This window comes from Halichoeres trimaculatus, unplaced genomic scaffold, assembly GCF_033239565.1.
Source record: "Halichoeres trimaculatus isolate MK-OKI-2021-1 unplaced genomic scaffold, fHalTri1.1 fHalTri1_scaffold_4, whole genome shotgun sequence".
Taxonomy (NCBI): domain Eukaryota; kingdom Metazoa; phylum Chordata; class Actinopteri; order Labriformes; family Labridae; genus Halichoeres; species Halichoeres trimaculatus.
The window spans coordinates 3,712,564-3,814,084 of NW_027437182.1; the positions used below are offsets into that span (position 1 = coordinate 3,712,564).

Consider the following 101,521-nt stretch of genomic DNA (forward strand, 5'->3'; position numbering starts at 1 on the left):
CACCTGCACTCTCCACAGGCTGACAATGAGCTTATTCAGCAGAGCCGCGGAGGACGGAGGCAGCACAGGCTGTCCCACCGCCGGGACGGACAGCCAGGCACGTTCACGCATTTCACCACAGAAGATGAGAGGAGAAAGACTCAAAATGTCAAAGATATTCAGCTTTCCGTGTAGAAGAGCCAACTATCACACCACTGTAAAGAAAGAATGAAAAGGTGGCAGACAAAATCAGTCAGTAAAGTGACAAAAATGTGGAGATGTGGAAGCAGTGTCAAAGAGAGGAGGGAAAATGGGCCAAAGACCAAAAAAATGATAGAAAAAGTAGGAAAAAAATCACAAAGCAAGAGAAAAACCACAACAAATCAAAGAGTAAAGACAAGAGGGAGGACAGAAAAAGATGACATGAATTTGGATTCAAGGGGATGTAAGAAATAAGAAAGGATGGAGTCATGAAACAGAGAATTGAAGGGACAACATTTGGGTGGGACCCAACAAGAGCTGTATCCAGAAACATCCGATCGTAACCAAATGTGTGAATCTGAAGCATGTCCTTGATGTTTGCAGAAAGAATACAAGGCATCATCATATTTCTGGACGTCTGTTTGTTGGGAAAAAGAGATGATGATGATGTCATAAACACTCATCTTCAGTACCCAATCTGAGGGTCTTGGGGAACAGTGATTTCGACCCAGGAACTCCACCCACAACCATCTCTAGGGTTTACAGAGAATGGTCCCAAAAAGAGAAAATATCCAGAGAGCAGCAGTTCTGTGGGCCAAAATGCCTTGTTGATGCCAGAGGTCAGAGGAGAATGGACAGACTGGTTGGAGCTGATAGAAAGGCAACAGTAACTCAAATAACCACTGGTTACAACCGAGGTCTGCAGAAGAGCATCTCTGAACACACAACACGTCCAACCTTGAGGCAGATGGGCTACAGCAGCAGAAGACCACACCGGGTGACCCTCCTGTCAGCTAAGAACAGGAAACTGAGGCTACAATTCACACAGCAACACCAAAACTGGACAATAGAAGATTGGAAAAACGTTGCCTGGTCTGATGAGTCTGGATTTCTGCTCCACATTCAGATGGTAGGGTCAGAATTTGGCCTCAACAACATGAAAGCATGGATCCATCCTGCCTTGTATCAACGGTTCAGGCTGCTGCTGCTGGTGTAATGGTGTGGGGGATATTTTCTTGGCTCACTTTGGGCCCCTTAGTACCAACTGAGCATGGTTTAAAGTCCACAGAAACAAAAAGAAAAAAAAAGAGAAAAAAAGGGGGAAAAAAGGGGGAACAAAAGAAAAAAAAGAAAGAAAGAAAAAAAGAAAGAAAGAAAAAAAAAGAAAGAAAAAAGGAGAAAAACAGAAGAAAAAAAGAGAAAAAAGAAAAGAAAGGAGAAAAAAAGAAAAAAGTAAGAAAAAGAAAAAAGGGAAAAAAGAAAAAAGAGGAAAAAAGAAAAAAAAAGACAAAAAAGGAAAAAAAGAAAAAAAGAAAGAAAAGGGAAAAAAGAAAAAAATGAAAAAAGAAGAAAAAAAGGGGAAAAAAAAGAAAAAAAAGGAAAAAAAAACACAGCCTACCTGAGTATTGTTGCTGACCATGTCCATCCCTTTATGAGCACAGTGTACCCATCTTCTGATGGCTACTTCCAGCAGGATAACGCTCCATGTCATAAAGCTGGAATCATCTCAGACTGCTTTCTTCAACATGACAATGAGTTCCCTGTACTCAAATGTCCTCCACAGTCCCCAGATCTCAATCCAATAGAGCACCTTTGGGATGAGGTGGAACGGGAGATTCTCATCATGGATGTTCAGACGACAAATCTGCAGCAACTGTGTGATGCTATCATGTCAATATGGACCAAACTCTCTGAGGAATGTTTCCAGGACCTTGTTGAATCTATGCCACCAAGGATTAAGGCAGTTCATCTTCTTTGAAGTGTGAGCAAAAAAAAAGTGGAAAAAAAACTTACAGATATTTGTCCACAGGAAATCTGATCACTCAGAGATGCAAACTTGACCTGCTATGCTGCAAAAATATGACCAGACAAATGTTCACAGTGGTCATTAAAAAACTTTTACTCTTCCATAACACATTAAATCAAAAAAGACAAATTTCAAAATATGATCTTGTGTCTAAAAATTAAATAAAAGATTTTAAAAAAGCGAGGACAGAAGACTGAAAGAACATTTGGGACGTGAGTTGGCGGAGAGACAGAAGGTGAAAGAGGAGAGGGTGGGCTCAGAGATGACCCACTTACACACAGGTGTGATCAGGGGCGTAGCTACAATTAGGCAAACACAGGCAGTTGCCTGGGGCCCCAAGATTCCCAGGGGCCCCAAAAGCATCTCTTAAAATTTGATTTATGAAGTTCTCTTCAATTGAAAGCATTTCTTTTTTTCTAAATCTTACTTCGCATGCTTCAAAATCCATCAAAAGGCTTAATCTTTAATGATGGTTTTGGGTCCTCCCCCTCCCTTCTTATTCAATGGGCTATTCTATGTTACAACACATCTGAACATTTGATTCAGGAAGAAAGTGGTAAAAACACTTTTTTTTTTTTTTTTTTTTTTTCCATTTTTCTTATTTTCAACCAAGTGGGAAATAAAAACAATGTTGCTCTGAGATCTGAGATAAACATCAGACTTTTAGGATTTTAAGGACTTTATCTAGCCCAGGAAACAGGATCATTTTCTCTAAATCAAACTTTTTGAGTTGGTGATAAACATTATTGTACAAAATCTCTTTTTTGAATACATAACTCACTGGACAGGGAGTCAAATAAAAATACATTAACTTTAAAATAATAGTACCAAAAAGTATGGTAACTGTAAACATCACCTCTTTCAGTAGATTTTTTTCCAGTTTTATGTTGTGCTTGATATTTACATATTTTTTCTTTACTAAATTACTTTTTCAATATTTACCTATTGTAATGTTTTTCACTTCATACTTTCTTGTTTGTTACTGTTACTCTGTAAATTCCCCACTGTGGGACAAATAAGCTGTCAATGGACCATAAAAGATTTCAAATCCAGGACAAAGTGGACTAAACTATGTGTTCATTTTTCTCTAAATCAAACTAAAGTACAGAACTTGAGGAAATGCATTTAGTTGTGTTAAGTTACCATGTACAAGATTAGCACTGTCTCATGCCTTGATTCTGGGAAAGAGACGGTGGACCCAGGGAAGGCCAGTCTAGCTCTGAGGAAGATGAGTTACAAGGACATGGAGGGCCCCATTGACTGGGTTTGCCTTGGGCCCCTAAACCACTAAATACGCCCCTGGGTGTGATAGAAGTTCAGGTGAACTCTTCCTGTGTTGGTGTGTGGAGTCTTCATCCTGCATGTGTTCAGCACCATGTGACGACTTGATTATAATTCAAACAATGTTCGTCATGTGCACAGTGTGTGTGTGTGTGCGTGTGTGTGCGTGTGTGTGTGTGTGTGTGTGTGTGTGTGTGTGTGTGTGTGTGTGTGTATCACGGGCTATGAGCCCACTGTATCATCAAAGCTCACTGTTAAAATGGTAAAAACCTCCAGCTTTAAAACAGACTTCATCACACTTTAAAGAGTACAGAGCCAACATTGCTGTCATAGCTTCAGCGCTCACGTTATCAAACACACCTGAGGTACATTAACTACAACCAACACAGCTGGGTGGTCTAAACCTTCAACCTTTATTTTCAGGCTTTTTATCACACCGGCAGCTCCTTCACTTCTATAAATCTGACGTTCGTAAAGAGGGTTCTTATATTGATAAACCCTCAGGGGAATCATAACGTATCTTCACTCCTCTAGAGGACAGCTTTGCCTGTTTTTGGTCATTTACAAAGTTTAGAGCAGATTTAGTGCATCTGGTTCTTTTTGTTTTTCAGAGAGTTCAGGAGCTTTTTACCAATATAGGGAAATTAGAAAACTCTGCCGTCAAGGTGTGTGTTTGTTTTGGAAATAAATGGAGATCGTATTGAAACAAATTTTCTTTGTTCAAGTCAACTTTTTACTGGATACAACACGCTGAGGTAAGGTATTTATCAGTACAGTTACGTAGCGCTGTTGTTTAAAACGTGACATTAAGCAAATGTAAGTTTGTACCGTACGTCAGTAAGCGGCTATATGTTTTGCTACTAGCAGTCTTTTGCTATGATGTGTTTGTAGGCTAACGTGGCAACAAGCTAACAATGTAAGTTTGTTTAGTAGCCATCCATACGTAGCACTCACAGCTCAGTGCTGTGAGACGTGTTTGTAATATGTAACGTTAGTAAATCCTGGTTACGTCCTGCCGGTCATCTACCAATCAGAGCTAACGTAACCTCACTCTTCATTTTATTGATAGACTCTCAAGTTTAAAGTTGTCATAGAGGCTTAGACGTGCTGTAAATCAGTCCAGTCCTGCTCAACCTGATTGGGAAGCTAAAAATTAGCATTTTGCAACAACCTGTAACCAGTAATATTAGCGCTGGTAGTATAGTTTTAAAGAGTGGATTACAGTCAGGAATATATCTAAAAGGGAGACTTTTACAAGATCACTTAGAAACTTCTATTCTAATCTATGTACATTTAGTCAAAGTCATATTCCTCCTGACATGTTTGGCGGCAAGGACTTGGCTGCTATAAAGTATCTCTTCATGCTTCTAGATTTCTATACTTCTAAACTACCAGATTTCTATAATTCCTCCACTCTCTCTGTCCACCAAGCTTGCACTGGTCACATGACTGAAAAGTAAGTATTTGTAGTTTGCTGCTGTGTGTGCTGGCTCAGGGAGCGACAAGTGAGAGGGATGGGGGCTGATATAACCTCTAAGGATGCTGTTTACAAGAAGTGGTATTTCAAAATTGTCAGCGCAGCGAGATGCAGAAAACAGGGCTATGATTTTTGAATAGAAAACTTTATTGTCATTGTAACAAGTACAACGAAATTGAAGTCACAGCAGCAATCAAGAAAACAAAAGTAGGAAAGTGTATTGAAAGCGCAAAAAGCTCCATAAGAAAATAGATGCTGACAGCTTGTCCATCATTGTCCAGTCAGCCAGCCTCCACCTCCACAGGGTCCAGGACTGAGCTTCTTCAGCAGTCTGTTCAGTCTCTGTCTCCTGGATCCTGTCTGCTCACAGAAGGTGAAGCTCTTCCAATGTGGCGTTGGTGTCTGCTGTTAGCTCTGTTAGCCATGTCTGTGAATAGCATGATGCTACTCTGCCTTCTGGTAGCTTGTTCATCCATTGGAGATAGATCTTACGTTCCCATTAACGATGGATGGAAGGACAGGTCCATGTCGTCACTTCTTAGCTCACACCTGAGAACCAGCACGTCGTCCTCACCTCCTTCTCCTCACCTTGTGGGAAACATCAGGCTTTATACCAGATAGCATTGACATGCTACAGGCTGCTAACAGCTGATTTCGCATGTAAACAATGCAGCCATGGTTACATGTAGGATCTCCAGACAAACACAGGTGAAAATATAGTAAAAATATTGCCCAAGCCGCAAAACGTTTGGTGTCCATGACCAACAAATGAGCCATACAAAGTAATGATCCACTCCCAATACAAAGATGACGAAAAAATTACACCTAGCAACGTGACTTTTTGGCTTTTAAGACGTTTTGGTCCGACACAGTCCTCCAACGCCACTGTTACTTTTCAGGACGAATGTCGAGAGGAGCAGTTGCAAAGTTTATACGTCATGGATCACATGACGTTCACATGCTTGTGCTCATGCATGAAGAGTGCCGCAGCACACCTCTCCAAAGCGAGCTAAAGCAAAGGACGTGTGCCATACCTGAGCACAGTACACTTGCAGTCACACTGGTCAAAGAACTGGCATGGTTTGGATGGCTAGTGTGTCCGTACCCTTAGACCCAGGGGCCTAACGGTAGGTTAAGGCAGGTATGACTTGGAAATAAGACGATACGGTTTGTTTTATTTTGAAAGTCAAGATGTTTGCAAATTGATGCACCATTGCTCTGGCATCTGGCAAAAATAGGAGGTTTGCATATCTGATGTGAAGAACTCGGGCTTGCTGGAGCTAAAACTTAGCCGTAACACAACAGAGCAGATCCAGAGTGAGTCGACACCTGGACTTGAAACTTTTCAGATCCTGTGTCGAACAGAGACAGATCTAGTGTGATTTGACCCTTACACTTTGAGCCTTTGGCTGTTACTGCTTAATGGTAGGCAGCTGCCTCTCTGTTGGACCTTATGATTCCTCTGCCTCATTGTGTTCAACTTCAACCTGTGCCAAATGAAGCAGCTAGCAAGCTAGCAGGAGCACCTTACTGCTGTTTCAGGTCAGAAACCAGAAGGTAGGGTTCTTATGTAAGATCTGTTTTAATCTGCTCAGACTCTGGACTCTGCTGGACTACAGGGGTAAGGCATAAAGACATCTTTCCAGATAAAACCCCACGTCCAGGGAATCCACCATCCACTCAGCCTCTGTCTGACTTTTCGAGTCCAGGTCATCAAGTGAGTGACTTACAAAGAGCTTAACCTCCATCTGATAAAGCTCACCACACCCCTGCACAGTCCCACTCAGTCCTGTTTGGACCTTATAAGGACACGCAGCTCTCAGCCTTCAGTTTCAATGCGTTGGAGACGGTGGAGAGCGAAGTGAACTAACCCCCGTTAGCGAGCGCTGTTTGTATTTCAGACTGTGCTCCTGTAACCCAGGGGAACAATAACAGCACAATATGTTTGAATGTGCACTCATTCCTTGCTGGTTCATGAAGCTGATCTCTACCTCTGCTCCTCATTTTCTCTCCTGTTTTCTTAGTCCATTTTTGGTATCTCCTCCAGTCTCCCGCCTGGTTTTTCTGCGTCTTTCTCTGAGGAAACCAAACTCTTTAGGAATAACGGATGACTCTCCCTCTGACTCGTTCCTGAAAATTTCACACGGACACACACAGCCATAAAACTGCATTCAGAGAAGGTGGCAAACACACGCACACACATGCAGACTGAGACACACTGTGGCGTTATATATTGCCATGAAGTCCCAAGGCCATGTTTTTGTTTCCGTTGTAAATGTTAGGGGGTAAATGCAGCCGCTGCTGACAGAGGACTCAAGGTGCTGCGTGGAGACAGAATGTAAAGCCTGCTGTGTTGTTTGGTTACACACACTGTTTGGAAAGAGTGTGTGTTACAGAGTGTGTTTCCTATGCTACAGTTGCATGCATACATGTGCAGAGAGTCATATCAGTCAACTAACAAGAACTGAGGAATAGATCATTAATTTTTAAGTTTCTAACAAACTTTTGCTACTTTTTCCTACACTCTGACTATCCAAAATGTTTTAAACTTTAGTGAAAAGACTAACTGATCATTTGAAGTTGGCATTATTGTAATGCCTCCTTAGAGTCAGGGCTAAATTCAGTCTAAATTAATAAGAATATGTCTTCAATGGTGTTCCTTATCATTTTATACTCCATTTACAAAGCTGTGATCCTGCGTTTTTGTTGCATTTTTCTGCAAATTGTTTTCGATCATGCAAGACTCAAATAACCTTTGACCTTTAGTGAGAGCACTGTTAGCTTTGATTGGTTAGGGTAGGTTTCGTAGGAGGAGACCAACCAAATTAGAAAAAATGTAAAATGATTAAAAGTCTCCGCCTTGTGCTTCACTCAGATACACCACATCCGTCTGCAGTCTAACTTCACTACGTTGCAAGTTAAATACAGTCATCAACTCACACTGGCTGCTGCTCACCAATGGCTGAGCGGCTGTTTCACTGAGAGTCTACTTTGTCCAGAATGCGCTGCAGAAATGCATCGATCCCTGCAGAGCAGGTCGTACCAAACAGGAAATCGGACACAAAAAACAATCAGTGTCCGGTCATTTCAAAATAAAGCTCCACTTTCTGGCTCCTGATCATAAATCTAGTCCTTGCTTAACATTACTATGTCTCTTGCACATGGCCAGAGACATGGTTGATATGTGGCAAGACATTAGCAGAGTCCAGCAATATCATAATTATGTGTTATCAAATTCAAGTATTCTTTCAAAAATTTATTTATTTATTTTTGCGAATTATAAATCTAAAATAGTTATTTATATATATTTATAAAATTTCATGATTTATCAAAAATGTGCCATTTTTTATTTCAATTTTTTTTTGCAAATTTTTGAAATGAAAAATGATTTTTTTTTTTGTGTTTAAAAGCATTGGCAATTTTTGAAAATTTAAAACTTTTTTAAATTTTTGCAAATACATTAAACATAAAAAATTTTAAATTGTTTAAAATTTTGGCACATTAATAAAATTTCAAAATTTATTAAAATGTTGGCATTCTTATTTCAAAAATTGTTTAAAATTTTTGCAAATTTTTAAGATAAAAAATGTTTTTTCAGGTTTCAAAAAAAGACAATTATTAATTATTATTTTTTTGCAAATTATTTAAAAATTAGAAATTTAAAATTGTTCAAAATTTTGGCATATTTATAAAACAAATTTCATTTCAAAAATGATTTTAAAGTTTTTTGCAAATTTATGAAATAAAAAAATGGGTTTTTAGGTTTAAAAAAATATTGCCAATTTTTCTAAAAAAAATTTAAAACTTTTTTTAAATTTTGCAAATTCATTAAAAATAAAAATTTAAAATCGTTCAAAATTTGGGCATATTTTTAACATTTCAAAATTTTTGAAAATACTGGCACATTTTTTTTTATTTTGAAAATTCTTTAAAATTCTTCCAAATTTTTGAAAAAATAAAAGTTTTTTAATTTAAAACTATTTAAAATTTTTGCAAATTACATTAAAATAAAAACCTATGTCATCACGTGAACAATTTTATACATTTAAAAATATTCCCATTATATTATTATTTCTTTGATTTAACTATGCATAGAATTTTATACACTTTTTAGTCTTCACTGTGAAGATAAAGTGGATTTTTTGGCTTATGAATGTTTTAGATCCAGGTGAGATGAGGGAAAATGGCTCCAGGTTGCAGACCCCTTATCATACCAATACTCAGATTGTGATACAGATCCTTTAGATGCAAGACCGTCTTCCTCAGCTTGGATTGAATTTTACTGAGCACAGCCGCATTCATTTACCTCAGTAAAACCTTTTACCTCCAGGAGCCCACAACCCCCTCAGAAGATGCAGTGAGACAGAAAGAGAGGACTCAGGGTGACACAGAGGAGGGAGCACACGCAGCAGAAGATGTGGAAGCAGAAAGGAGGTGGACTGAAGAGAAGGGGGATGGGGCCGGGAGCGCAGAGACAGATACAGAGGAATGGGTGAGGGGAAGGGAACGTGGTGAAGGAGCAAGTGCAGCAGATAGTGAAAAAGTGAGTGAGTGGAAAAGGGAGAAAGGGAGGGAAAGAGAAGGAGGGAGGTGTTGGTGCTTTTTAAATAGCCTACGTGGAACACCAAATCCCTTCAGCAGCACAAATCAGCTGACTGACTGCCACTTGCCAAGCGGTGGGTGGGGGTGGGGGTGGCGGGGGCGAGCGCGGCTTATAACTCTCCGCACTGACACATTCACCGCGCAGAGACCAAGCAGGGCTTTACCCACGTTGGCCCTGGAGAACTCTATCCTGTCTAAACATAGACCTCCAGGAGCACTGGGGGAAGACGAGGGAGGCTGGCATGGAAAGAAAGGAGACGGAGGGATCAGCTGTTTTTCTCTCCATCCTGCTCCACTTTGTTATCAGCCTGTGGTGGAGCCTTTCACAGCTCCGTTACAACCTTAATGGCAATATGTGGTTAACCTCAAACCTTTATCAGTCTTCTAAAAGTCCTATAAGAAATGACTCAACATCATGAGCTTCAAACTTTAAATCCCGAAGCTTTAGGGTAACATAAATCTTATATGATAGCCAGTTTCCTGCTGATCTTTGCAGAATTTATTGTTGCCATCAAATAATTTGTCACTGTTTTCTTTTGATTCATGTTCATACTTAAGTAATATTGCCAGTTAATGAATTTTTAGGATGGTGAATTTTTTTTTCTGGTTAGGAATTGCAAAAACCTGTGACCCTGAACAGGATAAGCGGTCCTGAAAATGAATGAATGAATGAAGAATTGCTAAAAGAAAGCTTGTGGTGTCTTGTGTGCTATTTCTTTACACTAAATTTTTGATTAAAACATGGTTTTAAGTTGCCATAAGATAGCTCTGAGTCGTGTGTAGCTTGTAAACCTAATGCATGTCCATTTGTGTGGCTGCTCCGTCATGTCACAGGTAATACGCAGCCTTCCTATTTTTGCCATACGTGGAGCTGTGACGCATAAATCCAGCGAAAGGAAGACCGAGTGGGACAGGAAGTTGTGACCAGAAACAGTCTAAAAACACCCAGAAACTTTCAAAATGAAACAAAATTAGTCAAAACCGGTTCGTTTTAGCTTGACTACAACAGCAAATGGACATAATGAGCGGAGTCAGACCGGGGCCCGTATGCACGTCTCGTCATAAAACAAACGGGGCTTTAGAACCCTCTCAAAGGACTCCTCACTTCGCCCAAAAATTCCTAGCAAGTTACTGAGCTACAGAGTGATTCAGGAAGTTTCTGAGAGCATCTCTGAGCAAGAAGGGGACAGAAACTTTGAATTTTGTGAAGAGGAATGATGACCCTGTTCTATGGCCTCACTAGGAGCTACTTTTACCCCAAGGATGCTTTGTGAATACAGTCTCTGACTTTGCTTTAACTTTGATCCATGAGTTATTTCTTTCTCTGAACAGCTCTGTTTGTGTGTGCCTGTGAGTCATCACGCCAGAATGAGGAAACTCCCAATCATCCAATCACTACACGCTAAATATACCTGAGGTGATGGAAGCTGAGTCACCGCGGTCACATCCGAGAGTGGCCCATTATAAAACACTGTTAGCATCAGCGCTGAGCTGGAATGAGGCGACGATGCAGAAAAACTTCCAAATGAAAGTCTGAGGGGAGGACCATGGAGGAAAGAGGAGAGGTGTGCAGCCTTACTAAGGACCCAAATACCAAAGCCCAGGTCCAAAAACTCAAAAAGGCAACAAGACAAATACTATACACTTTGAATGAGTTGAGACAATTAGACCCTAACACTGGACCTCTACTGACCTGTTTAGCTCCATGTTCCCACATTTTTATTGTTAATGTATTGAGAGTTGTCATTCTTCGCCCCCATAAACTGCTGCAAAGAGGTTGAGCCCAACAGATAGGGCTGCAACGACAAATGGATAAAATCCGTAAAAATGGATTAGTAAAAGTAATCTGTTGGATTATTTAGAGCTTGGTAACAAGCTGAAGGTGCATTACCGCCACCTACTGGACTGTAGTGTAGATTACCTGGGCTGTGGGGCTGTAAACTTCCAGAGTTTGTGAGTATTTCACGCTGAGTAAAATCACACAGCGTGTTAATTGACAAAAATGACCTCGCATGGCACGGGAGTTTAACTGCAATGATCCAGCGCTTAAAACCCAAACATGTTAGGTTTATTGATGACGAGCTAGGAGCTGAACAGCGAGGTGAGGAGCTACAAAATCCCACATACACTCCTTTGTATGTTGTGAAATGCATGGTTTGTCCTTTAGGACTCGTTTAGTCTTTTTACTAAATCGTCATCCTGTTAGAAAACCACTAGAAGCTCATTAAACCAATGTTAGCATTAGCGTTAGCTGCTACAGATAGTGGTAGGGCAGAGGGGGTGAACTGTTTGACCTGCAGGTGAAAAGATTGAGGACACATTTTTATTTATTTACCTTTTTGGCCCACTAAGTTCTTAATCTGATGACATAACAATATATTTTCTGTTATTTTGCCCAAACTGTTGATTCTTTAAGTGACAATACATTCATGTCATTTGTTATACTTTATAAATGTAGCAGCTTAATTATGTTCATATATGTTGTTTCTTTGTATATATCTTTAAGCAAACAATAATCATCAATTGAAATAACAACACGTTTGGTTTAGTGAACTTTTTTCTTTCCGATTAATCGATTAATCGATTAATCGTGAATATAAACGTCAGAGTAATCGATCACTAAAATTATCGTTATTTGTAGCCCTACCAACGGATCTGAATCCAAGCTAGGCCATTATCAGACTGTCACACCACACTATCCATTTTCAAAGCCCCGTATCCATAAAATAACACATACTGTGCCCTTACTCATAGAGATTTACAACCATTAACGTGCTCATATCTTGTCTCTTATAACAAAGAAAGTGCAAAGGGATGGTGTAGTTAAAGGAATGACTGAGTTTGTGATGGCAGAATAGTAAGATCATGACCTCCTCCTTGCAGATGTCACCAATAAGTTTGTAGCAGAGCTTATCTCAGTGATGTTATTGTTAGCTTAGCCACTTTAGCGTCATAAACATTTGGAAACTTGTAGATCAGATAGATTAAATTTGGACTCTTCTGTTTCCTTCCTCTAGTGTTGAGCACTGATGATTTTAGGACTTCTAGCAGACATAAGCTGCTTGATTTGTTTGATGATGTGTCGCGCTGTCCCTTTTTTTTATCAGAGGCCGGCCTGAAGTACCTTCCATAGATCCTGCTGGGCAGTTGTCCAGTGTCTGGGTTGCGGTAAAGCCATTTAAAGGCCAGAGCATACTCGAAAATAAAAGGTCGTCCAGCCACGTCTGAAGGCAAAAGTGTTTATAGCTGCTCTGAACGGCCACGCTGGAAGGTGGGGTGAAAAGTCTGCCATGGTACAGAGCATAATTGTTTAAAGGTGGGGATAACAGCGCGTGTTTTCAGACAGACTCTCCTGGAGGGCATTCTTCTGCCCTCATTTGCACACAGTGAGAGCCAGGAATAGATAATTTTCTCACCTCCCCACACCGAGCCAATCACCGCGTGAAGTGGGCACCGCTGTCGGCTGCTTGTTACTTAACTTAGAGAAAGTTAAGTAACAGGGCAGGAAGTTCAGGTGCTGTCTCACCAGACACATGTGCTGGGACTGTGACGCCCATGAGAAGATAATCAAGGAAACATACCCTGATGATCCTCTTTGAGCATTGTTCCTGCGTTCCTGAGGGTAGCTGGGAAGTTTGTCTTTGCCTTTGAGTATCTTTCTTTAGGATGTGCTGAGAAAACCTTCAGGAGTAAAACTTTTAAGACTGCTGCTCGAGAAATTTTGCGAGTTCGGGGGATCTGATCCAAGCTGCAGCATTTGGTGAAAAAAAGGCTGTGTCCGAAATGTCATACTAACGTGCTACTCATACTAAGTGTGATGTCAAAAATAGTTTGTAGTGCGTTCACATTAAATCGTATGAAAAGATTGTGTGCGTGAGAAATACCCGGATGTATACTATATCGGTAAAAATTTTAAGTATGGGAGGTGGGCATACTAGTCGCACTGACACGCCCCATAATGCATTGCGAGTCTCGTATTTATTAACGTAAATACAGAATGAGATGACAAGATGAGAAGCAACTAAAATGGACTTAGCTCTACAGGGAAACCTAAACCTAAGTACAAAGAAATAAAGTGCCTGAAGTGACGGACGGATCGTCTTCGGTGTCTGCGACAAAACATTTTTTAATTTTTTGAAGAGAGATGAATTCGTCTTGAGACCGGTGTTAGCTAAAAATCAGCCACTAGCGAACTTCCCGTTTTCAAAATAAAAGCACCCGTTTATCTCCTTTAAGTTCTTTAACGCTTTTGTAAATTGGGCTCTTGTTTTGGAGCTGACCGGAAGTTTCTTCGATAGCATATTGGCGCTCTTAACAGAATGTCCGAAATGTCGAAATTAAATTTGTATCCGTGCGTTTTGTGGCCCAAATGACCACATTTTGGTTTTCTACGTGATGACTTCCTCGCCTAAAATGTTCGTAAAACTTTCAAATGTGGAGAATCAACAGAGATATTTGACAGCCTGGTGTGCTTCCATAGACTTATGTGTGCTTCCAATTTTTGTCGTCGGAGGTTTTGAAATGCATCATGGGAAACCGAGTAGTATACTACAGTGTAAACGGTTGGCACTCTAATCATACTTATAGTATGTAGTATACAGTATATACACAACGACCATGTAGTATGTTAGTATGCCATTTCGGACACAGCTAAAGAGTTGTAAAGAAAAGATAAAGTCAAGGAATCCTCATTAAGATGCTTCTTAAAGAGACCATTATAAGGCATAAATACACATGCTAACAGCCTGGTACAAACATGACTTTCTCAATATGTCCTTGAGTTTGAGAAAGAAAGGAAATATATGGAGAGAGTTGAGGGGATTGCATCAAGTGGGTCCCTGTAGCTGTTTACCTGAAGCACATGAGCTGTAGGTAGTGACCAAAAAGGCAAGATCGCAAATACAAACACAGGGTGTCCGAGCTCAGCCTTAGAGGACAGGGTCCAGAGCTCTGACACCTGGAAGAGGCTCAGAGTCGAGACCAAGGGGCAATATTCAGTCAGTAAAAAGAAGCCTATGTGGACGTGCTAAATGTTGCTGATCATTGAGAATCTGCTTGAGGTTAGCTGTAGAAAGACCGGGAGTCACGTACACACCCAGCCAAAAAACAGACTTTTATGGCAGTAGAAAGCATATTTACAGCCTGGTTCAAAAACCAGCTTGGGTCTAAGGGTGTATTCACACCTGTGGCTCGTTTATTTGTTCCGATTCAGAGGCAAAAATGATACAATTAAAACGGTTGTCTCTTGGTTCGTTTGTGTTCACAAGGTAAAAGTCTGTTGCGGTCCAAAGTTGTAAACAAATGCCATGTGCAATCGATTTTTTCTCTCATTGGTCAGAAATCAAACCCGGAAGGTGGGGAGTTTCCTTATCTTCATGGAGCATGTACAATGTGTGTGGCTAATTAGCGTTAAAGCGTTTATGGTTCATGTACCAGTGTGCTATATGATCAACATATGTAGTTTTTAAGAGTCCCGACTGCGTTAGGGCAGTTTATTTTATTTCCCACAACTCATTTTCTTCAAATCTTTGGTCTTCTCTTCTTCTGCTGCTGTGGTTGGTTCTTCTGCTCCTTCTTCTTCTACTGTTTTGACTACTACTGCTCGCATTACTACAGTGTAAGCCACGGTTATAAGTCAGTTGTGCTGGTTTCTGGGGCGTTTGTGTTCTCACTGCACAGGAACCGCTACAGGGCTTGAATGGAAGCGAGCTGAGACCATCTATTTTTGGAGATCCCAACCCACTTGTTTTGTCCTGCTAGTGCAATTTCTGTGTTAACATATGCCCAAACATACACGGACTTTCGGGGGGACTGCCCACTGTTTTGGAACAACTGCCCCAAACAATCCAGATGTGAATACACCCTAAAACTCTGACTTCACCATCCACACACACTGTACGGTGAGTGTTTCTTTTTTTCCTTACTCAGCGATTTCGAATTAATTAGGACTGTTTGATTGTCCAATCAGAGACACACCTCAGGTCACATGAATGACTAGTGCCTTGTAGCTGTTCGAAGGGAAACTCGCAACTGCCGCATCCCGGGATTGTACGTTACGACTGATACGTCCATGTTTTATACAGTCTTTGGTAGAGACGCTGATCATTCACATCGAGAGGAGCTGGATGAGGTGGTAGACCCAAGACCTGATGGATAGATTATAGCCCAATTTCCACCAAGCAATATGATTTAGATCCTGTTTTCATTTCCACAGCCAACTGTGCCCCCTCTGGGTAGGCAGTGTGTAACCTAGTTGCGGATAGCTGCATGAAGCATGCCGCCCAGCTATGTGACACAGTGTACCTTGCTAATAAATCTATTGAAGAAGAAAAACGTGATGGATCTGACTCAAAGCTAGAACGCAAGAAATAGGGCGGAGCCAGAGAGACGAACTGAACATGGACATGGTAAAATTTACCAGTCAGGTACATACGTCTATACTTTTGAAGGCCACTACCAGACTGTCACACTACACTACCCATTTTCAAAGCCCATTATCCATAAAATAACGCCTACTGTGGCCTTAATCAAAGTCTTTTACAACCGTAAACATGCTATGGATGGTGCAAGTCAACGAATGACTGAGTTTCTCTTGTGCATGTTTCATGTGAGGCTGGTGGTCGCCTTTGTGATATAATTAGCGATGTTATTGTTAGCTTAGCCACTTTAGCATCATATCAATCCATGATAAACATCTGGAAACAAAGAGTTATGATGGAAGACATCCAGCAGTTTGTCTTCTTGGTGATTGGCATGTGGCTCTTTGCTACAAAGAACAATCAAGCTTTGTTTCAGAGAAGACGTGTGTGACGTGTATTTCCTCGTGTGCCACCAGGAAGAATACAGCAGCCGCTGTCGCACAGGAAGTGACGATTCTTTGGACCAATCAACGGACTGCAGTGTTGTAGTTCCACCTTCTAGGATTGGATCAGTTTGGTATGGTACTTTGATAGAAGGGTCCCAAAAAGTGGGAGTCTCTGTTATTTAGGGATCTATCTCAGGATTAGTCAGAGGAAACACCGCAAACCAAACCAAACCGCTTGGTGGAAACAAGGCATATATCACCCGGCTGACCTGGGAATGCCTCGGTACCCCCCCAGAGGAGCTGGCAGAAGTGGTTGGAGACAGGAGCCGCCGGTTTTCATTGATGACGGATGATGGATGGATATCACGGACTGTATAAAACAGGTTTACCATCTTTCAGGGATTGAAAATCCTCCACAATCCTTAGCTATTGTTGACCTTTTGCCACGTGCCATTGCTCTGCCGGGTCACCTGGACTCAGCTCTTTAAAGCAACAGCAGCATCCAGTGGGAATAGCTTAAATACTGATGGAAAAAACTGACATCTTGTTGTAAATTCTGCAATTTTCAGCTTTTGTCTTGGTCAGAGGTATTTTCAAACTGCAGCTGCCGCCACAGGCAGCAGCTAAGCCCTGGAGTCGTTTGTCTTCTGTGAAGTTTTGGATGAGTTATGGTCTGCTGCAAAGACTCTGAAGATGTGTGAGTGAAGGAGCGCTGGAAAGAGAGACCAGCGCTGTATACAAATGTATAATTTCTCCTTCTGCCCTCACTCCGTCTCCCTTTCTCCTGAAGTCCAGCCGGTTTCCTGCTTTCCCAGAATAATGCAGAGTTTATGAGGCAGGCAGAGGGCCATGCTTTATAAATGGCACTGTCCAACCCCCCCTTTGCGCTCTGTCTCACTCTGTCACCCTCCTCCACTCTCCACGGCGTTTGTGGGAGTGTGGTGTGTGTCTGAGACAGTCTGCTGTGGATACACAGAGGGCAGGATGTGTTGTGTCAAAGAGGCAGAGGCACTCAGTCATGATGGACGTTTTGGGATTCCTATCATATCCTCCTCCAGAAAGGCGACCAACAACTTGTCACCCTCTGCTCTTAAAATGTTTCTCTGAAGGGCGTTCTGTCTTCAGACGACCTGAGCTTTGTTTTCCTCAGGGTCTCTGCAGCTCTCCATCTTTCCTTCCTTTCTTTCAAACTGTTTCGTCCTTCTTGGCTGACTAACGTCTTGGAGGACGAGGGTGGAAAAAATGCTAAACCATCCTTAATGAGTATCAGAGACGGGTGTGTCAGACGTCTGTGATTCATATCCTCTGTTATCTCAAAGGCTCGATTCAACATTACTCAAATCCCAAAACATGATGGAGATAAATGGAAGAAGGATGGTCCGAGGTTTGGCCAAGACCTTTTCTTCCAGTTGGAAGATCGGCATGTGAATGTGTCATTCATTTCAGCTCTGCAAGTCAGAAACATGTCATACCCGACTGTACATTATGGTCTACCAGTGCTTTTATGTTCTGTCGCCAAATAATGTGGACTGTAAACAACAACATCGCAGCTAATCAGAGGGTTTCTTTCATTCTGGACAGGCTTCAGTTTCCGTTATTCAAGACTCCGGAAACAAGAACGACTTTTGTAAGTCATCATGGTTCAAACAAGTCCAGGAGGAAAACTTTGTGCTTGAAACTCTGAAATATTAAAGGTCCCATATTATGGCAGCGCCTGTGACGGGGGTTTTTGCGCCTCAAAACCGTAAAATGGAAAAGCCACACTGTCCACTCTATAAACATACATTTACAGTGGGGAAAATAAGTATTGAACGTGTCAACTTTTTTCTCATCACATTTATTTCCAAAGCTGGAATTCAAACAAAATTTCTCCCAGACATTGGTATTGACTCAAATAATCCACACATGAAAAGAAATCACAACGTTCAGGTCCATAAATAATGATTATGGTGAATTAAGTACGATAACACAGGAAAAAAGTATTGAACACACTAACTGAGACTCATCTAATACTTAGCGGAGAAGCCTTTGTTTGCAATGACAGCTTCCAGAAGCTTCTTGTTTGTTTGAACTAATGGCCCACACTGCTCAGGTGTGATTTTGGCCCATTCCTCTGCACAGATTGTCTTTAAATCTGGAATATTCTTTGGTGCCCTCTGGTGAACCCTTTTCTTTACTTCTTTCCACAAATGTTCAGTTGGATTGAAGTCAGGTGATTGACTAGGCCGTTCTAACAGATTGATTTTCTTTTTGTGAAACCATTTGAGAGTCAACTTTGCCGTGTGCTTTGGATGGTTGTCCTGCTGGAAGGTCCAGCCACGTCTCATCTTCATCATCCTGGTGGATGGCAGCAGATTCAGATCAAGAATTTCCCCATACATGGCTCCATTCATTGCTCCGTCAGTTATATGAAGTTTGCCAACACCATGAGATGAGAAACAACCCCATACCATGATGCTTCCACCTCCAAACTTCACTGTTGGTGTAGTGTTTTTTTGGCTGATGTGCAGTGCCATTCCTCCTCCAAACATGGTCTGTAGTATGACAGCCCAAAAGTTCAGGTTTGGTCTCATCTGACCAGACAACATTCTCCCAGTATTCTACAGGCTTGTCAAGATGCTGTTTAGCAAGCTTTAAACCAGCTTCAACATGTCTTTTCTTGAGGAATGGAGTCTTGCGGGCTGAGCGTCCATAGAGGCCATGGCGGTGGAGTGCATTGCCTATTGTTTTCTCTGTAACAATTATACCTGCTGCCTCCAAGTCTTTCCGGAGCACTTTCAGGGTGGTCCTTGGCTTGTTGAGTACTCTTCTGACTATCTTTCTGACTCCCTGGTCAGAAATCTTCAAGGAGCTCCTGTGCGTGGCCTGTTGATGGTAAGGTGGTGCTTCTTCCACTTGTGAATAATGGCCCCAACGGTGCTGACTGGAATATTCAGGTGCTTTGATATAAGTCTGTAACCAGTTCCATTCTGATGCTGAGCAACAATCAGGTTGTGAATGTCTTCAGAGAGCTCTTTGCCTTTACCCATCATGAGGTGTGTGCTATTTAACTGCTTGGTGAAAAAAACACCTTTTTTATAGGACCATCAATTTGCTCTAGCCCAGCTGATGTTGGTTTGCACTAATTGGAAGTTCAAGTAATAATTACTGACAGATTTCAGGTGGTATGGTGCATTTCCTTACCAAAGTATACAGCCTTTCCATGGTGTGTTCAATACTTTTTTCCTGTGTTATCGTACTTAATTCACCATAATCAGTATTTATGGACCTGAGAGGTGAAGCAGAGGCAGGAAATGTAAGCAGGAGATCCCAGACTGGCAGGTGCTCTTTCAGACTCTGCACTGAACATAAAATCATCTGTGTCCTTATTTCAGTCTAGTTCTTTAACCTCAGACCGACCGTCACAGGAAAGAGGGAACAGGGACACGAGACTCTTGTGGCTCTGTGTTGATAGAAATATCAAGATTTTGGAAAAAGGCCCCAAAGTTTCCGCAGACATTCGACTAAAGAATGTGTCAAAACACACTCTGGAGGTCCCGAAGGTATGACCAACGCCACAAACATCAGCCCAGTCTGACACTGTCTCACTAAAACATTCAAAAGCATGCAGGCATGCAGAACACTCATGCAACGAATGAGAGGAATGTGCACTCACTCATCTGAACACACACACACACACACACACACACACACACACACACACACACACACACACACACACACACACACAAGAGTGACTGAGAGGAATGACGTGTGCGGTAGAGGCCGTGGCGTCCTGCGAGCCCACCGTAAAGCAGAATAAAACGCTCTTTGATGACATTCCTCTGTGACCCGTCCTATCCCGCTCTCCTCCCCGCCGCCGCCAACGACAGTTTAATGCACAGCCGCTCTGTTTTCATGATGCGGGGCAGAGATTTGGAGCCGGTGGGGGTGACTCACTCATGATGCATCCTTTTGATGTCCTGGGCTGGAGACCTCCCAACATTTTATGTCCCACCTGCCACTTAGGTTAGAGGTGGGGGTGGAGGGGTATTAAAGTGAAGACATGTAGGGAACATGAAGGCTGCAGGATTAGTGAGGAGGATGTGGAGTAAACGCGAGCGCGGCTAACGTGTGCTTAATGATCTGTGCGATACAACATGTATGTTCGTTGAGGCCAGGAGGGGTTAACCCTTCGATGGCTGCAGCTCAGGTAGAGGCTGAGCATGGTGTAAGAGCAGAGAGGAGTTGCATCATCTTATCAGAGCTGGGAGAACTGGGGCCCAGACTGGGAGATGTATGTAGAGTTTGTGTGGATTTACGGTCTCAAATATCTTCATGCTGCCACTTCGCTAAGATTCAGACTTGAAACAACAAGATCTCAGACCACCCGGGTTAAATTTACAGCGACATAAACCAAGTGCTACTGTGTTTTAGAAATGTAAAACTCCCTGTGAAGACTTCCAGGCAGCCATTGGCTTCAAATCATTCAATTAACTCAAGATTTTCCCTTTATTTCCCTTTCTCCTCTATTTTACTCTCCTCTTTTAATCTGTGTTGCTCCAATTGTGCCGGACTCTCAGGAATGAGTGCTATGTTTCAGAAATTTGAGAGTTTTTCGACTCTTACGAGCAGTCAATGGCTTTAATTCATGGAGTTCAATTCAAGATTTTCCATCTTTTTTCTTCCTTTTTGCATTGATAGTAGTTCAGGAGACAGATTTGTCTCAAAAGTGGATAAATGTTTTCACATTTTAAAATTAATTTGATCAGTTTTTAGAATAATGTTATTATTTTTTCATCTTTCTCTTTTGTTTATGTTGGCATATTGTATTCTTTTAAAAATAAAATAAAAAAAATCTCCTGTTTTTATGACATAACAATCTCATAAAAACAGTGATTAAATTATTTTAGAATTTCCCATGACCCCCCACTGCATGACTCATTGCTGCATGTCTTTTTTTTTTTTTTTTTTTTTTTTGTAATTTAATATGTTTTAGTTAACAGTTACACATTTCATGTTTCTTCATCAGGATAACGATTTAAGATTTCCAGGAATTCCTTTATTTTTCCAGATTCCTGTTTTTATGCGATACTATCTCATAAAAAAGGGGGAATAAATAAAGATAAATGTTTTAAAAAAAAATATTTCGTATTAATATTTACTTTTGTTTTTTTTTTAAAAAAAAAAAACAGGGTCAAAATATTAAAAATAAATAAAATGAATAAACATTCAATATTTAGATTTTAATATGTATTTAAAAATTACTATTATCTGTTTTTATAATACAGTATCTCATAAAACAGGGGGTAAAATAGATTTAAAAATAAATATTTTATATCTATATTCAAAAATAAATATTTCCTGTTTTTATGACATAGTACCTCATAAAGCAGGGAAATTAACAAAAATAAATGTTAAAATAAACATTTTATAGATATATTTTATCTTATACTTAAATATATATATTTTCTGTTTTATGATATAGTATCTCAAAAAAAACAGGGGAAAAATAAAAGTAAATCTGAAAATAAATATTTAAAAATAAACATTTTTTAAAATTAAAATTTTCATATCTATATTCAAAAATAAATATTTTCCGTTTTTATGAGACAGTATTTCATAAAAACAGGAAATTCAATAATCAATAAATTCCTGTTTTTATTAGATAGTATCTAAAAAAAAATAAACCTTGAAAATTCAAAAAATAAATAAAATGTGAGATTATCAAATTATAAAAACAGGAGGGAATTTTTTTTATTATTATTTGGTGAATGCCAATGGCCTCTTATTTGTTTGTATAATTTCCTTATTTGCATCCTTTTTATTTTTTTAGTCATGGTGAGTTTTCACGTCCCCTCCTCAGATGTGGCCTCTAGCAGACTTTAAAAACATATTTCTGTAATGAACAGATTTTTTTCTCTCCACATCTTCGTTATTCTCTCCATATTGTTTAGTGATTGCTCTATTTTAATTTCCTGTGATCCTAGATGCTCGCAGAGATGAGATATTGCTCCATGTTGTGTCCTCTGTGCTGCACAGTTGGAGCACTGAAACAAACTGGGCTCTTCTGCTGATTTCGATGAAACCACCAGCTGATTTGACCAACATGAATTTCTTTTTTAACCCTTTGATTGCACGGCTCGGGAGGCAGGCCTCCCCCCCCCCGGCTGCAGACTGAGCCATTGGTGGTGTCGGGATGATTGACAGGCTGCACGGCCGCGCTCTGATTGGCCGCTGAAACCTCCTGATCCGTCTCCACCAGTCCCCGTCAGTCAGGTGACTGTGACAAGCTGAAAAAAATCAATGTTATCAATCTGTCCTGACTATCAGCAGGACCCCTGCTAATGGGAGTAAAATGTATCAATGCAATAATTTTCCCCTCTGCTTTGCGAAAAGAGCCTAAATTTCTGACCCTGTGGGGCTGCTGGTGGTTCACTGCAGATCAGATTTATGATGAGGCTGTTTGAGGAATCGATGAGTTACGAGCTCTCACTAACTGTTCAACTCTTGGCCTCTTGAACACTGGATCTTTGTGACTATTATTAGACGGATTGGCTCCTTTCAGCACGCTGCTGAGGCAGAAGCTGCAGATTTGTCACGTCTCTGGTTTCACAAACGGCTCAAAAACATCACTAAGTGACGTTCTCTCCCCTCTTCCTGTAATTTATCATCAGCATAATGAAGCCTCGTCATGAAAAAGTACCCTGGAAATGATGCTGTGTTGCAGGGGAATGATGGGAAATGATCATGATGCCCCCTCTCCACCTGTTTGAGTGTCTGCTTCATGTCAAACATCTTTACTCACTCTGCTTCTGCCTGGTTTGTGGTTTCTGTGTCATCATGTTTTATCAGATAAAGACATCTGTGTTCGTCAGACCTGGTTTTTGACTCATCCACTTCTGCTTTCAACACAAACACAACATTTGATCTGATTCCTCTTACAGTAAGACATCATTAACAACCTGTCGTTCTGTGATCTCATTTTAAACGCTTTATAAAACATCAGAGCACCAGCGCTGCCTTTTACCAGTGCTCTTTAAATGACTGTAACTCCCCGACTGTTTGGCCAACTGAGAAAATTCAAACAGCTCCTTAAGGAAGAAAAGACACAGTACAGTACTTCTTAGGAAGTAACATGCAACAACTTTCCAATCACAGACAATACTTGATGCAGGCTGTTGAAATAGTCTCCCATCTAGATACACAATCCACAGTTTAAATAAGATCAGAAATAAAGTTTATATCTGAATGCTACGTCTCAGCTTCCCAAATGGATCAGACAGGACTAAGCTGAAACCACAGTGGCTGATAAAGTTCAGTAAAGAGAAGAGAGATCAGTGTTTTTCTCTGTTTGAAAATGATATCTGTGATTAATTTTGTAGTGATGGTGGACACAGGAGCCTAACTGTCAGACAGAAAAAGGACAGAAGAGCAGAAAAAAAGATAAACAGGAGAGAGAAAGAGCATGAGCTAAAGGGTAAAAGATGTGCTAAATGGAGCCCAGATGGCCGAGTGGTCTAGTCCCCCTCCATGAGGTTCACCCTTGCACGGGTGACCTGGGTTCAAGTCCAGCCTGTGACTTCTTTCCCTACTGCACTCTTTCCTACTCTGTCCACTTCTACCCTCTGTCAAATTAAAGGAATAAAAAGCCCAAATATAACTTAGAAATAAAAATAAGAGCTAAAGGCTAAAACAGAGGTAAGAGGCTGAAACACAGGCTTTAAGGCTAAAACACAAGCTATGGCTAATACACAGGCTAAAGGCTACAAAAAGGCTTAAGGCTAAAACACAGGCTTAAAGCTAAAGAAGGCTTAAGACTAAAACACAGGCTTAAAGCTAAAGAAGGCTTAAGGCTAAAACACAGGCTTAAAGCTAAAGAAGGCTTAAGGCTAAAACACAGGCTTAAAGCTAAAGAAGGCTTAAGACTAAAACACAGGCTTAAAGCTAAAGAAGGCTTAAGGCTAAAACACAGGCTTAAAGCTAAAGAAGGCTTAAGGCTAAAACACAGGCTTAAAGCTAAAGAAGGCTTAAGGCTAAAACACAGGCTTAAAGCTAAAGAAGGCTTAAGACTAAAACACAGGCTTAAAGCTAAAAAAGGCTTAAGACTAAAACATAGGCTTGAAGCTAAAGAAGGCTTAAGACTAAAGCACAAGCTGAAGGCTAAAGGCTGAAACATAAGCTAGAGGTTAAAGCACAATCGTAAGACTAAAACACAGGCTTAAGGCTAAAAAAGGCTAAAGCCTAAAACACAGGCTTTAAACTAAAAATGGCAAAAAAAAAAAAACGTGCCGAAGGCTATGGGCCTGAACATTAGCTAAAGGCTTAAACACAAGCCAAAGGCTAAAACACATGCTTATGGCTTAAACATGAGCCAAAGGCCTTAACATAAGCTAAACAGTATTAAATACAGGGTTAAGGCTCAAAAAATGCTTTAGGTTACAACACAAGCTAACTTACACATGAGCTCAACACGTAACACAAGCTTAAGCTTAAACACACGTTTAAGGCTAAAAACAGGCTCAAGGCTTAAGAAGGCTTAAGGCTAAAACACAGGCTTAATGCCTAAACATATGCTAAAGGCTAAAACACAAGGTTAAAGAAAAAAAAAAAAAAAAAGGCTTAAGGCTTAAACATGAGCCAAAGGCCTAAATATAAGCTAAAGGCAAAAACACAGGGTTTAGGCTTAAAAAAAGCTTAAGGTTAAAACTCAGGCTAACTTACACATGAGCTAAAGGCTCAAACACAAGCTAAAGGCTAAAACACAGGCTAAAGGCCGGAACATAAGCTAAAGGCTTTAACACATGCTTAAGGCTAAAAAAAAAAGGCTAAAGGCTAAAACACAAACACAAGTTGCGTTAGCTCTGCTTGGTGAGGTTGGAGTTGGTAGATGAGCTCTGGTAGGATAGAACCAGGATTCACTAACGTTACATGTTACAGACATGTCTCAGAGCACCGGGCTGTGAGTAGAGCTAAATATAGACAGCTACTAGACTACAGTACAAAGTTTGCTTGTTGTCACATTTTTTGAAGTGTAGCTCTACCTAACTGTTGATAAATACCTTACCTCGTGGTGTTGTATCCAGTAAAATGTTGTTTGATCTCCATTCATTTCCAAAACAAGCACATGCCTTGTTAAGTGTCACATCATTACAACAGAGTGAGCTCGATTCTGTCCAAAGGTGTTCACTTCAAACTGATAGTCCTCACAGTCTCTTTAAGGCTAAAAGTACAAACAAAAGTCCAGGTGACCTTTGTGGTACTTGGTGGATTTTACTTCCTGGATTGTTCTGAAGTGGTGGAAGGATGCAGCATTCTTAAAGGCCTCGTTTGGACTTCCTCAGTGATCTTAAAAAAGTATTACTTTCATGTATTTGCCTGTTCATAACCCACAATTTAAAATGAGATAATCAGCACCAAAATATGTTATACTAAATGCTATTTCTCAGTATCTGTGGGGGTGGATTTTCCTGGGGGAACATGTCCCTTCAGATTCATGTTCTACAGAACTGATGGACTCAAAGGAAACCAGAACACCCATGAAAGGTTCAGGAGCCTTCAGAGCCGTGAAGTATAGACACAGAGTCAAAGTAGAAGGGAAATTGGAAACTGTAGGTGTTGACGTTCCTTTACATTTTAACGACAGCTTGTTTGGACGTCGGATTGGGGATTTAGGAGTTGTGAATGTGGACCCCTGTGCCAGCATCTGCAGCTCATGACTTCCCATAAAACACTCATCTGCTTTGACTCTTAAATGTGTTTACGTGAAACCTTGAATTGCCAGACCAATTCACTAATGTGAAGTAATCTGGAAACTCTCTGTTCATTTTCAACTTCCAAAGGCGGCGTAAACAGGCGCGGCCGCAGCCTGAAACCTCGGCTATTTACAGAAATGACAGCTCTTAGATCACGGGCAAAGGTTTGGGGTTACTGTTCAAGCATGTGTTACAGAAACATCACTCACAATTATTCCCCCTCTTTTTTTCCCCTTGAAGTTATGTTCTGGGCTTTTTGGGCCTTTTTCTGGGGAGGGTAGGACGGTGGATTGAGCAGGAAATGGAGCTCAGGTCGTCCACCTGGAGACGAAGGTGTTAGCTGGACCTGTAAGCCACCAGCAATCACTTTAAATGAAGAAAGACCCAAAACAAGAGCAGAGGATCAGTTCAACTGTTGTTAGCTGTGTGTCAAAATCAAGCACTGGATTCTTCAGAGGATGCATTTAAAGACTTAAAGAGAGGGTATTCTGCTTTACTGTATTTGAAACATTGATTTAAAGAAACAGTTTTTGATGTTCAAGTTAAACGTGAGCAGACTTTCAAACCTCAACATGTTCATACGTCGTAGAAATCCCTGAATCATCATATTGGGATCTCTTTACTGGTTCATGACATATTTGAGAGGCAGGGCCTCAAACACCAAGGTTTGCCCATAGCTCCGCCCCTGACAGGCCTCCAGGAGGCTGGCCAATCAGAGGGAAGGGGAAGCCTTAGGGCTTTGTTATGCTGTTGAACTTGTTGCGGGGAAATGAGATGCATGAGATCAATGCAGGAGAATATATGAGGCTTTTATGCTTTTTAACACCCCGTGCTGCATCTGTTGATGTCCATTCCCAAACTGCAGGGGGCGATGTATCACAAACATACGTCTACACATTTACAGACCTGGAATTTTTTCTGGGGTCTTCCAACCGATTCCTCTTCTCTGTCGAGATTGGCGGCAATTTAACACCATGAATTATTTAACACTCTGTTATCACAGTGATTTCTGTGCGAAGAGTACATCAACAACTTCCGGCATCTTGTCCACATGTCTTTGTTGGGCAGGTTGAAAATTTTCCTTGTGAAAAGGACCGCGCAAGGGGATGTAGGTGCAAAAAGCTGTGCAAACCCCATGGGTCAGCACCTGAAATGAAGTATTTCGGACAGAGGCCGAAATAAGGTTTCAGCCTCTGTCCGAAAACAGGAATTTTATTGAGCTGTATAGGCCTTCCTCACTGAGTCTGTTATTTTTCAATGTGTTTTTTTTCACACAAAGACGCCCTGCTCACTGAATCTGATGCATTTATTTCTCTATTAACTGATAAAATTCGCAGCTCAAGAAAAATCGCCAAGTGTTAAACATTGAGCAGCAACTCTCAGTATGTTTGAGGTAGTCTTTCACACACACACGCACTCAAGTCTTCATTCAACATCCAAACATAGAAATGTGTCAATCCCAAATGACAGAAAATGTGTCGGCTCGTTTCACTGATCATTTTTGTCATTAGCTGCGTTTCCATGACAAGTTTTTGCAAAATAAAAACAATATTTCTGAAGTTTCTTTAAAGAACGATTGGGCCTTGCTGGTGTTTCCATTACGACTAGAATAGCACAGAAACAAAACACTGAATGAAAATCATCTTCAGCTCGTCTACTCTGTCACTCATGCACAAAGACCTCCGCCACTCCCTCATGCTATACTCTGACTTTGACTCGTCACAGACGTCCTGATGCCTTCACAACCGACGGTCAAAAACACCAACATCTGCACTGAACACGGAACTAACCGCAGAGCTGTTAAAATATAAACGCCGGTGTCCGTAGGTGTGACAGCGAACATGTAGGAGGAGGTGAGGGAGGTGTGTTGTTATGACAACGTGACATGTTTTGCAAAAAAGGTGTTTCTATTGCACTTTTGTGATAAAAGTTTAATATCGAAACTTCTAAAAAAATACCTCATAGGGGGGTAAAAACTTTTCATCCAAATTTGAGAGGTTTTACGAAAATCTGGAGTTATCATTACTGTTTCTTTATTGCGATATTTATGTTTTGCGTGATTCTAGGTGTAATGGAGAAGCAGCTATCGATCATTTAATCCACCGGCTAAATTTAATGATGATGATGATGATGTCATAGTCTGCAGCATTTCTGAATGGCCAAAAAACCCTTGAAACAACCTGGACAGATGCAACGGACAGAAAAAACGCAGAAAATCAAACTTCTTCCACTAAAAGATATGACGAACAAAAGTTTTTCAGCGTCTGTGTGTAAACATGATTGACGTAACATCAGCTCAAATTTTTAATTAACATGCAGCAATTTCAGATGGAACAAAACAGACGCAGTGTACGCTAGAAAAACAGGGTGAAGACTATAAAAGCACATTACCCCCTCTTTAAAGACCTGGTGGATCAGGTCACGCTGCTTTAAATGCAAACTTCTTCTCCTTGTGTTCCAACATTTCCAATGCATGCTCATTTAAACAAGACAGTGGATCCTTGAGCTGCAGATTAATCTCTTATTGTGTTAAACTGTCTTTTGCATTAGCCAGATCCTGATCCATCAACAGAAACTGACACTTTCCTTTCATTCAACTATTTTAAGATTTGTCAACGTTGCAACCAAACATGAGCCACTGATGAAAGTTAAACTAAAAGTAGATCAAATGCTTTGTGTCTTTTGTTTGAAGCTGCAGTTAAAGGCCTGGTGCAAGCCACAAACAACAGACAGATTATTGTTAGGAGGTGATGTGTGATATAGATCTGACTTTCCTTCAGCTTTTAGAGAATCGAGGATCCTGAACATTCTGTCTTTGTTTTGATCCCACTGTGAGTGTTCAGTCCAGGATCATTTGCTCGCAGAGACAGAAATAAAAAAGCTGGACAAACGTCAGCAGCATCAACCAAACATCCAAAGTTGTTAGGCTCAGACTTGCAGTGACGCTAAGCGGCTCTAAAACTGCTGCACGTGACGGTTTGTTTTGTGCGAGGAAAGTTGCTTTGACCGGGGAGCCAAAGTCTGCAAAGTGTTTGAGCTCTTTAACGCAGCCTATAAACAAACGTCAAAGTAAAGTGAAATTACCTCTCACTTGATTCACCCTGCTGCCCGACACTCACACACACTTTCATCTCCTCCTCTTTGCATGTGTGTGAAGTCGGCGCTGCAGCTCAGGCCGCCGCTTGGTGTGAACGGCCCCAGCTCTAGAGAACCATGTACTTTTGCGGGACGGAGCGGTGCTTTCAACTTAACGAGGCCATGTTCTGCCTGATTCATTTACTCTAAAATACATGTTGCGGGGACAAGCAGTGTGTCATTAGAAATCACTTGACGGGGACCCGAAACAGAAACAGTCCGTCACAGCTCATCTTACTCCCTTTTCTCTCACAGGGGAGGGAAGGAGGCAGACAAAGAGAGACAGGAAGGAGGAGAGGAGACGAGGAGGAGTGAGTGAGTGAGTGAGAGGGGGTGAGGGGCGTCGAGAAAAGTGTGAACTCCTGCTCCTTTGTGACCTGTTAAAATCACTCTGTGAGCATTCAGGGTCAGCGAGGACGAAGGAGGGAGGGGAATCCGCTCTTTCTCCGCTCGGCAGGGAACAGCTCATGCTTGGCTAACTCTTTGGATCCCCGCTGAGCCAATCTATATGCTCTTTCTTCTCCCCTTGTATCTGATTCTGAAAGTGTGTCAAAGCCAATCATTATGTTTGTTTCAGATATCATTGACCTCTGGGTGCGTGCGCGGAGCCGTGTGTGCGTGTGTGCGTTGGGAAGGGGAACCTCCAGGCGTTTTTCTCATGCACTGACTGCCCAAACCGCACGGCAGAGGCTCTCTGGGAAGCGCTGCATTTCTGTCCAATGTGTTTTGCGCTGCAGCAGCTCCAGAGGTCTAATTATGTTTGGTTTGAAAGCACAGACACCCCCATGTCAAAGACAGACTCTATAAATCACACACAGTCATTAGTGGGGAAAATATGCTTTTTTTCTATTCTTTGAGGGCTTGGCACTACAACATAAAGCCATGACAAATAAAAGCAATAAACTATTTATTGTCTCGGGTAGAAACGGTTACATCTCTCCGCACAGACAGGAATGGCATTTACGCAAACGAATTGGCTGTAAACGCTTTTTATTTGAAACCCAGGATATAATTAGAAACCTGCGGCTTTCCAAGAAAGGAGATGTATGTGCATATGTGTGTGTGTGTGTGTGTGTGTGTGTGTGTGTGTGCAGCTCCATTTGTGTGCACGATAGCATGTGTTTTCTCCTCTCCTGCTCTCTTCTTCATTATGTCAAGTAGCTCCCAAATATTTTGTGTGAGAAATAAAGTTTGCATGAGGAATTCGGCAGGTGGTCGAGGGAAAAATACATTAGACTATATGCTGAGGAAATATGAATCTGACGTGCTCCAGTTGTTCACAGCAAAACAAGACACGATCCGGTTTTTGTCTGCAGAGGATTTATCACCACGTCGCCTGGTTTTACTTTGCAAATGTAGCTGCAGAAGCCACACCGGTCCCGTGAACACAGATCGTTGTGTTTCCACCTCATCATCACTGTGTTTGTCAGCACGGTTGGGTCTAAAATCTTTCATTAACAGCTTGCACTCTAAATCTGGGCATATGCTGTGTGAGATTTTAAACCCTTTGCTTCAGCTCCATCTCAAACTGCACGACTCGATCGCTGAGTTCAAAAGTTTGCAGCTCACAAATCATGTTCTTGCACTAAATGACCTGATGCCCTGATGCAACTTCACTGCTCACACTATACGTCCATAAACCACACGTCGGACTCTGTATCCTATGCTGCACTCACATTGGCTCCAGAATGGTTGCAGTCCAGATTTGGTGCAGATTTCTCGCAAGCTGCCTCTCACATCAGCTCAAGATAGAAGCTGCGGAAACAGCACTCGTGAGAGTAGAAGCTCACATGGGTTTACGTTCTTGTCTGGACTTCCATGGAGAGAAACAAACCCCATATTTAGGAAGAACATGTAAAACAATAAACGTTTTTGCCATTGTTATCATCCACATGTGTGGAGAGGTGTTGTGCTGCTCTCTTTTGCAACCCTGTGTCACTGGGAGTAATGTAATAATTACATTTCCTCCTAGCCCGAGTGTGCGGTAAAAGAAGAGTAAAATTACAATGTTTGTACACTGATTTTACGAAAAGAAAAAAATGGATCTTTAGAGGGATTATTTGTTTATCAACAACGCCAGATGCACACGCAACTTGTGTGCAGAAGCACTGCAGAGTATAATGGTTTCTAAACTGATGTGGAGGATTAACCACCAGAAAACACATTTTAAAATAAATATCATCACTTATACGGATGGTAAACAGCTCCCAGGTGGAGGAATCCGGCGTGTACCCAGGTAGCAATTTAAACACACAACTGTTACTTGTTCTCATGACTGCATTATCTGTGGACACTTACCAGACTGTGACAGACCAGGGGACATATCATGCTGATCCCTGATTTAATACTTACATATAATATAATAAATTTGAAAACAAGACCTTTCACCCCCTGAATTTTCAAAAAATTAGATATTGTATTTTTTCTGATATCCTAGAACGAGATTTGATGCCTCTGAAAATAGGTCATTGACAGTTGGCCGTGAGATTTCGACCGTCGTGACGACACGAGGATCCTTTCTTTTTATTGTAGTAATCTGATAAAGCAGCTCCTCCTCTGTGATGTCAGTTAGTCACACAACCGCCACCGAGGGATACACCCACCAAGAGCCGACTGACTGAGTGCTGGATGCAGGGACTCTGCTCTGCTGAGTCAGCTTTACATGGTGAATTAGCAGTTAAAACACTGTAGTTTTAGCAGACGTCGTAATACTTGTGAGACTGTGATATTTGCATGCTTGTTCTGACATGCACTGTGAACCTGGACCACAATAATGCTGCGGTAATAACATAGTGACGAACTGACGGTAGAGGCCATCTTTAGACGACACTTTCAGCATGATGGATAAAACAGACAGAGAAAAGTGAAGGAGCAGGATGGAGCCCTGTTATAGAAATAGTTTATTGGTGAAGTCGGCCTATATTTCCACGTATAAACTATACATGTTACAGTACTGCTTTGACTCACCACACTGAAGCGTCCTGAGATGATTTGTGTCCAGGTGGATTTTCTTCCTCCTGAGCTGCAGAACCGTCCGGGTCTGACTCGGGGTCCAATACAAAAGGACGTATCCTACACTCTGCCATTTTATTAGTGCTATCAATGTCTTACGGTGAACTTTTGGCAAACAGCAAACTTGCTCGGTCTGCTCCATTCAATGTGGCGATTTTGTAAATACTGCCATGCTGCAAAAACCGCCCCCTGGCTCTACCCCCTCCGCCCCTCTGATAGAACTGACCAATCAGAGCACAAAGGGCTGTGATGTTGCGAGGTTACTGGAGGTCATTCTCCAAACGGAGCGTTTCAACGAGATCTTCAGAATGGCCTAAACTGAGGATATTGAGAACGCTATTGTAGGGCAATGAAGGAACTAAATGACTTGTACTGAGGGCAGAAATGCTTTACAGGCATCCTAGTCTGGCATAGTGAAAAGGAGAAACAAGCATGATATGTCCTCTTTAACATGTTTCAATAAATCAGAAACCCTCCCAAACCAAAAAGAGCACACAGACTGCTGAGTCTGAGACCAGGTTCATAATAAAAGAACCAGAAACTACGTCCAGAGATAATTATTTACCGCAGACGTTGCTGGTGTTTCAGTGTAAAGTGTGATCCTGTTAACTGGTGACTCTCTGCTGTTAATCACTGATACTGTCAACTGAGAGTCACCTGTTAGCATGGTCGCTATCAACTCCAAAACACCTGTTGATCTGTGACGGTCAAAACTTGATAGGCATTGCCTCTGTTGTATAGTATCGTTTCTAAAAACTGACCACAGAACAACCGTACATTTTGATGCTTCTAACAGGTTAAATTTAGTGTTTAAAAAACGCTAACTCACCCGAATGAGTGGAGCTAAACGCTGCTTCTGTGATCAAAAATGGAAAAATAGACTTCTCGCGGATTGTCTCCACTGTTCCGTAGAGCACCCGCAACTGGACCCGCACCACACCTTACACCTTATGAGGCCTTACATGACTACAGAGGGATGAGAGTTTAAAGGATTTCGCTCAGGGACCTGGTTTCCAAAGTTTACATTTTCAACCCCCCAGAAGCGTTTCAGTTCGGAGAAAACAATTTTGCTGCAAACACTTGACTAAGTCATCTGAACAAACGTCTTGTTGCAACAGAGTGTGGTGTAAAGTTGTACGCTTTAAGATGTCTTTACTGATTTCTTTATCAGAACTTTGCTCAGTTTCTTCCAGGAACCAGCGCACACCTAATGCAGAGCAGGTGACACAGAAACATCCTCCGGGAAGCTCCTCTCACAGAGATGTTGGCCCAGACAGCGATATTGCTTCCACTCCCGGCCTCTTTATTATTGCTCTCCCCCCTCACTGCCCACAAATCAGCCGATATGAGCCCTTCCTCCCATCTTCCTCTGTCATCCCTCCATCGCTGACTCCCACTCAGGCTTCCCAGCACTGTGAGAGTACCGGGATGTGACTGTGCATGAGTGAGGCCAGATTAATGCGCCTTTTGACGGGAAATGTGTCGTCGTCAAAGTCTCGGAGGGGACGGAGATTTGAAAACTGGGGCGAGCCTTCACCCCAGAAGAAAACGCTGTATTTACTTTACCAGCCTACTTTACCGGCATCCCCCCACCGCCACCGCCAGTGCTGCCGCCGCCTCACAGGGAACCATTAATTTCTCCCCCCACACTCTCCCTCTTCACTTAGACAATATGCAGAGCTCAGGATGCCCTTTACAGAACCACTGATGCGTTGAGCACAGTTTCGTTCGGTGTGTGTGTGTGTGTGCTGTGGCTGGTTGTAAATGACAGCTAGCTTAATATGCAAGCAGCAGATGGAAGATTTACCATCAGAGTTCCTCTAAACACTTGATTTACGTACAATACACCCTTATATCTTCATCAAAATACAGCTGGATTTCCTCAGAGACAGAACGCTTCAATAAAATCTGCATTTTCTGTCAGATTCTGGTGAGTAAAGGTGAAACTAGGTGAATACAGGGACAACAAGAACTGGATTATGATGCAAGACCATCTTCACACGTCCATTAGACCCCAGCTCGGAGCAGCTGTTAGCCGCCTGAGTGCAGCAGCTACGACATGTTGTGGTTGAAGGTCTTCACATCACGACCTAATCAGTCACCCACAATCCAAACATCATGTCAGGAGCACAGGTTTAGCTCGCAGCCTTTTAGTCCACTCTGGTGCACACCTGCTCAGTGTCAGGTCAGGCTCCAGCATGTGTCAAAATACACAGGGGTTACTTTCAGACCTAATGGACTGCTTGCTCCGTTTTTTGCTCCATATTGACATGATAGCATCACACAGCTGCTGCTGATTTGTCGGCTGAACATCCATGATGAGAATCTCCCGTTCCACCACATCCCAAAGGTGCTCTATTGGATTGAGATCTGGGGACTGTGGAGGACATTTGAGTACAGGGAACTCATTGACTGGTTAGCTATAAAATCTGGACTCGAGTTTAAAATTCTTATTCTGACTTACAAAGCGCTCAAAGGCACCGGGCCATACTATCTTAAAGAGCTCATTGTTCTATGTTATCTGTCTAGGTCTCTAAAAGTAGTATGGGAGGTGGAGCCTTTAGTTATCAGGCTCCTCTTCTCTGGAATAACCCGGTTGAGGTCCCAGGGGCAGAAATGGTCTCTACTTTTAAGAGTAAACTTCAAACTTTCCTTTTTGATAAAGCTTAGAGCTGGAAAAGACCTGAACCAGCTCTTAGTTTTGCTCGCACAACTGTGGAGTATAATGGTTTGTCAACTGACGTGGATGAGTTAACCACCAAAAAAACACATTTTTAAACTAAATATCATCATTCATACAAATGGTAAGCGGCTCCCAGGTTTGTTAAACAGCAGTGAGTGAACAGAAGAGATCAGCAAGTGGACAGATATTAGGTGGACAGATTTTTTTAGCGGAGAAATCCAGGAATTTAAACATACAACTGTCACTTGATGCTCATGACGGTATTATCTGTGGACACCAGGATGTAAACATGTTTCAATAAATCAGAAACCCTTCCAGATCAAAAAAAGCACACAGACTGCTGAGTCTGAGACTGGTTTGTAAAAGAAGAACCAGAAACTACGTCCAGAGTTAATTATTTACCAGCAGACGTCGCTGGTGTTTTAGTGTAAAGTGTGACCCTGTTAACTGGTGACTCTCTGCTGTTAATCACTGATGGGCTGAGAGTCACCAGTTAGCATGGTCGCTATCAACTCCAAAACACTGGTTGCTTCCTGACGGTCAAAACTTGATAGATGTTGCCTCTCAGAACAATCGAACATTTTTATGCTGATGACAGGCTGAATTTAGTGTTTAAAAAACGCTAATTCGTCTGAATGAATGAAGCTAAAAACGCTGCTTCTGCGGTAATGATATTAAGATGAGTATTTTAGTGATGACATAGGCTGATAATCCCTCTACAGGTCCTACCGGAAACACAGTAAACAAAAGGAGGTGGACCCAAATACAGATTAACAAAGAAATGTTTTTATTTGACCTAAACTCCAAAATTCAAAACCAAAAACTCTAACAAAATTAATGAAACCAAAAAACACTAGATAACTCCCTGAAAGATAAACACACTGGGTAACAGCAGACAGTGAACTCACAAAGAACACAAGAAACACAAATAGCAAATAGACCATAAAGCAATCAAGACACAGGTGAGAAACAAGGCACAGGTGAAACACATTAGGGGCAATCGGCCTGGAACTAAACACAAGGAGAACTAAACCAAACACAGGAAAACTAAAAAGACAACATAAATCCAAAACATAAAAACACTAAGAGAAAAGACCCACACGTGACGAAAGCTAAACCAGGGCCCTGTTCTACGAAGCAAGTTCAGCCTAGCGAGATAGCCTTGCAGCTACCTCGCTGAACTGAGCGCGGTAGCCGGCGGTCTCGCTACATGGTTTGACGACGCTGGTTATCAACCTCATAAGTGGATCCAGCTAGGCAATGAGCGCGTGCACGCATATAAGGCGGAGCCCGCTGCATCTGACCAATCACGAACATGGAGCAGTCTGGAGCGTCAGAGCAGGCGGAGAGAGAAGGACCGCATACTTCACACAGGAGGAGCAGGAGGTGATCATGAGGAAGTATGACGAGGTGAAACATGTAATTAACGTTAAAAGCAGCACCGTCACCGCTGCTAAAGCACGGAAGGAGTGCTGGCAGAAAATTGCTGACAGTCTAAATGCGTAAGTGTAGTGGTGTAGTGCAAATAAAATCTTTTGTGCTATGATCATCCTGAAATAGCACTGTTCACCATGCACTTTTACTGTAACATGCACCATACCTCATTTATTTCTTAGATGAATTTATTCATTTGTTCATTCCTATCGTGTTTACATTTTTTGTGTGATATGTAGCCCACATGAGCCCTACATGAATTCCTGTCACAATTTTAATACGGCCAATAAAATATTGTCATGGAACAGAAGTGTTGAAGATCTTATTACGGCAATGAGAGTTCTTCATTCCCTTTAACTACCAGTAGAAAGTGTCATGTACTAACAACCCCTCCCTGGAAAACCGGTAACTTTCATAAAGGTGGTCATCCGAAAAAGAGAGTGGGTCGGGCTCCGATGTCCACGGGATCCTCTAAGAACGGGCGAGTCATTTTTTCGTGAGGGCTCATTGGTCAGTGGGCGAGGTTTTTATAGTCCGCGAGTTCAATCTGGAACCTAACCTGCCCCGGAGCAGGTTAGCCACTCAGCGTGTGTTGCCATGGAGACTCACCTCGCTGAGGAGTGATCCCGTGTCGTAGAACAGGGAATCCGAAACCTATCCTCAAAGCTACCTCGCTAGGCAGTAATCCTGCTTCGTAGAACAGGGCCCAGGACCACAAAGAACAAGAGCTAGACAAAAACAGGAAACACAGAAAACACACAAGAATAACTAAGATTAACACAAGAAACACAAGAAAAGAATCACAAAGAAAAACCAAATAACTCAAGATTTACTAAAAAATCTCAAACCTCTGAAATACATAGCAAACCCAAAAACCAAACTATCACATGCTTAAAAAGTTTTATCAACATAAACAAGTCTAGAGCTGTTCATGTACTTTGGAAAGTGTCTTGAGATAATGTTATCATTTGGCGCTTTGTAAATGAAGACTGATAAACTGATTGATTGATTGATTGATACTTAGGTAGGCTGTAGACCTTAAACCAGGCTCAGTTGGCTCTTTCACCAAGCGGTTCATCATTCAGTCTCAGTACAGCACGCATTTTGTGTTGTTTCCTTTGACTAAAATCAGGACAGGTCCCCAAATATCCGACCCATACCGCAGGGATGGGTACCCAAATAAGGTACTTTTATAGGTTCCGACTGAATCCTGTCAAAAGTACTGGGTACCAATTCATTAGAATCAAAAGGTACCAAGTTTAGGTACCGAAACACATCCTTGTGACTGTGAGGGAGTGAAAAGGCGATTTTCCATGCTGGATATGAAATAGAAATAGAAAATACTTTATTTATCCCCGAGGGGAAATTCAGGAGTCACCGCAGCATTTAAGAAAACAAAAGTAAGAAAGAGTATAGAAAGTGCAAAAAGGTCCATAAGAAACTAGATGACGACATCCCGTCCACCACTCGTCCACCACTCTCCAGCCCAGCCAGTCTCCACCTCCACAGGGTCCAGGACTGAGCCTCCCCAGCAGTCTGTTCAGTCTCTGTCTCCTGGATCCTGTCTGCCCACAGCAGGCGAAGCTCCTCCAATGTGTCGCCGGCGTCCGATGTCAGCTCCGTCAGCCACGTCCGTGAACAGCACGATGCCGCTGGGTTAGCACGGCTAGCTCGTCCATCCCCCGGAGCTAGATCCCACGTTCCCAACAACGATGGATGGAAGGACAGGTCCACGTCGTCACCTCCCAGCTCACACCCGAGAACCAGCACGTCGTCCTCACCTCTTCCTCCTCAGCTCGAGGGAAATCATCAAGCCCTACACTAGTTAGCATTGACATGCTACAGGCTGCTAACAGCTAATTTCGCATGTAAACAATGCAGCCATGGTTACATGTAGGATCTCCAGACAAACACAGGAGAAAAGTAGTCAAAAATATCGCCGAAGCCACAAAAAGTTTGGTGTCCGTGACCGACAATGAACCATACAAAGTAATGATCCACTCCAAATACAAAGATGATGAAAAAGAGACAAAAAAAATTACAAGAAACAGACAAAGACGAGAGAGCTGCTGCAACAGGCGGCTACTTGGGTAGCGCCTAGCAACCATTTGAACCATGAACACAGCATAGCAAGGTTATTTATAGAGGAATAAATATGTTAAATTGAGAATAATGTTTTTTTGAAAATTGGTACCATTGAGTTCCGATACTGATTGCCAGGTACCAGGAATTGGTACCGTTTCGTTTAAATGTGAAAGGTACCCATCCCTACCGTACCGTCCCACTGTTGGGGTGCCGCACATACCAATCCGACCCTAGAAGGCAGTGGTGGAAACAATACAGGTTGATGACTGATTGGCCGAAAAAATTGTCACTACCGATGCGACAGTGGTGATAAAAAAACACACACAACTCTGCTCTTGGGAACAAAGAGCTACATGCCAATCACCGAGAATATGAATTGTTGGATGTCTTCCATCGCTGCTCTTTGTTTACTGTGTCACGTTTTTCTTTTTTGTTGGGTTTATTAGCAGGGTACACTGTATCTTGCTGCTATGCTTTCATGCTAGCTGACATGGCTATCAGCATCTGGCTCACACACCGTCAAACCCAGACCACTGGGTTGGAACAGGGCTAAAGGGGCGGGTAGAGAGCCAAGACAATCTCCCCCACTCCATTACACCATCAGTAGTGGGCTGAAGTGTTGATCCAAGGCAAGGTGGATCCACGCTTTCATTATGTTGACTCCAAATCCTGAGCCGAACATCTGAATGTGGAGCAGAAATCCAGACTCATCAGACCAGGAGATGTTTTTCAGTCTCCTATGATGCAGTTTTGGTGAGATTGTCTGAGTTGTAGCCTCAGTTTTCTGTTCTTAGCTGACAGGAGGGTCAACCCGTGGTTTTCTACTTCAAGGACAGAGTGTTGTATGTTCAGAGACGGTCTTCTGCAGACCTTGGTTGTGTCTTATGATGTTTCCCTTTGTTTTCCTCCACATGACGTTTGGAAAAATCCCCTTTAACTTCATAATAATGAAAAAATGTCTTTTTTTTTTTTTCATCTGAATGAATCCTCTCCCTCCCGCGGCTCATTCACAGATTCTTTGAGGTTCTGAGGATGCACTGACTTGAAACACATGCCTGGATCTCCGGAGGTGACATCACTCCATGTGACTGGCTCTGAGAAAGCCTGGCCACTCCAAGATCTAAGATTAGACACCTCTCAGTGTGTCTCTCCCCCACTGTCATGCTTTTCTTCCTCCTCCGCTCTGTCTGATCTCCCTGCTTGAGCATTCCTCCTAAACTCATGTCAGTGATTCCACATTTCCCTCAGTTTGAGCTTGTACCACTTGATCTGCTGCATACCTGTAGTTACAGTTGGACTTTGTCAGAGTTGGGTTTAAGATCCCAATCCTCTTAGCGAGGACTTTGTCTTTGCAGTGAAACACTTTGTTATCCCGCTCGTGCTGCAGGGCCTCATGGCTTTTAGAAAGCGTGTTGGAGCGTCTGAAGCGGCTGTACCTGGTGAGCAGAAAGCCGGGGACCTCTGAGCAGAGCTCGCTGGGTATGTGTGTCAGGACAGGAAGGGGAAACTGATCCTCTTAGCAGGCTGAAATTGGCCCTCTCTCAGGAAAGTGTCACTTGAGTTGCTCAACCTGAGAGCGCCAGGCGAGATTGTCTATCCTTGAGTCTCCTTCCCTCCTGCAGCCGTGCGAGGATTGCTGACCTAAAGACAGTCAGGGAGTGTGCGCACATGACTCTGATCTTTCCTCAGTGTGCTGCTAGGTATGCCGTACCTGCCCTCCAGGCACGAGTTCAATCCAAGGTGCCACACTGCTTGTTTGACCAATTAGACTGAGCCTCTGCTGGGCAGGACTCAGACCTCCTGCTGGGAGCTGCCGGGCATATCTTCCTGCAGCCCAAACAAACGGCACAGGCTTCACCACAAACACATCATAACACACGCTCGAACCCTAACCTCTCTGCTTCCCTTTGCTCCCACATGCAGCTGCCTTGATTAAAAACCTACAGCTAGTTAACTTTTTCTGGGCTCTGTCTTCACCTTTCCAGCCCTCTGCATTCCTCTTCTTGTCTTCCTCCTCTTGCCTCCAGATGTTTCTCTAAGCATGTCACGCAGACAGTGACAGAGAGCGCTCGGTTCATGTTCATTCCCCCAATTTATTGAAAACAGATATCACAGGAAGAGTCCGTTCCTGTCGAGCAGACTCCATTACGGCAATCAATAAAGAACGGCTGCTTTTAGAGATCTCAATAAAAGCTGCTGCGTTATCTCCAGCTTTAATTTATGGAATACTTACTCCCAAATCAGTCCCAAACTTTCAGACACATGGTCTCTGTCGTATTAACAGAAAGACTCCAGTTTCTCCACGTTGAGAAAACTCCTACAAACAGTTATTTACCAGCTTTAAGCTCACAGAAAACCTTGAAGAGGCTTCAAACTATTTCAGATACAGTAACGACAACAAGTACAGGCCTTGAACTTTCTGGAAAACGATTCAACTGTCAGTCCTAACCTCAAAACTGCCAAATTAATGGGGTCTGAGGATGGCGGTTAAAAGAGGCAGATGTCTACCACCCAAGTTGGCACCGTACATACCCATCTTCTTTGGCCTACTAAAGTTAAAAAGCAGTTGAAAGGATTAGGTGGTAATGCTAGATGTCATTTCTGATTATGATGGGACTAACAGATTTCCAGCAGCGCTTTCTCCACCACAAGTTTTCTAGATTTTACTACAGGCTGTAGAGGCTCATCTTAAGAGCTCTCAAACATTCCAGATGCAGTTTTCAGACAGCAGAAATGAGCGCCGCTTCATTAGTCGATCGTCATATTCCCCCATGACGGACGAGGCCTGTCCTCGCTGTCAGCACCCCGGCTGAGTTAAGGAGCTCCAAATGATTTTCCTCAACACGATACTGGCAGCGCACATTATTTATGCTTTTAACTCGTAAGCCACAGTCAACATCATTCAGCAAAATTACATTTTAATCATTCTCCTGATAGGGAAGCAACCCAACTGTGTAAAGAAAAAAAGATGTGCTGGAGCAGAGGAGAAGCTGACTACTTAAAACATTTGGACTGTGTTAGGAGGAAGAGCATCCAGCAAAAGTCATTCTGCTGAAGAGGAATGCTGACGACGTCTGACAGTTTACACATTTCATTACCAAACTCTGGCTCTTTGAAGCAGCGTGCATCCTGTAAGAACATAACCGAAGCACGTTTTTAACTAACTTTTCATCAGCAGGACGTGTCTGAGCGATACGTACTGATCTCTTTTAATAACCGGAGCTGAAAGCTTAAAGTTTCACCATCACTCTGTTACAACTTTGACGTCAGTCGTTTCAGTCGGTTATGAAATCAGTGACCCCGTTAAAACAGGCATTGTCTGAAAAAGAAACTCTGAAACCCCAGGTCCAGAATGGAAGAAGCTGTTTCAACATGGATAAAGTTGATTTTGATGATCTATTGAGCATTTGAAAAGCGAACATAAACCTGAAACTGCTTATTGATGATGCTTATTTTGATCCTGGTACCAGCAACACTTTTGAAAATGTTGAGAAAGGGGGAAACAAAACAGAGAAACTTTGAAGAACATCTTCCTCTTCAGACACCTCTTACGATTGTTTTTCAAAGAAGTGATTAGTGACTTTTCTAACGACTTTTCCGTCGTCCACGGTTCCGTTCGTCTTGGTACAAGCCAGATTTTCATGTGTTTCCTTTGACCCAAATTACCCACTCATACTGTCCCACTTTTTGGTACCCTTCTGTTGGGGTGCCAGACATACTGATCCGACCCCCAGAGGGAGGAGCTAGAAACACTGCAGTCCGTTGATTGGTTGAAAGAATCATCACTTCCTGTGTGACAGGAATAAAGAAAAACACGTAACCCTGCCATGCTAAAATCTCCAGTTGACTTTGTGATGAATTGTACCAGACTGTACTGATCCATACCGGACCACTCAGTGGCGATTGCTCTAAGACTGCAAGGGAAGCTCAGCTTCCCCTAAAATGTCTCTAAAAAAGTGGTGATAAGTTCTGCTGTGTGAACATTTCATTGATAAAATCTGAGCTAGAATTCCTTCATCTTTAGTTCAGAATCAGCTCCTATCACAGGTAACTGGCTCCACCTCCTTCTCATTCATCCCCGCAGCGTCTCAGCGCTTTAACACAGTCGGACGCTGAGCGTCTTCTGACTTCAGTGGTGAAGCGTAGAGTGGGTTGTTCCACTGTGGAAACTGGACGGTCATTGGATAAACGCTGGGCTTTGTCCCGCCCATTGGACGCTCAGCGTCTCTGGGGGTCTATGAGGCAGTGGGCTGGCCTGGACGCTGGGCTTCTGCATGATGATTGGATGATCTGTCTGAGGCTGAATCCCTTTTTGATTGACAGTGAAATGAGCCAGTCAGTGATCTTGAAGTATAACCCTCCACCAGAGCATCTTCTCAGTTTTACAGTCAGTTGTTTTGGACTGATCCGGAGGTTTTATCGATCCCCAGCGAGTTTACTTTTCTCAAAAACGACGAGCGTTGTGTTTAAAGATTCTCTCTCTTTTCACCAATAAGCAGCTACAGCTACAGCTGTGGAGCCTCTCCTCCTGTCACTCACACTTACAGCCTGCAGGTGTAGAGAGGAGCTTCTTCTGTTTAAAGCGGCTCAAGTCTTAGACCTGCAACATAGTGGGCCAAGGCCGTTTAAGCAGTTTAGCTCTGCTGGCCATTGGGAGAACACCGGTAAAATTCCTGGAAAAAACACCTGGTTGGTACGACAGGGTCACAGATTATTTTCTTGAAAAGGAACGGAGGGCAGAATTTACGTTGAAATAAATAAATAAATTTATGATGTAGGCCAGAAAAAAAATGAGCTTCCCCTCCTTGACTGACCAGCAGCCGCCACTGGGACCACTTGCTGGAAACAGGTCTATAAACAGCCCAGTCTTCACTCAGAAGTCCCTCCCAGCTGCAAACAGAGCAGGACATGCTCTTCTTTTTGTGTTTGAATGAAAATTGCGAATGAAATTTTTGAGTTTTTATGTGTAATTTTACAAATATTGAGGATGTTTTTCTCCTCACTTTTGTCTCTCCAGTGATGTTGTCGCTCTCTCCTACAGCGTCCTCTACGATAGTGAAAGACTGCGTGAGCAAATAGTTCAGCAATCTCAGACACTATCTACAACCTACAAAGATCCAGAGAGTCTGGAGCCTGGAGGATCCAACAAATTTGAATTGCACGTAATCTCCCAAATCTAAATTTGCCTTGCACTTTCCCACTTTTCTAAAGGATCCATTCAATCACCAAGTAATTTTTCTCTTTGCATATTTGATCTCATCCTGTAGCAGCCCATCAGGTGCAGAACTCCTGCTGTTAGCAGCTGTACGGGTGGAGTCTACCGCCTTTAAATTTAATGCTCTGTTGGGCTGTTAACCTGGCTCATACAAACTACTAATCAGTTTTCTTTCTTCTCACCATTAGTATGAATGGTTTGTTTCCTTTGCTGACGGCTGGACGTGCATACAGACCCACAGACGTGACTCTGTAACGGAGATCACTGCATGGACTCAAACTGCAGGTTCAAACTGCACCATGCAAAGAGGAACCTGATGCAGAAATCGTAAAATGATTAAATATGTTGTTTTTGCTGCACTTCTTTGGGAGTTATCTGACTGCCAAATTGATGGATGTCACTTTTTATCACAATTCAGACAGGAGCAAGTTCAACAAGTGGGATAAAAGTTAACGTAAGATGACTATTCTGGGCAAACCTGCGCTGAGAGGTGGAGGGTTACATCACCTTTATTTACTTTATTACAGAAACTGCTTGGTTAGAGAACAATATTTAAGTGCAGATGAAAAATGGTAGGGATGTTCAATATCACTTTTTTCCAACTGATAGCAGTAGTAGTACTTTCTCTTGAGTACTCGCGGATATCAAGCACGGATATTAGTGCTTTTGATACATAAAATTTAAATTCAGTGACACATCATTTTGATTAAAAACAGCACAGTCACTCTGACATTTATGTCCCATTTCTCCTCCCTTAGCGTAAAAAAATATATCCGTCTTTTCCAAACTATGTTACCATCAGTGTTGCCAACTTAGCGATTTTGTCACTATTTTTAGCGACTTTCTGGACCCCCCAGCGAGAAAATTAGAGAAAAGCGAGTAGCGACAAATCTAGCAACTTTTTTTGGTGGTGGTCGGAGGCTCTAAGATCACGGGAGAAAAGTTTAAAAAACACGCTGTTTTCTGCTGTACCCCGTTCATGCATGGCCAGCTGTACACCATGGGCACTAGGACAGCTCAGTTGACAGGTAGCCCGACGCAGAAAAAAACAATCTGGCGACTTCTTGCGACTTTTGTGTGGGCCTATAGCTACTTCAGATGCTGAGGAGTTGGCAACTCTGGTAACTGTCACTGCTCACAAAATTACACACGTCCTCTACGTTGGCATTGCAGTTAACCAATACATCCACCGGGAGGGGAAGCCCAGACTCAAAAGTTTATGACAATGAAACTCAAAAGCAAACATGCAGACTGTGGAGGAGGTATTGTTAATGTACTGCTTGCTTAAAAAACAAAAACAGAGGCAGTTAAATGCATTGCATAAGTTCTGCCATTGTTATTTCTTCTTCGTGTCTCACTGAAGCTTTGTATCCGGTAGTAAGAGCAACACCACCCCCACAGTTTTAGGTGGTACTGCTCAAGGGGCAACATCCGGCTTGTAAAAATGAAGCCCATGCAGAAGTGCTAAGAGTTGCTTTTCATCAAGAATCTACTTGAGTCTGGACGCAGAAAGACCGGAAGTCACGTACACACCCAGCCATAAAAACAGACTTTTACGGCATTAAAAAAATATTTACAGCCTGGTTCAAAAACTGCTTGGGTCTCAAACACTGATTTCACTATCAGCACACACTGTACAGTGAGTGAATTTTTTTCTATCTCTGCGTTTAGAAGTTATTAGTATCATTTGAATTACCAATCGAAGACACCGCTCAGGTCACATGACTAACACTCGCCCTGTAGCTGCTCGAAATCAAACTCACAGCCGGTGTCATAGCGAATGTGGCTGCGTCTGCGAATTGGCTTCATTTCACTGTTTCAGGAACAGACAGGTGACGCCGCGGAGGCTGCGTCTATGTTTTATACAGCCTATGGTACAGCTCCGTCTGGTCCGCATCAGTAAGCTTCATAGAAATGTGCAGAAATAAGGACAAAATGAACACAGAGCACGGACAGAAGGCTCTGTCTGTTTTACATATCCATACCCAAACGGGATGTTGAACATGAATGGGTCGTAAGTCCGAATTAAAAACAAAGAACTCACTCTGAGTTTATAGTTTTTTAAAACAAATTAACAAAAGTAGAAAATTAGACTAACAACTCTCAAAGTTTAAGTATTTTGTGGTGTGGTGTCAACCTGCAGAAAGTAACAGAAAATACTCTAGAGGAGGAATTACTCGACGCAGTACTTGCCCATTCCTAAGAAATGGTTTCAGGACAGAAGGGAAGATAAAGTCGAGAGCATAGACTGTAAAAAAGTAGACGTCCACTTGCTCTGCTCAAAATGAGGTCTCCACGAAAACTGCTCCCCCTGGTGGCTGGCTGCAGTATAGGTTTAAAAATACGGCTTTCCAGTCATTCCAGATGGGCTGTGGTCAAACTTTAAAAAATGAATACACCTCGTAGAAATGTTTCTCACGTCTGATTGTTATAGTGATTTGAAGATATCATTTGCCTTGTATCCAAGTCCTCTTTTTCTCTGAAAAGTTTCATTTTCATTATTTATACGAGGTTAAGAACGAGGTTTTGCGTAACGTGTAACAATGATTGACAGCTGACGTTCTCGTGTATTTTTTTCATGGATTGTAAAATATGTCGGGAGGTGGAGTCAAGAAGTGATTAGAAACTCAAAAGAAAAAAAAAATATTATTTTTGTCACCCAGCTCCACTCAGTTTCTCCCAGAATCCCTGATCGTCTCTACTGCACAGAATCCGGCTCTAAACTGCTACAATGGCGGCGCCTGAAACGGCAGTATTTTGGCTTTAAACCCGTACAATGATAAATGGCGGAGCCACGCTGTCCACTCTATATACAGTCTATGGTCGAGATAGTTTTCCCTTGTTTGACTCGCAGGTTGACCCTCAAAGTTTGTATCCATCTATAGTTTGATCACAGCACATACCGCGACCAGCTGTGCTGCATAACGTCTTCTGACACAAAGACACAAAATAAGTGCGCTGTCAACACAATCCACGTAGCATGTCAGAAATGAGTTCTAACTACGGAGATCTGAGCGGGTCGTGACACGGGTCAGCCGGTGCGTCGCGTGCCAATGGTATAGCTCGCATATGAAGTCAGCATATGTTGACAGCAAGAAAATTTGCTGCTGGAGTCACATGTGGAGGAAGGAAACAAATAAATCTGTCCGGATCCTTTCAGTCCCACGAAACCACAAATTATAAAGTGCATTGTGCCAGTGTTACTGAGGGCCGTCATCGACTTTCGGTTTCCAATCAGTGATTTACAGCCCAAAGAAAAAGTTTGTGGGAACGCAGTACACAGGAATGTTGCCTGAGACGCTGAAAATGAGGACGGATTAATAACAAGAGAGTTTTAGTTTACAAGAGGTGGAGGATTTATAGGATAACGACGAGACTGAGACAGAAAAATGTTATCTCTTATCAGAGTTTGCTGAGGCTGCAGCGCAGACGTTTTGGACATGTGGTTTAAGGGAAGAGATCTGCAGGTTTGTGCCAGAAGTTGTCTGAGTGCATCTTTTTTATCTTCCTCTAACTGTCCCCAGACAAATTACAACACACCCCATTCTGACTCCTCAAGCTTGACATCTGGAGGATCCAGATTTATATACGCAGGACGAGATGTATCGTCCTGATTGGTTGATGTATACCGTATGCTTTCTGTTGTGCATTGCATGATATCTAACCACGCAAAAATGTCCTCAATGTGGAGACTGTCACATCTAATTTAGGCTGGGTGAAGGAGAGTCCGGTTGCTATCTTTAGCAGCTGTACGAGGATTTACAGTCACACCTTTACCGTACTGTACTCACACAAAGAGGGCACAGTTTCCCAAGAGTCTTTTTGCTGATGTGTTCAAACGGTAAGGGCGCTTTAGGTAAGCTGGAGCCTGCACAGAAGGGCGGATAATAAACACGCCAAATGTCCGGAGCAGAATCTTACAGCCGAGCAGGAGGAGAAGTAAAGTAATATGAAAACTAATCTTGGCCGTAGACGTTTTCTTGCTTCTCCGGGGGTGTTTCCTTACCCTCTGCTTGTTTTTCATAATGCAGTCTCAACACTTTTTCTGCTTCTGTGGTGGAAATCACACAATGGCCGATCCTGATTGCTTTATTTTCTCAGCGCGTGCCCCCCTCTCGCGTTTGTTATTGCAGAACAGGAGGATATGCCGGACAGGGGGGTGCGATGCTGAGCCCACAGAATCTGAACATTTTCATTCTGATAATTTCTGGAATCCTGTGGGGTCGAATGTGGACGTCCACAAGAGGTGAGGTGCAGGGGGTCTGGGCCGGAGAGGGGGCACTGAGGTCTGTCCCAGGTCTGCCCTGGCTGTGTGGAAGGTGAGCGTGCTGGTGAAGCTATTTGTCCTGAAGAGGTCAGGTATGTGGAAAACTGTACGAGCATAAAACTGATGATCCATTCTGTTGGTGTCCTTATAGAAAGAATGTATTGTGTCCTATAGCAGGGGTTCCCAAACTTTACTATGTCTAAGCCCCCCAAACAGCATTTGCTGCTGGCTCCTTCTTTGAAAACCAACAAACTATAGCCGCCGGTTCGGTTTAGTACAGTTTGGCATGGTTTGATACAGTTAAGCCTGATCCCGTTTGTGTTTCCACAGCAAACTGTGCCTTCTCGCTTGTAAGCCGGATGCCGAAAGCCGGAGCTGTTAAACAATAGCGTGACGCCGTAGCAGCGCGAGACAGTTTACCCCGCTAATAAATCCAAAGAAGAAGAAAAATGTGACAGGAAAAAGAGCAATCAAGCTTTGTTTCAGAGAAGACTGTGTGACGACTGGAGAAGACGGTAAATAATGGTTTCTGCAGTGTTGTAGCTCCACCTTCTGAGAGCGGATCGGTTCAGTCTGGCACCCATATGAAAGGGTCCCAAAAAGTGGGATAGGTCGTCTCGGTTATTTGGGGATGTCCCGGGAGAAGTCAGTGGAAATGCCACAACTGAACTGAATTGAACTGAACCGGTCTTCTTAGTGGAAATGTGTCTTATGCTTCAAAATATGAAAAAAGTTTCACCTTTAAGAGTGTATTTGTAAACGCCACGATTATGGCACTTGTCGTGTTATCAAAGAAACACCACTTTCTATATTTTCCCTTTCCTTCAATTTTCTGAGGCCCTCCTAGTGCCACCTAGCAGCAACTTTTCCTCGTCCAAAACGTCAGATTTCCTCTGAATCTGACCTGCTGATGACTTCTGGCCATGAGTCAGAGGTGTAGTTCTGACAAACACGAATGAGATTTACCATCCGCAGCCCAAACATGGAGCTTTATTTTGAAATGACCTGACATTCTGATCAGTTTTGAGTCTGATTTCCTGTTCGATATGAGCTTTTCTCCAAAGATTGACACATTTCTGCAGCATACTCTGGCAAAAATGGACTCGCAATGAAACAGCTGCGCTCAGCCGTTGGTGATTGCGGCACCGGCAGACTACAGCGTGTGCTGTGTGAATGTAATTATTGACTAGAGTGATTTCTGAGTGTGCGGCGTATTGCGCGGCAAAGTGCGAACACACTTGATGTGTGGCGTCGGAAAAAAAAAAACATTTCTGACTTCCCATTAGCAAGTAGACTTTAATAATGTTACTAGTCAAAACTCAAAGTTATACATGGACTACTAGTAACACAAAACTGTTCCACTTGTAGATGACTTTGCTCTACTATTGAGGTCTACCTGCGCACTGGTGCGCCAAAAAAAACTTTACTAGTAAGATAAATTTTTGGTTTTCCAGTTTCACTAATTAACTCAAAATATCTCAGTAGTAGTCAGGGTTTGACATTAACCTTTTTGCTCACCAGCCACTGTGGCTAGTGGTATCCCTGAGTTACTAGCCACTCAGTATTTTCACTGGCCACAATTTGTTGTTGGATAATTATGTTTGATATGATTAAAGCGGATGATGACATGCTAAAGTTTACTTAAAACAGATTTACAACCTCTTTAAATGTAAATGACCCCTATGCACACTCAAAACAAGACCACATCAGTGTTCAAATCCACAGGTCCTTAATCAGGTATTCAGCTCTGATAAAGTTGTGTGTAACATTGTGCTCCTTTCATATGAAAATATGCAGTCTGTTAAGACATAGTAATTAAAATATTAGTTTGTTATTGCTTGTAATAAAATGGTAAGGGGGATTGATTGAACTGATAAAAACTCAGCAAGAGACGCTGTCTGCTTAAGTATTTATTAACGATTGTAATCAGAAAATCATTTCTTTTTTCATGAGAATGATAATGAAAGAGAGGTAAATTAAATTTCCTCAGAGCTTTCATCATCAGTCATCTTTTTGCTTGTCTCTCTGCTCCGTGTGTAAAAAATAAAAAAAAAGATTCAATTCAACCCGCCAAAGTGGCCAGTGGGAGCAGCGATGATACCAGCCACTGCCGAAATCCACCCGCATTTGGCCGGTTGGCCAGTGTTAATGTCAAGCCGTGCTAGTAGTATTAGTAGACCTAGTGCAAATGAAGTAGGAGAGATTATAAACAAATATAGCACCCTGATTGATAGTTATGTTTTCAAAGGTCAATGAGATTTTTTTTATAACATTATTAAAAAATAAATAAAACCTGCTGCACCTGCAGCCAAAAACCTTGTAGCACGGTTGTTGCACTAACCAGATAATCCTTCTGTCTAAATTCTTGGACTAAAGCGTCAGCTAAATGAAACTGTAAAACTGTAGAGAAGCCTGGATTGTTTCCCCCCACCCCCTATTATTGTATAAGGTTTACTCGTCATACAAGTATACATTTTGAAGTATACTAGTTGTACTAGTGAACACTTTTAAGGACGCGGTCACACTGGTCAATCGTGCCGTGCCTAAGCACGCTTCAGCCGTAAAGCACGTTTGGAATGGCCAGTGTGACCACAACTGTACCGTGCTCAAGCACGATTCCCTTCCGTGCTTCGGCACGCTTCGAAGAGGTGGGCTTCGGCACGGTTTACTTCATGCACGAGCACAAGCACGCGGACAGCGTGTGCGATCCATTACGTATAATCACCGCGAGCGCATCTCTCGACGATCATTTTAAACAAAGCGGGGACGTTAGAGGGCTGTGTCGGGCGAAAATGACTTAATATATCAGTCCAAAAGTCTCTAAAGTTGTAGCAGTGCTCTCTGTGTCTCATTGTGCTGACTCTGATGAGATCGTGCTTCATGTAAACAGATGATTCACGATGACGTAGGCGGGCTGTGCGCGTGTGAGGTACCCGCTAAAGTCTAGTTCATATTGGGGTAGTGTGACCGTCGGCCGTACTCTCCATCTGGGGATCTGCGCTGCAGGGGGGCAATCGTGCTTAGGCACGGCACGTTTTGGATGGCCTGTGTGACCGCGTCCTCTGTGTACTAGTACTTCTAGTGAACATTTTTCGGTCTACTTAGGCCCCGTTTACACAACATCTTTTCATCTGAAAACGCTAAAATGCAGCAAAATGAAAAAAATCTGCGTTTACACGGAAAAGCTGAGGGAGTGAAAACGCTGTAGTAAGCGCTATAACTGTCTTTTCCAGAAGAAGCTTCAGGGAGATCTCCAGCGGAGTAGAGTTGAGCAGATCATCTGGTGTGCAAAAGTGAAGCAACGGATGCAAATTTTGTATGAAGACAGTCAACAGATTCAGCAGATTGAGCAGCACAAGCACAACACGGTAGTTGACGACGATCGTAACAACAGTCCTGTTGCCCTGTTGTATGTGCTCGCGCGAGGCTAAGTGTGACGTCGGCGTTTCCACTGAAAACGCCAGCTTACTGTTTACACAGCAATGGTGTCGGCAGCGTTTCAGAAAAATCCCGCTCTGGAGGACGTTTTGAAGTTTGCGCTTTAGGTCGGTTGAAAAGCCGTTTCCGTGTAAACACGAGGCTGAAACACAACCAAACTTTTGCGTTTCAGCCTAAAACCGTTGTCGTGTAAACAGCCCCTTATAGTACCGATGATGCTTTTGGTATCACTAGTAAAGTCTACACATGAACTAGTAAACCAAAAACGAGGGCATGTACTTTAAAATTGAGCACTGAACTATGGTTGATATCACTGATATCGGTTTTATGCTCAAAGGTATGCAGTCTGGTCTGCACGTGCCCAGTAGCTGTGGCTGAGGGTCTGAATGACTTCCAAACAGAGCAGCTTCTTAAAGCCAGGACAGTAAGGCAATACCCCCCAGCTCTCAGCATGTGGTCACACACTCACACTCACACACACACACACACAGGTAGGTCATATGCAAAGAAACTATTATTCTAATGGCTTATATGGAGGCCACCTACACACCTGCCCAGAGGAATGTTGTATCAGAGCTGCATGTGGGGGGTAACACCAATGGCATCCGCTCACATACCGGTGATGGCAGCAGGGGATGTGGCCAGTGGTGTGGAAACCTGCAGAGGTTTAAAGCTCAGGCCAAACCAACCCTTCATGTTTATCGTTCCCTGTCTTCACATGTGCATCTTATCTGTCACATAAAATCAGATTGGTATCACTGGAGCTGGAGGTGGAGGTGGAGGGGAGCAGCTGCGTGCCTTCTGCAGCTCCCCTCTCCGCGGCTCTCTCTGGCTGTTTTGACTGGGGGCCACATTTCCAGATGAAACAAACACCTTTGTGTGTTTTCTCTGAACACACAGAGAGCATGAGCAGTGAATTATTCTGCAGGATTAAATCAGAGAGTGTTTGAGCTGCTCTCTCCTCAGACTGGAGGTAGCGGTCCCTCATATCGGGGCTCTCCGCTTACATTATTCATACGGAGGAGGGTGTGACTTGTTGGCTCTTTTTTCCGCCTGTATAAAACGAGAAGTTCGCGTAAAAGAAAATACAGATGGAGAAGGCTAGCCGGCTCGCTGTGTCACAGAGAGTCCCCTTAAGCCTACGTGACAACTCACATACTGTCCCTTTGTGACCAGCTCAATCGGCAGAATGCCCGCTCTCTGCGTGCTTTGTCTGGCCGCCGCGCTGGCTGCGTTCACCCGGCTCGCGGGCACCGTGGGGCCGGTGGTCCGATGCGAGCCGTGCGACGCCGGGGCTCTCCTGCAGTGCAAGCCACTGCCGAAGGACTGCGCGGAGCGGGTGCGGGAGCCCGGCTGCGGCTGCTGCATGACGTGCGCCCTCGGTGAGGGACAGGCGTGTGGAGTGTACACGGCGCGCTGTGGCTCCGGCTTGACCTGCCAGCACCAGCCGGGGGAGAGGCGTCCCCTGCAAGCTCTGCTGGAGGGACGGGGAGTGTGCTCCAGTGCTGCATCCAAAAAGCTCAACAGCATTCTCATACCGGCTCCAAAACAGGGTAAGGCGCGTTTTTTTTTCACTCCTTTCATGCTTTCTGGGACATTTCCTGTGAATTTTGCACGAGTGTTGTGACAGGCGCTCCCACTGACCAGGTCTGGGGAGCCCCCTGCTTATGGAAAATCAAAAAATGCGCTTTGCACTGATTGTGTTTGAGCTCCTCAGAGTTCACTGAACAGTTGAGGCTCCTTAAAAACACGCAGGATATTTATTATCCGGGCTTTTCTTGCCCCCCATCACAGCCTTCATTCCCCACCGTGGGGGCATTAGAGGAGAGGAGGTTTGACATTGCGCAGGGATGTGTTCGCGCAGGCGAAACAAATCCCATAGGCTCCTGAAAGTTTAAGTGGATCACACCAGCTATGGGCTGGAGCTTTACGCAGCAATTAATCGTTGCTTACACACCAGGCGGCTTCTTTTTCCATGCGCGCACAGCTTTGGCACTCCACGCGTAATGAAGTGAAATGAAATTTAAGGCAATTGAAAGATTGTCCTCTGGGGTTTGCAGATTTTTTTGTTTTCAGAAAGTAAAAAAAAAAAGTGCTCCATCTCTGTTTCTCCTCACACACACACACACACACACTCACACACACACAGCCTGGCTCCCTCAAACCAATAGTTAAGGAATGCCACATACATACTGTAAGTATACAGTATTTAGCTGAGGCTGAGCGCAGACCATGTCCTTGTCTTCTGTAATGTCCTGATTTTCCTTCAAGTAAAGCTCAGGGATTTTTGTGCACAGCATGAAAATATGTGCTGCTGCTTTCCTCCTCCAGGATGTGGGCCAAAGTATGTCGAGTGTGTGGCAAACAGTGCACACACACACACACAGTTTCAGATCAATGAGCCCACTCTGGATCATCTTCACCGGACCATCCGGACTCGGCTCAGACTCAGGGACCCCTCCACCTGAATGCTGTTTTGTGTGAATGGATGCACGCTGCTCACACCGGTGTAACGACACACATGCCACCTACATGTGAATACACACTGTTGTGTGTTCAGGCTCTGCTGACGTCAGGCCTCCAGGAGCCTCTGTGTGTGTTTTCTTCTTCCTGGTTGTTTGGTTTGGCCGATGCAATGTGTGTGTGTGTGTCTCCACATTGTCACACACACATCATCAACCTCTCCAGACTTCTCTTTTTATGCACTTAAAACTTCACTACCTCTCAGACAGGTATGCATGCTCCTCTGCTCCACAAAAAAGGAGGAAGTGATCCACAGCGCCTCTGCTGGTCAGAGTGTGTAACTGCAGCCCTGTGAGTCCCAGCTTCAGCCTCTCCTCCCAGACATTAACAAGCTCCCCTCAACCGCAGTTTGTGCTGTTTACCCCTGTGCCATTTTACAAACAAATTGCGTAATGTGTTTATCTAAAACGCCCCAGACTTCCATGAAAGGTTACATAAAAAGTTTATATCGACTATAAAAATTAAAGCTTGCAGGAAAGCTGCAGAGCGTGTCCTCAGATTTGGATGTTTATGGATTCTGTGCAGTAAAAAAATGCGTCGAGCAGCATCTGCCGCCTCCAGACGATGCTGTTGTTGACGTCCCTGTGAGTCGTGGAGAGCCCGTGGAGAACCTGTGGAGAACCCGTGGAGCCCCCGCCACGTCACTAATTGATCAGGTGGTCACGGGGAAAGGGGTGGGCTGCCAGCCCGCCTGCCCACACGAGCTACACCCCTGCATGCCCGTCTGCCGCCCTCACCGCAGCTCTCCAACGCAAAAATCTGCTTCGAGTTAACGGTTCAAAACTGTTTGGGTGTGTGTGTGTGTGTGTGTTTTCTGCATGTGTGTTCCAATCCTGGTCCGTCTCAGACTGTGGCCTTTTGGCGGCGTGGCTCACCGGGTGGCACATGACGGCGGTTTAATCCTCTCCTATATCAGGGAGGCGAGGTGGCAGCCCCCTCCTCTCCTCCTCCCGGTCAGATGGTCGCTCTATAACGATTTGACAGGAATCTTTGCCAGCACCAGGAGCTATTAATATACCTGCTTTCTCATCTCCCACTTTACCTCCAAACCCCAGCTCCCCACCCGACACTTACAAACACGTACAAAACATGTTCTTCTTCACAGTGTCCTTAAAAAGTCTTGTTTACATCAGTTCCTCTCTGCGGGTCTATCTCTTGGTCGGCATGCTGTGGAAATTTGTGGATATGAGATCGTCATGTTTCTGTTTATTACTTGGCTTCGTCTCTGGCTCCAGAACAGCCCACAAGGCAATGAGCTAACCTTATTTTGTGTCTTTTAAACAGACAGTGGAGAATGCTCTGCTGGATTAAGAGGAGCAGGCATTCATCATCCTGCATTACAATGTTTTGATCCGACTTGTAAACTTAAACAACTGTGGGTTTGTGATACTCAGCTTCAGGGCAGCGTTAATGGAAAAATAAATGATGATATTTAGGAGCTGATTGCCTGTTTCTGTGAAGCACTGAGCTGTGAAAAAACACTCGCGTCTCTTTGGAATTATCATAAGATGTGATTAAATCCTGAAGCCTGGTTCAGGGGCTGCTGAAACCTTTTCTTCTGCTCTGCAGAACTTCACTTTGTCGAGGTGAAAGAGATCATCAAGGAGACTCGATGTGTTATTTAGAGCTTCTCATGAACACAGAAAAGGGGAAGTGGGTTGAGCAATGATGGTTCTCTCCTGGTTCTTGTTGTTGTGTGTTTCATGCAGCGATTATCAGGTAATTTTCAGTTTAAGACTCTAAACCTCTAAAGGTCACAAACAAACAAAAGTCTGTTTAGTAGGGATGTTCGATACCACTTTTTTTCAACAGAAGGGATGCACGAGATGTCGGTATCAATATCAGTACCGGTCGATATTTACTAGTTGGCTGCCGGTCATTTTCAGAGCATCTGGAACGATCTTTCAAGACCCAAATAATCTTGTTTTCTCTGACTATGTAAAGACCAAAACTAGCTAAGAAGAGTGGACTCTCTTTTTTTGTGTTTCTCTTCCTTGGGCGCTCCATCCTTTGATCCTCTCCATGATCGTCTTTTCTTTTTTAACCAATCTTTTTTTTAACCAATATTCTAAATATCAGTTATCGGCCATAACAACGATATTAATATAGGATATCGATATTGGCCAAACTGTTCATATCAGTGCATCCCTAATAAGACAGCACAGTCTCTGCTTTTAAAAACTTGGCAAAAATGCAAAATAAAACTAAGAACTATCAGACTTTTAGTGTTTTTTTTTTTTTTTTTTAAATAAACTGAAGTGCCAAATAAAAAAAGTTTCACTGTTAACTCTTCCTACTTCATTCATGTTGTCTGAACAGGACCTGAGGCACATTTGCAGTGCTGTTAAACCGCAACAATGTACCTTGGGATGGGTACCAAATTAGGTACTTTTATAGGTACCAATCGTATTCTGTCTGTAGTACCGGCTACCAATTCACATAAAATCAAAGGTACCATGTTTAGGTACCTTAATCTATCCTTGTGACTCTGAGGGAGTGGAAGAGTAGGCGATTTTCCGTGTCGGACGTGAACACACCATTACAATTTATCTATCAAGAGATATATATTTCAAATTTAAAAAACTTTGAGATTTTATTATGAAAAAATTATGCCATGTATTATTATGTATTACCACATAAACACACACAAGTACCAGAAATTGGTACCAATGAGTACTAATACCAATTGCATCACCTCTAGGGATGCACTGATCCAACTTTTCTGGTCCTGATACTGATACCTGGCTTTGGGTATCCAATCCTGATCTGATACCAGTGTTACATAATAACCTGCATGCTCTGCTGTGGGATAAGACTGGTTATGTTTTGAGTAAAAGACAAAAATGAGTACATATGGACTTTAGAAGTAAGTATTTATTTAAACTATAAGTGCTTAAATGTTTACCAGCAGTTTGGTTAAAAAATGCTTCAGACTTTACAGAAATTAATATTTGATTGTAAAGTTTTATACCCTGTAGACTAAATCATAGTTTAGCTTTACTGTCAGGTTTGTACTGATCCTTTCCCACCGATACCAGATACCAGGATTGGATCGGTGCATCCCTTATCAATACTGATCATTTAACGTGAAAGGTACCCATTCCCAAATGTAGCGCCAACTACTGGCAAGGAGGACTTTCTTGACATAAGATTTTTCTGCTGGTATCAGCAGCCTTCACAAGTACCGATACCTTGAAATAAGGCCAGTATCAGCCTGTTACCTGATACCAGTACTAGCCCATCCCTACTATCTAGTAAGGTCTCACTGAACTACATCTGGACTGTGCATAGGCGGCTTATCTAAAGCTAAAGCTCTGAACATTCTGCAGAAACTCATCAACTCTCTCCAGCTGACGTCTTTAAATTAGTGCTGTCAAATGGTTAAAAAATTAATCACATGTCTATTCTGTAATTAATCATGATTAATCACACATTTCCCTTTGGCTTAATACAATCTATTAATACAATCTATCGATCAAAATACTGCAACTGACTTGAATTTTGATTGAGTAGTAAATACTGAATCAGATTAATTACAGGGTTGCTGTGGATTGTAATCATGTTTCATTTTGCATGAGCCAACAGACTAAAAAAAAGGAAATAGTTTTGCACTTAATGTGTTAATGACAGTAACACCTGAGGGACAGGTGAGCTTTGGTTTCCTAAGTTACTCCAGGAGCACCAAACATCTGAATCTAGAGGTGGCGCTGCAGCGTACCGGCTTAAAACACTGTTTTGAGTCTTTGTTCAGCACCCAGATCACAGGAAACTGATGCGTGCATCAGAGCAGCCTTTGAAGTGTGATCTGGTTCAGATTGGAAAATTGTCGGTGAGGTGGTTTTTAATCTGATTCTGGTTTGAGTTAGTCTCAGTGTGGAGAAACTGGAACCAAAAAATGCTTCATGAGTCTGTGAGTAGTTTTCAAACAGCCTCAAGAAAACATATTTGATTTTTTACCGGCTGTAACTGAAGAAAAAACAAATATTAACCCACTCTGAGCTTCCATCGCTTAAATAGAAGAAACCCCTTAATGCCAAAATATCAAACATTTCAAAGCTGACTCATGACCTTTCACCCCTGCAGAGAATCCTGGGAATCAGGTAGAAGAGGGCTGTGCCAACGGAACCACGACCGCCACCGTCCTGCCCGGCGTGGGGACAGTGAAAGGCGGGCACAGCCGGGGCTCCATGGACACCAGGCCTCAGCTGCACAACAAACTGATCCAGAAGGATCAGAACAGGAAGACTCAGAGCTACAAGGTGGAGTCGGTGTCAGGAGGAGCCAACATGGACATGCACAACTTCTCCCTGGAGAGCAAGAGGGAGACTGAGTATGTAAGTCACAGAGGGAATGAAGCGTCCGTTTCATGTGCTCAGAGTTCGTTCAGAGGAAACAGAGAGTTTGGATTCACTGAGAGAGATGTTTAAATTAACTCAGGAATAAGTCTTCATAAGGATTAGCTTGTTGCTAAGAGTGAGAATAAAGACAGACTGTGATACAGCTTAAACTGCAAACTAAACTCAATAAACAGCAGGAAATACTGCCAAATAAAAAACCAAAACATTTTTACTTCAATGAAAACAACACAAAATCAGATTATTACACTAGCACAAGGGTCTGCACCTTTACCTTCATTCAAGCCATTTTGCCTCAACTCACATGGATTAAAATCATTGAGGAGCCACCAAATATACTTTGTTTTCATAATAAAGTCAAAAAGGGAATATAAATCTATACATATTTAAAATATAGTTCATAATTATGCAAACAAAAAGCTTTTCTAATATTTAAAACTATATACATGTGATGTGTTGTTTTTTTTTGTTTTAATACATTTGAAAAAAAATCACAGAATCGTTAAAATTACAAAAAAATATATTTTTGAAAAAAAGTTGCAAAAATAAAAAAAGGACTAACAAAAATTTGCAACAATGTTTATTTTTTTTATTTCATGATTTTGGTAAAATATAAAAAACAATCTAAATTTAATTTGCAAAATTTAAGGTTTTTTTAAATTTCAAAAAGTTGAAATTAAAATTAAAAATAAAAATTATTATTTTAAAATTTTGTAATTTTGGTCAAATATAAAAAAAAATCTAAATTTAATTTGCTATTTTTTTTTTTATTTAAAAAATTTGCAATATAAATCTTGAATTTGCAAAATTTCCGGTTTTAAATGTAAAACCTCCATAAATTTCCAAAAATTTTGAATTTTTGAACATTACTAAACTTTAGAAAAAAAACTTGAAATCTAATACATTTTTTAAAATATACATGATCAATTCATTTTTTGAAACTTAACTTCAATTTGATAACATATATTGATAATATTGCCCATCTCATCATTTTTTTTTGTTTGCTAATGTCTCGCCACATATTAAGCGTGTAATTTAAGCTGGCCCATTGGCAGTTGAATGAATTCATCCACACAGAATTCAAATCTGTATTTTCTTCCAGATTAGTCTTTTTGTAGATGTAGTTATCTTCCCAGGGCTGTAAAACTTGAGGTTATCCACAGGTGCATGGAAAGTTGGTGGGCTGCTGATGTTGTAGGAGGTGAAGTAGAGCGGTGGCAGGCTTTATTGACAGATGGGATGAAGATTTAGTTCAACTAAATGTTAACGCAGGATTTTATTTAGTGTCAGTGTCTCTAATCATCAGTACCCTCTGTAAGAAAAAAAAAAAAAAAACTTTTAATAATATTTTTTTGAATCTAAAAGGAGCCACTGCAAAGGAGTCACAGACCCGCAGGTTGATGACCTCTGTTCTAGCGTCTTATGTCTAGCAGAGAAAAGGGTTACATGTCAAACTTGATGATGTAGCACAGTGTCTTTTATCCTACCAGAATTCCACATGTGTTATTATTCCAATTTATAATAATAATAATAGCTATTAACTTGATTTATATAGCAATTTTTTGAAAACAATGTTGCAAAATGCTTAACATAATAAAAAAACAGTAAAGAGAAATAAAAGAGAAGAAGTATAAGAGAGGAAAAAGAGAAATGTTAGGCAAAATATAGAAATATAAAAGGCTAAGAAACACAACCAAATAAAGGAAACATCAGTAAAATAAAAGCAATAAAAGATTGAAACAATTAAAACAAGAAGAGATCAAGAATTTAAGATCATGCCCATGATACTGTCAAAGAAATAAGTTGAATAAATAAAGTAAAATAAAAGCAGCAGTTTGACAATGAAAGAATCACCTGGAAAGGCTCTGCATTAAACCAAAATACGACCAACATCAACAAGTCCAACAAAACCTAGCTTGGCTTCAAAGTGTTGTGTTTACTCTATTATGCTTCTATTTCTAAAAAAGTTATAAAAGTTCAAAGAGCCCTGAAAAAGTACAGGGCAAGCACCAGCCTCAGGTGTTAGAATATGGCACCAATGAAGAAGTGCAGAGCCCTGCAGTTCCTTGAGTGTCCACATGAGGCTGTCTCGGACAGAATCTAGACTGAGTTGCTCCTGCGCTCACCTCTCCAGCTGGTGAAGCTCCTCAAGTAAAGGTGGACTTAGAGGATGAAAAACTGTCCTCATGCAAAATAATTATGAACCTACATTTGTCCATTTTTACCACCAAAACATCTTGTTAGAGTAAATCCTTTGCAAAAAACAATCACACCCTCCTTCTTCTTCCTCATTCAGAGCAAACTCAGGTTGGATTCAGGTGACTATTCACTAAATTAAACATACTAATGGATATATTATACAATTTCTACAGTCTGCTCTGATGATTGTTGATAAGAAGTACAAACTACACCTTTTGATTTTAAAGCCTTTTATAAACTACTGTACTTTATAAAACAAACAGTATCATTTAAAGGGACTGTGAGGACTTTTCTCAGCTTCTTTATTGAATTGAGCAGGATGGGATTGATTTACAGCACATGAAAGTACGACAACACCACGCCAGCTGACAAAGTTTAAAAGTGAGAAGAGAGATCTGTGTTTTCCTCTGCTGAACACTTTTTCTGTGATTAATTTTGTAGTAATGGTGGACACTGGAGCCTAACTGTCAGACAGAAAAAGGACAAAAGAGCAGAAGAAAGAGAAACAGGAGAGAGATAGAGCACGAGCTAAAGGCAAACACAAAAGCCAAAGGCTAAAACATGTGCTAAGCGCTAACACACGGGCTAAAGGCTAAAACATGTGCTAAAGGCTAAAATGTGAGATAAAGGCTAAAGCATGGGCAAAAGGCTGAAAGAGGGGCTAAAGGCTCAATTGGGTCTAGAGGCTAAAACATGGGCTTAAGGCTGACACACATGCTAAAGGCTATAACACATGCTAAAGGGTGTCACACTGGCTTAAGGCCAAAATATATGCTAAAGGCTAGCACACAAGCTAAAGGCTGACACAGGGGATAAAGGCTGACATAAGGGCTAAAGGCTTAAACTTGAGCTGAATGCTAGCACACAAGCCAAGGCTGACACAGGGGCTAAAGGCTGACATATGGGCTAAAGGCTAAAACAGAGGCTCAAGGCTAAAGCACAAGCTTAAGGCTGTCACACAGGCCAAAGGCTATAACAAATGCTTAATGCTGACACACTGGCTCGAGGCTTTAACACAAGCTAAAGGCTAAACATGAGCTGAAGGCTAAAACATAAGCTACAAGCAAAAACAGGGACTAAAGGCTAAAATGCAAGCCAAAGGCTAAAGCATGAGCTGAAGGCTGTAAGAGGGGCTAAAGACTGACATATGGTCTTAAGGCTAAAACACAGGCTAAAAACTAAAATATGGGCTAGAGGCTGACACACATGCTAAAGGCTATAACACATGCTAAAGTTTGACACATTTGCAAAAGGCTAAAGCATGTGCTGAAGGCTAACACACAAGCTTAAGGCTAACACAGGTTCTAAAGGCTAAAACACAGGTTAAAGGCTAGAACATGGGCTAGAGGCTGACACACAGGCTAAAGGCTAAATCTCAGGCTAAAGGCTGACACACGGGCTAAAGGATAAAACTTGTGCTAAAGGTTTAAGGATAAACATGTGCCTAAAACTAAAACAGGGGCTAAAGGCTAAAACACTCAAGCTAAAAGCTGACATAGGTTCTAAAGGCTAATCCACAGGCTAAAGGCTAAAACAGGGGCTAGAGGCTGATACACAGACTTAAGGCTGTTACAAATGCTAAAGGTTGACACACAGGCTAAAGGCTAAAACATTTTCAGAAGGCTAAAACATTTGCTAAAGGCTTAAACATGGGCTAAAGGCTAACGTAGGTTCTGAAGGCTAAAACACAGGGTAGAAGCTAAAACATGGGCTAGAGGCAGAAATGGTGTCTTAAGGCTAAAACATGAGCTTAAAGCTGACACACAGGCTTTAGGCTAAAACTTGAGGTAAAGGCTAAAACGGGTTAAGCTGTTTGTGCTAACGTTCATTCTAACCCACAGTCAGCAGTTATTCTGCAGTGGTCTGTTCAAACTTGAGAGTCTATCAATAAAATGAAGAGTGAGGTTACGTTAGCTCTGATTGGTGGATGAGCGCTCATAGGACAAAACCAGAATTTACTAACGAACTAAGTGAGTAGTGACTGTACCAATGTTTGAAAAGGACGGATACATTTGTATAAATAGGCCTTTAAAAGTCATGTCATCACGACAGCATGTGCGATTCTGCCCGAAAGTGCCGCTTCAATCGATTTCAAGCGAATAGTCCAAACAGTCTCTTTTAAAGCAGAGACTAGCAAATCTTGAAGCCAAACTGTGAGCTGCACTCAGGACATCTCCGAGGTTTGTTTTTATCCTCTCTGACGATCTCTCGGAAACTTCTAAACCACACTTTTCTGAATGTGTGCACCAGCTGCAGCAGAAGTTAAAGTCCACTCGATGAATGTGTTTGACATGTCAGATAAGTGTGATCATACAGTGTGGGGAGAAGATTTACATAACGTAGAAACCGCTTTATTTGAAGCGGCACATTCAGGAAGTTCACTTTTACAGCCTCTGATGCTCACTGTAAACTTATAATTGCATGACCGCTCCTCGTGTTCCTCGTGTCTGTGACTGTGTAAAGGATGAGTGTGTAATATTTGTGTCGTCGGGGTGTGTTTGCCGTGTTGCTAGGGGCCGTGTCGGCGGGAGATGGAGAGCATCCTGAGCAGCCTTAAAATCAGCAACGTGCTCAACCCGAGAGGCTTCCGCATACCCAACTGTGACAGAAAGGGCTTCTACAAGAAAAAACAGGTGAATGTAACACACACATACACACACACACACCTGCAGACATGCAAATAGACCCACCACATGCCTGAACACTTCCAAAGAATCCACAGCGACTCATCCCACCCACCCACACATGCACACAATCCCCCCGCTCTGTGCAGCTCAGGTTGCCTTGACAGCCACATCAACACTATATTATCAGAATGGCTAATAAGCATGTATTACCCCGGTAAGTGCACTGCAGCCGGCTGACTCATGCTTCACAGGAAATGAAGTCGGTCAGGTGTGTTTGTGGGTGTGCGGTGTGGGAGAGTGTGGGGGGTAGGGAGGTAAGAATGTGGTCTGGGAGTGTGTGTGGCACGGTAGATGTGGCGGCAGGGGAGTGTATGTATGGCGCTTGTTTGATGGCGGTAGTTTTGGTGAGGGTGTGTAGGTGTGGGGCGCTGTTGGTGAGGTAAAAAAAACAAACAGCCTGTCACTGGTTTAGTTTTTCTCGTCCGTGGTGCAGCAGACTCAGGCCACCCATACATAGCCGGCTCATTTGTCAGACCCGGGAAGCTAAAATCCGCCGGAGAAGTTTGGACACGAGGAGAGGAGGGGTGAGACGGGAAGAGCGGCGGTGGAGGGGGTGGCGTTCGGCGTGCCAGATAAACACCAGCAGCTAATTTCCTGAATATGATCGCCTTATCGGAGGGGCTCCACGGAGCTCGAGCCGTTCTCAGAAACGAGTGAGTCACTTAAAAACCCCCTGCAAGCACCATGAGTCAGACACCAAACCCTACACACACACACACACTCTCACACACACAGGAAACAATCACCTTCTCAGCTTCTGACCACACTCTTTCCCCAAAGTGCCATTTAATTGAGACTTATATTAAAATCAGACTCTTCCTCTCTTTTCCTGGATCTTCCAACAAATTTCTACCAGGAAAGAGTCCTCGTGTGTGTGTGTGTGTGTGAATGTGTGTGTGCACCAGCGTGCCAGCCCTTGTCGCTCCTTTCTCAGCGAGCCGGTGGGGTGCAGGGTGTTGTGTGTTAAATCCATCCAAGGGGATGTGCCTTCACGGTGTGTTGCAGAGATTTATGACCGGAAGCACCGCGAAGAGGAGACCGTGTGAACCGTCTAGGGTGACAATGCTGTGAAAAGAAGGGAGCAGGACAGAGAGGAGGAGGAGGAGGAGGAGGGAGCAGGGGAAAAAGAGGCAAAACCATCCACATGATACATAAGCTGCCCCAGTGTCGTAAAACGAAACCCCAACCCGCATCTTTTCATATCAAATGGTCACGGACTGTCGAGAGGAGGGGGCTGATAAAAGCTGCAAGTTTTAAGTTTCATGCAGGAATTAAATCAGGAACCAAAAGGGCTCCTCCACCACGTTCTTCCAGGAATGAAGGATCAGCAGGAGCTAAACTTAGGAACTAATTTAGAAGCTACTTGTCAGTCTCTTTTGTACATTCCTGCTTGTGTTTTCACGGCAAATTGGAAAGGTGAGAGGTCAGACGGTGATGAGTTCGTTTGAGACGTGTAGTTTTCATGCAGTTGATGGAGCTCGAGCTTAAGTGTGTCTCTGACAAGCATTTTTTGAGGGTTTTGCTCGTGCACAGAGGGTCCGATCGGGCCTATATTTGGCATTTTAAGGCATATCAGCATCAGCCTTTTTTTAAATCAGACCACCGATGTGAAACCCATTCAAAACTGTGTTGTTTTGGCTCTGGTGCTTCTCTGCAGAGTTTCTCCCTGTCTACACTATGGAAGCCCTAGATGGTCATTTTAAATCAGTCACGTAAAACCAAACAGAAAATTAATTCAAAGGCAGCACAAACTCAATTCTGTCCAGATTTATTGCAGTTACATAGAAACTTTTGAAAAGTTTACTGAAGAAAACTTTATTTTTTTATTTTTTTAAGTTTTCATTTAACTTAATAAAACATGCTGCTGAGCCTTAGAGCTGTTTAATAAACATACGCTTGAAGGCATTTGAATGACATTATGTGTTGGAGTTCGTATTGTTCAAAGTTTTTAAAGCCAATATTTTCACTTTGACTTCAAATCAATATCGGCTTCAAATATCGGTTATCAGCCTCCTTGCCTACTGACGATCAGTATTGGTATCGCCCCCCAAAAATCTGACTTTCTCTAGTCCTGAGCTCTGGGAAAGGTGTCTTTGTTTGAACAGTTATTCAAAAGTTACTGAGTTAGACTAACTATCCATCTCGTGGGGCCAGTTGTTCAAAGGTAATCCTGGGTTGAGTAATCCAATCCTAGTTTTAATCTGGACCAAACCTTCAGTTTGTGTTATTCAGAACTTTTCAGGAGGATTTGGATCACTTTGATCCAAAAAAACCTTGATTATCCTGATCCCAACAGGGGGCTGGTAGGGATGGTACCAAATCAGGTACTCTTATTGGTACTGACGGAATTCTGTCAAAAGTACCGGGTACCGATTCACGTAAAGTCAAAAGGTTCCATGTTTAGGTAGCTCAAAGCCGCGTTTCCACCAAGCAGTCCAGTTCGGTTCAGTACGGTTTGGCTCAGATTGGTACAGTTAAGCCTGGTCCTGTTTGTGTTTCCACAGCAAACTGTGCCCTCTCGTGGTAGGCGGTGTGTAAGCCAAATGTCGCAAGCCACAGCTGTCAAACAATAGCGTGATGCCGTAGCAGCGCAACACAGTTTACCCCGCTAATAAATCCAACAAAGAAGAAAAATGCGACACAGTAAACAAAGAGCAATGATGCAAGACATGCAGCATTTCATCCTCTCTGTGATTGGCATGTAGCTCTTTGATACAAAGAACAATCAAGCTTTGTTTCAGAGAAGTCTGTGTGAGAAATGCAGCCGCTGTTGGGGTAAGTGACGATTCTTTTGACCAATCAACGGTCTGCAGTGTTGTAGCTCCACCTTCTGAGAGCGGATCGCCAGTCTGGCACCCATACGAAAGGGTCCCAAAAAAGTAGGCTGGCTCGTCTCGGTTGTTTGGGGATCTGTCCCGGGATAAGTCAGCGGAAACGCCACAAAATGCGTGCTGCAGCCAGCCACCAGGGGGAGCAGTTTTTGTGGAGACCTCACATCGAGCTGAGCAAATGACATCCATTTTTTTTTTTTTTTTATCGTTTCAATAAACAGTGTTTCGATAATCTTTCCTGTTTCAAACGAGCTGATGCACCTGCATGTGCGTCCATGTAGCGTCTTGTTCAGCAGCGACCTGCCAGGATTCCTGGCTTGATGTGACTTGACATGGACTCAGACTCAGTTATTCAAGACTAGGGATGCAGCAATGATCTGGTTTCACTTTTGAGAATCCTGCTCTGAAATGTCAACTTATCTAATCATAAGAGCTCTACAAAGTGTTTCTGTTGTCGCTTGGATGTTAGACCCCATCAGTTGAACCTGACAAAACATATTTGTCAAATAGTGGATACAGTTGGAAATATCCAGAGATGTAAAATCAACATGTTCATGTGGTTTTATACACGAGTAATGCTGTAAAATGAATGAATGCATCATTCTGGTGTCAATTGGGAAACCATGATTGTGACTCAGGCTTAAATCTAACCATCAAAACCTCAAATCGTTGCGTCATAACTCATGACTCGTCTCAGACTCAGCGTGTAGCAGAGATCTCTGAGGCTCAGACCTGGTTTCTTCCAGGTTAAATCTAAAGAAAAGCTGAAATTTCAGGATCTTTCAGTCTGAATCGTGTGTTGTTTTTGGTGTGTAAGTCCCTGCTCGGTAAAACGAGCTCCGGGCCAGTCTGAGCGGTGTTACCTCGGCTACACAGGAGCCTATTTTTAGCCCCAGTTATATGAATTGGCCCAGTATCCCAGTTCAGGCCGTGCATGCCCAACACTGACCCTCTCATTACACCCCTCACAGTCTCCCTCTCACTGTCCCTCTCAGGCTTCCTCTCCCTTATTCATCATTTCATCCACCCATCATTACCCCCATTGTGCCCTGTCTACAGTCATCCACCCGTCTTTTGTTCAGTCTGCCCGCTCCATCATTCCGTCCATCCTGCCCTTCCGCCCACCTGGCTTTTCCTTCCTTGTTTGGCCAGGAATCACCCCGCAGAGGGCTGGTGAAAGGGACGACAGTGTCTGCGTCTCCTCTCTGTGTACGCTTTCAGAGTTTAGTGTGTGTTAAGAAGAAGAGGAGGAGGAGGAGGAGGAGGAGGAGGAGGAGGAAGAGGCCGTGGGTTGAGGATGTGAGCCAGGTGCCTGCGTACCCTTATCCCTCCCTCCTCCCTGGGTCCTGACAGTGCCAGGGCCCATAAGGGCTGACTTATTGAGCGTGACTCAGAAGGATCTGTGGAAACGTACACACTGACCACAATGGCTTTATAATAACTGGCCAACCTTCAGGGGCCCAGACAGCTATTTTCACTCTGTCTCCCTGCGTCGTCCTCTTCTCTCCCTGGATTTCTAATCCTCCTTGCCTTCCTTCTCTCTGGAGGATATGGACTGTTTTTATCTGCTGTTGCATGTTTTCAGGGCAGGGTGAACTTTAACATGCTCCTCAGTGTCTTTGCTGATGATAACACGATGTGTAGTGTGAGGATATGACCTAAAAATCAACTTTTCAAGAAGTTGATCAAGTGTTTTGGGCCAACTTTTGTCATGTCCAATGCTTCCTTTCTAAGATGCTTTCCAAAAGTCGTATATATTTTATCCCAAATTAAGTTCTCTGCCACACAAGTTTTTTGAAAGTGAACTTCTTTATCTAACATCTTCCAAGGCTCATTTCTCCTGGTCCAAGGATCTTCAACCTGTGGCTCTGGAGCCTCGTGAGGCTCTTTGACTCCTTTGCAGTGGCTCCTTGTAGCTTGAAAAAATATAATAGAAAGAAAGAATTTTTCATTTTTCTTACAGATGGTATTTATGATTAAATACATTAGGGTTTTTTTGTTTGTTTTTTGCATTTTTTTTTGCATTTTTTTTTTATTTTGGATTTTTTTTTAATTTAAATTCTTTGAAATATTTCCAAATTTAAGAAACAAAAAAAATCCAAATTTTTGAAGATTGCAAATTTTAAACACTTTGGCAAAATTTGAATTTTTTTAAATTTAAATTCTGTTTTAGAAAAATTGAAATAAAAATTAAAAAAATGTTTTGTAAATTTAAGAGATTTTGGTAAGATCTAGATATTTAAGAAAATAGTAAACTTATTAGAAAAAACAAGCACCTTTTGAAATAAAAAATTAAAAAAATGTTTTGCAAATTTAAGAGATTTTGGTAAGATCTAGAAATTTTTTTAAAAATTGGAATTTTGCCAAATTTTTTTGCAAATTTTTAATTATTTTTTGGAAAAAAATATAATATTTTTTTTATTTAATTTTTTTTAATAAAATTTCTAGATGTCATTGCTCTTTGTTTCCTGTGTGGCTTTTTATCTTTTTTATTGGATGTTTTAGTGGGGTACACTGTATTATGCTGCTATGGCGACATGCTATCACGTAGCTGATGCGGCTATCAGCATTTGGCTAACCAAACTGTACTGATCCATACTGGAGTGCTCAGTGGAAACAGGGCGATAGTCTGCAAACTGAGTTTTCAAAGTTCGATCATTGTCACTTTTCAAACTACAAATGAATACATCATCTTGTTGCTTTGTATCTTAGGAAAAGTTGTCTTGAACAAAGAAAGGTAAAGAAAAAAAAAAGATCTGCTCCCCAAAACAACACTTTTGCCTTGGCAAGAGTCACATCTTTACGACAGTGGGTGATAGTGCTCATGGGAAATGGAGTCGTATCCCAGTAAAACACTGCTCCACACAAAACAAACAGTCAGAAGTTTGTAACAACCAAATGAAGACTCAGATCTCTATTGTCTCTTAACTCAATTAATTTAGCCATAAATTAATATAAAACAAATGAAAATAGGAGATGAATATATGTGGAAGTCAAAGCTTTGGGTGATGAAACACTCAGCGGGTAATTACTTGTTGTTTTTTGAGAATCTATAAATAGGTAAGCCACTAAAAATATCCCTCCTGTTAGCTTAAAGTCACACCACCTCTGCTGTCAGTCGTCCATCAACGGCCTGTATTGATTATTTCTGCTCCTATTTTAAAGCCTGTGTGGCCTCATTCTTCTAAAACCAACATGTTTTTTTTTCTGGGACTCTCATTAACTTTATTTTTTCAGAAAAAGCAATATCCTGCAGCGACTCCCAACACTGACTGCTCATACAAACACACACACACACACACAGATGCGCCCTCTTCCACACAAATACATATACATGCGCCCCTATGCACAAACATGCATACACACTGCATTTTATGAGCTTATGTTTATCCTGTGGTCGCACCAGGCTCTTTTTAATGTCCGTGAAGCCCAGCGGCGCTGCTATTAGCTATAAAGACCGGCGTCACAAGAGCACGCATTCATACGCACAACACACACCCCATAAAGGTAGCATTATGAATGTTCAGGGGGGATGAAATGTGCTTTTCTGGAGACGGCTGTGTGGACCACGCAGTGTAAGGCTGGGAATATGGGGCACGAGGTCTGAGGTGACCCCTGAGGCGAGGTTTAGCCTCTGTGGTTCAGGGCGCTAGGATTAGGAGAGGAGTACACCTCCAAAAAAACATGTTTTGATTATCCACTTCTCACCCCAGCACGCTCAAAGGCACTCTGAAGAGGTCCATTTGGCTTTTTCATTCATCAGCTGTGCTCCCTGAGGAGCCTGATGGGTAATTTGGCAGCAAAAAGTACACATTATGAAAAGACAAATTAAGTCTCTTCAGTTCTTAAAAAAAACAGAAACAATTTTCTTCACTGCATGTCTCAAAAATAATAAATTGGAATGTTTAGCCCCCTAAAAAATGAGCTGTAGGCCTCCTACAATAAAATTACAAAAAACAAGTTTGGTCTGAGTTACTCTCTCTCCAGGGAGGGTGTGATTTTCTTCATTACTCATTATTTTCAAAGTTATTAAACTTACAAGTTTTGAGCAAATAAGGGCATGGCAGAATTGACCAAAATGTTTTTTTCAGGGCTGATACCGATACCAATTGGAAGCCAATAACTGATATTTGTGGCCGATATTCATTTGCAGTAAAAGTGAAAATACTGGCGTCGAAATTTGGGATAATACAAAATCCATCAATTTACTTTGTTTAAGCTACGAGGCTCAGCAGCTGTCTTATAAAGTTAAACGAAAACTTAAAAAAATAAATAGCTCCCTAAAGTTTTCTACAGTAAGTCAAGTTTTCCAAAAAAATGCTAAAGCAGATTGCGATATGCCTCAAAATGCTTAATATTAGCACCGATAATCAGCCCGGTGTATAATCAGTCTATCCCTAGCCATGACCATACTTCCACGTAGCTCTGCAGCTGTCCTCCAAAACACCTGGGGGCAGTGTTCTGAGGTTGTCAGCTTCTTGAAGAAAAAAAAATATCTATCCCAGGTACAATTTTGGGGGCGAGGGTTACTCCAGAGACTTAGAGGATCAAAAAATTATAAATATGTTTGTGGGGAAAACATAATAAATTGATGAAAACTGCCTTTTTCCAGAACGATTTGCATCCTCTATGGGTGCCGCTCAATGTGTTAACTTCGTGCTTCCTCCACGACATTGGAAGTACTTTCCCAGTCGCCATTTTGAAGACTGTCCCAAAGTGATAGTTGTGCTCAGAGGCGAGAGGAGAGAGGATGGAGGAGCTATGATCGAGGAGACACGAGAGCCAGCTTTGCGGAAGTCTTTTCACTGACAGACACGCCCCCATATAGAATATCACTCTCTGATTGGACGCTGCAGCGGCTCAGACTTCACACGAAACTTCACAAAAACACTACGGAGTTTAATGAGAGAAAACACAAGCTGAGGACAGGCACAGAGGATCGTTTAAAAACAGATCATAAATCAGGTAATAAAGTGTTCGCTGTGAGTTTAAATCATCAAATCAATATAACAGAGGATTAATACAGAAAACTGACTGATCAATAATATCTTCCTGAGACACAATAAGGTGGGTTATATTAAGAAGCTTCACAGAGTTCAGGATCAGATGGGCTCTAGGTAAAGGCTAAATAATTCATAAATAATCTCACAATTACGCATTTTACCGGAAAAGTGATCCATGAGCTTCTAAACAGCACACAGAATAAACAGAGAGCAGGTTTTCTTCATGGTAACGTGTTTGTTAAACAGGTTAAAGAAACAGACAAATCTCTGTTACTGTTTCTGTTTGATCAGAGTTATTACAGCGCACATATGCAGACGCACAAACAGCTGTTAGAACTGACTGACAGATGATCCAGAGGTGATCAGCTGATGCTGTCGTCACTGAAACACGTCGCTTCATGTGACGCTCCGAAGGAGAGGATTTCCCATTGCTCTAAAACTGAATCTCCTCCATCCTCTCTCCTCTCTTCATCATCTCTGGTGGGAGGGACTAAGACGCAAGTGAACGACGCAAGTGGAGGAAGGAAGGATGGAACTTTGGAGCTCTGAGACGCACCCTATGGGTGCATCCGAATAGTCCTTTTTTGATAAGGAACCTTCCTAACTGAAGAAATGACCCGGAAGCATTTAAACGTCGGCCATGATAAATGCTGTTCGAATTCTCTAAAAGTTAAGGAAAGGAGGGTAGTTGCTTCCTTTAATATCTCCTTTAGCAAAATTATTATTATTATAAACACGGCTACTGCCGAAAGTTTACGAAAACTTACGATGGAGAAGGGACGGAAATTATGTGAGAGACTGTTGCTTTTCTTACATTTACCATCATGTGTCTGCCTAAATGTGTTTATTGTGTTCACGATGTATGGACGTCAAAAAGATTTATAACCCGAAACGTTTGGTTGCAACTCCGAACTGAAACGATGGATCACTAGTGATAGAAGTAATAACGTTTATTAAAATCAATAAAAGAAGGACAAATGAGGACTTTTACAGTACTCCAAACATAATAAATTACGTCACAAGTAATTGTTGTCATATAAATATGACATCAAAGTGAAAGTGCAGTCGAATTCCTCTTTGGCCGCAGTTCTCCTTTCCTCTCATCTTTTCCCTCCTTCCCTTGACCCTGTGACGTTTTTTATCGGGGTTAAGGTAGTGGATAGGAAAGGACTTACGAAGGACTATTCGGATCCACCCTATGTCTTCAACTGGAAGGAGCAGGAAGCAGATGATGTCATGTGACAGGAACCACTTGGAAACTATTTTCTATAAACCAAAATCTTTGTCCAAGTTGTCTAATAGCATATGAGGGGAGAAAGTTGCATTAGCAACACTGAGATTTTTCATTGTGAGTAGAAAATGACAGTGATACACTTCAGCAACATTTGTTGCCAGTGGGGCAAACGGGTTAATGGTTTATTTTTAGGTTTTTCTTTTCAACAGCAGAGCAGATTCAAACTTTACAACTAAAGAAGTCGTCAGTGAAACTTTCATCTGTCTGAGGAACGTGTAAAGTGACATGACATTCAGTTTCTTCTAGGTTTGTGACAGTCTTTGGCATTCCTGTGTGTGTGCGTGTGTGTGTGAGTGTGTGTGTGTGTGTGTGTGTGTGTGCAGATTGAAGCAGTAAAGAAAGGATGGCTTGAGATGACTGCTAATAGTTCACAGATGAAAGAGACTGAGCGGAAATTCAAAGGTAGCCAAGCAACAGGGGAATGCACGCATGCACATTCTGCTCTTCCTCTTTCTCCTGCTCCTCCTTTGGCTTTTCAACCCTCCCATGCACACACACACACACTCACTTACACACACACACACACATGCAGCACATACAGGACTCCATCATCATTAACCAGAGCAGAGGAACACAATGTTAAGCTCCTGTCGGCGGTCTCGTCCACTGGGTCAGGGCGAAAATAGACGCCGGCCACAGACTCAGACGCTGAGGAGAATGAAGGAGAGGCAGAGGAGGAGGAGGAGGAGGAAGAGATGATGTGAGTGTGTGAGAACGGGGCGTGCCGGCCTGTGTCTTTGCCCCCAGACTGCTGCAGTAGTTGTTGGTATTTTAATGGGCCTGTGTCTCTGTAAAGCTGCCTTTGATCATGCTCTCAGGCTGCACGTGGATGTGGACTACACCGGAAACAGACACCTGGTCACACTCTGAAGCTGCTCTGTCTGTGTGTGTGTGTGTGTGTCTGTGTCTGTGTGTGTGTGTGTGTGGCTGCACGGTGCAGTGCCGTCCAGCAGTATCAGGAGTTTTACGGCCTGTGGAATTTAGACATGATCCCAAATGTCTTCCAGATTAAAGCGCAGATTTTCAGCTCTAATTTAAGAGTGTTAACATCCATATCTGATAAGCTGAGCTGAAAATACAGTCCTTATTGTAGCCTGTGGGATTCCAGGGATGAAGTGTGCTCTGATCCTGGGTTATTCAGCATATTCTCCATTCCTCACAGCAACAGGAGCGCTAACAGTAAGTCCTGTTGGCGTTTTATGGTACGCCACTGTCATAAAAGTGGTCAAAGTTTGGTCAGAAGTTATTGTAGTATTGGGAATTGTAGCTCAATGCATTGATTTATCTTTACTTTTTGATGCTAGTTGTTGTGGCCTGCAAATCTCAAGAGATGTTTCTTAATCCTTAAGCTAACTTAATTGTTAAGCTAACTCGATCACCTCTTTTGTTACGTTTAGGGTCAGTTGCTACATTTCAGGTTGTTGTTACGTTTCAGGCTTTAATGTACGGTGGCTGGTAGGTGTCAGCTGATTTGCAAAAGCAAAAACACAAGATGCAAAAGCCACAATACAATGGAAGTGCGAGAGGACAGTTTTCCTAACAGACATAGAAAAGTTGTGAAAGTAAGTCAGACAATTTGCAAAAGTCACAACACAAACGCAAATGCAAAAGCTACAACATGTATACAAAAAATAACAGCACAACGGAAGTCAACAGACACAGAAAAGTTGCAAAAGTAAGTAAATTATTTTCTTCTTTTAACGACATCTATGATAAAAAAAGCTTGTAGGGGTCTCACCTTGTGATATCCTTTATACTACTTATGTTTTTTTTTTATTTACCGGGAAAATACATCATTTTATATTTAGCTTTGTGAATCAATAGCATTAGCGCTAAAGCTATACTTACAATATCTGAAGGTGAAAAAAAAATAAGAAAACAATCATTAACTTACTTTTACAACTTTTCTGTGTTCATTAGGAAAACTGTCCTCTTAACTTCAGCTGTGTTGTAGCTTTTGCATTTGTACTTTTGCTTTTGCGCTTCAGCCCAAAGTGTAACAACAACCCGAAATGTAACAAAAGTGCTGAGCTCCAAATGAAATTAAAAAAAAAAAAGAATTAGAAACACAATATAAATATGATTTTTTTGAACAACTTATTACATTTTGGGTTTTATAAAAAAAAATTAATTACATTTTGGGCTCAGCACTTTTGTTAATTTTAGGTTGTTGTTATCTTTCCGTCTCTAAAAAATGACCGATATTGGTTTGCAGTAACAGTGAAAATATTGGTGTCCAAATTTTTGAATGATACAAACTCCAACATTTTGTTTAAACGTCTTTAAGGATATGTTTATGAAACAGCTCCCAGGCTCAGCAGCATGTCTTATAAAGTTTAATGAAAACTTAAAAAAAAAATAGCTCCCCAAAGTTTTCTGTTTAGTTTTCACATGACTTTGACTTTGAGTGTTTTGGCCATCCAGGGCTCCCATAGTGGAGTGAAACTCTGTGCAGAGAAGCAGCAAGACGCAGCTCCTGGAAATTTACAGTTTAAACAATTTTGTATAATTTTTAAGAGCCAGTCAAACATTTTCCAATCAGACGGCGCTGTGGGTGGGCAACACTGGAGACAGAGAGACGCGGCTACATCAGAGCCAAAATACCACAGTTTTAAATTGATTTCTTGGATTAACAAAAGGCTGATGCCGATATGCCTCAAAATGACAAATATTGGTGCTGATTATTGGTCTATCCTTAATAGGAAGGGTCAATTTTCTGATGTATTGCTTTAAACTAGTACAGAATAATCCAAAAAAGTTCTGATTGTTGGAAGAAAATGTTTCATAGTTGGTTTCCATGTATGAGTCAGTTGTTTGAACATTTAAGTGTCCACTTTGACATTTAAACACCAACCCCAACAGGTCGTGTAAGGTCTTATTTCTTGTCTTATACCAACCTAAATATCACAACGAGGTAAAAACAAAAGATGGAGGACGAATCATGTGGAGATAAAACTAAAGTGGCCAGTAAACCAAGGCAGAGAGACAGGTGAAACTATCAGGGGTATTAAATAATAAAAGGGAGACAAGGACAGGAGGCAAAACTAGACCAGACACACATGGAGCAAGGACTAGAGACTAAAAAAGGGAAGCACACAAGAGAAGGATGACTATGAACAAGACAAAGAAACACAAGCTAAATCCACAAAAAAAGACACTCGATAGGATGTTAAAGAGAAGATTTTTGATGGAGTTTGTGTGCACATATTGGTTCAAGCAAAACACTCTCAGGTGACCAACGATGAGGTCAGGGATTGACGAAAAATTGGATTTTTTTCTGCACCTGACATCCCTTGTGTCTAACTAATGAACGGCGACCAGTTTAGGACATCCTCAGGTCTCAGAGTCAAGAGTCAGAGCTCAGATAAAAAAGCATCAGATGTCTGGTAAAGTCCTCTGGACCTGGACTCAACTGCCTCAAACCAAAAGGCCTCAGATAAGAAAAAAAAACATGCACAATGAAGATTTTCCAGGAACCTGATACTTTTTAATCTTAGACCTGAAGACCTATGAAGACATCACTGAGGTTTGGGGCCACTCCCCTTTCTTGACTTGTTTCCTGCTGTTTCCACTGTCCTGTCCTCAGATCAAAGCATCAGAAGTCTGAAAAAATAAGTTAAAAACAGAACTCGACAAGTTTTAATCACCTGCTGGTTGATTTTAACCCCAAAAGAGTTCAGCAGAGATGTTCCTGGTTTTGGACTCCAGTGACAGTGACACGGGCCCAGTGACAGACAGACGTGTCTTGGCGCTGGCCGGTCACCTCAACACTCTGTCACCACTCCCCCCCTGAGGGATGATGCTGGGAAGATGGAGGATTATTCTGAGCCAGAGTTTAGCCTGGCCCGGAGGATTCTGCCGTTTCATGTGAACTCCAAATGGAGCTCATAAAGTTGCCACTCTACAAAGCGTGGCCCCCTGTGGGACATCTGATATTACTGCAAACACGTGTGTGTGAGTGTGTGTGTGTGTGTGTAAGCAGGTGGGGGGTATGTATACATACAGTACACTCAACTCCTGTCTGTGTGCGCCTTCATGTTTGCTGATGCATGTTTATGCGTGCACACACACATGCTCTCGTGCACGCTCGGGCCATAATCAGGTCCAGATGATTTTGAGAGTCTGCCAGCTTCCCAGAATAGCAGCGCTGGTTTCCTTGCAGCCCTCCAACTGGCCTTGGCAAATATTTTAGCAACTCCATGTTTACCTTCACACTCCTTCACTCTCACTGGCTCAGAGCGCTCCTCATTCCTTCCAAAAGAATCTGCTTCTTCATCGTTTACCCCGCTGGTCAGGAGCCTGATAAATAAAGCTCAGAGATGGCACGGGCTCAGCAGCGTGCCAGTGGAGCCCTCCTGTTCTGATCTTTACACATTTCTGAGGGTCTATCACAGGCGCAGCAGCTGCTCGCTCCGCTGTGTTTATCTCTGATAGATTCTGCTCATAAAACCTCTGCGACAGTTCCAGACAGCAGGGCATTCCTCCCCGTGATCGATGAGATGTTTGTCTTATTAGAGTTCTGCTGAGGCACGACTTGGCCTCCTCACAAGCATCCCAGCTCGGAGCGCCAGCAGAGAGACGGCTCGTCTTATTATAAAACGTACAGGCACGGCGGAGGAGGTGGTGTTGATGAAGCTGTGTCAGGGTGATTCCTCACCTTGGAAACGCTAATCTGTTTTCACAATGTGTCTCAAAGTGATAAGTCCTCGGCCGCGCTCCAGTCCTTCCCACCTGTGGTCTCTGAACTAAAGATGGAAGTGGAAGCTGGCCGAGGGATGTTCGTACGCGTCCTGATGGTGCCATATGGAGCTAAGTAAAGGCCAAAAGTTTTGTAAATTTGGAAAATAAAATGAAACCAAAAAATTTAAAGTTTGATCCTGAATTTAAAAAAAAACACTAAACAACCAAACAATAAATCAATTAAAAAATTATTTTTGATTTATTTTTTGATTTAAAAAAAAAAGATTTATTTTCAGTTTTTATTCTTACATATATTTTAATTTTTTAATTTAATTTTTTTTCAGATTTTTTTTTCTTTTTTGGGTTACAATTTTTTTTCCACTTTCAGATTGTTTTTTTGGATTCAAACTTTTGGCCTGTTCTTGTGTGGGGAGCGTGGTCTCAACTGAGAAAGCTCAGAGCCTTCCTTAGTGATGTTGCCTTCAGGAAACATTGGTACTTTGAGAGATATGACTCTGTCCTTCCTGTGCAGTGAATTTTTTGAAGAGGTACCATGTAACTTCGCATTTCCAATGCATTAACGAGGTGTATGGTTAGCATTACCTAGCCGAATGCTATTAGCCACTGTTAATGTTGTAGCCTCTTTAGTGTACAGTTGTAGCTTCAGTCTTAAGTTGTCTCTGGTGACAACATCCCATCATTTGCTCTATAGCACCACCTAGACCCACTCAAATGACTCTAGTGGCCAGTAGGAATGTCGAAGAGAGATCAAACCAGTGTTTAAATGTTTGAACAGGAAGCAAACAATGTTCCTTTTCAAAATAAAATTATGCCACATTTTTTCCCTTTCTACAAAAAGTATCTCCTCTACAACCATAAATGCTATCGGCTTGAAATTTGCTGAGATGACAGAGTGGACCCTGCTTTACAAAGGTTTTTATGGAAGTTGCTGTCTTGGAAGCTGTTTTTGAATGACGAGCCCCCAAAGTTGGTGAACACCCAAGAAGCCCTCTCAACTCCCTCCATTAGAATGAATGGGAGAGCACAATCCAGCTCCATGCAAGCTGACGCATTTTGGCCTCTACACAAAAAAGTAAAATTCATACAGTTTAAAAAAATGACACAGATGGATTTCTGACAATATTTCCTACAAAAATATCTTATTTCTAGAGACAGTTGGTGAAAATTGTGGCATCTATAAGGAGTTGTTTGCAAAACTTTTGACAATTTTACTCCTCACTCTGCAGCAGTTGGTGATGATGTCACACACTCATTAGAAGTTCAGTGTAGCTGGTCATGTGACTCACTGAAGGCAGGAAAATGCTCTTCTTCTGACACATGTACATCATTAAGGGATGAAACGTTGACAGAGGAGGTGAAACTGCAGGCGTGATTGACTGGCATAGGGTACAAGTGACAGCTAGGACTCGTCTTTTCCTGCTAGAATGTGGATTACAAATCAACTGTAACACATAAAAAAAACATTTTTCTACCTCTTCCAAATTTTAAAAGGTATGCAGTTTTATGATACTAAGGAAAGTTTTCACAACATCTCTTCAAAAAATAGCATTTCTTATCAGCACAGTGTGAACCAAGAGGTTTCCTTGGTGAAAGAGACACTATTCTCCGCTGTGCTGCTTTCATAGTTCAATACAGAAGTGGGAAAGCTTATTTTGTTTTTTCTTTTTTTGTAATGGGCGATTATGGTAAAATTCTGAACTATTTCACAGAATTTAAAGAAAGATAGTTGCAAAGGACGGTCTTAAACAGTCCTTAAAAGCTTCCTTGAACCCAGCATCCCTTTGTTTACAGCTAGCCATGTTAATACACTGTACAGAAAGGGTAGAGTCATATCTCTCAAAGTACCTACATTTCCTGAAGGCAACATCACTGGGAAAGGCTCTGAGCCTTCTTGGCTATGCTGTCACTCACAATTCCATACCTTTTTTAGGAAAGACCACACCCCCCCACGCCAGTACAGGGCCAAAAGTTTAAATCCAGGAAAAAAGAATCTAAAAACCCCAAAAAGAAGTTTGGAATCCAATACAAAAATTAAATCTGTTTAAAAAAAAAAAAAGAAATTGTACCTAAAAAAAATCAACACATAATATGTTGTAATATATTTAAGAGCAAAAAACAAAAATAAATAATTTGCTATAAAAAAAAATATTTAAGAGCTGAATCAAAAATATTAGATTATTTAGATTATTATTATTTAGATTTTTTTATTATTTTTAATTTTTTCAGGATCAGACTTTTAAGTTTCAGTTTCAATTTTTTTTATTTTCAAATGTATGCTTTTATTTTATTTTTTTGACAAAAGATTTAAGAGCTGAATCAAAAATATTAGACTATTTAGATTATTATTGATATAGATTTTTTTTTTGGTATAGTTTTTTTTTTTCAGGATCAGACTTTTTATAAGTTATTTATTAATATTATTATATAAAACTTATTATAATTTTTTTTTCAAATTAACAAAACTTTTGGCCTTGATTTGGCTCTATAGTGCCACCTGCGATCCTGACATCTGCTTATCTTTGAAAGTGTTTGATAAAAAGCAAACAAGCAGCACTAATTTGACTTTCTCTTCCCTTTTTTTCACAGTGCCGTCCGTCCAAAGGAAGGAGGCGGGGCTACTGCTGGTGTGTGGACAAATACGGGCAGTCTCTCCCCGGGTACGACGGCAGGGAGCGGGGCGAGACGCAGTGCTACAACCTGGAGAGCAAATGAGAGGACAGAGGGAAGACGTGGGGGGAGGGCGGGGGAGGAAGAAAAGAGTCCACTTTGCTCTTGCATGTAGTTTTGTGTAAACATTTGGAGGGGCTCTGATCTTTGATTTCAGGCCCCGTTTCTGTCAGAGCGTTAGAGAGAACGAGGGGGAGGGAAAGGGAAAGGGGGACTGGCCGAGCCTCCTGTCCATCACAGCTATCTGTCCCACACTTAGGGAACCTCTATCCTTTCTTTAAAAAAAAACAAATAAGCTGAAAGCTGCGAGAGACGGGGAGAAAGAGAGAATCCTACCAGCTGCACTATTCTTTAAGAGGGAGAGGAAGGAGGGACTTTTCCACTCACTTTAAAGAGGACTTGTTTGTGACTGTGACCCGAAAAAAAGAAAACGAAAAAAAAAAACACACCACCACCGTTTCTATTGTGTGTCTGTCTGTGAGTCTGTGTGTGTGTCTTAATGTGTGAGCACCTGCATAACATACGTGTGCACAGCTGCATGTCTGTGCGAGATGGCATGCAAGATGGTGTGCGCCTTCCCAAAAGTGTTTATTTGTGTAAATAGTGTGTGTGTCACTAAGCTCAGCGTAGAGATGTCTGCCGCCCCTCCCCGGCCCTGCTCCATTAAACAATGCAGAAAAATAAACACTCTCCGGCTCAGGGTCCATTTTGAAGTGAAGGATTATGGGATAGCAGGGCTTTGACTTCTTATCCAGGGCCATCCTTGCTGCCTGTCTCGCCCTGTCATTGTGGGGGGGGAGTGGAGGCAAAGCGTGCAGTTACAGTGCCTTACAAACAGATCTGTCCACACCTCCCTTCACGCTCTGCAGCGTCCTGGAAATTCAGCTTTTCTCGAATCAAACACTCGACCTCAGGAAGCGTCAAGCGCGGCTTTAACTTCCACTTTTGTTGAAAACAGCAGATACATTAGCTTGGATTTGCAACAGTGGCAGAATATTTGAAGTACATCTGCAGCAACTGCTCAAGCATAATTCACCTCTGTTTGTTTTCCAGTTTGGTCATCTTATTGGCAGAACAGTGATTGAATTAATGATGGATTATGGTAACTGTGCTGAAAGTATCGCCTGGATTAAACCCTCTGAAAAATCTTGTGAGCTCATTTTAGGATGCTTACTGAAGCTAGCATACAAAAAATGGAGTCACTATGTTCCTGTGCAAGAGTTATAAAAATACCGGCCAATTGCAAAAGTTTGATGCATCTTGAATGTCATCTTTTACAACCTGTATGCATGTTCAGTCTTTACACAAACGGGACTGTTAGTTCACGTGTACCATTATGGAATAGCTCATTTGGCTGTTGTGTTAGCGCTATGCACGACTTCCAAAAAATTAGCTTATTAACTAGTTGCACCGGCAACATGTGTCGGGGGAACTTCCTGGAAGCTCCAATCAAACAATTGATTCAACCGCTGAATATCCATTCTTTTTGCATATTTTGTCTTACATGGGAGCTCAACTTCCGCCATTTTTGAAACAGCCTAACGTGTGGTACCTCCAATAAGGGACCATTTACACGACAACAGTTTTAGGGTGAAAGCTTAAGTTTTTTTGCTTTTTGGCCTTGCGTTTGCACAGAAATTAAGTTTTAGCTTACCTAATATGCAAACTTTTGAAACAGCTGCCACAGTGGAATTTTTCTGAAACGCTGCTGCCACTGTTGCCGTGGAAACCAGTACACCAGATGATTGGCCTAACTCTACTTCAGTGGAGCTCTACTAAAAGCAGCTCCTGGACAAGACAGTTATAGCCCCAACTACAGGCCTGGCATACTTACAACAGTATTTCCAGTCCTTTGGTGTTTCTGTGTAAATGCACTTTTTTTTTTCTGTGTTTTAGCGTTTTCTGATGAAATGCTGTCATGTAAACGAGGCATAAATCTGATGCCCCATGCAAACCACTGATCCATTTAAAAAAAAAAAAAAAGAAAATTCACCTTAAGTACAAATGGTCCGTTCCCATCGCTAATGGCTGGACGTACATACAGGCTCTGTGCACAGCAAAGAAGTTAGCATTGGTGTTGATGTTTTGAAGCAACCAATGTCCCATTTATTTAACTCTCATGTATTTAATTACAACTTGTCTCAATTCAAGAAAAATATCAGAAAAAAGTCAAAAGTTAGCATGTGATCACAAAGCCTGCTGGTGTGACGTAATGACATCAAATGGGTTGGCTAGATGCGACTAACGTTAGCAGAGGTAGCACCACCATCTGTGCTTGTTGCAGATTTTAAGCGGAATTAAATTAACTAAACGCATACATACAATTTCACTCTTCATTTTCTAGTTTAAAATACATTAAAAAAATGCGCCAGGCAAAGAAATGCTGTACATTGTCTGTGACCGTTTATATCCATGTGGTAGAGCTAGCTTAAAATCCTCAGTATGCTACGGGCTCACATCCTTTGAGGTTTGTCTGTCACAACAAAAAAAAAAAACATTTAGCATTGTTAGCTGTTTGTTTTGCTAGCTTTTTCTTGATGACAATAGCTAAAAGCATTAACAAATCAAGGCTTTTTTTTGGTAACTCTCCAACAGCTTTACAAATTTCAGCTGTTGCTGTTGGCAATAGCTGCTAAGCCAGTTAGCATTATGCATTCAAACCAACTCTGCGTCTGATAAAACTGTCCCGATCAAAACCTTTTGGGACCAGACAAGTCTACCGGAGGAAAAAGAAGTGAAAAAGAGTCAAAGAGTAGTATTGGTTTCATCAGCGTATGAAATAAACAAACTGCAACAGGTGGATTATGCTACAGCGATAGTTTGGGAGTATTCATGGATATTTTGATGCTAATCCAAGCTAACGTCAGCTGCTGCTCTCACCGGAGAGTGAGTTAAAGTTTCTCAGAGACGCTTCTTAAGCTAACCCGAGGGGAGTGTTCAGTAGAGAAAAGCTAGCTTTTTGGAATGCTAATATGCTAAGTATTGAGTTTAGTTAGCTTAGTTAGCTCAGTTAGCTCAGTCTTCGTCCCTCCTCAGCTCTAGCCTGCTCTCTGGTGTCCCGTGTCCTTCACGTCCTCCCCGCCGTCTAACACCCCGTCCCTGTCTGCGTGCCTGACCCCCTCACTAACCCGAGCTGTCGTCCTCCTCGCTCCTCCTCCGGTCCTCTTCCTGTCAGGGGTGCATCCTGGTGTAGTCTTGTCTGAACGGGGCGGTACAGCCCGGTGTGACCGGCCCGCCCCGGCCACAGGTGCCAGCTGCCCCTATTGCTTCAAGCACAAGCACTTAAAGCACTTTAGCTGCGCCGCTACTCGTCAATGCATGCAGTTAAAGACAATTGGACCTATCTGCATCTGCATACCTTTCCTCAGAGGTAACGCCAGATGAAACAGTGCGATACTGTAAGAAAACAATAATAACCCCGTGAGGAGAGAAAAGAGAGAAAGCTACACCAGGACTTCTGACAGCACAGCAAGCGAACACCCCTCAGAAAATTTTCCATTCAATGCAACTATTTTCTTTTTTTTTTTCTTTTCGTTGTTGTTGTTTTTGTTTCTTTGAAAAATGCTTGTATGATCGTATGCCAACAAATCTCCACAAGGTGGACACAGCACCAAATATGCATTCACACAAGTGGTAGGGGGTCTGAGGGAGGAGGCAGCTTCCTGCCCCGATGCTCTCCCACATCCTGTGTAAAGACTTGAACAGTGGAGAGAGTGCCGACTAAGAATGCTTGCCCAGTAGCTTGGTAGCATGAAATCGGCTGTACACTTCCTTTGATAGACAGCAGCAACTTACAACCAGCCTGTTGGTGCTACACCCCATCTACTCAAAGACTTGATGTAAAGGGAGGAACATACGTACAAATATGTCTAAGCTATTCCCTCCTGAATATTTGTAAGTGTGTCTTTTTATATATACTATATATATTATTATTATTTCCTGGCCAGCTATGTGTCTGACTAGACATCATGTACAGTACTTAAAAATGAAAATTATTTATCTAAGAAAGAAATATAAGCTGATCCAAACTAGGTTTTCTTATGAACAATTCAGTGACTCACCGATTGCACAGCAAAGTCTCTATGATTCAGTGTATTTTGGGGAATATAATCACTAATGAATGTTTTATTTTTTAATGAATCTGTTCCTTCTGTTGCTCAGCAGTGTCATTTTGAAGCTCACAGCACCCAGCAGGCCCCGTTTCAGCCTCGGCGGGGCTTCAAATCTGTGTCAGTCAGTCGCTCAGGTCTCTGGTCATTTCAGTCCACTGCTTCTCGCAGGAACAGTGAACCTCTCACCTCTCAGTCCGTCACTTCTCTCCATGCACACCACGCCATCCCGCCTCAGTCTGTCAGTGCACAGCCACACTCACACTTCTGTAATGTCACTTTTTGATATTTTTTTTTTCCCTGCTGGTCACGATAAGAATCTCTCTGTTCACGGGTAAAAATGTATTTTGTTTCCTTCTCAAGTTTATCCTTCAAAGAGTTTTTTTTTTTTTTTTGATTCATGATACTAAACTAGAAATCACACAGCTATTATTTTCTCTGAGAAAGGAAATGATTTTGATTCAAAGTATAATTTGTATTTAATGTCTTTTTTTAAATAAAAAAAGAGAACACATTTTAAAGAACCCTGTCTCTGTCTGTTTTCTGAGGTGTTGGTGTCAGAGCGGTTCATCCACTCGGCTTCACGTCTGCAGGACGTGGAAAGCTGTTTGGGCAAAAAGTTTGTATTAGTGATTTCAACCATATTTCAGCTCTACTAGTACCACATTTTAGAGTACATGTACTCAATTTTGGTTTACAAGTGTATGTGTAGACTGTACTAGCTAAGCAAGAAGTGCCAATTGGGCTGGGACGATAACTTTTCTCATGATTCGATTTTATTACAATTTTTTTTTTGAGTGCTGATTAGATTAAATTGCAGTTCTTTTATATTATTGAGTCTTGTGATTTTCAGGTTAATTGAAAAAAAGTTAGTTGATGATGATAATGTCTGCAGACTGTATCAGGAGCCATATTTCCATAAAATCCATATCACATGAGTCAGTCAGAAATATTTCACGCTCTGCAGGGGAAAAGTGGAAACTTTTTTCCGATCCAGTTTTTAAACGAGGACTGAAATGAAGAATCTAAATTCAGAAAGAAAGAAAAGAAAACAAATTTTTGGCAAAGACTCCCAATTTTCAAATTGTCAAACAAAAAAATCCAGATAAAGTTAGCTTAATATGCCCATAAGGAGGTGGGACAAAATTCAGGCTTCCCATTGGCTTTTGAAAATATACCAACCAATCAGAGTTCTGTATTTGTTTAGAATCCCTCCTACTTCATTTGCATTAGTTCTACTATATCTTGTGATGACTCTTTTGGTTTTACTAGTAGTACTAGAAGACTACAAACAGTCGACTGGTACAACTAGTAAGACTTTTTAATTTAACCCCTTGATGCCTGTTGTTGCAAATTTGCGACATACCCTGTCAGGTCTTGATGCAGCTGAAACGACCTTTGTATCTCATTATTACCTGTTGATTTATGTTCTACACAAACCCCAGATCGTATCAGATCCACTGTGTTACAATATATTGATCAGGGGATGAACTTCTCATATCTATATATATAATCTAACTAAGTTAAGTAGTGGAAATAGTAAACCCCAAATTTTGTCTCACTAGTTAGGGCTTTTGGAGCAGAAGTGTGTGAGTAGACCTTACTAGGAAAGCAAAGTTGTCTACTCTACTACATACTGCTTGTGAATGTAGTATGTAGCAGGCACTACATACTACATACTACATACTACCTACTGCTTTTGCATGTAGTATGTAGTGTGTAGTGTATGACTGTTCTGTTGGGTCTGTTCTGTAGTATACTACTCTGGTTTCCTTTTCAGAAGCGTTGCTACAGATGATGTTTTGGTTTCTTTTTGCCTTAATTATAAATGTACAAAACGATCTATAGCCAGATCTTGGCCTTTCAGTTATTTTGTTAATCACATCACACAGAATCATCATACTTGAGTTCTAATCTTACACCAAAAGTTATATCGTTTACTGAAAGTAAATCTGCAGCTGATGGAAAAACCACTTCCATAAAATCCATGTATGGTTTAAAAAGTGAATTATTGGTTTGTATGGGCTGTAAATGAGTTTGTAGAAGTAAATACCTCTTTTATAACAGGAAGTGACGAGATATACAGGTGTTTCTTTGCATCACTTCACTTCTACCTCACTGACCGTCTAACGTTAGTGTTGTTGTATTGTAGTTGTAATGCCAACTCATTCCGGTAGATGGCGGTAATTCACCAAAACCTGCCACCTGCATAGACAAACAGCATTACCGCCATGTGTTGTAGTCTGGTCTGTTGCATACTGAGAAATTTTCCTGGATTAGTAGGACATCCAGGGAGCCGAGAAAAATAGTAGACACTGCTAGTGTAATAGGTGGTTTGGAAAATAGCCTTAGAAAATGTTACTAGTAAAAACTCAAAGCTGTACTACTAGTTACACATAACTGTCTACTAGGATACAACTTTGCTTTACTAGTAAGGTCTACTTTCACATCAGTGCACCAAAACCTTTGCTAGTGGAACAAAATTTTGGTTTACTATTACTGCTAGTTGACGCAAAATCTCTCAGTATAAGTGGCCGCTTACACTTTCCATGTATCATAAGCTGTGAGAGCAGTAACATTAACCACAGTTGAATAAAAGACAAAAATCTAAAGTCTTTCCCAAAATCATTCTCTAGCCGAATTGAGTCGTAACTTTTCTACCAACAGGCTAAAAATTGCCAAACTTTGCTCATTTTTTTAAAGACAGGGCATGTAGCAATAACAAAACGAGTGTAAAGTTACAAAGTTTTATAACATTTCTCTTCAAAACCAGTCTCAAAAAGAAAAAAAAAAATCTTTTTAAAGAAAAGTTTGAGGTGTGCCTGCCAGAAAGTGGGTGGGCCTGGGACCCTTGGGCCCACCCATGACGCCACCCCTGGCTTATAAGGCTTACTCGTACACGTGTACAAGTGTTTTTGTCTTATTTTCAGTAGAAAGTGCCTTTTTAGACTTGATATGAGCCACATTCACCCGATTAGTCCAGAAAAATGTCTTATTTCAAGTTATTTTAAGACAAAAAATGGGGTCTGAATTAATCTGCCAATCGAACAAGAGAAAATTTGCTTGTTTTAAGAAAATTTTGTGGTTTTAAGAATAATTTCGAGCAATTTTTTCTTGTTCCATTGGGAGATTTTTTTCACTTTTTTTCCCAAGCAATTCAGACCTCATTTTTGTCTTTAAATAACTTGAAATAAGACTTTTTTTTTTTGGACTGAGCAGTTGGATGTGGCTCAAATCAAGTGTAATAAGACAATTTTTACTTAGAACAAAACAAATAAATCATAAGATTTCTTTTTTTTGCAGTGTAGAACTAGTGAACATTTTTTGGTCTTCTACTGGTACCAGTGACACTTTTTGCTTCACTGGTATTTGAATTTGAATTTTATTTATTTGATAGGGACGATGAAGTTTAATATTGTTCACGACAAAGCATGAATCTGACGTGCTGCACAGAGTTTACAGCGAGTGCTAACTTCCAATTCTGTTTCCTACACTGCAAAAACTGAAATCTTATCAAGTGTTTTTGTCTTATTTTCAGTAGAAAATTCCTTTTTAGACTCAATATGAGCCAAATTCACATGACCAATCCAGAAAAATGTCTTGTTTAAAGTTATTTAAGGACAAAAATGAGGTCTGAATCGCTCGTAACCAGTAAAAAAAATCTGCCAATGGAACAAGAGAAAAGTTATTTGTATTAAGACATTGTTCTAGTTTCATGGAAATTTTCAAGCAAATTTTTTTCTTGTCCCATTGGCAGATTTTTTTACTGGTTACAAGCGATTCAAACCTCATTTTTGTACTCTGATAACTTGAAACAAGACATTTTTCTGGATTGATAAGTTGAATGTGGCTCATATCGAGTATAATAAGACGATTTTTGCTTAAAAAAAAAAGACAAAAACACTTGATAAGATTTCAGTTTTTTGCAGTGTAGTTGGGCTTTTGAGTGACTAGAGACACTTTTTGCTTTACAAGTGAAGTCTACACATGCTCTAGTAAACCAGAATTGAGTGCAAGTACTCTAAAATCGAGCACTAGTGAAGCTGAACCATGGTTGATATCACTGACGTGCTCTAACGGCTTTCCACAGCAGGCGATCAGGGCACACGTCCGCTCCTGGTGGAGGCCTTTGGATGCAATCAGGCTCCCCTCAGTCTTGGAATGTGTCAATAAGGATAAAGCAAAGGTTCAATTTGTAAAAAGAATAAAAATAAATCTGGTGGTGCCAGGCAGGCTGGCAGTGGGCACGAGAGGTTGAGGCGAATTCCTGTGCCCTGACCAAGGCAAACAGAGAGCGGGTCAAAAGGCAGCGCTGAGCTGGACGTCTAAAGTTAGACCAGGAGCTCCACTTTAGATCAGCGCGATAACACCGCTCACAAACACGCCTAATATAGAAAAATGTGGTCCAGGAGTGCATCTATACACAGACTTTCATAATCATCCTGCTGGGGATGTTGTGATCGTTACATTTTCCCACCTATGGATGTTTTTCTTCCAATGGAGCACGCCTGAGGTGACAGAGAGGCCGGGGCGCATAGCTGAGGTTAATGTTTTTATTAAATATATCACCTTTTTTTCTTACATTACATCTCAATTACAAAAGTGTACATACACACAAGAGTGAGCAGTTAGTCACTTTGGAATAGACTCACATAAACATTTTTCTCTCTCCAACAGCAGCATGTGGATGGAGGCGAGCCGCAGGGTTCACTGCGGGACTCGCTCGTTGTGGTCATGTGTTCTCGGCCAGAGAGGACAGCGACACGCGTAAAGTAAAACAGCAAGTCTTTTTCTTTTTTTCTGACGCATACATCAACACAACTGACAGCAGACACATAAATATCGGAGGTAGGTTAATGTAGAAATACCCGTCTGAGAGGCGGCGCGGAGATGCGCCGGCCCGTCATGCTATCTGCAACCCCATGGGATCATGGGAAGTGTTTTCTGAGACTGTTGTAAAGATTCCTAACTGAGTTTTGCATTCTGATCATGTGTCACACCAGTTAAAAAAAAAAAAAAGAATTATAACAAAAACAGACAAAAAATGGCAGCAATGTGAAAAAGAATCATAAAAACAACATTTAGAAAATCTTCTAAATGACATTTGGTCACTCAGTGCTTCTTGTTCTTGCTTGGTTTCGTCACAAACCAAACCTCCAGACAACTCCTTAAGGGTAGAGCGAGCTCAACTCAGCAGTGGAGTTCCTCAGGGCCATATATACACTTTATACACCCATAAAAATAATAATATAATAACAATAAGGCAAAAAAAATGATATAAATACTCATGAAATAATTACAAATAACACATAAAATGAATAAAATGGAAATAAATAAGGCTGAAGAGTAAAAGTAAATGCATCAATATTAAAAAATCTCCTTTTCAGAAAACAAAAATAGATTTTTTCTCTTTGGGACGGGTGTTTGGAGAAGGGGGGAAGGGGTGGCTGGGACCAGCAGTCCCTCAATGACAGTGTACCTGAATTAAACACCACCATGGACGAGATCAATAAATAAACAGCTTTCAAAATAAAGAGAAACAGTGGCTTTCTTCTTCTTCTTCTCTTCCTGTGAGATCTGCATCAGTGGTTGGTCTCTTTAAGGGCACTCGGCGTCTGCTGGGAGGTCAGTCGAGCCTAAAATCTTCTTCCCGTTCCAGGAGTTGACGCACCAGCATCGACCCCGCTGTCCGTCCAGGGAGGACTCACACTGCAAAGAAACACACACACACACACGTCATTAAACTGCTTTCATTTTCATCCACTGTGTCACACACATGTACGGGCTTGCAAATTGGTGACATCACACCGGAAACACTCCCAACCTCTTCCCCCGCACACAGCATTTAAGTGAGGACAGGACACACACCTGTTTGGGTTTGTAGAGCCCGTGTTTGTCACAGTTAGGGAGGTAGAATCTGGTTAACCTGTCTCCTAGTTTCTGCTGAGATTTGGCGATTTTGTCCAAAGCTCTCTGCAGCTCGATGTGACAGGGACCCTGAGGGAAAAAAAACACAGGAAGGAAAGGGTTAAAAGTGAGCTCTGTGCCAAATAATCATCAACAGAGCTTTGTCATCTTCAAGCATGCATATAAAACTTGTAATAACAAGCATCCCTGTCATTCAGCAGCATCTCCCCTCCTCACGCAGCACACGCGCGCCCCCCTGTGGTGAACTAACCCTCTCTTTAAATCTCCAAAAAACTTTTAGCAACATATCACACACTGAGGGTTTCGGTGAATGCGCACAGAAAGAGGCAGGATATGTGTGTTTCTCACCTGTTCGATGACTTTCTTGCGGTTGGCGATGAGTTTGGCTTTCATGCTTTCCTGAGCGTCCGCAGCAGCCCGCGGGTCGTAGGGCTTACTGTGCCCGGGGAGGTAGTGATTGGAGCCGAGGTCCGAGATGATGGCAGCGTTCTCCATCTCCGCGTCCGGCTCTCCCTGATCTGAAGGAGGAGAAATGAATGAGTGTGAAGCAGGAACGAGAGGAAACACTCGTGTTTAAGTGTTTTTGGAGAGGTGTGGGGATGTGGAAACCAGGCCTTACCTTGTGTCTGGGGCTCCGGGGTGGCTGTGGGCTCTGTGCTCTCCGTGCACACAGCCTGTCCCCGGGTGAGGGAGTGCAGCGGCCGGGGGTCGCCGGGTCTCGGGGTGCACCTCAGTCCGGAGCCGCACGGCGCCGTGTAGATCCCGCACAGCTCCCCAGCAGTCAGAGCGCAGGCGAGGCAGCATCCACAGCCGGGCTCGCGGAGCACCTCTGCACAGCCGGGCGCCACCGCTGGACACTGGCTCTGCTTCTCCGGAGTACACTGGGCGCATCGGATCGGCTCTGGCCCCACCACCGGGGACCCTAACGTGCCTGTGGCCAGCAAGGAGCACACCGCTGCCAACACGACGTGCTGCAAATATAATCCACCCGTGGCCAACATAGTGAGCTGGATGAAGATAGAGTAAAATGTGGAGCAAGGTAGAAGGAGGAATCAAAGGTGAACGCGGGATTCCGGGTCTTGCTCAGTTGTCTCTTTCCTTTGATTTGGGGAAAATGTCTAACTGTGCGTTGCGCGCAGCCGTATTTATAGCCGGCTCCTCTGTGAGTGTTTGACGCATCGGCCTTATGAATGATTTCTGGAAAGAAGGTGTGATAATAGGATGGGCTCTGATTGGCCCGCCTATGTCCGGCCAGGCTGCTCATTTGAATACAACACGTCAATATTTATGTTGGAACAGGCCGTGCCTGCACGTATCACTGACCAGTGACGACACCAGCGTTTGATGTTGCAATCAGGACCCCCTATTTCTCACCCTCGTGCTACACTAAACTACTTTACTTCACTCTGCCGGCTTACAGCAGCAGCAGCAGCACAGAGGCCGGGCTGGAGTCTTTGCGGCTGATTTCAGAAGTTGTAATAAAAATAAGTTCGCACAGCGGCGCTCTGGAGCTGAAGTTAATCAATTTCACATTTCACTCTCTTCCTTGTTTTTCCTGACTCAAATGAGCAGCTCATTTCCAGGACAGTGCTTCCTATTCATGAGGGCTTTCTAATTATTTGTCTTCTTACACAACTTTGGGGAACACTAATAATGAGCGCACACCCACGCTCCGTGCGTGCGTGCGTGCGTGCGTGCGCGCAGCGTGGTCGTGCTGGGAAAGCTCTGACATGACATGAAAAGCTCTTCGTGCATCGCAGAGAAAGGAAGAGAGGGAGATAATAAACCAGAGATTCAGAAATAGCTGCGCAAATGCGGGTCACCCTTTACGCCGTGTGGGTCTGTGGGGATCCAAACTCCGGAATGTGATCTTTCTCTGTCCCAAAAAGCGCGCGCACTGGAGCCCACTGCTTTGGGCCCAGTCCAGGAGATGTCCAGTACATGTTTCCTGGGACAATAATAGAGCAAAGCTTTGATCCGGGTCTGCGCTAACATGGCCTCAGACACGTCCCGAGCCCCGCGCTCTTGGCTCACCATCGCGCACAGAACAGGAACAGCTAGACACGCAGACTCGTGGGTTCCTTCAGCATGTTTGGAGCTGCCACCTCCTTTCCACGCAGAGAGGAGATTTAATGGTGGTTGAAGGTGTTGATGCTCCTCACGTTTTTTTTATGACTTGCAAAACATTTGGTGTCCTGCTGAATCTGTCTGCAGGCGTTCAGGTTTTACACTTTCACTGCAGATAAATGGACATTACCAAAAAGTTCATCAGCATCAGTTAACACACTTTAATCTGTCTACAAACAAACAGAATCAGCTTTTTTTTTACTCCCCTCATCCCACCCCCCTCACTCATCCATTTTCATGTTAATGGATGAATTCATTAACTCATTTGTAGACTTTTTTTTCTGATGCAATGGGCTGCATTGTGTGACCGGGTGGGTCCATGCAATTGCTTGATAGGATTGCATCATCTGTCAACTGGTGTTAACAGATTTGTATTCCTCAAAGCTGCGGGCTAAATAAAGCTTTCAGTGTAATCTGATGTGGCGTGTTTCCTCGACCCACTGCCCCCACACGGCATGCAGGCGTCTTCATCGCTGTGTCAAGGTGTATTCTGTCAGATCACACAGGTTCAATCAGTGCACGCCCAGCAGGTTGGGATCAGTAGCAGCAGAGCCGGCCCTGACCAATTTAAAGCATCAATAACAATTTTTACATACTTTAATAAAACTATCATACAGCGCTACGCTTTGGTGACTTTATTTTTATGAAAGACAAACAAGCAAATAAACACTTTAATCAAATTTAAATGAATACAAAATAATAATAAAAAACAATAAAATATCTGGAACTGAAATACAAAGATTTATACATACAAATTGAAGATTTGAAAATATGTATGTCACAGGAACCTATAACAGAATACAATAAATAAGAAATCAAGTTAGTCACATATTTCAGTCAAGTTAGCAGGGGCGTAGCTACAATTAGGCAAACACAGGCATTCCTAGGGGCCCCCAAAGCATCTCTTAAAAACTGATTTATGAAGTTCTCTTCAATTGAAAGCATTTCTTTTTTCTAAATCTTACTTCACATGCTTCAAAATCCATCAAAAGGCTTCATCTTTAATGATGGTTTTGGGTCCTCCCCCTCCCTTCGTATTCAATGGACTATTCCATGTTACAACACATCTGAACATTTGATTCAGGAAGAAAATGGTAAAAAACACTTTTTTCCTCAATTTTTTTCTTATTTCCAACCAAGTCTGAAATAAAACCAATGTTGTTCTGAGATCTGAGATAAACATATCAGACTTTTAGGATTTTAAGGACTTTATCTAGCCCAGGAAACAGGATCATTTTCTCTAAATCAAACTTTTTGAGTTGGTGATAAACATTATTGTACAAAATATCTTTTTTTGGAAACATAACTCACTGGACAGGGGGTCAAATAAAAATACATTAACTTTAAAATAATAGTACCAAAAAGTATGATAACTGTAAATATTACCTCTTTCAGTAGATTTATTTCCAGTTTTATGTTGTGCTTGATATTTACATATTTTTTCTTTACTAAATTATTTTTTCCATATTTACCTATTGTAATGTTTTTCACTTCATACTTTCTTGTTTGTTGCTGTTACTCTGTAAATTCCCCACTGTGGGACAAATAAGCTGTCAATTGACCATAAAAGATTTCAAATCCAGGACAAAGTGGACTAAATGATCTATTCACTTTTTTCAAACTCAAACTAAAGTACAGAACTTGAGGAAATGCATTTAGTTGTGTTAAGTTACCATGTACAAGATTAGCACTGTCTCATGCCTTGATTCTGGGAAAGAGACAATGGACCCAGGGAAGGCCAGTCTAGCTCTGAGGAAGATGAGTTACAAGGACATGGAGGGCCCCATTGACTGGGTTTGCCTTGGGCCCCCAAGCGACTAAACACGCTTTAATACAACATTTGTATTTGAAATCAGCCAAATGTCAGCTTATTAAGTGCCCAGTGATGCTAATAAGAAGCAGTTAGCTAATGATACCTGCCTCTCAAAAGAAAACCTGTAATTCTATACCTGTTTTTTTATCTAAACGTATAAAAATATTTGTTTACCTGATTAAAAAGTAGTGAAAATCACTGACGTTAACTTTATTAGAAGTTAGGACTTACACAGTCAAACCATAACAAGCTAGCATAACTGCGAGTAAAACCTCTAAATAACATTGCGCACATACCTCTGTCTTTTTAGCGTTTCTCCTCCTCCTCTCTTCTTCTCTTTCACCCCTGGTCTCCTGAAGGCTTTGGCTTTTGTGACATGATACCAGGGGCGTATGTAGTGGTTTGGGGGCCCAAGGCAAACCCAGTCAATGGGGCCCTCCATGTCCTTGTAACTCCTCTTCCTCAGAGCTAGACTGGCCTTCCCTGGGTCCACTGTCTCTTTCCCAGAATCAAGGCATGAGACAGTGCTAATCTTGTTCAAGGTAACTAAACGCAACTAAATGTATTTCCTCAAGTTCTGTCCTTTAGTTTGATGTAGAGAAAAATGAACACATAATTTAGTCCACTTTGTCCTGGATTTGAAATCTTTTATGGTCAATTGACAGCTTATTAGTCCCACAGTGGGGAATTTACAGAGTAACAGTAACAAACAAGAAAGTATGAAGTGAAAAACATTACAATAGGTAAATATGGAAAAAATAATTAGTAAAGAAAAAATATGCAAATATCAAGAACAACATAAAACTGGAAAAAAATCTACTGAAAGAGGTGATATTTACAGTTACCATACTTTTTGGTACAATAATTTAAAGTTAATGTATTTTTATTTGACCCCCTGTCCAGTGAGTTATGTATCCAAAAAAGAGATTTTGAACAATAATGTTTATCACCAACTCAAGAAGTGTGATTTTGAGAAAATTATTCTGTTTCCTGGGCTAGATAAAGTCCTTAAAATCCTAAAAGTCTGATATGTTTATCTCAGATCTCAGAGCAACATTGTTTTTATTTCTGACTTGGTTGAAAATAAGAAAAAAAAAATGGGGAAAAAAATGTTTTTTTACCACTTTCTTCCTGAATCAAATTTTCAGATGTGTTGTAACATGGAATAGCTCATTGAATACGAAGGGAGGGGGAGTACCCAAAACCATCATTAAAGATTAAGCCCTTTGATGGATTTTGAAGCATGTGAAGTAAGATTCGGAAAAAAGAAATGCTTTCAATTGAAGAGAACTTCATAAATCAGTTTTTAAGAGATGCTTTGGGGGCCCCTGGGAATCTTGGGGCCCCAGGCAACTGCCTGTGTTTGCCTAATTGTAGCTACGCCCCTGCATGATACATGTTATTTAGTGTACTGTTGATCAGAATCATTTAAGCAGCATGCGCCCTTCAGGGTCAAGCCGAGTGCAGGAAAATAGAGCTTTTTTAGGTTATTGTCATGTTGTGCAGGATTCTTTTGCAACATTACTGAATTTAAGTCTGGAAATTCTTTTATACAAAAAAAGGAAGCTGCGCTGCCCATGATTGCCCATGCCACGGCCCAGCCCTGAGTAGCAGAGAGGGGTAATAATATTTCTAGCTTATTTTTTTCTGTAACTCAGAGGAAAAAGTTGCTCTTTACTTTCATCTGGAAGCTTATTTCATATCTGACTTATCAGTTTAAAGATATCAAACCTGCCAATTCAACAATCCACCAGAAATTAAAGCAGGAACAGATACGAGGGCCAGCTAAGATCAGTTACTCCTGGATTAAACGCGATATCAAAACAATGCATCAAAAATGGGATTAAGGAAAGGGTTAATCCAAAATTACAAATGCATGCTGTCATCTTTTCTAATACAGTCACAAATCACACAGATGTGGCAACAAAGCTCTTGAAAATCTACAGTAATAGAAAGAAAAGAAAGGGAAACCTTCCTGCCATCTATCCACAACCCACAGACTGGCTTGTGATCATCTTTAAAGAGTGTAAACTGCAGCTACAACAGATTGCAACAGAAATTGATGCTTGTAGCCACAACTGTGCTAAGCAAAGTGATGCTAATTCATCAGCAAAGAAAGTAGCTAGTGGCTGTCCTAGAAGTCGCTAAATGATTTCATTACCTAAATGGACTTTCTTCTGTCTATTCTTTTTTTAATTGCAAAATTATCCGGTTTTGTGGTTGGCAAAAGAGACCCAAAACAGACACGAGCATGCGCAATTAATTTGCATGCTGTTGACTGCTCTGGCTGCAGCTGAGAGGAGTACTGCGAGTAAAGAGGACTCGTCCTCCTGTGGGTGCTTTGGAACAAGAGTGGAGTCCATGGTAGCACCCACTGCTTGTTGAGAAAAGTAAGATTGATGCAGGTTTTCACGTCAGAGTCTTCAAAGTCCAGAAAAAAGTTGCTAGATTTGTTGCTAGAGGGGTCTGAAAGATTTCGCCCAGTTAGAAACACTAGCTAGGTGTCATGCATGTTAAGTGGCAGAGCCCTGCAGAAACAGCCTTTACTTAGTAGTATATTTAAAGAATCCAAAGCTTTTGTTGGACGAGATCAGAAAAACAGAGACGAGAAACCGTCCACATGAGGCACCAAAACTGAAAAAAAAAAGTTCCTTCTGGTCACAAGACTGTGTCTGTCCTGGACAACAGACCTCTGGAATCTGTGACCTACGTGAGTCCTGTGTTCTTGGCCCGAGCATGAGCTTGTAGTGACTGACCCACCTTTGGGAAAACATGGAGGAAACGGAGCTCCTTCGGAGCGTGCTATTAATAAACCATGTGAAGCATGCAGCTCTTACACTTTGTCCTAACGGATGTGCAAATGTTTGTTGTCTCTGATTCTCACTGAGCAGGAAACTAGTCCTGCATGCACAAATAATAACAGTTTACAGACAATAATAATCATTCATCACTTTATCAAACTTTTTTTTTTTAACTGTAATGCATTAAATAGGTCAAAGTTGGTGCATTTCTTGAGCTAAAATAACAGTTTTCTGGTCTTTAGGAATAATCCTTCCATCCATTAAAAGCTCTCATTCAGGTTTAAAGCCAGTCCCAGCTTCAGCAGGGAGGCAGGGAACCCCCTGACACACTGAGGCAGACAACCATTCACACACACTCACACCTTCAGGAGATTCAGGGAGCTCATCGATCTAATGAGCATTTAAAAGGAATCATTCAATCCCACACAGTCACATCTTTTTCTCCCTTACTGTCTGGGGAAAAAAAAGCTCCCAGTGGATTCATAACTCAGACAACCATTCATGGTTGTACAACTGACACATTTACACTGTGAACATGTGATTTTCTGTACGGTTTGAGTTTGTGATGACAGAACAGCGTCTGGGACAGAGGGGAAATAAAATTCATTCAGTCCATGCAGTTCATAAATCATTCGATCTCTGCACACTCAGGGTCGCACAGATGTAAAAACATTTGTTTTCTGTCTCTATGGACTTATTGTCTCTACATTCTGGTGCTTTTTCCTGCAGTCATTCAAAGTTTTCCCTTGAAATGGCATCAAGACTCAACAAAAATCTACTGAAGTGGCTTCAACAGGTGTCAACAGCACAGTTTCTGGTCCAAAGCACGACTCATCACAACCGTGGCAAAGATCAAAGAGTGAAGTATGAGGATTTACAAAATAAACACATAAACAGGGGACTGCAACCTTTACCTTCATAAAAGCCATTTTTGCCTCAGTTCGCTAGATTAAAGTCATCCAGGAGCCGTAAAAAGTACTTTATCTTCACAATGCAGAAAAATATGTGTACACAATACTAGAAATAGTAAATAATTATCTATACGAGTAGTTTTATTTGTGTTTATAGATGAACATGCCATGTCTTAGTTTTTTTTTTTAAATCTAAAATAAATTAACAAAAAAATGAAATAAAAAAAACAAAATTGTGAAATTTAAAAAAATTGTAAATCATTTTTAGAAAATATTTGCAAAAAATTTCAGGGGTTAAAATAAAAAAAAAAAAATGAAATTTCAGATTATTTTTTGAAAATGCATTAAAAATAGTATATAAACAATTTGCAGTGATTCACAAAAACTGTATATATTTTTCTAAATTGGAAAAAATGCCCAAAAATTGAAATAAAAAAAGGGAAAAATTTCAGAAGTTTGCAAAAACTAGAAATAAAAGAAATTTCAAATAAAAAAAAATAATAAAAAAAATTGATTGAAAAATAAAGAAATTAAATAATTTGCAGAAATAAAAAAAAAAGGATTTATTTTTCCAATTTTGAAAAAGTGTCAAAAAATTCAAACTGAAAAATTGCACAGATAAAAAAACCTTGCAAAATCTCCAAAAAAGGGAAAGTAAAAACTACAGAAAAATCTAAACAGTTTTGAACTCTAATTTTTTTCTTTTAAATCTAAAACTTGAAATTTGATAAGTTTCAAGTAATTTCCTAATTCTTAATAATTCTTGAATTATATAAGGGATGTTTAATTATTTAAATCTGTATTTAAATTTTTTTATTTCATATGTTTTTCCAGATGAGTCTTTTTGTAGATGTAGTTTTCTTCCCTGGGCTGTAAAACATGAGGTTAGCCACAGGTGCATGGAAAGTTGGTGGGCTGTTGATGTTGTAAGAGGTGAAGTAGAGCGGTGGCAGACTTTATTGACAGATGGGATGAAGATTTAGTTCAACTAAATGTTAACGCAGGATTTCATTTAGTGTCAGTGTCTGTAATCATCAATACCCTCTGTAAGAAAATTAAAAGTTCCTAAGTTCAAAAATAAATTTTAAAGCTATAAGGAGCCACTGCTGAGGAGTCAAAGAGCCACATAAGGCTCCAGAGCCACAGGTTGAAGACCCTTGCACATGAATATCAGGAACATCTGGAGCAGACTTAAAGCATCTCATGGGGCAAGCTCCCAAAAGTCTAAATGATTTTGTTGGTGATTCCAGGCCGGGGGCGCCGTGTCCTTAAACGCCTCTCTCCTGGTTTATTAGGCCTTCTGATTTTAATGACAGTTAGCTGGAGAAGTCCTCTGGCAGAAAGAAAATAACTTTTTGGAGAACGTAGAGCTACAGCAGCTACATAAATATATAAATGCACGGTCTCTTGAGTGAATAATCTAAACCCCTGTCGTTTTTTTTTTATCTGCAGAAACAGACTGACGTCATTGCAGTGGTAAAAGTTAAAACTTTACGACAGTGGTCACATGTTTCCTGGTGCACATGCAGTGAATTTGGCTCAGCGTGTCCTCAGCTGAACCCTGATTCGAGGACGACGCCTGCAGTCTGCGTCCTTGTGAGGGAATGTGGACTCTCCAGGCCGCTGGGAGCTGCTGCATGTCGGGACATTTATTCCCTTTCACTCGAACGTTCAGCTCTAGTTTTTCTAACCTGCTTTCAAAAGGCCTCCTCTCCTCTTGTGTAAAGCCTCTCCATCTGTCAGTGAGATCTCACGCTGCAGCGTCACACGGCTGACTGGCTGCTGCGTAAAGGTGTCCATGCAATGAGCAGGTTGATGTTGAGATGAAGAGACGTGAGGGATTAAAACATGTGGATTATTGTTATGAAGGAGCCACATGTGTTCACTCCTCCAGCGCGTTGAGCTGTCAGATCAGAGGCGAGTGTTCAAACACAGCAGAGTTATCTCAGGTCAGGGACAGACCTACTTTTTCAAAAACACATGTACACAGCGGGAGGCATCAGAGCCCCCGAAACCCCGACTACAAAACACCACAAAGCCCCCGTAAAGCTGCTGCGGGGTTTTGTGTTTGGGGGAGTGATGATAAGCAGGATTTTCCATCTCTTTCAGATGTCACATGACGCACATCAAACGGCGCTTGGCATTGAACGTCCCAAGACTGGAATGTTTACCTTTGACAAGAGCAGCGGGGAAAACAGTCTTGTTGTCTCAGGAGCGGCTCACGCCCACCCAAACACACACACACACGCACACACACACACACACACACGTACAAACACAACCTCCAGGTTTCGTTTATGGTGATTTAAACCTTGCCCTTTGGTGGGCGTTGAGAGGGGGGCATCTACGACAGATGAGCTCAGAAAAACATGGCTGTTTGGGATCACACCCACAGAAAGAATGCACACCTGCATGAATACTACACAGACTGAGAGGATGAGGTTCTCTGAGGTTAACGTATGGATCCACAAGAACCTCTGTCACTCACGAGGAGAGGTCGAAAGGAATCAGAACTAGAAGTTTTTAAAAGAAAGAAAACAGACAGCCGGCAGAGAAACTTCTGAAGGGTTCATAAGGCGTAGTATGGCCTTGACATTGGGAAACTCTTTAAGCGCTCTTTAAATTACCGTAACTCCTCAACTGTTTGGGCAAGCAAAAAATTCAAACCACTCCTCACAGAAGAAAAGACCCAGCTTTGCAGAGATAGGGTACTGTTATGATACCCCATAGAAATCCACGTGAAAGGCAGTGGCGGCCCTAAAAATTAGTGAAGAGGCCAAGATGAAGAACAACAGATTTGATTCAGTGTTCAACTTTATTTTACTGACTTCAATTTCAGTGTAAGCGTCAAAAAAGAGGGCGCCGACTGTAAGGTTGTTCACACTACAAATAACACTTCTCCACATTAAGCTTTAAAACATCACTTTTTAAAGCAGATTTAGAGAAATATTTGTAAAACAAATCTCTCAAATATTTTATATAAACGTCAGAACCAGAATCAAGCTTTATTGCCAAGTACATTCGCACATACAAGGAATTTGACTTGGTGTGTTGGTGCTTGAACTTAACTAAAAATAATGAAAATGCAGATAGAATATAGAAAAAGTTAAGGTATAAAATATACAAATATGCAAAAATATTTAGAGAAAATAAAAATAAAGTAAAATTATATATATATTTTCAAATATTAAGCTTCTCTAACCTTGATTTCTAGGGTGGTTACGTGTATGAGGATTAAAGATTCAACCCTTTCCATGGGATAGCAGAGAGAGGGATGCTAGGTATAGTGCAGGGGTCTGCACCCTTTATTGTCTAACTCTACTTAAGCTTCACAATAAGGACATTTAAGTGTATACAATTCTATGTGCAGTAAATTCAAGTCAATTATCTAAACAAGACGTTCTTTAAATTTATAAAACTGTGCATGCAATGTCTTAGTTTATTTAATTTTTTTTAAATTGGGGTTAGGGTTAGGGTCAGTGTTAACCTCAACCCATTTAAAAAATAAGTATAATTAATTTAAAAAAATTCAGACATTCAATAAATAGATAAATAAATAAATAAATAAAGAAGAAGAAAAAGAAAAAATACATTTAATAAATTTCCAAACTTTTTGAATTTCAAAACATTGCAAAAATTGAAATAAATAAATAAATAAAGCTGCAGGTTGCAGACCCTTGGTATAGCGTCTTGTACGCACTCAATGAGTGAGACAGCAGACAGCAGTGAGGAGGATATTGCATCGCATTGCTTAAACCCATGAATATGATTAACGCCCACGATCGAAGCAACATGTGGATCAGCAACTCTTGTTTGTTTTTTTGTGCAAAAAAAAGAAGTTCAATATTGATATTCAACAAAAGTCAGAATGTCTGAGTTTGTATCAGAACAAATGCACAAAATGAGGCAATTATGAGGCGTCTTATTAAGACACTGAATGCAAAAGAGTTTATCGATACTGTAACGTAATTAGTGCAGGTGTGTGGAGCTAGCGGCTAATCCCAGGATAGCAGCTTTGCTTAAAACAGAAAAAAGGACAGAGAAGAACTTTCCACACAACTGTTTTATCGTAAATACTAAACTTAGACCATGTAGCCAGGTCTCCACAACACTAATTTCACTCTTCATACATGACAAGTTAAACATAGACTGCAAAGACGTGGCTCCACCAAGCAGGACCACTCTGCACTGCTGCAGTACATTCACAATAACTCGACAATAGGACTGTTACGATACACATGTCCTTCATATTTAACAGGTTAGGATCAAATATCAGGCAGCAAATCATACTAAACAAGGAGCTGTTTACGAGCCAAAAGAACCAGCTCTCTGAAAAGAGCTGAACTTCCCATCACCAGTCAGGACAGGTGAGACTTGTTTCTCAAAACCAACTATTTTTCAACGATATGTAAATGTG

At 41.7% G+C, this 101,521-nt stretch overlaps 2 protein-coding genes across 2 annotated transcripts; one reads left to right on the plus strand and one right to left on the minus strand.

The window, feature by feature from the left end:
* The first annotated feature begins 52,243 nt into the window (after positions 1-52,243).
* Positions 52,244-81,721, plus strand: igfbp3 (insulin-like growth factor binding protein 3). The gene is made up of 4 exons (XM_074668115.1): positions 52,244-52,708; positions 57,762-58,012; positions 62,746-62,865; positions 79,335-81,721. The coding sequence occupies exons 1-4, from the start codon at positions 52,345-52,347 to the stop codon at positions 79,458-79,460; spliced, it is 861 nt and encodes a 286-aa protein (XP_074524216.1). The 5' UTR covers positions 52,244-52,344; the 3' UTR covers positions 79,461-81,721.
* A 6,351-nt stretch (positions 81,722-88,072) lies between these two features.
* On the minus strand, positions 88,073-90,605 carry igfbp1a (insulin-like growth factor binding protein 1a). Its single transcript, XM_074669130.1, has 4 exons — positions 90,072-90,605; positions 89,801-89,970; positions 89,393-89,521; positions 88,073-89,233 (listed from the first exon to the last, which is right to left on the minus strand). Exons 1-4 carry the CDS (start codon positions 90,451-90,453, stop codon positions 89,123-89,125), a joined length of 792 nt encoding a protein of 263 aa, XP_074525231.1. The 5' UTR covers positions 90,454-90,605; the 3' UTR covers positions 88,073-89,122.
* Between the last annotated feature and the right edge of the window lie 10,916 nt (positions 90,606-101,521).

Excerpts from the sequence above, each read along its gene's own strand:
- igfbp3 (XM_074668115.1), top strand. The coding sequence starts at position 52,345 with ATGCCCGCTCTCTGCGTGCTTTGTCTGGCCGCCGCGCTGGCTGCGTTC. Across the intron at positions 52,709-57,761 it reads CATACCGGCTCCAAAACAGG|AGAATCCTGGGAATCAGGTA; the intron begins GTAAGGCGCGTT and ends TCACCCCTGCAG. Across the intron at positions 62,866-79,334 it reads GCTTCTACAAGAAAAAACAG|TGCCGTCCGTCCAAAGGAAG; the intron begins GTGAATGTAACA and ends TTTTTTTCACAG.
- igfbp1a (XM_074669130.1), bottom strand. The coding sequence starts at position 90,453 with ATGTTGGCCACGGGTGGATTATATTTGCAGCACGTCGTGTTGGCAGCG. Across the intron at positions 89,971-90,071 it reads CCCGGAGCCCCAGACACAAG|ATCAGGGAGAGCCGGACGCG; the intron begins GTAAGGCCTGGT and ends CTCCTCCTTCAG. Across the intron at positions 89,234-89,392 it reads GGCTCTACAAACCCAAACAG|TGTGAGTCCTCCCTGGACGG; the intron begins GTGTGTGTCCTG and ends GTTTCTTTGCAG.